The following is a 144,179-nucleotide window of genomic DNA, read 5'->3' as shown; positions in this document are numbered from 1 at the left end:
AATTAGTAGCTAGAACATTGTGTGTGTGTGTGTGCGTGTGCGTATATACACGTGTATTGCTCATGTTGCGAGGACATAAATGTGTTTTTTTTAATACAGTCACATAGTGGGGACACGCAACCCGACCTCACCCACCGTTTGGGGACAGGTCAACATGTAAAGCAATACATTTAGGAGTGAATGCTTGGCATTGGAAATTCATTTAAGTTGGTGTGATGTCTCAAAGGTGGAAACATGACGGTGTGAATGTCACAGGACAGCCATGTTTCCTTAAAAGAATTGCAAACCTGCTCATCTTTATGTACTCCATAATGGGTTTGTTTGTTTGTTTGTTTTTTGAAAAAGAAAAAGCGAGAAAGAGAGAAAAGAAAAATCAATATCAGTGCTACAAATCTAGTTGGACTACAGTACCACATATATGTATATGTGGTCATATAATAATTTTGTTGTTTGTTTTTTTTTGTTTTTTTTTTAAAGTGGTGTCTTAAGACAAGCATAAAGAGATTTTTTTTAATTAACAGGGAAGGCTCCTAACCACTATGCTTTGAGCTCTGTTCTTTCCAGTGTAGCTGTTATTGCTGCTGTCATTTGAAGGGATGTAGTACAGGCAACAAAGACGGAAGTAAGAGTCACAATTTTTTATTTATTTTTAGCCATCCTTCCCACTTTCTAATAATAACACTGGTGTAATGTCCATTTGGTAAGCTGAGACATCACTGGACTAGATAGTTGGGTATTCTACAAGTCTATATGTGTGTGTGGGCATGTGTGTTTCTATAACATGCATACATGTTACATCTGTATGTGGTGCTTTCCAAGCTCAGACTTCTGTGAGCCTGACATTTCCATGCGCTACTCTTGCCTGTATATCTGTGATGATAAAAGCGGTGTTTCCCAGGAGATGCCGTGCAGCTGAAACACCTCAATTCAGTCATGAGATGTAAGCCAGGAAAATGGGGAAACTCAAAATGGGAAAATTTGCCTATTACCAACTTATGTCTGTGGAAATGTTCATGTTATTTTTGGCAAATGGAAAAGTTCAAACTTGACTTTTTACGCCTCTATCCCTCTTCTCTCACAGGGTGAAAGATTATTCATCAGACTGGTCAGATGATGAAAGTCCAAAGAAGGTGGCGGTAAATGGTGTCGGGGAGGAGGAAGAAGAGCAGGTAGAGGGAGTGCGAGTCAAAGCACTCTATGATTACATGGGCCAGGAAGCCGATGAGCTCAGCTTTAAAGCAGGTATTAACCCCTACTAATGCTTTTTAGTTGGAAGGCATCACAGAGAAGAGTGCTGGTATTTACATTTTTTATTTAATTAAAAGTTTAGTTTTTCTGCCTGTGATGCCTCATCTTAAGAACTACATACATACTCGTGTCAAACATGTTGTTCCAGACAACATGTTTGACACTGATCCTCAAATGCAGTAAGAGTGTAATGCAGAGTGGTGCATAAACACACACACATTACATCTTACTTTTTTTGAACTGATAAAACTAATGCATGAACGACTCCGTCTAAGTTTCCACAGAAAGAAGTATACATGCATAGGAAAGTTTACTTCTCTGAGCATAAGAGGGTAGATTTGTGCTACTCTCTTCCATGTTTCTGTGGCTTCAGTTGGATCGTCATTACAAAAGTTGTATGTACAAAGCTTGCTGAAAGCACTCACATATCTCTGGATACTGGAAATGAAAACATTCAGGCTTTTGTTTGTTTGGGTTTTTTTAAATTAGACTTAATGACCCCCACAGGAATGCTTTTATTTTGTAGAACAATTAACTTTTCCAGCTTTCACATGAAAATAAAACGCTCAGCTTTTTGCCTACATGCATCTAAATATTAACAGTGCATTACTGTAGCTTTTCAGTGACTAATCTGATTGTAATTGTAAGGTCTGGTAAGCTGAGTAAAGCCAAATGCCCAAAAAAGAAACGACTAATGTAAATGAAGAGGAAATAAAATAATGAATATCAAAATATTGAGTTGATAGTTAATGGATGTGTGCTTCTGTTTGTTTGATTTGTTTTAAGTTAATTGATTTGAAAGGAATACTTCAGGGTCAGTCACGCAGTGACGCAGGAAGTGGTCGAAAAATATCACCAGACCAGTTGGCAAGTAAAAGGTGCTTGTTGTTGCTAGATGAAACTAGCTGTAAAAAGGCATACAGTGCTACAGCAAAAATCTCCTTGTCATTTCTTTGGCCGGTAGCAGGTTGCTGCTGTCATTAGTCATTTGTATGGGAGACGCCAACCACTCTTCCCAGCAGCTATGAAACTGAAGAGTGTGCTGCTAACTGGGAATGGAGAACATTCACCTTCAAAGTAAAAGTTCTGCCTTTTCAAACATGTAGTTTCAGCAGTAAAGCCCAACTTTTACTTTGAAGGGAAATGTGTTCTGCCAACCTGCCTACTCGTTGGCAAATACATTTTTCCTTAGTGACCAGAAGTTGTTGGAGGGGTTGCAACTGCTCTCTAGGTCAATTTGACTGAGGCTACCTGTGTGTACCGTGTATCCTCAGGGGTTGAACATTAATTATTTTAAATTTAAAGCAACTCCACAGAAAATGTTTGGGAGAAAGCCTCACAGCGGGGGTGTAACAAATCTTGCTGCGTCCCTCCTCCTCTTTACACTCCTCGCAGTCAAGAGGAAAGAAGCTGCTGTATACCAGACAAATGGTACTCCGTTTAGTATAGAGGATAAATAATGGACATAATCAAAAGAAAGAAGGGGACGGACAAAAAGACCCCCAAAATTAATATGTAGGTATATAATATATCTCCAAAATCTGAACATGAATTCACTGGAAAATTCCTAAACTTAAAAGAAAATCGTGTACTGCAAGTTGACATTGAATAAGAAACATAAGAAATTTACAAATCTGTAAAGCACATCTGCAAATATTTGGAGGACAAACACAAAAAGTTTCTTTTCTTTCTTTTTTTCTTCTTCTTTTTTTTTGTGGTCTTTTCCAGTGGCAAAAAACCCCCACATTCTGCTGCAGGTGCAGAAATGAGAAAAATTGAGATGAAGCTTAACGTGTTGTTAAACATAACAGAGGTTTAAAGCTGCTGTGGTGTATAGTAACTCTCACCAAGCTTATGGGACTTGATGGGACCACTGAGCTTAACCCAGCTCAGCTCAGCTGTGTAGGGAGGTTTTTATTTCCATGAAAGATTCGTCCCCGACTTTTGGGGGAGTCAGAGCCAGCCTGTTTGTATCGCACAAGCGAACTTCCAAGAGCTTTTTACTGAACATATTACAACATAAAGTGAAAAAATACACAAAACCTTTAAATTCCATTAGAAGGCACAATTACAGAAAATTGATGTGCTGGGGAAAGATCCTGCGTTACTGCACTTCTGTAAGTCCTGTACTGTAGATCAGAATCTCAAGTACAGCTGTGGAGAGCCATAAGGGTCTTCACAGCTGTGGAAACAGGAGATTTTACCTTCCTGTTTTTAACTTGTTTTAAACAGGAGGCCAAAGTCCTGCGTTTTGCTTGTATTTTGCAGGCGTATCCAGTCAGTATCCAATTATTCATTTAAATGAACGTGACTAAAGCCAAACTGACTCTCATCCTTCCAGGGGAGGAGCTACTGAAGCTGGGAGAAGAGGACGAGCAGGGTTGGTGTAAAGGACAGCTGAGCAATGGCCAGATTGGCCTCTACCCCGCCAACTACGTGCACGTCATTGCGTCCTGATGGCCCCCCCTCTATGGCCACCCAATAGCAACGCTGCAATCAAGATACCAGGACTAATTAAAAGGTGTTAGTGCTGAACAGTAGACCCACCTTTTTTGAAAACAGCCTGGGTTGTTTTGTTTTTTTTGTTGCTGACTGTAAAAAAAAAAAAAAAGAAAAAAAAAAGAAAAAGAAAAATGTAAGCATGTTTTTGTAAATTCAACCAGTGCAAATGTTTCCTTATTCGTGATGGACTGTTCAATCAACAAGACGTCAGCGGCACAGTCGATTGGTAGAAGCTTTAGCTTCAGGCAGAGAAGCATCCAGAGGCCTGCCAAACAAACTGTAAACATGCATGTTTGTTCTGTCATATCTTTGTTTTCTAAAGCGATGTTTTATTGGACAACACACGTTTATTCCAAAAAGAATAAGACTGGGTGGAGATGAGATGAGCAGCAGCCATTACAGGTGGCTCACTCACAAGATTTCAGTGTAGGTTTTGAGTTTTCTTGGATCCAGCATCCAGGGGCCATCACCAGGAACTCCACAACTTTCTCTGCTCAGCTGTGGTGACTGCTGCTGTTTCAAATGATAAAACCCAGTTAAACACTGACTGTGCCTTAGTCGATAAGGTCTGAAATATAGAGCGCCACCCTACTGTCTGACTGAATTGCACCCTGGATATGTGCAGCACCGCGCTACTCTCTGATCGAGTAATAACAGCCTGCAAATGCACGACGCTGCCCGGCTTTCTGAGTGAGAGATTACAGATGTCTGCTGTATAATGGGCTCATGGCGTCCTTCTAAACACGGAAAAAACCTTTAAAACTTCGGGTACATTACAGTAAATTTAATTATGCAGGCAGCACTTGATTGGCTTTCATTTAGCTTGATATTTGTGGGCTTTGGTTACTTTTTAGACACTTTTTTTTATGTGACAGCTGTTTTTTTTTTTTTTTTTTGGTTTTTTGTTTGTTTTTTTCATATTAAGTCACGCCCCCCCCCCCATGATTGATCATTAGACAGATCAAAGCAGTAACGTCGACTGTTACCTCTGGGTCTTTTTAATCTATACATGTTTTTTTGTTGCTAGTCTGATTTGCTATGCTGGGATCACAATGCAAAATCATCTCAGACATCTAAAAACAAAAAAAGTAATAAGTTAATATTTTTTTTTTATTATGTCAGGTTTGGGGGTTTTTCATGTTTAAATTTGTGTCTTACATACAAGGAAGTCTCTTCTTTCCCTGTTAATCTTATCCCTGCTACAGCTAACCCACATAGATGCTAAAATGGAAGATATTAGATCTACTACATTGGTCTGTGGATTCTTTCTTTTTCTTTCCATAATTGTAACATATACATATACAGTACTTACAGGGAGAAGCAACAATAAAAAGCTTTCTACAGCTGAATGTTTCACAGAACATCTTTTGTGCTCATCAAAAGGGTAAATGCTCATATTATAGCTTAAAGCTCCCAAATATCAGAACTCCAGTATCTCAGAGTATTGCATTTCCATTTTGAGTATCTTATTATCACCGGCACAAGGAGGGTAAGCCACAGAAGGTCATTGCTGAGAAGGCTGGCTGTTTGGAGTGCTGTGTCAAATCATGTTAATGGGAAACTGAGTGGAAGGGAACAATGTAGGAAAAGAAAACTGGGATAAAACGCCAGTTTTGGGGAGATTTCCCATTTTCACAAGTTGGTTCTTCAGCAGCACATACTGCTGAACCTCTTGTTGCTTTGGCTGGAAACATGCAAATACAATTCAGAACAGGGAAGCATCAGCTTGTCTTCATACATCTTATACAATGAAACTAGAACACAAACTGCTGTCCCTGTTGTCATGACAACACTAAGCTTTGCATGTAAAATCCTGCAAACCGGTCTGCGTGTATGACTTTAAAAAAATACTCTTTTGATCTGAAACTTCTGCTTTACCCTTTACGGCCACTGGAGCATTATGTGGTTCCCTCCATGGATGATGTTTTCATTATTTAATGCAGTCACCTGGAGCCCCAGACAAACCTTCCAGAGCAGAGTTATCAGGAATAATCACCAGTAATTAGGCAAAAAAAAATCTAATTCTACGCTTTATGAAATACACTTTATTCACCAGTCTCTAAACATCAAAGCAACCTTAAAATTACAGGCATTCAAAATCTACAGGAAAAAGAATTCCACAAAGGCACAGACAGTAGTCAGCAACAGCCTTGTTAAAGGTTATATTAATAAAGGCTAAAGCTAATCTTTGCTACAATATAATCTTCTGGCATTGAAAAGTTAGTGAACACTTGATCACATCAACCAGAAACAAATGCATGAGCAGAAACAGTCCTTGCCACACAAGCTGGAGTGTCGCCCTTACGACAGGCCTCGCTTCTTGGCAGTCAGAATGCGATGCCCTCCTCTCATTCAGTGAAGCTGCAGCAGGACAGTGCCAGATAAGTGCACATAAACACATCAAAGATCCAAAACCTGGACGTAAATGTGGAAAATTAAAAAAAAAAAATCCTGTGTAACCCATTTTCATTTCTAACCTGTCAAAAATGCCACGATAAAAGAAGTGTTCAAATTAAATTCAAAGTATATTTAGGAGTACTGTAATGATGTCTTTTTTTCTGTGGCTCACTTGAAGATGAAACATAAGTAGGATGCTGTAGAGTAGAGGTGGGGGAACTCCAGCTTCAAGGCCCGGTGTCCTGCAGGTTTTAGATGTGTCCTTGATCCAACGCAGCTAATTTAAACGGCTAAATTATCTCTTCAACATGTCTTGCAGTTCTCCAGAGACCTGGTAATGAACTAATCATTCGATTCAGGTGTGTTGACCCACAGTGATATCTAAAACCCGTAGGACACCGGCCCTTGAGGCCTGGAGTTTCTAACCCCTGCTGTACAGCATCCTGCAATGACTCATGACTGTTGTTGAGCTGGCTGTCAAATACACTCGGTGCTCACTTACTTAGCTACACCTGTTCAGCTGTTTAACACAAATATGTAATCAGTCAACCACATGTGACATGGCTGTGGGAGTGGGTTAACACTGAGGTGGGGTGGTTAGCGCCATCGCTTTACGGCAAATAGGTCCTGGGCTCCATTTAAGTACTACACTTATGTGTAGGTTAGTAATTTTACTTTGGTTGTCTGTGCGAATGATTGACTTCCTTCCTGAAACAGATTGGCAAACTTGACAGGCTGTATCCCCATTACAGTTGGGATAGGTTTTTAGCCGAGCTGGAAGCAGAAGAGAGTGGGCACTTGGACCAACATCTCTAAAGATGTTTCCAGAGCCTTGTTCAATCAATGCCACAATTAATTAAGGCTGAAGGCAAAAGGGGTTCCAACTTGGTACTCAAATGTACTATCCTCACGAATACAGCAGGGACCTATTTTTATTTGCTTTTAACAAAGTTTTGCACTTTGTTGGCAGGTTTCACTTCTTGCCAGTCGGACTGCAGAGCACTTGATGCAGTGCTAGTGAAGTGGCTTGTGAGTGATAAACTGGCACATCTTCAAAGGTCTCTGTGAAATGGCTTGTTGCCCTCGCTCTCTCTCTCCTCTTTAGAAGCAGAAGGATCAGCTTCAACAGTTGACACTGGATGTCAACTGTTGGAGGATGAGCAAGGATGAGCCTCTCTCTGCTGCGTCACAGCAGTCAGCTTCTGCAGAGGCACGAGGAAGCTTCTGTGTCAGTAAACATTCGTCTGAGTAATGCCTAGTACTGAAAGATTACAAATAAACAGATTTTTACTTTAAACTACATGTAATAAATTTTATTCATGGGCAGCAGTAACCGACATTTCATGTACGGCTCTTGCTGTAGGCATAATGAGTGATAAACCAGTGGGTTAGGCCACAGAGGACATGTTTATCTTTGGTCTTCATTCACTCACATTCAATTCAAATCTATTTATACAGCACCAAATCACAACAGTCACTTCAAGGTGCTTTATATTGTAAGGTTAACAACCCTACAATAAAAAAACAAACAACCCAACAATCATACCACCCATTATGAGAAAGCACTTTGGCGAAAGTGGGAAGGAAAAACTCCCTTTTATCAGGAAGAAACCTCCGACAGAACCAGGTTCAAGGAGGGGCAGTCATCTGTCACAAACAACTGAGGGTAGGGGAAGAGAGACAGGACAAAAGACCCACTGTGGAAATGCAGTGTGGTGTAGATAAAGACATAAAGCATGTTTCTGAGTCTTTTGGAACGTGCAGGCTTCTTCAGCTGTGACTGTGTGTTAAACACAAAACATATAAGAGCTGTAACTTATTTGGTCTTAAAAAGGGACTCTGTCTGAGGCAAGGATATGAAAATCTGCACACATTTTTATTAAATCAACAAATTTTATCTGTACAGCAAAATCAAATCTCACAATGATAGATGTTACATTTTCATAACACATGGCATATTCCAAGAAGAACAAAACTACACAGCGATGAAATTTGTCCACATGGAGACTTCCGTACAAAACTGGTTTTGATAGCGGTTTTTAGTTTTCTGTCAAATCTCTTATTCAACATCTGACTTCAGACACACACAGAAACAAAAAGGTTGTTGAGAAACGCTCAAAGCAGCGATCTGTTGTCTCCTGCCAAAAGATATTTTTCCCATTTCTCAGAGTGTGTTCACTTTTTGTTAATGAGCAGAAATCTTGTGCATTTGTTGCACAATATTCATCTTTGTGACTGCTTTTATATCACTCATGGGAAATAATTCACCACAAAAAGCTGCAAAGGATTTGTTTAAAAACAAATTTGGTTAATGTTGAAAATATTTTCAGAAATTAATAAATGAGGCTATGTAGATGTGACTTACATCAGATAAAGTGCAAAAGTTAACATTTGTTACCGTTTTTAAGAAGAAAAAGGCTAAATGTTTGGATCTTTTCATGTTATTTAACTGCAAAGCAATGATTTGCATGGCTCAAATAAAAAAAAAGACTCAATGATTCATAGTCACAGGATTTTGATGTAATGTCAACATTATTTAGCTTTGATTGAGCTCTTTAATGCAAAATCTACATTAGGAGAACTACATAAAACTCTCACGCTGCTCATCAGTTGTCGTTTGGGTGGAAAAGTTACTGGACGTCTCCTTTACCTGGTAGGAATGACCCAGTTCTGAGGTTCTATGATGCAAAGGACACACCCACTGCAGCCATGACCAATACACTTTTAAATCACTACTACTTTTAAATGTATCAGTTTTAGACAGTGCTGGTTCATGTTTTAAGTTTAAGACATGACCCAGCACCGGAAACCACTGTGGTTTTGATAGACTGTAGATAAAAGATGGTCTCAAAGGTAGATATAGTTTTTTTGGGTTTTTTTTTAGACCAATACCAATTCTGATATTGTCCATTTAAAAGTCTGATATTCCGATATACCTGCTGATATTTTTCTTTCTGATAAACAAAGCATAAACAAATTTCCCTAACATTTGCTGCATGTAGTTTATTTATTTACTTGTTTACACTCCCAACTCTTCTCAGGCCAGCAGGTTGTTGTGTTTGTGGCGCTCCAAACACATGCTGTCAACACCAAAGCTGCAGAGTGCCCTCTGGTGGACAAACTAGAGAATGTCAACACTCAAAAGACTCACTAGTTAAATGGTTGAAGGGTTTCTCTCCTGTTGGTACTTTACATTTAATTTATCGAGCATTATAAGTGCCAATACCAATACATCGGTAAATAGTTAATATTGACTGATATTATCAGTTAATATTAGCTCTAATACTTTGCTAATAGTCCACAGGGGGTGACGTCTCATGATGTCTGGTTTCAAATTGCCAAGACGATGAGGATGTTTAAAATACTCCAGTCGAAACAGGATTTTACAAAACGAAGGGCAACATCCATCTTTAGTGGTTTTAATGGAAGTGAGTAACTAATGGTGTTCTCTTGTACATCACCAATGCCATTCAACCACATCACAAATCTTTGAAAAAGATTTCTTTGACCACAACAGGGCAGTGCTTTACCAGCAGGTCTGCTGAAATGTGGATGGACGTGTTCTGTTGTTGAAGTTTAGATTTTAGTGGGGGAATTGTTCCTGTATGTTGCTGTCACTAGATGAAATTGGTTGTAAAGAGGCATACAGTGCTGTACAGTTTGTACAAAAGTCTGCAAACACTCCCCAACTAGTCGCAATTTTTTTTAAAGATTAAATTTGATTTATATAGTGCCAAATCACAAAAACGGTCACCTCGAGGATCTTTATATTATTGTAGGGTCTTTACCTTACAATATAGAGTAAAACCCCAACAATCAGGCAACTCCTTATGAGCAAGCACATGGCGACAGTGGGAAGGAAAAACTCCCTAAACTAAGTGGCTGTAAAATGTAAAAGAGTGTCACGCAGACCACAGACAGAAATCAATCACCTTCAAGACGTAAATGTTGCGTCTTGAAAAGTGTTGGTTTCAATGGTTACGTACAACTTTTACTTTAAAGATAAATGGGTTCCGTTTCCTGTTTGTGTTACACTTTTCCAAGTTTCACTACCACTTTGTGGTTAGCTATCAAGAGTTTGCAGACATGTTGGCAAACACTCTGGGCAATCGCAGCATTCTGCTAGTGACCGCAACACAAAGTAAGCTTTTGGGCCAGGACCTCATTGTGACTGCCAGTAACCTATAGAAACCATTCACCAGAAAGTCTTTGACTGGTGTTGAAGCCTATGACAAAGACCTTAGTTACCCGCTCATTTCCTCAAGAGGTTTTGCTTTTTGCCTCGCTACTATGGTTTAACAAAAGTACCATCTTATGGTGCAAATGAGTATTGCATGAAAGGTACAGTCCAGTCCTAGTTCAGCTCTAGTTGACATCTCTAAGTCATAGCAGTTCTTTCTTCACATTCTTCTCAACATTTTAGTTAACTTTGGAAGGTTTTAAACCTTTTACAATTAGTACTTTTAAAGCTCCATCATACACAGCTGTACTTCTCTGCATGTCTCACTGTAGACTACAAAATCTGTATTTAGCTGGATTTCCAAGAAAAAAAACATAAAAGATCAATCAAACTCAAAAGAAACTAAAACATCATCAGACAATAAATAAGGCATAATGTTAAAAAACAAACAAAAGTGCAATGAAGTTAGCATTTAAATTAAGTTTTAAAACCATGTGCGCAGGACAATCCAGTCAATGACAATATTGAGAGCAGCTGGACCTTCATTTCCAGTCAGTAACAAGCGAGATGGATCTGAACTGGTCCAGATGAAGGAAGAGAGGATGGGACTTTGTGACTGATGAGAAAATGTTTCAAAGCAACAGGAACTTGTCAGAATTCAACCACAAAGTTGAACGACTCAGGCTGCTGCAGTCACTTCCAAAGAAACGGTTTCCTGTTGCGCTGCATGCTCCAGTCGCCATTAAATATCACAAAAATAAAAGCGTCAGGACTGAACCGGGGGGGGGGGGGGGGGGGGGGGGGAGCAATTCTAGCCCCAGAAGCAACAGCCCTCAGTCACATCAAGAACAGCGCTTAGTTAGAAGCTCAAACAAGATCCTCAGCGAAAGCAGATTTGTTAAAAAAAAAAAAAAACATGATTGAGGAAAAACACTTGAATCAGACAGCCGGTGCTGTCGCAGAGTTTGGAGATGTCCAAAGGGAGATTTTAGGATTGAGGGGGTAACGGGGTCCAGAGCTGGGCACTGGTGTTGGCACTGTGCAGGCTGGCTGGTTACAGATCGGGCATCTGAGAGAGGAGGAGGAGGAAGAGGAGGAGGAAGGTAGGGAAAGGTTTAAGGACTCAATTCTTTTGGAAGCATCGGGGCGCTCTGTCTTCTATCGGTCCTTCAGTTCTCTCGTCACTCGCTTGGTGATTCGACCGCACAGCAGCCCCACCAGGAACAGGACGCACACACTAAGTGCGATCATGAACAGGATGTAGTTCTTGGAGGGTGATGTCATCACCTGCACGGCCAGGTCTGAGAAGCCTTCTGCTGGTGCCACCTATAGCACAGAGGGAGGGGGCTAGCGTCAGCGTTTGCCTGGATAGAGTGAAGTATCTTTACACTAATAGAATGATTAGTGCACAAATGTTTTGAGGTACTCACAGCAACTACATTACGCAACCTAACAACTCTTCCTCTGATGCTACCTGTGTGTTGGCATCAGGGTGGAAGCTCTAGTCCCAATTGTCACTGTAATCCAACTCTTGATGTTTACCTTTGCAGCATAGCTCCACATGTCAATGCGGTCTTGAAGCCTCTTCTTACACTCAGGCTGAAGGCGAACTCTCTTGTCCTGTAACGCCTCCATCAGACATGACATCTCTGCATGGAGAGGGACAGAAAAATCTAGTTTTGGTGACCAAACACAGTAAAAAGAATCTCAGTGAAAGACATTCAAACCCCTCAGCCTCCTAGTAGAAGCACCTATGGTACCAATTTGAAAATCCTAGGTGACCTCCGTCTTAAGTTAACGCATTTACAAGATTTTCAAAAAACCTTGACCTCTGAGGTCAATCTTAAAGTTGAGGTTACTGAGATATAAACTTGTTCCCTTAAGGTATCAATTTGAAAAACCTATGTTGCCTGATTCTTGAGTTTTTGTTGGCATGGCGACAATGATACCCCATGAGCCTTTCAGGCTGAGGTAAAGATGGACAAGCAAACTTTATTAGTAAACAGTCATTGATTGGGAAGCGGACTCTGATTAGAATACTTTCTTGGCTCCATCTAACCAGCCTGACAGTTTTGCACAAGAAGAAAGATTGTGTGAAAGCACCCACGTCGTCCTCTGCCCGGCGTGATGGCGGCACAGTGGTGTTTCAGGTCCAGAGCACAGGCTGTGTGGAGGACCGGGTCCACAAAGATGTCTGCCTTACTCTCCTTTAGCATGTTCAGGACTTCCTGCAAACACAAACAAATAAGGGATATGTGAGTTTTTACATTAAGATTCAGTGAGCATTTTTTTGTTGCTGTGAAACCTAAACAAACACACCTAAACAAACAAAAACAAAAACATACAAGGTTACCTGAAAGTGTAACCAGTAGCTTTTGGTGGCTAATGTTAGACTTTTTTGCTAAGTGTGCCAAATTAGCTAATGAGAGTTTTCAGCCATTTTCCCTCCTTCTTCTATGATACTATGAACGAAAATAATGAGATCATCTAGAAGCAACAGTCACAGTGACGCTAATGTTTTCATTTGTGTGTTCAGACTTTGGCTCCTTTCATATTTTGAAGCCTTCTGAAACATACTGTACTAGTACAGTATTCTACACACTGTAAAATGTCCATGATATTTTAAAACCAACAGAAATATGCTAATAATCAAGTTCATCTTATGTTGTACTGTGGACATGTACCTTTTTACAGGCTTCCTGTCTGATTTTAAGCAGGTTGACTTTCAGACACTCTTCCACCTGACCAGTCTGCTCCTGGGCAGCCGCCTCCTCTGCGCACAATCTGGAGATCTGCAGAGGGAGAAAAAAAAAGGAGGAGAGAATTGTTCATTTGTTTGTCTTTGTGTGTGTGTGTGTGTGTGGGTGTGTAAGCACGTACTTCTTCTGAGCAGTGCATCTGCAGCTGTCGGTCCAGTCTGTAGTCGAGCGCAGACTCCTGGAGAATCACTCTGATCTGGTCTTCGCAGTCTGAAGACAATCTCTAAAACAAACCCCGGTCAGAAAACACACAATTTAACAACAATCAATCACCATGTTATAGATTTTCGTCTTTCACAACACTGTTGAAAGGCATACACTACAACTGACAGCAAAAACAATGTCTGCCTGTATCTTTGAAACAAACACGACCTTAGTAGAGTTGTGCTCTAACCTGGTCAGCGTATTTGAGTTTGAGGCAGGCGATGACCTGACCCTCCAGTTCACCGTCCTCGCTCGCTTTGTTCAGGATGGACTGGCAGAACTTTGGGATGTCGGCTCGACATGCCTTCCTCAGCACTGGGTTCAGACGGTAGTCTGAAGGGGGAGGAAGAGAAGGATGAGGACAGAGGACGCTACGGTCTTTTTTACGGGACTCTGTGTGGTTCTGTGTGAATACCTGTGTTCTGTGTGATCTGCCTCTTGGTGATCATCTGTTTACACTTGGGATCCATCAGCTCACTGTTCTTATTCTGCTTTAGACACTGGAGCACATTCCTGGCATCCGCTTCTGTACAGAAGCGCTGCAGGAGAGAGTAATGGTGTTTGTACAGATAATGAGATCTAGGAACACGCTGACAATTACTCCAAAAAGACCATAAAGCCATAGTTTAGTCACACTGTGTTAAACAGTTAACGTGAGGCTGTAAAACTGTACATATAAAAGTAAATATGCAGAAAAAGTAACTGAAAGGTAAACGTGTGCAAAATCACAGGAAGTCCAGAATGTGGGTCGTCTGTGAAGAGGAATTAAGTCCATTTACTCATTTCAGGTTGTAAAACACTCAGATTTTTACTCCTTTAAATCTTTCTTAAACATATAGCTACTTTTTGGTTTACAATTTATATAAAGAATATGTGCTAAGATTATAAAATGTAAACCACTGCTAAAATTAAATCAGTAGAAGTTTCCTATCAAACTATTTCAGCAGGTTTTGCAGCACAAAGGTATAGATGAGAAATAACTTTAATAAAAGAGTGAGGTTTCACAACTCTCAGTCAAAAACACAGCACCACAATGACAGAATTCAGTCCCAGTGCTTTTCCCCACGATCTCCTCTCCCTTTTTCCTGCCTCCATCACCTTGATCATCTGTTTGCAGACTCTCATGAGCTGGTAGTCGAGCTCGGGGTCGCTCATCTCCACCTCCTGCAGTCTGAAGATCCGCTGGTGGCAGCGCTGGCTGAGCTGCTTCTTCTGCTCCTTCAGACACTCAATCATCTGAGTAGGAGCAGAGGGCCAGGACGAGTGACGACGAGAACGATAAAGAGTGGAGGCAAACAGCAGAAAAGAACAATACAATGCTTCTATTCTTACACAACACTCTGCATTCCCTACCTGAGCGTTACCAAATGCTACGTTGGGACACAGACGACTGATGTCTGACTTGCAGGGCTCGTACAACTCTGGTTCCAACCGAATATCCTCGGACTGAATGAGAGGGGAAAAAAAGGAAACTTTAGTGTTTTTCTTAGAAAAATTTTTACAAAACTGATTTTTGACAAAAGTAAGCCAAAGTAGAACCTGGTTTTACCGATTAAATGTCCCGTGGTGCTTTTCTGTATCACAGTTCACACAGTAGTGTGTTATTGTCTAGTTTTATAAATCCTAAAAAAGCTTATGCTTAAGGAAACACTAACTTTAATGCTGGTCTATAAACTGTAGGACTTAAACATTACTTGGTGGTTCTATAGTGTCGTAGTTTACACATTCCCTTAATGAGGAAAAGATCCCTAGTCCGATTCAAGATGGAGACACATGTCCCTTTTGGGTTGTGTCATAAAGGACATCTAGTGTTTAAACCATCTGCCAAATCAATAGGAGCAGATCTACCCACTGAACAGCCGGAAGTAGCTGTTTCTTATCGTGAGATACTGATAAGAAAAGTTCTTTCTTATAGTGACATTCCCGATCAGTGTTGACCAGGAAAGATCAAATTTGCAAGATTTCTTTCATATTACAGTAAAACTCCAGTCACCAGTGCTGCACTATGAACATAGACAGTAAAAAGATGGATTCATCCTCCTTGTGAAAAGTGAAGTTAATGCAGATGGGCCTCGGGTAACTCCCATGGCTACAAAAAGACTTCCAGTTGTATAGAAGGATTTCTCTATGACCTCAGTAAACACTTCCCAGCTTATAGGTTTATAAGCTCAGCTCCTGGTTTCTAGCCATATTGAATAAAACATTAAGTTAGTGAATTGTGGAGGCTGTAAAACTGTAAAAAGAGTCCGATACGAGTCAGTGAAGTTCACATCTATTTATCTGGAAGGTTGCACGTCTAACCTGTTGCTAATAAGTAACTGCGGCAATCCCGGCAATAAATGTGCACGTTTATGCATGTTTTGGTATGTTAGAGCCCTGACTTCAGGTCAGGAAATTCAGCTTGCGGTAAGGAAGAGGAGGCTTGCGGTCATGTTACCTCTATGCCACACTAGCACCTACAAGTTCTCTTCTCCTCTGCCTTTGGTGTAAAACGTATGCGGCTGGTCTCTAGACACATACATAAAACATCTATTCAAGATGATGGAGCGCCCACCTGCCACTGCATTAAGTTTTAGTTCATAAGAATGCATCTGTTTGTTGGAACATGTCAATGCAATAACTACTACAACAATTTTTTTCTATTAAGCTACTTGTGTGTTTCATATATGTTTCAACGTTAGCTAATAGGTGTCACCACTGTTTTGACAATAAGGAGGCTTTTGACTTTTTCCCACACTGCAGGTTTATTGACCCATCCATCAAAAATACGTGAAACTGTCTGTACATTTTTACACTTTCATGTTGGCAACAGTGTGAGGAGTAAGTTTACAGTCATTAGCTAATTAACCAAATTTAAAGATAATCCCGGCTGAAGACACTTCTATGTTGGCTTCACTTTTTATACCTGGATGCTATGTCCATTTTTATATACAGTCTAAAATTAAGTTTAAAGTGCTGAGATCAAATGACATAAGCAAAACATTGTGTTGTCATGGATACGTTAAGGGTTAGGTAACACTGTGGCTGTCAGACTATCTGAAAGAAGTCTGAGTGTGTGTGCGTGTGTGCGTATGTGTGTGTGTGTGGTACCATCTCCAGCTCCTCTACCCGCAGCTGTTTACGACATTTCAGAGACACCCTCTGCTCCCTGGCCTCCTGCAGTGTGTCATTCCTCACTGTGGTGCTGAGGCAGATGACAACATCCACTCTGCAGGGTCACACAGAGAGTCACTTATGTCCAATTAAATCAGTTAAAATGTTAAACTAAAGCTCAACCTCAAGGAGATTTTGCACTATTCTCATATGTTAGCAGTCATAGAGTCTCACTTTTTCTTGATGTTTGGACACAAACGCAGAACATCCTCCTTGCAGGCCATTTTGAACTTATAGGAAAACCGGAAATCCTTCATTTGAATCTGAGAGAGAACCACAGGGATACTATGGTGATAGTATTATCCTTTTTTCGTTTTTGCTATTATTTGCATTTATTTCATTCTTGTTGTCACTATTGTGTAACTCAAAAACAATATTCAAATATTAAAGCTTCTCTGAGTCTATCAGCTCTTTGAAGATAAAATTCAAAATCAAAGACAAGAACAACAAGAAAAAGAAACTGGTATCACAGAGTAAAGAGAGAAACAGAGACAGAAAACAGAATTTCATGATCACTCACCAGCTGGAAGTGTGTAACCCCAACTGCACATTTGTCATTCATCTCCTTCTGGTGTTTATTCTGAACCAAACACTCCATCAGATCACCTGTGTCAATCTGGTTATCAGCTACATCCTGCACACACAAATAACAATGCAAACATCCAAAATGTTTCTATTTACGTGACATTCAGGGACAACAACGCACAACACCACCACAGTGTCGTTGTTCAGTGGAATAAATGAAAATACTCCGGCTATACTCCGGAAAATAAATACACGGCTCAAAAAATGTTCCTTCTTACACAAAAGAACAGATACTGATCCTGTTGATGGGTTAAGGAGTACAGTCTTGTCCAGCTCTCTAAAGTAATTGTCTCTCTTCTGGATTAACAACCCTCTGAGCTATTAAACTAACCAGATCAATATTCTAGAGTTTTCACTGACTTGATGCTATAGTCTAAATAAAAAGTGTTCCTTTGATTATTTTAACGTGTATATTCTTGAGGAACCACACTGAATAACATTTATTTTAGTGCAAGCAACAGAAAAGAATGCATTAGTGTTGGCCAACCCATGTGTAGGCATGAACACAGTATGCAAAAAAAAAGACCAAAAGCACTGTGAGCAACTGAAACATATCTTTACGTACCCTGCAGATCTTTAGCATTTGAGGTTTGAAGACAAAATGTTTTAGAGTCTCTCTGACACAATGCCCACTCCACATAACTTCACAAACGGGCATGCAACAGGTTACCGCCACCACTTTTCCCTCACGTGTCCTAAGGTAAAGTCAAATATGCTCACGTGGCAGTGTGCCTGAATGACGGGCTCACAGGCTCTGATGAGGAGAGCGTCGATCTGGATGTCCTGAACAACGAAACAGACAGCAACGGGTCATAAATGTGAAGGTGAGACAAGAATCGCTTGTGTCAACACTGTTTCTCTAACAGCTCCTGCGTGTTTTCGGTTTAGCTTTGCTAACCTCTGACTCCAGCTCTGTCAGGTTGCCCACGACGTCCTTGCAGCCGGAAACTAAGTCCTCCAAATGATCCTGCAGACACTCCAGCTCCTGGACAGAGGCACACATTCAGCAGCAAGAACAAAGGTAAGTATTTCAACCATTCCTTTGCGGCAGCCCCTAATGTGTGAACCTCTGCATCTATAGGCCGGTTTACATGTGAACTAGACTAGTCCCAGTATTTTCCAGCCACAGGATTTATGACACTGTGTGCACATCAAAGGCCACAGGCTGGCAGAATGGCGTCAGAGAACTCTAACAGATATAAGCAGCAGTAACGGCCGCTGTGTGCTCACCTGTCCAGCATCTGTCTTCTCGCTGCACCACTTGCCGAGGTCGGTCATGCAGCGTTTCTGCAGCTCTGGGTCCAGCTTCACATCCAGCGCCCTCTGGTGGAGAATCCTCTGAACTTCCACCTTACAGTCCCGAGATAACTGCAAACAAACACATACATCACTGGTCACAAGGTTGAAACACACACCCATTCACAGTTTTCTTCTGTGAGGACCCATGATGACGTGTGGATGTGTATTAAGTAGTTTAGTAAGTGCCAGGTTCTGATATATAATGAACATTATTGTCACAATCATTTGCCTTTTTTCCCCAACAGAACTGCACAGACCCTGCTGGCAGAGAACACCCTTTACAGGGTTTTATGTTTGTCGTTGTAGCTGGTTTGTTATTTGTTTGCTTACATTCTCAGTCTGCTCAGTTAGTCTCTCTCTGGTTGGGGCCTTACCCGGACTTCCATTTTTTATCATTATCATGTTATTTTGGATGGAGGAAATGGATAGCTAGTTAATTAAATTAAATTAAATGTAGATTAAATGGGTTTCAAAGGGGTATAAATTGTAAGCTATATGTAGCTCACTAGATCAAAAGGGGGTATTATGCATGATTCATAGTTAAAAACATGGTTATCTTACACTGGGTGTTGATGTAGCCTCTCAGTTCATCGTCTACCTGATGCCTCTCACAAACAAGATTTAAACAGCGGTTGGTTGCTCTGAGATCATACAGAGCCGGCACTGTGCAAAAGTCCTGAGCCACCCCTCAATTCTTTGTATTTTGCATCCAAAGTGAGTTTCTTCTACTTTTAAAAAAAAAAAAAATGGTCCGGAGCAACAGTTCTCCAGCCTTTCAGAAGATCTTCGTTTGACTTCTGCTGCTTTTCCCCTCATTTTTCATCCAGTTTTTGTACAGTCTGTTTTCAGAGGACTGTTTTTACACCTAACTCCAGGGATGATGCAGTGTTCTGTCTATACAAAACAGACAACTTAGCAAGGGGCCAATTTGAAATTGTCTCGGAATGGTGTGAAACGTGTCCCTCAAAAAGCTGAGGAAACTAGTGGCAGACCTAAAAAACTATCTACAACAGACAAACAATATAAGTAAGTCATGTCCTTAAACAAGGGAAAAAAAACAGCAAAGCACCTGAGAGAACTGTCCACAAAGACTAGACTGACTGCCTGAAGAAGGTGGCCATGAATTTCCATTTATGTTTATAATACTTTACTGGACCAGTTTCCCATTAACTGTGTGAAGAAATAAGGGCTGCTCGAGGCTTTTGCATAGTACTCTATAGTAGCAGTCTGAACCCTGAGCTTGGGATTGTTTGTACTGATCTAATTTTTTGGGGAACTTTGGAACTATACAACACAAAATAAGCAAAACCATATGACCTGCACTAAAGTACTGTGTTGCAGCGCTACCTGGTGACCAAGAGATTAAAGCCCAGACTTGCTATACCAGCTAGGAAGCCAAAAAGAAATCCCCTCTGTCATCTTGTAAATCCTTATTTTCAATAATCTGTCATTTTCAGGAAATTTGATGAAAAAGCTAAAAAAAAAAAAAACTGTTACATCCCGTGAGGCTGTGGGAGTGTGTGGGTGTGGTGTTGTCCTCTCCCTCTCCTCCTCCTTTTTTCTTGCCCCTCACGCTTGTCTCTCTCTGCCCCTGCCGTCTCCCTCAGGAAGCAGCTGCTGCTCGTCTGCCCTCGTTTATCACCAATTACCTTCCAGAGGTGATATAAGCTGGAGGAGAGCAGCGCGCTGGGTGGGAGAGGCTTCTGGTGGATTTCTGCTGTGTGGGGCTGCACCAGGTGTTGGAAAGGGCCCGGTGTGTGTTTGACCAGCCCACTGTGCGTGGCTCCTCGTGAGTAGCTCTCAACTGAGCAGTTGAAAAATCTATAAAAACCTGAATTCTCCTGGTTACTCATGTACTGATTTACAATAACACAGCCTGCATTGATTGAGGTCACCATCCCCATTCACCGCAGACTCTGAATGTACCACGACGCATTACTTAAACCTTGAGTGGCTTTTTATCTCTGTGGAACGTTTCATGCTGCCTACAGTAAAACTCTATCACGAAGCAGAACTTATCTCCATTTGTAGAAAAAACGCATCATGCATGACAGCATTTTCAAGACAGTGCTTTCAACCATGAGCCAATCTGGATGCACTGCTTTTAAAACACGAGGGAAGTTAAATCATCACAACACGGACTGAATATGAAGCACGATTTGAAGCATTTTCTTTCGCGCCAAGTTACTTTTCAACTGCTGTTTTTTCATTATTTTTTTTAAACTGATTAATTTTCATGACAAATATTGATCTTTAGTGTTTATCTGTTTAGTGGCACCACTTGTTTTCCTGCAGCTGCTCAACAGTTTCAAGTTTTAATCCAAGCATGTTTAGCTTGCCAAATGACTGTGCATTTACACACATAGTAAAGGCTTTTTTTGTGTGGATGTGTGAAACAGCTAAAATGTCCCACCTTTCTGAACTGGCGCTCACACTGAAGGTTTGTGACACATGCATACACCATGATTACTGAGACCATATAATTATATCAAATCAAGCTGTCAAGGGTCTTCTTTATAATCAGTATAATTACTCAAAATCAGGGTGAAGTGGATTTCCAACTCATTAATTTTTTGTAAAGAGAGAGAAAGTGATTATACAGATTTCAAAGCCAAGCAGAGCAGTCAGGGTTCATCATTTGGACTACTGAACCTGTGACTTAGAAGAAGGGTACAAGCCAGCACTTCAGTAGCAATTTGTGTCACGAGAGTGAACAACTAAACTGAATCCTGCTCCTAGATTAGCTTTCATAGTTTCATGATGGATTTTAAAATGTGCTCTTGTCCTCTGAAGGACTTGCTTTTACCATCTATATACCAAAATTAAGAGCACTTTTGCATTAGTTTGGGTGTCTTTTAATTTTAGGTTCCTGTAGCATCGGCAAGATGCTTAAGACCAAAAGTTCCAGATACTTTTCATAACTTAATGCAGACACATCATCATTCACACTTTTAAACATTTGAAGTTCCATAGAAGTAAAGTTTGACATTAGACTGACTCTGATCATGCCCCGAGTTGTTCTAGCGCCACCACGGGGTTAACAGTTTGATTCAGCCTCGCTCCAACCATCACCATTACAATCATCATCGAGTTAACTCCTCACCAGGATCAGCACGAGCTGATTTAGGTAAAATCAGAGTTCTTACCTGCTTTTCCGATTTCACCTGTTAAATTTAAAAAAACAGAGTTATGCCTGCTGCTATGACCAAATATAACCCTAAACCAACCAAAATATTATGCCTAAACAGCTTAGTGTGGTCTAAAGTGTTTGCTTCTGCTGTCAACATACCCGCCTTCCCTGCTCCTCTGTGCGGTAGGCATGGCGATAGAGGCAGGAAAAGACAGCACCCGGTGGCATCACCTCGTTGGTCTCGTTCCAGCCGTGTGTGTGGCAGAGGCGGGCGGCGTCAGCCTGACATTTCTTATAAAGGATGGGGTCCAGTCTGGAAGACAAAGACTTAATGGATACTAAAACACACCCACAAAACAGACCTCCTTCCAGTCCTGTTTCCTGCTGATTCAAGTCATTCTATTGTACAGTTTCAACTGTTTTTTTTTTTTTCATGTTACCCATCACTACTCCCAAAATCATCAACCTGCCAAATTTTCTGATACACTACATGGAAAAAGTTACTGGGCCACCTGCGCATTACACCTACAGGAGCTGCTCGGGCATGGAATCCCACACCACAAAGCTCCCAGCACTCAGTTTTTGCGCTGATGTTAATGCCAGAGGAGGTTTGCAATGCTACAGTTTTTCCTTAGCAGGGCGTTGGCGGTTTTTACCCACTGTGCACCTTAGCACTCTTTACCTTACAATATGAAGCAACTTGAGGTGAATATGGCTGTAATTTGATGCTATATAAATTAAACTGAATTGAATTGAACTGGAACTGAATTGATAGGAAACAAATGCCACAAGTTGACTTGCTGCCATAGTGCACTTCACCCTATTAGAGAACCATGCTTGAATTCAGTGAGCTGTAGAACGACGTCTTTTGCGTGCTGATGAAAAAAAAGAGGCTAACTATCTAGCTGGACTTAATATAAACCAGGAAAACAAGCTTAAACACCAGAGAAAGTTCTACAGCTGAACAATGTCGATTTGTCGCATTCCCATCAGCATCAGTGGGCACACTCACTTCCAGTCTCTGGATATAAAATACTGAAGCTCTAACAGGCGGTGTTCACAGTCCTCCACCATCTTCTCTGTGTACAGATGCTCCATCAGGCATGACAGGATCCTGCACACCGACACACACAGACATACCAGCACATGAATCGGTGTTTACCAGGGAATCCGAAGAATGAAAAAAGGCAGATTTTGAAAGTAGGCGTCCTTCTCCTGCAGGTCTCTCTTGCTGTTTTAAGCCCCCTGTTTTAAACGTTAACAATTACATGTGATGCCTATGGGATAAACATATGCTGTTTTTTTGTTTTTATCAAACCCCAATCTGCCAGGTTAAAGTCCTACGTTTGAAGCTATCGCTGCACTGTATCTTACCTGCGACATGGATATTTTCAATCTTTCATGCTACAGTTTCTAAAGCCGAAAAGCAGAAGCCAGAGAAGGTGCAGTTGAGTCTAAGCTCCCTCTAGACTACTTGAATTACAATATGCTGAATGGTAATTACGTAATTTTCAACACAGTGCGGCTCTCCTTAACTTTAAGCACATATGCGATTAAATCGTGGTCATGGTAATTAAGACTATTAATTTTAGCACTTGTGTCTGTTTTGGTTCCTTTTTTAATATTCTTACGATAAAAAAGCAGCGTGTCACTGTTGTACTCGGTCACGATAACAGCAGCAGTGAAAATATGAACGCTTATGTACTTATGTAAGTCTTAATAAAAACTAAATTTAAAAAGTATCATCTGATTATCATTTAAAATTCCAATTAAGCTTAACCTGAAAGCAGTTGCATGTGTGCACGTGTGTAACCAACTCACATTGGGTCTCCATTGCGGATGTGTTTGCAGGCAGTCTGGATAACGGACTCGCAGGCCTCGTTGAGAGCCCGGTCGATCCGATAGTCGCCTCCTGGATCAGCAGACTGGATCAGAGTCTGAAGCTGCAGTGAGGAAAAAGAATATTCGAATATTCAGGAAATAAATTTAATGGCAAGAAGCTGGATTTTATTTATTTGTCATTATTTTATTGACAACCCATCTACCCCCAGTAACTGCAAATCTGATCAAACAAAATTCTGCCCGACATGACATGACAACTCAGAGGACCGGTCACAGTGTCTGCTGTTTGTGAAGTATTTAGCCAATACAAAATCTGAATGTTCTTCACTGACAACAACATTTTTGATAACTAAATTTGCAGTTTTATTTCATGATGACTGATTGAATGAAGGACTGATTATTTCATGCAATGGTCTTACAGCGTTCTGGCAGACGCTGTCCATGGCATTGCTCCGGTCACCGCGACCGATTCTCATCAGACAGTGCAGTGTGCGGCCTTTGCGGTGCAGGCCGGAGCACTGGGCCTCGATCTCCGTCCGGCAGTGAAGCACGATCTCCGGACTGAGAGAGAAATCCTCCATCAGCATCCGCCGGTAGTCCAGCATCTCCCCCTGGCATTCTCCGCTGACCGGATGCCCTGCGTAGCACAAGAACCACCTATTACTAACACGATTAACAATGAATGCACATGAAATGTAGATAACTTCACACCCTATTTATTATGTTTGCAATTATATTTATAAAAAAAGAAATACTCTTTACTTAAAGCTGTATTCATTTACTTTTTGGCTACTCTGGGATTTCAAGGTCTCATTTAACAATATATTCCAAATAAATTCTATATAGAGAGTTTAAGTCCACCACATAAGGGTTAAGTCCAATCTTTACTCTAAGTTTTATTTTGGTCTCCTCCTTTGTTCACCATCTTCTAGCTTTGTCAATCTAGTGTTAGATACAGGAGATTGATATTAAGAAGATTTTTGCAACCCTGAGTTAATGACCAGTTTTTCTCTAAACACCCCCCCACCACCAACAACAACACCACCACTCACCACGGTGCACAGCAGCTTCAAGGCACAGGAGCAGGTATGACAGTCGGGCTTCACGGGCACGCGGCAGGCTGGTGTCCAGGCTGCAGCGCTGCTTCCTCAGGTCCAGCTTGCAGGCTTTAGCTAACGAGTAACTAACTCTGTAGTCCTGAGAGATGAGCTTCTGACGAGTGGTGAGAGCATCACGGCACTTTGAAGGCGAAGGAGGGGAGAAAGGTTATTAGAGACCAAACAAGTTCACTAAAGTTTACTCAAAAGCCCTACAGAGTTTCATCAGTCACGATCGTGCAGCCCTGTCAGCCACGCCGAGGAACAAGATGAATAAATGAGATGGTTGTACCTTTTCCGACATGGCCTCTTCAAACTTGTGATTGAACAGACACTTGTAGACTTTCCCTTCTCCTGCCTGAATCTGTGGAGAAAAGTAGAAAAGGGTTTCCGCTCTGAGATGTTAAAGGGATTTGCCAGCCCCACACAGCTTGTGTTTCTACAGTTGGAAACCAAGAGAAACCAGTTCATGTATAATTTCCATATTTTCTGAATGCATTAACTGTTTGTGTCTGATCACCGGAAGCATGAACATCATGCAAGCAGCGGTAGAGCCTCCTTACGTTCTGGCAGAACCTCTCGCGGTCGTCTCGGCAGGAGAAGTAAAGGTGTCTGTCGAGGTGAAAGTCATCTGAGGAAAGTTCCGCCACCCGCAGGATCGCTTTCTGACACTCCTCTTTGATTGGATGAGGACGATCCTGTTGCTCCACCTCCCTCACTAACGCCTTCTCGAGACAAGCGATCACTTCACCCTGGGAGTGAATGTCCTGTAAAGAGACATCAGGGATTCAGAGAGAGGGCGATGACACTCTGAATATGCTGATGATCTATAGGCATGGTGTCATAATGTAGTGGTTTACACATTCCATTGGCAAGCAAACGGTTGCTGGTTTGATTCCAGCTGGCTTACAAAATTCTTGCAGACCAAAGAGTGGGTTGACTTTCTCTTCCATATAACGAGAAAGAAATTAATGGGATTTGCAAAAACTTCCAACTATATTTTACCAAATGGAACTTAACAGGACACAATGTAACGTGGGTACAGTACAAGACTCGACACTATTTATATGTTTGAAAATAACAGTAACAAGTGTTGCAAGTGCATAAATGCTAAAAATCTTAGGGTTAGTTTAGCCCGTTTCCTGGGGGTTACTAGGCAACATGATTACAATATAATATGTAATATTGATAAGAACCTTTGTAGGCCTAAGATGTACTTGTGTGCCAATTGTGGACTGTGTAGGAGGACATCATACACAAATGGAGATTTTGTGTATTATAATAAGCACTAAATAGCCTGCACTTGCCACTTGGAGAGGTGGGTTTCCTCTGGTTACTCCACCTTATTATTTTTTTGGTTTAACCCGAAAAGCCTGTAAATTAACTTTTCCTGATTTATGATTTATTAACTTCTGCATATATTTGCACAGTCCTCACCTTGTGTCCTATGTTGATGCTGCCGCAGCGCAGGCTGTTGATATCTTCTTTGCATTTGTCCATGAAGCCACAGATCAACCTGTAGTCGCTGAAGATGATGCTGGTCATCTTGGTGATATACTGGTTACACTGGTACTCACTGATGTTAACACGGTGATCCACCAGGCAGGACACCAGGTAGCCCCTCCCTCGCTCCACCTCATTACACTCCTTTATCTGAAGGTGCGGAACATTTGACAGGTCAGAGGAGAGCAAAGGACAGACCTAGAACTTCCCTGTAGAGTCAAAGGCAGACTGACCTCAGTGATGGTGCTCTTACAAATCTCCATGGCCACAGATTCAAACTTTGGATCTGTGGTTAGATTGAGTTTGTAGTTCCACAGAAGCTGATTGAGGAAAAAAAAAGTTAGGATTTCAATTACAATCCAATTTATATGTTAATTAGAAATGAACATGACTAAAAAAAAGCCAACTCATTAACTACAACTAGTAGCAAAGAGTTTGTGGTGGTCGTATAAAGCATTGCATTTAATTAGATAATTTCTCTTCTTTATTTTTGGAGGAGGCACAACTGTTAAAAGTTTCTCTTGAGAAAGCAGCTTCTAAACTCACAAAGTTTCTTTGTGAATGTGATGTTGAACTAGTCCAAAACTAAGTAATCTATCCTGAACGATTTTACAAAAGAATAGTTTATTCAGAGAGAACTACGCCTCCCATGATCAGACAGTCCCCATCCTGAAGACTGATGATTTTTTTAAGGATTTTAATGACAGAAATTAGACCTTCCAATGTGCTCTTTTTATTGTTTTCTGATACTCTGTGTATCACTTTCTTATCAGAGGGGTTCCAGCTGCAGCATCCACAAACAACAGCTACTGAAAGTCGGTCCACCGAGAAAATAAGATAGAACAAGTGAGCGTGTGACATGTTAACTGCAGCCAGTGCTTTCCATGCTGTAATAAAGACAGTCCAAGTGCTCCATAAGCCTTGCGGTGTTTCATAAAACTGTCTGCTGTTAGCAGCCCTGAACTCTGAATATTGAAGGTTTATCATCCAGAAGGCACGGAGACGAGCTTTTGGAAGCTCTTAACGCAAAAAGAGGAGAAACTCCTAATTTAAAGTTAGATGGCGTTGATGTCAGTGACGGTCATCAGCTGGCTGTGTGGAAGCTGTGGGTTCTTCAAAGCTAGTATTTAGAGTGGGAAAGAAAATGTGAAAGGACCTTGTTAAACAGAGAAGAGAGGATCTTAGGTTTATTCATGGTCAGCGGTTGCTGATAATTAGACTGCTTTATTTTAAATTCTCTAAATGTTTCCAATAATCTCTCCAATTGTACAGTGCATTAAAATATGCAGGTCTGTGACACTGCTCCAAAAAATATACTGAATTGAATTAGTATGCACAGACTGCTTTTTAGACAGATATTGTATTAGATTCTACATTTCTACTTGTTTACCATTTATGGCACTAAGACATATTTCTAAGATAATATAATCCAGTTTACAGTAGTGGTTGTGGCCCTGAGTCAATAAACATACTAACATACTTGCATGCAGAACGTTTACCATGTTCACTCCTTTATATGCATTTTAATATTATATAAATATATTTCATGCAAGCAGTCATCTCATTGCACTTTATATTGTAAGGTAAAACCTCTAAAATATTAGAGAGAGAGCTACAATGATCCCCTATAAGGAAAACAATTGGCTACAGTGGTGAGGAAGAACTTCCATTTATCAGGAAGAGATCCCTAGAATCAGGTTCAGGCAGGGGCAGACCTCTACCATGACTGATTAGGAGTGAGAGGAAAGAGCATACAGAAAAGTATAGAGATAAGCAAATAGGACAAAACTAAAACCAATTATATCTGCAGTAGTTGGGGATGACATAAATGTTACAAATATTTGTTATGAATAAATTAAAGGCATAACGCAGTGATCACGAGACATGGATGGAAAAGAGTCCTCAGGTGACAAAGGTTCGTAAACTCAGCCAAAAATTTAAGTGTAAACTTTTCAGCAGTTGGTGCATCACAGCTCAACAGTAAGTTGTGAAACTAACAGTGAAAAGTTGATCTCTGTGTGTGTTAGGATGTTCTGTCAACCTTTGAAATTACATATTTCAATATGTTTGGTTTAAATTCTTTAACAGCAGGGGCAAATAACAGTAACTTTGACTTAAAAATCTGTCAGATGCAGTGAAATAATTCCAGCAGTCCAAGCAGGACAGGTATGTACCACCCTGCATATCCAAAAGGCTAATTATCACATTTGATTTCTTGGTGAGTTAACTTTAAGCCAAACAGACTTGGTTAAAATTTTGATTTGGCCTGACAGCATTAGCTGAGTATGAAGGCACGCCTCTGTTATATCTTTCTTTGTCTCACACTTGTACTGTTTGATTAAAAAGTTCTGCGTGAATTTGTGTGTTTTAAAACAAATACTCACATGGTTGCAGTCAGGAGCAATATCAATTTCCTGCAGAAAGACAAAAAGAGGGAGAAATGTGAATCTTCAATTCAATTCAATTTTATTTATATAGCGCCAAATCACAACAACAGTCGCCTCAAGGCGCTTCAGTAGATTTAAACATCTTTCAACACTCTAGTTTAATCCATGCTTCCATCAGAGAGACACAAATAGTCATTTGTGCTTTAAGGGCTACCTTGGTATTTTTACTGCCATATTTTGTCAACATGCTGCAACAATGAGATTTCCAAGTTTGGCACGCATCAGAACCAAAAACCAACTCTGACAAACTCCAACTTTCAAGCAGCACCATAGCCAGAGATAAAAGCAAAAAGTTCCAACACCTGCTTGTATTTCTTTGTGCACTGGTTGAACAAACTAGATATAATAAGATAGTAAGTGTGTTCAGAGGTATCGGAAGGTTTTTTGTTTTATTAGTTATATGTATATGCTGAACCTACTGCAGCATGCATTGGTTAATAAACCAACAACAAGACTCAGCAAAGGCACGGTTAGTTACACTGAAACCCTTTAAAACTGTTGAGCTTGTTGGCAAGCAGTCCATTTTCCTAAGGCCATGTGAGTATAGGCAGAGTTTCCAGTTAAATGTTGCTAATTTTCATTATATGACGATTGTTAAGACTGATTTTAAATCACCAAGATTTGGTCATTTAAAAATCTGATATACTGGGCAACGCTTTTTTCATTCAGACACATAAAAACAGATTTCCCTAAAATTTGTTTATGTGCAGTTATTTAAGAATTTAAGACCGTTTTAATTAATATATGCATTTTTAAAATAAAGTTTGTTTTACTATCAAAAGTTGTTGACTACTGATTTACACTATGCTCAACTATGCTTGTGTTCATGGACTTGTAAACGTGTTTCCAATACAGAATAGCGCCCTCTGATAGAAAACTATGCAACATCAACACTCATAATATGGTTGAAGGGTGTTTCTCCCATTGCTTCTTTACTTTTAGTTATTGGCCATTATAAATGTTGGTCCCAATAAATCAACAAATAGATAATATTGGTTAATATATAGGCGGGTGCTAATAATTGGTATAGGTCAATTAAGTTGGTCAATATATACACTTAAGGAGCAAAGCTATATTTTTATTATCTTTTATTATCTTCACCCAATGTAGTTTAATGTTAGCATGACATCTAAGAAAAGATCGAACTGAACTATTAACAAACTGATTGGAAACTCAGGTAAATTTTGCTACTAGTAAGTAATGTGGCCTAAAAGCTAAATTTTTGCTTTTTGTAAAGTTACTTTGTACAATTTAGGACTTTTATCACAAGGTAGAATTCTTCTATCTGCATATAAAATTATTTAATGTTGCTATCTTGAAAGATGATTTTAAATGAATAAATCTGTGCTCTAGTAGCCACAAAAAGAGGTGGGCTAAGTACGATTTGCAGAAACGTTGAGCTAACACTAGCTTACATAATATCAACCCTATTTCAACTTCAGTCAGCCACTTTTCAGAACAATATACATAAGGCTTAGATAAACTATAGCATTTCATTTTTTGAAGTTCTGTTGCCTTAGTCAATTTAGATGGTGTTACACTTTTGTTCAACAAGGGGTTTTTTAATATCTCGCAAAAACATTTTTGCAAAACCAACCTCTGCAAAAATACAGGAAAGCAGTGCAGACAAGAAATGTGCCTACTGACTCGCCTACTATGTAAAACCTAGACTCGTGCTCCATGGCTAAATCAAAGGTAGGATTTTAGTGCAACTGAGTGAGATGGAAAATACATAGAGTGCATTTTTGGAACCTTCCCTTTAGCTTCAGAAAGAAGTGTTCAAAAATTCCACCAACATTGCCCTAAAGCGCTGAGCAAAGTAATGTTTTTTTTCTCCAAAACGCAGCAGTTTAATATGAACAAAGCAGCAGAAGCGCTTCATAGACTCGCCCACAACATCCTTGACTATCAGACAAAAGCCAGCAGCAGAAGCTCTTCTTACATCTCCACATCACTTTGCTGTAAAAAGACATGAAAGCACTTTGTGATAACTCTGCTGTGCCCACGGGGACAGTGACAAAAGGCCTTCTTTTGATTTTAAACTCTCATTTCCACTAAATGCTTCAGACACAAAGAAATGAGTGTAATAAGGATACAGACCCTTGGTGGGTTCCCAAATTTAAAAAAAAAAAAAAAAAACTAGTGATACTATGAGTTATTAATTAATGAAGAGCTGATCCATTCACATCAAAGGCTTTTGAAAAAAGACCATATTAATCAACTAGACTGATCAAACTGAAGTGGAAAGGATAATTGTGCCTTGGTAAGGGGCAGAGAGATAAAACAAATTGGGGCTGATGTGTTCCACTGAAGACTCTACATGTACAACTCTATACATGTTAAAAGTAGCCTGGCTTTTTCTGCGACTAAGTCATTGAAATAACTATACAGCAGAAACTACTCATGGAGATGGACACACCGAGAGATATCACTAATTCCTTAACGCAACTAAACTTTTAGAGATCTTTTTATGTGTCCTTGTAGAGGCAATGCTTACAACTTGACAGTAGGAGCCCCAAGAAGAGATGAGAACTTGTCAGTTTGGGACAAGCTTTATCTGTCATACAGATGGCCTCACATTTGACTCTAGAATATTACAGTGTACAAACGGGTTCATGATCGACTTAATAACTGCAAGGTGCCTACGCATAAAAACACAAGCTTAAATCATCACACCTCCACCACCGAATAGGCTTTTGCCCTGTTAAACCATCCAAATTAATGTAAAGGAAATAGCAGTCTATCAGAGTTAGAGATACTTCATCATCAATTTAAACAGAAACAGTTTTAATTGTCCATTGTATTAATGACCCGCCTGGGGCTGTTTTTGTTTGACAGGACCAACGGTAGCCTCTTTCTCTGTGACTACATCAGCGTTTCCTTTAAATCCTGAACATTGCACTTAGGACAACGATGTTACTACGGTATAAGCAGAAACACTGAGTAAAAAAGAATTGTAGGACTGCAAATGCTACCCATAGCTACACAGCATCCTGGCACGCCATCTCCCCATAGTTACTATTTGTCACAATGCCTTAATGACCACAGCTCTAGAAATATCCCTGGCTTCTTTCTGCTATTGCAAAGTGACTTGCTGTTACTTTATAACTGTGTTGCTGTTTCTCAGACGTCTATCAGCTGTCAGATTTCAGGGCTTACACCACCACAAATAGATTCTCAAACTGGGTGTACTGAAAGCTCATGCTGCTCAGCTGCCCCTGTTACTGCCACTATGTGTGTGTGTGTGTGTGTGTGTGTGTTTCTCTAGAGAAGAGGCAGATTTATAAGAGCCATTTACCTCTTCGGGAGGCCACAGCTGTTATAGAGTCAAAGCAATGTAATTATCTCTGTAAAGAGGGCATCGCTCAGGGCTGCTGGAGGAGGTGTCTCGTGTGTGTGTGTGTGTGCGTGTGTGTGCGTGTGTGTGTGTGTGTGTGTGAGTGAAAGAGCAGATGAAGTTAACATGATGATTAAAAAAAACACACAAGGGAAATTTTTTTCAGGGACAGTATGGGTTGTGTAACAAATGGTTTGCAAGATAGCTCATTTAAAATATTCTTTAATGTAAAGCAATTATAATTTCTTATTGGCTATGAACACATTATATGTTAAGTCTTTTTTTTTTTTTTGTGTCCCGTTTGGATCTTTAGCCGTCAGAATTGTTGTCTTAAGGCCAAGAAAGATGCCAAGCGGATTTATTTTACCAAGTGGATCATCATGGCCTTGCCATATTGGTCCATTTGATTGACCTTTATTATAATTATGAATTTATTTTATTTTCGGTTGCTACAAACGGGACAGACATGACTGGGGGATAGGACAGGGAGAAAGAATGAAAGAAAGAGAGGGAGAGAAAGAAAACCAAAGGGGAGAAGAGACGGTGAGAAGGGGGGGAAGAAAGGAAAAAACAAACAAACAAACAAAACACCTGGATCACCTGTATGGAGAAAAAAAAACAGAAGAGAAAGAAAACAACAAAGAGCAACATAATAAAAACAGCACCATCACAATAAACTAGCTCGCAGTAGATAATAGTAGATACTAAATAATAAACGATATTGTGCAGCACGCAAGATAGACAGCACATAATGTGCTTTGAGGCAGCAGCCAAGAAAGGTGTAGTCCGCGTCTGTGAACACCCGTGTGTACACCTGTGTGCATACCTGTGTGGATCAGCATGCTTGTATTCCAAAGGTTTCTCCATGTAACGATCTGCTAGGGAGTGTGGGGAGCCATAGCCCCGTCCACCAGGGTATGAAGCAGGTATGGAGGAGATCCAGGCCCCAGATATCCAGAGGCCCCAGAGTACAAGGACCCGAGGAGGACCACCAAAGGGGGGGGAACCATGCCACCCTCCTGGGAAGAGCTGAGTAGAGCCCCAAAGGAGAGGTCACCCCGCAGCTACGGAGCAGAGGCCAGAGGGGGTTGCAGTGGCGTGCCCGCGGGCTCTGCCGGCAGCCAGCTGCGCCAGAGAGGACCGAGCTTCAGGCCCAGAGGCCCGAGGGCATCCCACCCCCCGGAAGGAGCCCAGCCGGGCCACAGGCGCCCGGCCCCGCCAATCGCGGCCACCAGGAGTGAGCCGGTACATGCATGAGCGCCCAGCCCCAGACGACAAGGACCACCAACACACCAACGTCTGAGGGCATCAGCCACCGGCAGGGAGTGTGGTGAGGGGAGACAGGCCTCCGTACTTTGGAGGGCCTGAGATGTACCCAGAGAGGTTGAGTCTAAGACCCAACCTGACATATAGACACAGACAAACAGGCACACGCGGACACAGACGTGCATTCCCACCCCCATATGCACAACCAAATACTCGGCACTCACCCAACGTGTAGACAGACACAAATAGACACTGCACAGACAGTCGCACTCCCCAAACATACTCTATATCCCAGGTCCAGGTACCCCCGCCCCCAGAGGGGCAAGCCGCACCTAGACCCAGGAGATGTAACCCTTCTCTCTGGGGTGGAGGCAAGCGGACCACCTCCTTATCTGCAGTAGCAGGGAGGCCCCGCATCCCAGACCCCAGTCTGACGGCCAGCACCTCCTCCCAGCCCCCCAGCCCTGACGGCTAACAGAACCGGGGTGAGTGAAGACCTCAAACCTCCCTACACCCGCTCATATGTAGTGTTGCTGTGTGCTGTTCTAAAGTGCATTTAAAACTCAGGAGAGCATGGTACTAGCTTCCTCTCAGAGAGCAGCACGGCTCCTCCCGAAAACCCTTAGTGTCTAAATGCATTTAAAATTGAGGGTAGGGCACCAGCGCCAGAGGTCGGTTGGAGTACAACGACCATCCTCTGGATGCTGTAAAACGTGCCCACCCCCAAGTCCCTATATGTATGTGTTATGTGAGAGTGTGAGTAATGTGGATGTCTAGGTTGCAGAATAAAATTGAGGCACAGGCGGCCAGACGGGGACAGAGGGGGAGTGCCTCCCCTGCACCCTGGTGACATACCTGTCTGTATGTTAAGTCTTTTATCATCATCATTTTGTCCTCCATTGTCTATTTATACAGAACCATGTAACTGTGTATATCTGTGGAGTACAGTGCAAAATGAGACTGACGTGATGCTTTAAGCTTTTGCTGTATTTGTGACAATGACTGAGGTTGATAAAAGACATGGAAATCTATTATCACTGTACAAAATGTCTTTTAAATGTATTAAGTCTATCAGTGAACATGTGTCATTTTCTATTGCATTAAATTATATTTTTTTCATTATTTTGCTCTATATTGTATATTGGCCAACTTATGTTTACCAGACACTTGATTAGGTAGACCTGTTAAAGTGCTTATTAATGGAAATATCTAATTAGCCAATGATATGGCAGCAACGCAAAGTATTTAGGCATGTAGCAAGGGTCAAGACAGCCTGCTGAAGTTCAAACTGAGGATCAGAATGAGAAAGAGAGGTGGTTGAGGTGTCTTTGAACGTGGTGTGGTTGTTGGTGTCATGCTCTAGTCTGAGTGGAAGGCAACAGTAATGTGATTGCAAGGTATGCAGATGAGCATCTCTAAGCAAAAAACAGATTGATCCTGGAAGCAGATGGGCTACTGCAGAAGAAGCCCACACCAGGTTCTTGTCAGAAAGGGAACCTGATTATAATTTGCATGGGTTCAGCAAAATTGGAAAATAGGAGACTGGAAAAAGTTTCCTGGTCTGATGAGTCTTTAATACAAGATTTTTCATGGTGGAGTCAGAATTTGAAAACATGGATGCATTCTTCCTTGTATCTGTCATGGTCGGACAGTCCTTCCCGGGGCGACCTGCCTGTGTGTGTATGTGTGTGCTTCTCTCTTTCTCCTCCTCCACCCAGTGGCTGACACACCTGCACCTAATTTGCCACCCAGCTGTCACTGATCATCCTTCGTTGTGGGCTGAGGTATTTAACTGTGTGTCCAGATGGCAGTCGACGCTGGATTGTACTTGAAGCTCGGTAGTAAAGAGTGTTTTGTGACTTGCAGCTTAGCTTTAGCCGGCTAGCTTCCTCACCTGTGGTTTTTGCTCGTTTATAGGAGGAAGAGATACAGAGCTGGAGGTTGGAGAGAAGGAGCCCGTGGATTAAGCTATTGGAGGAGAACACACACTCTGAGAATCACTTTGGAAACTCACCTGCGCACCACTGGGAGTTTGGAGAAGATCACTGTTGGACTTTGCACTTCACTTTATGTTTTGAAACTGTTTTTGGGCACTGTAAATAAACGCACTGTGTACTTTGCATCCTGAGCTCCGCGACTGAGTCCGTACTTTCCCATTACCCGTGACAGAACAATCCAGCCAGGAATGGACTCAGCAGACTCAACTCCCGTCCAGCGCGAGCTCGCGCTTCAAGCTGAACGGTTGGAGCGGCATGAAAAGATGCTGCAGCATGTGGCCGAGGAGCAGTCCGCGCTACTACAGGTGGTATCTGAACTGAAAGGTATGTTGCTTGCTACACCTAGAGCACTCGTTCAACCACCAGAGCCCACTACACCACCACAACCACCAGTGGAGCTTCTAAATGTAGCAGCGGCCTGTCCCCTTCCTCCATCTCCGCCTCCGCCTCAGCGAGAACACACGTTACCTGTACCTGAAAAATTCAGTGGAGAGTTGGACAAAAGCCGGGGATTTTTGACTCAATGCTCTCTGATTTTTAGGCAGCAGACTCGAGCTTATGCCTCTGATATTGCCAAGATCACCCTCATGGTGGAGCTCATGACCGGACGAGCACTACTCTGGGCTCAAGCAGTCCTGAGCGCCCAACCCTCCATCTCATATAGTGATTTTTTGAGCAAATTTCGGTGTGTGTTTGACAAAGGCTCTAACCCTGACAGTGCTGCTCATCGCATGTTTACTTTAAAGCAGGGCCGGCGGAGCGTGGCGGACTTCTCCGTGGACTTTTGGATCCTGGCCGAGGAGACGGGCTGGGAGGAAAAGGTGCTCCGAGGAGCATTCCTAAACAGCTTAAATGAGAATGTCAAACGTGAGTTGGCCACTAAAGAGCTTCCTAAATCATTAAGTGCCCTGGTTAACATGTGTATCAGTCTAGACGACCATATGCGGGAGTTTGGCAGGCGGACTGGAGATGGGCGACGGTCAGTAGGGGGCGTAGGAGTTCCGACTGGACTCCCCTCTCTCGAGTGGAGAGAGGAGGGAACGGACTCACCTGCTGACGAGGAGCAACCCATGCAGCTGGGACGGACTAAATTCACCCGGAGCAGAAGACAACTGGTGGGTGAGTGTTTTGTGTGCGGGAAGAAGGGGCATTTCGCGGACTCCTGTCCCTCACGGCTAAAAGACTCAGCCCGTCAGTAAAGGTGGGGATACTGACAGGTGCGCCGGTGAATACATTCCTCCACCTCAGCTGCCCCGCTAAATTACGGTTTCTTTCCCGCACCCATTCTTGTGATGCACTAATAGACTCGGGAGCTGAACAAAGTTTTTTGGATGAGGCTTTGGCCCACAAGATGGGTTTGCCTGTTGTTCCTCTCCCTGAAACGCTCCAGGTGTCAGCGCTTAATGGCAGGCCTTTAGCCGCTGTCACTCACCGCACTCAAGAAATCACACTCACTCTCTCCGGCAATCACACTGAACAGATGTTCCTGTTTCTCTTCAAGGCACCTGACACACCCTTAGTTTTGGGATTCCCCTGGCTCCACAGATTGATTGGGCCAAGGGATGTATCGTAGGGTGGAGCACCCATTGCCATGAGCAGTGTTTACGCTCTGCAGTGCCGGGTTGCATGTCAGACGATCCTGCGGGGCCGCCCACTCGCCTCGACTTGTCAACCGTGCCAGCCGAATATCATGATCTAGGTTGAGTCTTTAGCAAAGACGGGGCCCAATCGCTGCCCCCCCCATCATCCGTACGACTGCGGGATTGATTTGCTCCCAGGCGCCCCCTTGCCCACTAGCCGACTCTACAGTATCTTGAAACCTGAGCGCGAGTCTATGGAGCGCTACATTACCGACTCCCTGGCAGCAGGCATCATCCGTCCCTCCACCTCTCCCTTGGGTGCAGGCTTCTTTTTTGTTGAAAAGAAAGATGCGTCCCTACGCCCCTGCATTGACTATCGGGGACTGAACAAGATCACTATCAAAAACAAATATCCTCTACCTCTGCTCGCCTCAGCTTTTGAACTCCTTCAAGGGGCCACCCATTTCACCAAACTTGATCTCCGCAATGCTTATCACCTGGTCCGCATCCGCGAGGGGGACGAGTGGAAGACGGCCTTCAACACCCATCTGGGCCACTTCGAGTACCTGGTAATGCCGTTCGGACTCACTAACGCCCCTGCCATTTTCCAAGCCCTGGTAAATGACGTCCTACGAGATTTTTTGAACCACTTCGTGTTCGTTTACCTTGACGACATTCTGATTTTCTCCAGGTCCAGAGCTGAGCATGTTAAGCATGTGAGACTGGTGTTGCACCGCCTGCTGGAGAATCGGCTGTTTTGTAAAGCGGAAAAATGTGAGTTTCATGCCTCAACTGTCTCTTTTCTGGGTTTCATCATTGAACAGGGCCGGTTGCGAGCAGACCCGGCTAAGGTCAAAGCTGTGTTGGAGTGGCCTGTGCCCGGCACCCGGAAGAAGTTGCAAAGTTTTCTGGGATTCAGCAACTTCTACAGACGTTTCATCCGGGACTTCAGTAAGGTGGCATTGCCTCTTACTCAACTCACATCGCCCAAACAGCCGTACCTGTGGTCTCCAGCAGCTCAGCAAGCATTCGACCGTCTCAAGAGCCTGTTTGCCTCGGCCCCCATCCTGGCCCAGGCTGACCTCGCCCTGCCGTTCGTGGTGGAAGTGGACGCTTCTGATTCGGGAGTTGGGGCGGTTCTCTCTCAGCGCAAGGCAGGTAAATTACACCCCTGTGCCTTTTTCTCCCGTCGGCTCACTCAGGCTGAAAGGAATTATGACGTGGGCGACCGGGAGCTTCTTGCCATCAAGTTGGCGCTGGAGGAGTGGCGGCACTGGTTGGAGGGGAGCGAACATCCTGTTATCGTGTGGACGGACCACAAGAACCTCGCCTACCTCCAAGCGGCTAAGCGCCTGAACGCCCGACAGGCCAGGTGGGCATTGTTTTTTGCACGGTTTAACCTAACCATTACCTACAGGCCCGGGTCCTGGAATACGAAACCAGACGCCTTGTCACGCCAGTTCGCGCCAGACACGGACCCTGAGGAGAAGGAGAGGCCCATTCTGCCAGCCTCATGCATTGTGGGGACCCTCACCTGGGAGATAGAAAGGGTGGTCCGAGATGCTCAGCGACAAGATCCCGACCCCGGCACCGGTCCAGCAGGTAGATTGTACGTTCCCTCAGCGGTCAGGGGTAAGGTCATCCACTGGGCACACACCGCATGGTTTACCTGCCATCCGGGCAGGAACCGAACTGTCACCTTTTTACAAAGACTGTTTTGGTGGCCCTCTCTCTCTCAGGACGTCCGGGAGTATGTGGCCGCATGTCCTGTGTGCGCCCGAAATAAGACGTCTAACTCCCCTCCATCGGGACTCCTCAGACCACTGCCTGTCCCCAGCCGGCCGTGGTCGCTCTGGACTTCATCACTGGCCTCCCTCCGTCCTCTGGTAAAACTGTTATACTCACCATCATTGACCGTTTTTCTAAGGCTGCCCATTTTGTTGCCCTTACCAAACTTCCCACCGCTCTAGAGACTGCCCAGCTCTTGACCCAGCATGTTTTCCGCCTTCACGGCATTCCTCTGGACATTGTTTCTGACCGTGGGCCCCAGTTCACCTCTCGGGTGTGGAAGATGTTTTGTACCGAGCTGGGGGTCCAGGTCAGCCTGTCTTCTGGTTTCCACCCGCAGACTAATGGGCAGACTGAGCGAGCGAACCAGGAGCTGGAGGCCATGCTGCGCTGCGTCGTTTCCTCCAACCAGTCGTCATGGAGTGAACAGTTGGCGTGGGCCGAATACGCCCATAACTCCAGCACGTCGGCCGCTATGGGTGTCTCTCCCTTCGAAGCATCCCTGGGGTATCAACCCCCACTCCTCTCCATCACGGAGGGAGAGGTGGCCGTGCCTTCCGTGCAACATCACATGAGGCGCTGTCGACGGATCTGGCGGGCAACTCGAGCGGCCCTACTGCGTACGAGCGCACAAAACAAGAGACTGGCTGACCGCCGCCGCATCCCTACACCGGCCTATCGGGTGGGTCAGCAGGTATGGCTTTCCTCTAGGAACATCACTCTGCGGACTGAGTCCAAGAAGCTGGCTCCCCAGTTCCTTGGACCCTTTTCTGTGCAAGCCATCCTGAATCCAGTGACTGTCCGACTGGCCCTCCCGCGCAACATGAAGGTACACAACGTGTTTCATGTTTCTCAAATTAGGCCGGTCCGGACCAGCCCGTTCTCTCTTTCTCCTCCTCCACCCAGTGGCTGACACACCTGCACCTAATTTGCCACCCAGCTGTCACTGATTATCCTTTGTTGTGGGCTGAGGTATTTAACTGTGTGTCCAGATGGCAGTCGACGCTGGATTGTACTTGAAGCTCGGTAGTAAAGAGTGTTTTGTGACTTGCAGCTTAGCTTTAGCCGGCTAGCTTCCTCACCTGTGGTTTTTGCTCGTTTATAGGAGGAAGAGATACAGAGCTGGAGGTTGGAGAGAAGGAGCCCGTGGATTAAGCTATTGGAGGAGAACACACACTCTGAGAATCACTTTGGAAACTCACCTGCGCACCACTGGGAGTTTGGAGAAGATCACTGTTGGACTTTGCACTTCACTTTATGTTTTGAAACTGTTTTTGGGCACTGTAAATAAACACACTGTGTACTTTGCATCCTGAGCTCCGCGACTGAGTCCGTACTTTCCCATTACCCGTGACAGTATCAACAGTGATGGTGATGCTGTAATGGAATGGTAGCCCATCAGATGATAGTTACTTCCAGCAGGATAATGCACCATGCCAAAAGGCTCAAATCATCTTAAACTGGTTTCTTTTTTGACTGGACTCAAACATTCTCTATGAACAACAGATTTTAATCCACCTAAGGACCTTTGGGATGTGATGGAACAGGAAATGCAGATCATTCATGTGCAGAAATCTGCAGGAACTGATGCTGTCATGTCAATATGGACCAAAATCTCTGAAGAATGTTTCCAACAACTTACTGAATCTATTCCCCAAAGACTTAAGGAAGCACTGAAGGCAAAAGGGATTTAAACTCAATATTAACAAGATGTGTGTTGGCCCTGCGACAGACTGGCAACCTGTCCAGGGTGTACCCCGCCTCTCGCCCTATGACAGCTGGGATAGGCTCCAGCGCCCCCCCGCGACCCTGAAAAGGAGAAGCGGAAGCGAATGGATGGATGGATGGACATTAACAAGATGTTCTTTAATGAAGTGACCAGTGAGTGTGGATGTAAATAACAAGGTAGATTCTCTACCAGCCTCCTTCCTTTTTGCTAGACCTAGCTAAATGTTCAGTGCAATACAAGAGGCTCTCATGCTTTCCTGAATGTTACCAAACTACAAAGTGTGGGGTAATTATGGTAAATGGGCTGGTTCTTACAGTATATAGCCCCTTTCTACTCTAACTGAGCACTCAAAGTGCTTTTATATGAGGAAAATTGCTGTTGCATTTTTCTGAAATGACAGAAAGTTAAATCAGCTCCTCTTTGAAACCATTTCACCGTAAACTTTATGAAGAAAAGAGAGAATTTATTGCAGGAATGTCTTATTACTCTGCATTTTTCTCAGCTTTGTGTACCAAATTTCCTACTGGGAAAAACATTTATACATAAAACTAAATTAAATAAATAACTTAAACATCAAAGTAAATCAAAAGTAAACACAATCTATACATCTAGCATAACAGAGAAATGTCTTCTGCTTGTACTTTTAAAATAATAGAATCTAGTACGATACAAATGACAGAACAAATTCCTTATATGCTGAATTTTTAGGTCTCAATTTGGGACGCTGAATTTTTTGTTCCTTTTAAAATATCTAATACATGTGAAATCTTGGAATAGATCTAAATTTGTGATCCCAAACCCCCACAAAAAAAGCCAAGTGAAATAAAATAACATGGTTCAAGTCAGTATTTCCAAATCCCTTCATATGGTTTTAAAATTTTTATGGTTGTTTTATAAATATGAGCTAGTGTAAAGGATCTTATCAGGAAGAGATTAATGAGTAATCTGACCCTGTTTTTAAGTTGGTGTGTGTGCGTGTGTGTAGCCGTTTAATCAAACTGATATATTTTTCTTTAGATTTGAATCCAACTTTTTTAAAGCAGAGACAAAAAAGCAAACATTTACAATATAAAGGAAAAAAACATATCGCTGTATGTATGTATAATTATTTGTTGAATTTAAAGCATTTTTCAACTAAAACCATCACGAAATGTACTATAGTCACATCACAAGCTCGGGTGACTTCTTCAGAAGTGCTTTAGTGTTTTACCCAAAGATGTTCAATTTAAAAATGACATGAGGCAGGAGACTTTGCTTGAACAATGACTTCTAATAGCTGAAGTGCAGCTTAGGACACTTTGCATGAGGAAACACTTTTAAAATAATTAAATAGGAAAGAAGTGAACTGACCTAGAAAGCAAGATAACAATCTGGGGGGAAAAATCAGATACAGACAGACTGTAAACACTGTATGAAGATTTTTATCATATGGTCATGTAATAAAGCAGGCTGTGAGGGTATCCTTCACTGGACGCATTAAGAGTGAGACTGAAGAACCGCAAGACCACAGCGGTTACTGATTAACAAACAAATAATTTGATCTCTAGTTGTAGTAGCGTCCCTTGCTTGTTTATTTATGGAAAGAAATTAGATAAAAATAAGAGAATCTGTGCATGTAGGCGGCCAATCTTTAAACAGGCACAGAGTGTGAAAGTTGGTTGTGTTCTTCGTCACTATGGCACAAAGAAACAAGACAGGAATCATGTTTAACTGGGGTTTAACTTCAGCCGGCAAGTCACCTGACAGCTGGATGACTGCACTCACACCACACACTTCACACCTCACCAGGTTAATAAGTACTGCACTGAGGTGGAAAGAGGGGTGGTAAAAGCACAAAGCACATTAAAACCTCTCCCTTAAACTACAGAATGTAGTTGAGACAGTCCTGCCAGGTGCAGAGGTCAAGAAGGGGGTGAAGTTCATTTGGGCTGTCACGTGGAATAAATTAAAAAATGATTAAACAGTTAATCAGATTAAGCCTGATAGTTTTGGTAGAGATTAATCTATTTGTTGTTTAAAGACTAATCAGGTTTCATTTAGCTAGTTGCTCTTCAGCCTACAGCCTAAACACAACCAGTTTATAAGCATTTATAACAGCAGACATGATTTTTAATTGTGCTCATGGAACATCAGTTAAGGCCACACAGACAGAGTAGTGTGGATTACTACAGGGAATACCTGGAATACCTGGGGCCACAGGGCAAGAGCCTCTGTGCTGAAGTGTGAACATTCCTAGGTTGAAAGACACACAATTTACTTAAACATATAAAAGTAGCAGATTTTCAGGATGAGGGGCTTTTCACACAGTCTCATCAACTGACCACACGCAAGTAAGAGAAAACTAACAGGTAGATATCAATTTGGGATAAAATCTACACTTAGCACTTGAAGACCTTCAAGTGTCGTTTTTTGAAGGAACTACGTTTTTTGTTCACTTTTGTTAAAAAACAAAACAAAAAACAAAATACACACACACACACACACACACAGAGCGTCACACGGATGGAGGTGCAGATGTTCACCTCTGCATCACAGCCATGCTGACAACCGGGATGACTAAACCCACTGGGGCGACACACCCAGCAGATGCCCATCACCTCACCTGAACCCGAACAGTTTACCGTGGGGAGGGAGCCTACCTCTTTGCGGTCCTGCAGACACTCCAGCACTGCCAGGTTGTTGGTCCAGGTGTGCTTGGGACAGAGGCGGGTCAGGTCCTCCCGGCAGGCCTCCTCCTCCGACAGCTTCCAACCGGTCGCCCTTCGAGGCTGTGAGGCCCCAGCGGCTGCGGCTGCAGGTGCATCCTTCGCCGGCGGATCAGCGGGTCGGAGGACGGGCGGGTTGTGAAACTCGGCCGGGCCGCTGGCAGCCTTCAAGCCGAGGACGGAGCCGAAACTGCAGAGGCACACGGACGACAACAGCAGCAGCAGCTGAGCGCGACTGTACGCCGCCATCTTCACAGCACTGTCAAGCTAGTCCTAATACATGACGACATCACTTCCGGTCAGCGAGGTCACGGTGAGCTTTATTTACCGAAATAAACACACAACTTCCGGTCACTTGAAAAATAAATAAATAAAGCTTTACTGTACTCCTTTAGTAACAGCGTCAGTGTACCCATTGTTTTTACATTGTTGTTTACTCTAGTAAGCAATACGACACGATGATCACGTCACATGATCTCCAGCTCTAGTTTAAAGCTATTTATTTTCATTTAATAGCATCAAAAAGAGAATCAACTAAATGTAGGAAAAATAACGCGAATAAACTTTTCAAATATAAATAATTGGCAATAATAGGCATGTTTCCACACAAAACTATCAGCCTGAATTACTTTTTTTAATGCTAGATATTCCCCCACCTTAAAAAACAAAACAAACAAAAACAAAACAAAACTTGTTTCGAAGTTCCTGCTCTACCTTTTTTTGTGACAACAAATACATTATTTCTTTGGCATCCATTGTACAAGGACAATGCAAGTCCGAATATTCAAACAATTGTTGGATATATCCCCTGATAGTTTGTGTGTGTGTGTGTGTGTTTTCTCTCCCTCCCATGATGCTCTCAGTGATTGTAAGCTTTTATTTTGAAGTTATTGTCACAGTGTTTCACATCATTGCATTCAGTACAAGATATAGTAGGAAAGTATCTATATTCACAGTCAGACATTGTCAGCATTTTTGATTTATTGTGCCCATGTACAGATACAGATGTAATTGTTAATTCTAAACTGTGGAATAGTTGACTGCTTACTGAGATTATTAAGTTCTACTGACACTTTAAAAATGCCTCAAAGCCTGTTTTGGTTTCCTTTGTTTTTTTGTATCGTATAGTGAAAGTGACTTGTCTCTCTGTATGGATAACCTTATTTTCTTGCTTGTGTTTAAGCTTTTAATTTGAAATGTAATGTGTATTTCCCTTTTTTCCAATTAAAGTCAAACATTGCCTTGCAGAAAACCTTTACAATTGCTGTATGCTGAGCAATCACAATTTAATTCACCTCCATTACAAAATGTATAATGCAGTGCAAACAGTATACTGTGTTTAACACTACTGTGTTAACAAGCTTCTTTAACTGTATTTGTAGATTACCTTTTATCTCTAAGATTTAAAGGTACCTTTTGTAATTAAATTCTGCAGAATTAAACTAAAAGGTTTATCAGGCGCAATGTTTATGAAATGCTTTTATATGCATTTAGGTTTTATATTTTTTTATTTTAACTTTTTAAATTATTTGTCTGGCTAAATAAAGGTTACACATTGCTCAGTCTTGTGATACAAATTGGTATTATATGAAAGTACGGCCTGGCCTTAGTTCAGTTTCTGCTGACATCCCTTTAACGCCAAAGGACTTTCAACATAAGGTCAAAGGGCTTGCTTCTTTATTGTTGATAGCTTTTTATTTCATTTGGAAAGGCTTTAGAATTAACAATAAGTACCTGGTATTATACTGTACACAGCAGCCTTTAGTGCCTCTGAGTTTTTATACTTTAATTTAAACAGTTCCTCTTCATTACATTATCTTGAGCTGATGTTATTATCCTTAAGTGATACATTTAAACTCCTTTACAACTTTCTTATTTCAAACCAAATTACAATTGACTCATATACTTAGGTCAACATAGGTAGTGTTTTATTGGTTGACTCTTACTTTTATGTGACTTACCCTCCAACAATATTCCCAGCAATATTTTTAACTGAACTTTTATGTGAGTGTCCACTGAGCTCCAGTTACTGTGTGTAAATCAGAATCAGAATACTTCCCGAAGGAAATTAGGGTTACAGCAGGTAGCACGCTAATGGCGCATGCGCACTTACAAAGGAACCTTCTGACCAACTTTACACAAACATCACATTGGGGAGACATGTCAGAAAGGTAGGCTGATAGGAAAAAAACAACGAAAATACATAACATGAGGTAAGAGGAGGAGAAAAAAAAAACTCCATTCAGACTGAGCTCCTAGTGGGAGAACAGTTTGATAACAGCAAAAACACCTCAGCACAAAAAGCACATGACTATCAATACACCATAGAAACACAAGACAAGCAACAGGGGCGGGTAAAGGGTAAGAGAGAGCCGGTGTAGACAGCGCATCCGGTCCTGCAGCATGTCTGCGCTGGTCCAGTCGACTGCCATCTTCCCCGGTAGGGCACAAGCATCGAAGGCGTTTGGAAAGGGAGGGGGGATCAGTGTGTGCATATCAGTGTATGTGTGTGTGTGTGTCCAGAGTTCAGCTGAGACAGTGTCCTTCGCCCCGCCAGGCTAAGTAAACAGTCTTCCAGGCAACCCAGGTGGCCTTGCATGGAATGGGGGGAACAGTCTAAACACAGTCGTTATCAGGGTGTTTTGTTCAGCTCCAGCCTTGAGGCTGCAGCTGGCGCCGAAGGGATCTACGCATGAAGTGATGATGGTTTTTACTTTAATGCGAACAACTCAGATGAATTTCAAAGCTGTTCTAACAGTCCAACACTGGTCTCTCAATCTCCCGTTGGAGAGCTGTGAGCTTTCTATGATGTTATCCAAACTTACGTTCTGTGATGTTGTCATTCTTTTTGCTCAAAGAGCAGGTTCTGAGAACTCACGACCGCAGTGCACTTCCCCAAGATGTGATCGAATTTGCGCTCAAAGGTGTTATTCGAGCTAGCCCCTCCAGATGTAATCCAGTTTTTCACTCAGAGGTCTTGTTCTGAGTATTCACGGCAGCCGTGCGTTCTCCAAGATCTTCTCCGTGCTGCACTCAATGAGCCCATTTTGAGAAACTCACACCTCGTCCCATCATTTCAATCCCAGCGGGCAGGCTTGTGGGGGTTTGAACAGCCGGTTCCGCTTCCTTAATTCTTCAATAAGCCAGGGCCAAGCCAGCTCCGATCAGCAAGAACCCTGTTATCATGGTTCCGAATAGGTAGATATCTTCAGCAGTCAGGCTCACTCGAGCCCAGACTTCTCGTTGAGAAGGGGTGTTAATTGCATTCAGAGACCAGTTGATCAAATCCATACTTCCTCTTTTAGGTTTTAGAGAACAGACTGTGAGAGAGTGTTCCAGGGAAAAGTAAGTAAAAACACAAGACAAGACAAGGACATAAGAAGCTAAGCAGGGAAGATAAGGGCAGGAGAGGAGAAAAGTGCGACCGCCTTCGCTGAGAGCCAAAAGAGAAAAAGCAGGAATGAAACAGACACGCACATGAAAGGAGCAATCAGCTGCAGACTACAGCTGACTCACAGTTTAGGAAAATGAGCTCTAACTGACTGTCAATGATCCAGCGTTGGCTGGTTCTGCTTTCTCTGTAAACCCCATGGACTTTGTCTCCCCTGATGACACAACTCCGGTGCTCACTGTGACGACTCAACTACAAAACCACTGGTTTTATGGTTATTCCCTCTTTTGGGAACTGCTGGGGAACATAACTGCTAAAAAAAAGACTAACACAACTCTGTCAGTTCATCTCATAACTCCTATCTATCTATCTATCTATCTGAAAAAATGCATTTTGGATGGAAATGGATTAACACACAATTTTGGTGCTCTACTAAGTGTTTACAGCACCAAGATGGTGTAGGTGGGAAAATCTTAAACTCCCTTTGTGTTCAATAATAAAGGAACACTCACAACAACTGAGCTCCATATATCTCAGACTTTAGATGCACACACACACACATACACACACACACACACACACACACACACACACACACACACGTTCTCGCTCTGTTTTTGCTAATTTCATAACATTTGTTGACAATGAATTATACACCCCCAGAACAGAAGTAAAACCGTGTTGAGTCCTTGTCGTGGTCCCAGTATTGTCTAAAGATGCTTCTGGAAGAAACTTCCTCAAGTGTTTGTTCCAGGCTTAGCTGCTGCTGTCGATCCTCCTGTCTGCATTTCAAGCGACAGCTTCTGAAGACAACTGGTGCTGGCCCATGACGCACACGCACACGTGCGCACACACACACAGACACACAGAGTAAACCAAACATCTACAGTATAAAGAGACCAGAGACCTGAGGTATTTCCATCTCCCTTCTTGGCTGCAGGCAGGAATCAGCAGCAGGCAGGATGGCAGAGTAAGCCCTGAGTGGACTGACTGACCACTCTGACTTTTGCAATATTTACAGAAACATTTTAATCACACTTTGCTCTTTCTTTATTTGTCTTTAAAGGATAAAGATGACGCTGAGCTGGAAAAATCATCTGAAGGTAGAGTAATGAATAATTTGTGAGACTAGACCAAAAAACAATAAGAACAATAAATCCATTCATGTACTTACCTTGTTTCAGTCAGGAAAACATGAAAGTAGTTCATTATAACAGCAAAATATCTGATGCGGTTTGATGAGAGGCTCACACATTTTACTTGTGAACACAGGCTGGATTAGGACTAAAGCTTCAAACTTTTTTGTATTGAACTTTTCGTGGCAGTTCAAAGTGATTTTACCTAAAACATGAAAGACCTTAAAAAAAGGATCCCAAGGCAGGATTGAAAAGATACCTTTCAGTGGGATTTAACAGGAAAAAAAATCAAAAGAATGGAAGCCAAACATGAGTTGAAATAAAAAGAAATGGATAAAACTAGAAAATAAAGGTTACAAAAATGAAACAATGATCTGATTCAGGTCATTTAAATGCAAAGGCAATGAGAAAAGTTTGATCTGTGATTATAAGGACTGAGGTAGTTTGTTCCTATAATGTGATATAAAAGATGTATAAATATATCACATAATGGCTCTGTGAAATGAACACAGATTTGGCAATATTAATCAGATCAACATATTTAAATTTTGTATAAATATTAGTCATCATCAGAGATCATAAAGTGTAAAATATTCCCATGACCATTAGGGATATTGATGTGGAGATTCATTTTCTAAGGATGTCACAGCTCAGAGAAATGAAAGATACTCAGGTTAGACAGCCAACAGTGCAGGTATAGTATTAAAGCATTAACTAAATACTTATTGGAAATCAGTAATAACTTTGATATCAACTGTTTAAGTCATTAATGATATAATGATATATCTCTCCAGAATGTGTCCAGCACCTTGTTGAATCTCTGCCACGAATAATTAAAGCAGTTCTGAAGGCAAAAAGGGGCTCAGACTCAGTGCTAGATAGGTGTACAGTGGGCAGTGAGTATATATTTCCTTGAAAATGTATTTGAGGATGCAGTTTGGCTGTTCAGTAAATGAAGCACCTCTTTATTGTAAACAAATCAAGGGAAAGGAAAGCACTAGCAGTAATGTGTTATTTAAGCACAGTGCATTTACAAACTCACCTGATCAAAACGGCCTGACTGTGTTTGATAGTCATCTTCTGCCATCTTCTCCTCCCTCTCTCAGAGCTTGGTGCTGCAAGTTGGCCAAGAAATGCTGGAAGAGGAAGCCCGAGAAGCTGAGAGGGAGAAAATGCAGTACTTGGAAGAGAATTGCACAGCCCTTTTCATTCCAGGCAGTATGCAGGATACAACATGGAGGTCAAAGTGGCAAAATCCAACAAGGTGTTGTATTCAGAAGCTTCTTCTGCCATTATAAAGTTATACAGTTATACAGTGCTTAACAAGGTTAATGGAACACCTCCCGATGTAAGGTTTATGCCACAGCTCCCCTACAGTACCAGTATATGTAATTGCCAAAATCATTTTTCATTTTTTCTGTATTGGCAAGGTCTTTAATCAAAGTGACATTTTTTTAGTCTAAAAATATTTTTTAAAAATTTATTCTAATTTATTCTAAAATGTTTGTTGTTGTTATTACCAAAACACATATGTCTGAACAACAGTGTTCTTTGTCAGGTTGATGACCTTAAGTTGAAGATTCAGTATCTGAATGGGAGGTTTAAGAAGCCAGTCCTGAAAAAGGTGCGGATGGCTGCCCTGCTGGGCTCCAAACATAAAGTGTCCATGGACCTGAGAGCCAGCCTTAAGCAGGTTAAGAAGGAAGTGAAGGACGAGGTAGGTACTTTAGATGTTATATTAGGCAGATGGAGCACATAGTAGCATCCTTCACTGAAAAAAATTAGTAAGATCAGAACGCAACATGAAAGGCTTCACTTTTTGTTACTGCTTTCCTTTGAATGTGTTTCTTAGGAGAAGCAAACGGGCGACTGGAGGAAAAAAATCGAAGACAAAACTGGCACGGGTGGAAGAAAAAAGATGTTCGAGACAGAGGCTTAAATGTCAGCATGTTTTTTCTGCAGTTCACCACTGCCAAGATTTGCCAGATGTCACTTTTTTAAATAAATAAAAAAGAATAAATCCAGTGGTGTTCTGATGTATTTAATGAATGTAATTTGACAAATGCAAACAGGCTGGTAAAGAGCACAGGCTGTGAATGTTCCGCATGTGTGTAAATCGAGGTGAACTCGTTTTATGAATTCCAAGAGCAAGAAATGAGACAGAAGTGTTAAACGGCAGCTGAAAAAAATGTTTTCTAAATCCCTCCAGCTCATTATTAATAAAGTTTTTTTTTTTTTTTTTTGGTAGGGTTGTCGGTCACGTGAGAATATGCGACGTCACGAAAACCCTGTGATACACTGGTTGTGGAAGTAAATCAGTATTGGCAACAGAGGGCTGCTTTCTTTCTAATATTTCCAGATAAATACCTGTAAATAGAGCAAAACCAACCGCTTTAAGACGCTGAATTGCCCTCCCTCAGAACCAAAATGACAGCGGCGGTGTTTTTCGGCTGCACCTTTATCGCCTTCGGCCCAGCCATCGCGTTGTTCCTGTTTACCATTGCCCGGGAGCCGCTGAGAGTCATTTTCCTCATAGCAGGGTGAGAGTTAAACATTCACTGGTCATAGCGGACGGCAATTGACTTAAATATATAATAATTTGGTAATTACAGATGCTACTGCCACGTTATATTGAATAAATCCCAACCTTTAGACAGTGTTAGCTTACTAGCTAACCGATCGTTTCGTTTGTTAGCTGATGTGCTATCATTAGCTTCTATTCTCTGGTATTATGGTCTTACACTATGCTGGTTTTTTTCTTTAGCCATACGTCACCACATTCCGATTTACACAGCTTCATAAATACACCGACCTTTTAAAGTTTTAAAGCCCCAGCAATGCCTAATATTAGCCGCCCAAAGATAGGAAAGAGCTAGCTTAATGAGAGCCTGAGGGACTTTTATTAGTTTTGTTTCTTATGGATCTTGCAGATATTGGAGGATGCTGACGACTTATGTCAGTAAAAGGTGGCTGTATACACACACGTAGTTAGCTAGCACTATGGCGGATTGGCTTTTGAAATAATTCATTGCTATTGTAGTGGTATAGGGTTCAGATACGGTCTTGACCTAAGTGAGATATAAGCTTGTAATCATAATTGTGGTTGTTGATTGATAACATACATCTTACCTGTTAATTTGTAAAAGTGCCGTGACGTTACGTTTGTGTTCGTTGACACTTTGTCTCCTTGTTATGGTCAATTAATTCTTGCTATTTGAAGTAAAAGTAACTAAATAGTCCTCTGGTATCTCAAGATAATCCTGATTATGTTATCACTTCGGTGCTGCTCCTCAGTTCCTTCTCAGTCTGGAAGTATTTTTTTCTTAACCCTCCCTTTACTTTCATTTAATTGGCTGACCCTCGCAAATAGAACTGTTGAAAAAATAAAGGAGTCGGGCTTCTGGGCTCACAGCAATGCTGGAATTGCTGTGAGCCCAGAAGCTTTGAGATAGCAGTGTGGGTAATATCTGTTTTCTTTGTTCTCATTCTTTCAGGGCATTTTTCTGGCTGGTGTCGCTGCTGCTCTCCTCCCTGGTGTGGTTCATCTCGGTTCAGATCAGTAATAAAGAGAGCGCGGCTCAGCAGAAAGGCCTGCTCATCTTTGGCGTGGTGCTGTCTGTGCTCTTGCAGGAAACCTTCCGCTTCGCTTACTACAAGCTACTAAAGTAAGTGGCCGCCACCATGTTTAACTGTTTTATACTTTATATACTGTGACTCCAGAGAACTGTTTCTTACTAGAAGAGCTGAAAGCCCATACTTCAACTTCCTCAACATGTATTCACTATTTATTATTTATTTAACTAAGAAATATTAAAGCATGACCTCTGAATTCTGCACTGTATCGTTGTTGTCCCTTGATGAGTGTCTGTCTCAGTTTCACACTCTTCAGTGTGAACATCTCAGATCATCTTCCACTAAATGACATACTTTCATAACTGACATATTTTCTATTCATGTTCTGTAGCACACAGTGAGACTCAGAACCAAAACTCTGTGTGTGTGTTTTCCTGCAGGAAAGCAAATGAAGGCCTCCTCACTCTCAGCCAGGAGGAGACCATGCCCATCTCCATCCGACAGCTGGCCTATGGTACACTTAGTCTGCACATCATCTTCTGTGCTTCATATCACCTACTGGTAGCATATTCATTCACCCACGATTCTGCCAGAAGACAGAACATTGAGCACCGGTTACCTCTTTACAACTTTGTCATTGTTTGTTTTTGGTTTTGAAACTCACTTTTGTACTAGTCTGTAAAAACATTTTTTTAAATATACAAGAAACATTAGCATGAAAATGGCAAATGCACTGTATGGACAAAAGCACTGGACCACATGCATATTATAGCTATAGGAGCTGCTCAGCCATGTAGACCCATACCTTGAAGCTCCCAGCACAGTGTTTGTGCTGATGTCAATATCAGTGGTGTTAATGGGGAGGATTGGAGCTCTGCAATGCCACTTAGTGATCATAAAATATCTATGGGGAAATTTCACAAACAGACTATTTACAATGATCATATTCTACTACATTGCTACACTCTAGTTCAGTGAGCTCTTTAGAGTGACCCCTTGTTTCACAAACATTTGTAAAGCGAGACTTCATGGAAAGATGCTTGATTTTACACACCTGTATTCAGATGTTAAGAGGTGTGGATCGAAACCTTTGGCCGTATATCATATGAGCACAAACTGTGAAAGTGCTCATTCTTCCCCACTAGGCTCTAACAAAAGATGCTATCAAGTAGCATCAATAAATTTCTAAAGAAATTGTTAAAAATGAACATCTAGCACACTTTGGACATGATCTCTTATTTGCAGGTTGTTTAAATTTGCTTGCGGTTTACAGTAAACAGTATTTTCTGTACAGTGGGGCTGTGTGATATGACCAAAATCTCATATCCCGATATAAGAATTCTATCATCCCGATAATGATATAAATCACAAAAATGTAACATTTTCTGTAAATTCTGTGAATCTGTTTCCAGCTGCGCGTCATGTAGCTGGAATCGAGTGTTTTAACCGATGCATGAAACTATACATTTTTAGACATAAGTTTTAACGGCTGCCGTTTTCTTTGTGAGTATTTATTACACGGCGTGCTGCGGGGAAAAGCCTGTTCTAACGTTTGAGTCTAAGGTTTATTTTTTAGCACCTGGCGGGTCTTTTTTACTTCTTTCACGTGATTCAGTTTATTTTGAAAAGTCTCAACAGGATCTTGAGCTTTATTGTAAAAGGTTTATGTGGAACATAAACAAGCGGACACGCGATGGAGTTACCGTCGTTGTTGCTAACGACAAAGCATTAAAACAGGTGCTTGTCCGTGCATAGTGTGGTTATATTAAATATAAGAGAAAGAGAGAACTTTAAGAAATGAATATAGCCACAACAGTGACCATCAAAACAATGAAAAAATATTGCCGTAAACAGTTTATTTTGCGACACCACGAAACAAACGATAGCGTAAAATGAAACGATAGACGTTTTTATATCGTCATCCGATATATATCGTTATATCGAACAGCCCTAGTGGTCCCTAGCCATAATGCGGTGCACTGTTTCGTGGATTTTCTTTGGTGCAATTTTGCAGTTTTTTTTTAAGCAGCACATTGTGTTCTGCATCCTGATTGGCCGTAGACCATTGTCAATCAATCTCCTCCGTGCTGTGTCTCCTGTACAGTACAGAATATCTGCAGCTTGTCAAATGTACATAAATCTTCGATCGCTTGCAGTGTGACTCTGAAGTACTGTACTGTATGTTTGTAACTTTTCTCCCCAACAAACACAACAATGTTAATGAAACGTTTTGCACCATCAAAGGCACCTGTGGTAGCACCCAAAAGGCAGAGGAAGATGCTAACCATCGCACAAAAAGTTGGACTTCTGGACATGCTAAGGGAAGATAGAAGTTACCGTATTTTTCGGACCATAAGGCACACCGCATTATGAGGTGCATTAAGTGAAACAAAACAGTCAGATAAGTCAAACTTTACTCAAGTCATTCTTCCACCATTGATTCATTAACGTTGAATTCTCTGGCAGCTGCTCTATTCCCACGTTCTGGACCTGAAAACAGGGTTTGATCTTTGGTTTCATTCTACAATACTGGACTTATTTTTCTATGAAGGTTTGAATTTTGAGGGTGTTTAAACAAGAGAGAAAAGTGTGAAAATGTTCATGCCTGTCTGAGAAAACTGTCTAAAGTGTCTAGTGAGGAGTTTTACAGCCTTAAAACATCTATAATAATTGTGAAAAAATAAAGTTGGCTACTTTGCGGACTTCACCTATCGCGGGTTATTTTTACAATGTAACTCCTGTGATAAGGGACCACTGTACATTCTTCTTGCATAGTGGCCGAATTTGCTTTGGGATTAGCATCGCATAGTACAGTCTTTCTTATGTCTCAGCTGTCTTCTCATTTTTTTGTCTCAGTGTCAGGTCTCGGCTTTGGTTTCATGAGCGGAGCGTTCTCTGTGGTGAACATCCTGGCTGACTCAGCAGGGCCGGGGACTGTGGGGATCCATGGAGACTCGCAGCACTACTTCCTGTCCTCAGGTAACAATTAGCATGTACTTGTTTTTTGTTTGTTGTTTTTTTTATTGTCAAAAACCTTTACGTTTCTGCCGTTGAGCGAGTCCATAGCTTTGTAAAAACTTTTTCTTTCTAGTGTTCTCTTCCATTTGTTGTGTCATTTGTTTAAAAACAGGTGACATAAGACCTAAAAACCTTTTTCATTAAATGCCGTATGACCTGTTTCTTACACACACACACACACACACACACACACACACACACACACACACACACACAGTCATTCACCAGGGAGATTGTTATTCTACTTTGGAGTATAAATGATTGTGTGTTTGTTTGTTTTTTCTTTCACTTTTGAGCCAGCTGCCACAAAAAAAACTATGTATTTCAGAGTTTTGGACTTCTAGCTGAAACAATACAGAGCACAGCCTAAATGTATTATGTTCTATTGTGTGGTCTTATTAAAAGGCATTCTGGGAAATGTTGCATTAAAACTAATCGCCATTAAAAGTGTAACTATATTAGATTTATATGTAGAACATAATTTGTTAAAGTTGCACTTCTCTTTCAGCCTTCATGACGATGGCCATCATCCTGCTTCACATGTTTTGGGGCGTTGTTTTCTTTGATGCCTGTGAGAAGCAGCGCTGGTGGGCGGTGGGAGCCGTTGTCATCAGTCACCTCTTGGTCTCCTGTCTGGTGAGTGTGGTTTGTACAGAATGTGGACTTGAGTCTATGTGAAGGCAGGAAAAAACACTAACAAGAGCTCACAGTCAAAAACTATGCAAGGAAAGTATTTTTATGTCTTAAATGTCTGAGTCAGTTTTCTTTTTTTTAAATTAAACCTCTCAAGCCTCATAAATCTTCTCTTTTTATTTTATTATAATAAAATAAAAAGAGAAGATTTATGAGGCTTGAGAGGTTTAATTTAAAAAAAAGATACTATAATATACTATAGTATATTATAGTATCTTATAGTAAATAAGAGTCATGTTTTCGGGGCACACGACGGTGCTCGGACAAACGGCCATTTAACAACATCAACTTGGCGACTCAGATTTGTAATGAAAGTCTCTCTTGCTCTCTCTTTATATGCCTGCAATTAGTTACTTTAAAGAATTGAGATAAAATACTAAACAGTGTCCACTGATGTTTTTTATCTCGTCTTCTACCGCAGACCTTCCAGAACCCCGAGTACGTCGCAAGCCTTGTTCCCACCTACGTCATCCTGTTCCTAATGGGTGTCTGGGCGTTCTACTCCGCCGGCGGCTCGCTCAAGAACCTCAAACTCTGCCTCACCTGCAAAGACAAGGACTTGCTTCTTGCCAACCACAGGCCTAGATAACGCAGCACACCTAGCAGTGTGCAGGACTCTTTATACAAGGATCACAGAGATCCCACACAAATACACACACACATTGGACACAGTGAGGAAGGAGTGTTAACCCTGTTAAATCTGCTATTTGATTTGAGACTTTCATCATCTTAAGCGTTAAAACATGTAAAAGGTTTTGTGGGAACAAAGATGGGAGATCGTTTTGATTCCAGTCCAGCTTGGAAAAGGTTTTTATTCAACAGTATAACATATCCATTTTGGCTAACTGTGTGCCCTTTTTGTGGTCTGCACTGTAAGAAAAAACAAACCCACAGAAGATACTTTAGATTGGGGGCTTAAAGCAGCAGCACTCTTTATACATACTCTCAGATGCTTCAAATCTTTCCTAGTGTTTTATTATTTCTAAAGAAAATGTGTATATAATTATGCATTTTTGAATTCCCTAATGTGTAAATATTAAAACCTTTCTTCAAGGTGCGATATGCTGTCTGTGGTCTGAATATGAACCTGCGTTTGATTCTAAATGCACTTGCTAATGATTACTAATTGTTTGTAATCAGTCATCAGTCAGTCAGTAATCTTGACGTAATAGACCCTTGAGCAAATAGAAAGTAGAGAATCTAAATCAAACAAAATAGTTTATTTTGTTGTTTGTCCTTGTGTGTGGCTTCCTTGTGTGTTTTGGTTCTTATGAGTGCAAGGATTTAGGATAAAGAATTATTTACAAACATTTTGTTTTTGTGCCTGATTTTGTTTTTGATCATCTTTTGTATTTGTAGATTCTGTCTGCTGTGTCTCACAAGGATGGGAGGTACATTAGAGATGTAAATTGTATCCATGTTTGCATTGAGTTCATTACTTTTCTGCCTTGCAAAGTGCCAAAACTTTGCTTCATGACAAAATGTGATTTGGTGTAGTCTTATAGGTGGAGATGAGCCTGTTAGCTGGTCAGTTGGTACACCAGGCTGAAACTGATACAACAATCCTGCAATAACTCTTACCTTCATGATGTCATGCTGTTTAATCCTACTGTAATTCAAAGAGAAGTGTTTCTTTTGTGAGCTATATCCAAGAAATGGGGAAAGAAATTGTGTGCTCACTTTCAGTTTTTACTTCATATTGTAAAACACATTCAGCTCTCCCGCTGCATTAAGTTAACTTTAAATTTCTTGTTTATTTCTAAAAGGTTACATTTCCTTTCATCACCATTGTTGGATAGGTTTTAAGTGTGTACAATACTTCAATGACTAAAGGAATAATAATAAAAAATTATATTCCTGTCATTCTTTATATCAATTGATTAATTAAGCTATTGTTTTTTTAACAGGTGTTTTAATTGCCCATGATTATTCACTAGTGACTGTGTAAAATATATTTAAAATTGTCTGATTAGTATAAAAAAACCCTAAAGATTTTCAGTTTACCATCACTGCCAACTCCAAAAACCAAGCACGTTCACACCAACGATTTCTGCTTAAATAGGATATTTTATGACAAATTTCTCCTCTTTGTTTCTTTTCTTTCACTCTACTAGAACAACTTTGCATGATACCAATTTCTGTACTTCATCTACTGTCTGAAACAAGGATTTTGGCTCCTCCCCCCTTCCTTTAACCCAGCTTTTTTTTCCCTGATTGGTTACTCATATTAAACAGACAGTTTGAGCCAATGAGACTTTTGTGATCACAGCCAGAGCTCTGACATCACACAGAGCCAAGAGCAGAAATAAATTGTCTGAAACTAAACTTGTGCAGTGGTTGACTACTTATATATACAGTCATTTAAAGATTTCAAACTTTGGTTCTGTTTCGCAGGAGAATCTGGTGGGAAATACCACTTGAAAACAGCATTCAAAGTAATGAACATTAACATGTATAATAACATCAGAGGGTGTTTAACTAGCCTTGTTTGGTCAAAAATAATCAAAAAGTAATAAGAAAGACCAGACAGCAGCCATTTTCTTTTAAGTTTATACAGAAACAGTAGGTCAGTTCATTGGACCTTTAATGAGAAGTCTACAGGGGACAAAGCAGGCGCCAGGTTTCCGATATAGTGCATGTCTGTGCGTGTGTGTGAGCGAGTGAATGTGAGAGGGATGAAGCAAAAAGCCTTTCTTGCTTCAGATGCTTCAGTTTGCTTCTTTGTAAAGATGAGGAGCTGTTAAAGTGGGTATGTTCATGTCATTAAAAGGACTAATCACAAAAGAAAAATGATAAATCACCTTTTAATGTTTCACCCTAAAACATTCCTCCATTCTGCCACTCCTGCGCTCCTCAGGTAATGTTTCCATTTATGAAAGCAGACACCTCCAGGCTGGGCTACACAAAGCTCACCGGGGTCTCAGAGGGTTTTGGTCAGTCAAAGGCCTTTTTTTAAAAAAAAGTTAGACAACAGACAGACAGATTCAGGAAGCGTTTCCTCTGCCGAAAAGGCAACTTTCAAATGCAAATATGAGCCTGTGCAGCCAGTGACACCGGGGTCACCTCAACAATATCAAAAGTCTCACTCCTGAGGCTTTTGTGTCCCGCTGGATGTTCGAGGGTCAGGTGTCCAGCCAAAGATGAACTACTTCCACTGCTGGAACCAGAGTCCAGACAGGGAGATTGTTATTTTACTTTGGATAATAAATGATTGTGTGTGTGTGTGTGTTTGTTTTTTTTCTTTCACTTTTGAGCCAGCTGCCACAAACAAATTGTATGTCTTTCAGAGTTTTGGACTTCTAGCTGAAACAATACAGAGCACAGCCTAAATGTATTATGTCCATGTATTATGTGTGGTGTTATTAAAAGGCATTCTGGGAAATGTTGCATTAAAACTAATCGCTGTTAAAAGTGTAACTATATTAGATTTATATGTAGAACATAATTTGTTAAAATTGCACTTCTCTTTCAGCCTTCATGACAATGGCCGTCATCCTGCTTCACATGTTCTGGGGCATTGTTTTCTTTGATGCCTGTGAGAAGCAGCGCTGGTGGGCGGTGGGAGCGGTTGTCATCAGTCACTTCTTGGGCTACCCTGTCTGGTGAGTGTGGTTTGTACAGAATGTGGACTTGGGTCTGTGTGAAGGCAGGAAAAAACCACTAGCTCACAGTCAAACAACAATGCAACGAAAGTATTTTTTATGTCTCATATGTCTGAGTCAGTTTTCTTTTTTTTAATCAAACCTCTCAAGCCTCATAAATGTTCTCTTTTAATTTTATTTTATATGTATGTTTATAGGCAGCACGGTGGCACGGTGGTTAGCACCGTTGCCGCACAGCAAGAAGGTCCTGAGTTCAATTCCAACATCAGGCCGGGGTCGTTCTGTGTGGAGTTTGCATGTTCTCCCCGTGTTTGCGTGGGTTCCCTCCGGGTACTCCGGCTTCCTCCCACTGTCCAAAGACATGCAGTTTGTGGGGATAGGTTAATTAGATAATCCAAATTGTCACTAGGTGTGAATGAATGTGAGTGCGAATGGTTGTCTGTCCCTGTGTGTTGGCCCTGTGACAGACTGGCGACCTGTCCAGGGTGTACCCTGCCTCTCTGACAGCTGGGATAGGCTCCAGCGCCCCCCGCGAGCCTGAAAAGGATAAGCGAATGGATGGATGTATGTTTATATAAATATGTTTTCGGGGCACGCAGCGCTACTCGGACAAACGACCATTTAACAACATCAACTTGGCGACTCAGATTTGTAATGAAAATCTCTCTTGCTCTCTTTTTATAGGCCTACAATTAGTTACTTTAAAGAATTGAAATCAAATGCTAAACAGTGTGCGCTGCTGTTTGTACCTCGTCTTCTACCGCAGACCTTCCAGAACCTCGCAAGCCTCGTTCCCACCTACGTCATCCTGTTCCTAATGAGAGAGGGTTTTGCTTCACAAAGCACACTTTCCCGGCAAATGTTGCTCATTTAAATGTTTTAAAACATAACTGAACCCAGATACTACTTTCATCACAATGCAGCATTGCATATTACATATTTAAGAATAAGCATATTACTTATCCATTTATCTAGTTTGCAAAGTTTGCCTTCTTACCGGCAGGTGGCAGTAGAGAAAAAATAGGTGAGTTCTTTAAAAAACAGCTAAGTTGATTTCTTGTAAATGTGATGCAAATTGAAAACGTGGTTACAGATCTAATTTAATGCTAGTATATGTCATTTCGTGGATTCTGGATATGCGCATATATTTGTACATTTCTTTTCCCCAGTGGTTTATTTTTCTTGAGTGGACTATGATTTAAGGCTGCCAATTAATTATTGTCAACATTGCCCATTTACTGTTAACCTTGCTGGGTCTGATTTTATGTTGTCTGTAGTATTTGGCTTCAAACTCAGACTGTGGACAAGTCTGTCTGATATCAGGTGACTTTTTAAATCTTTTGTTTGGAGAAGTAACCCGTTTCAGTGCATGTCAACTGTTCCTCTCAGGGATAAAATTCCCAGTTCCTCTATGGTAACCAACCTGACTGACTTAATCTGTGATATGGGAGTTATTATATGTATCACAAAAATCTCTCTCACACAAAAACATGTACACTGTAAAACCTTCATATATATTGACACACCACATTCAGTTGATTGTTTTAGAGTACTGTGCAGAAGTAACAAATAAACAAATGAACAGGAACAGGATCGGGGTGGCTGTGGCTCAGGTGGTAGAGCAGATCAGCTACTGATTGGAAGGTTGGTGGGTCGATCCTTGGCTTCCTTAATCTACATGCCAAATATCCTTGGGCAAGACACTAACCCGAAGTTGCCCTCGGATGTGTTCATCGGAGCGTTAATGTTGGTTAGTTTGCATTTGAGTTTAGAAGTGCTTGTGTGAATGAGGCATGTTACATACAGTTCTTTGAGTACTCTGGGAGAGTAGGTGCTATACATGCTTTAGTCATATTGATGTTCAGGCCCTGGGAAGGCCAGTCTATGAATCCATTGTGTATTTTTCTATTTGCGTATGCTTTTGCCACATTGGCAATGTGTTTGGGATCATCATCATTGTGAAAAATAAAACTGTTTATGATCAGACACTTTCCACTTGGTATTACATGTTGGATCAAAATCTGACTGTACTTTTCTGTGTTTCTAATTCCATCAATTTTAATAAGATCCAACACCTCTGGCTGCTGCGCTCAAACCATGACAGAGCCTTCAACATGTTTTACAGGTGGCTATAGAGACTCACTGCTCTGTCCAGTTTAGATCTCCTTTGTACATAGAATGATTCAAACCAAAAATGTCATATTTGGATTCATAACCGAACTGGCCATTGTGTACCCTGCCTCTCATTGTAAGACAGCTGGGATAGGCTCCAGCCTAGGACAAGGTAAGCGGAAGAGGATGGATGGATGGATGGATTTATCACCCTTTGACTGACACCATTTCTAAAAGGTAGGTGGATCAACGAAAAGGCAGATGCATCACTCAGGTTCTGTGTCAGGTCTTTGCTGGATTCTGTCCCCCCTATTACATTCAGTTGCTGTTCATCTGCAGTAGATGGTTTTAAAGTTCTGCCACTCCTTCTTCTGTTCTCCACTTGTCCAGTTTAGATCTTTGGGCATCACCCTGCTTGTACAAAAATACAAACTGTATTACCTTTGGCATTTTTGTAAATAATAAAAAGGTAGAAACAACATCATAATCAACAAGAAGAAAAATACTGGATCCGAAGTGTTTCTTTGAAATTACTAATATATATAACATATAAAACAAACCACATTTATGCACACACATACTTGCATATACAAGTACACATACATACATACATGTGCACAAACAAAACAAACAATCTCTAAATGACATGAATTATAAACTCAATCATAAAGTTTGAAATGGAGTAGGAAGAAGTATGTACATGTTAATCCCTACCTCACTCTCAACACCAGTGATTCACCATATTCATCGTTATTCCCACTAGTGCTGTGAGATACTGCAGATTTTGATATATTTGGTATATATTTGTTATAAGGTGGCTAATGTGTGCAGCTGTATGTCATGGTTTATTACATAAATCATCAACAATTTGCAAATTCTGAACACATTTTAATGACCACTAAATCATTGTGACTTTTACTGTGCATAAAAATTAGTTAACACAATACAACACACCTTTCAGCTGTTTGAAATGCAAATGTGCCCTGAAGCAGTTTGGGTCAACATCCACTGTTTAAATGTGCTATAGGTTATATATATAAAACAGATGTGAGAGTCAACATAAAAAGGTTTAAACATTTTTCATAGCGCATATCTGAGGTAGATTTTGTTTCAAACAAACAAAACTAAACACCCCCCCCCCCCATAAATACTGAATTGCGACGCACAAAAAAACCCCAAACACTTAGAGGATAAAAACAAAGTATCAGTCTTGTTAGTATCAATAAAATACCAATACCAGCATTGGTTTTGATGCTATCGATATTTGTATCAGTCCCACCTCTAACCCTAATTTCTCCTCCCTCCTTGAAGTAAAGGACATTTAAGACATATGTAATCCATTTAGTCCTGGTATTTTTTTTCTTTTTTCTTTTTTGAAATTGAAATAACCATATGGAATTTCCCACCCTGGCGCCTGCTGTTCTGTGAACCACAAGGGGGGAGTTGTTTTCGTGGTTGCCATTCTCTCCTCCTCAGTTTTAAACAGAATTCAGCATGTTTTACAAAAAACAAGCATTCGTGTAGTTTATAGTTTTGCTAGTTAGGGTGGTGGCTGGTCAGTGGTTTTACTTACAGACAGCAGTTTCGCGTCATCAAAGCCCTCTGACTGAGCCCCTTCCAACCCCGCGCGCCCACCTGTGCATAATTTATGCTAATGAGCAGGTGCAGCGGTTTTTGAGGCGCGCCAAGGACAGCTCGGGGATGAGCCGGATGGAGCAGCACAGGGAGAGTCGGGAGTCCAGCTGGAGGGTTCTCACCAGGTGATGCTGTCCAAACCCGACTGAGTGCGGATCCGCGAAACACGAATGGATCCCTATTTAAGACGGAGAAGGCTTTTTCACTTATTATCTTCGTGTTTTATCCTCATTTATCAAGGTGAGTCACACGCACCGGGAAGCACGCACGCGACCCCTGATGCCGCGGGAAGGCGAAGTGTGATTTCTGAGTGAAAGAGACAGATCCAAAGTCCCAACACGGTCACAGCCTGTTTGTATAGGAAAAGTTTAGATACCACAGGTGCTTTATGCGGCAGCTCAGGTTACATCCTGCAGTTTAAACCCTTATTTATTTACTTAGTTATTTAGTTAGTTATTAAAGTTGGTCTCTTTTTAAAAAAGGTCACAGCCTATTGTCTTTCCTTATTTTTGCCCATTTCCCCTCTAATTTCAGCGCACCTTTCCTGGGGTGTGGAAAGAGTGAACATTTCTAACTGGGATGAATTTAATGAGTGAGTCATTTTTAAAAATTGTTTCCTTGCATTTAGTTAGTAGTTTACATAATGTTTATTTGTCACATATTCATAATTTACATATTATATATGAAGGATTTATTTTGGTGATTATATTTGCATTAAAGCCCACATAGTTTTATATATTAACTATAAGTTGTTATGTTAAAAATTGCATTTAAGTATTGTGTGTGAGTATTATACAGTATATGTAGTATAGTATATGCTGGCTTTGAGGCATTAGGCCATACATAAAAAAAACAATATGATTTAAAAAAACAACAACATCTGCTTTAGCTCATCGAAACCTGTCCATTTCATGATGCTTTAATCGATTAATTGAGAAGCATGACAGTCTGGTCAGTCACCAGGTTGTTTGGTGGTCTGCGTGATTCCTGGTTGGTGGTGGGTTTGTGGTGTCAGTGGGGGTGAAACCTGCAGTGGGAACAAACCTCTCCTTGTTCTCTCTGTCCCAGCAGCGGGAGCAGCGGGATAAAGCATCAGAAATGGGACACCGCTTCCCAGGGAGGGCAGGTAGGCAGCTGCATTGATCGTTGATGCTGATGGAGCTGCTTCGGGCGGCAAACACACAGCCAGATATCTCCCAAAAAATCAGCATTGTTCACATCACCATCATCATCACATGGGAGTGCTTCTTCCCATAATTTATACACAGTGTTTACGTTTTTCACTTTTAATTTCCCTAAAAGACTCGATTGTTTGCTTAAGTATAAGATAGTTGAATATATGTGAAATGCAACATATTTCTAGTTTTATTGCAGAATCTTAATGTATGACTTTTTAATTTTTAATTATAAAAATTAACTTGTTTTTAATCCAAGAAGTCTGTCGTTTTCCCCAAAATTTGATGTCTGTATTGATGGACGGCCTAAAAATGCATTTCAAGCTGCACAAATACACAGAAATGTCCCTATCTGCTAAGTTCAGGCTATCAATCAGTGTGGAGATATATATGAAAATATATAAACAGTGTGCATTGTTCCCTGCTTCCTCGACATGCGAAGGAGTCCCAGCAGGAATATAAAGAAGCTGCTCTGTTGTCTTGCTCTTCCTCTGTCAGAGCTGCTATCTGCCTGAATGTGGTTGCTCTTTTGTTCTCCCTTTGGTTCATGAGAATCCGGTCCAAACTATAGGAGCCCATAAAGGAGCAAAGCAATTAGTAGCACAGGTTGCAGGTCTATTAATATGCTATGTTGTGAATAGCATTTTTTTTTTTAGCATACAAAATATGCTAAAAAAAATGTTGTAGGTATTTTTTTTTTTAACTCTGTTTAATGTCCTTGTTAAAATTAGAGCAGCTTTAACTGCTCTAATTTTAGTTTAATCAGTGCATTGTTATATGCAGATTGACATAGTGCTTTTACATATGTGAAGTACTCCCTCTTTGTTTTTCTGATACTGATCACTGATTAATAATTCATAGTCAGGTACCCCTTATACCCCCCTTACACGTCACCCTTGCCACCTGCTTTGTTCCTGCTCTTTGAGATGAAAGGCTGGGTTTCAGACCTCAAGTATCCAGTCACGTAAAAGTGTGGAAGCAAGGCTGGACTGATAATTTTGGAATGCCACTGTAATGAGAATGTTTTAAAACCAAACCTGCTGTTAAGGTGTTTTTTTTTTTTTTTTTTTTGTAAAATATCCAGTTTAGACAATAGAGGTCATCCAAAAGAGGAAACAGACACAACCAAAAGGGAGTCAGTTGGGTTGTTGAGCTGGAAAGGAAAACTGTGTTGTAAGTCACAGAGCAGTCGTTAATGAAGGCTGGATGACAGGTCTTTTCTTTAGAGCCTCTTCCTTTCCCAGCACCACCTCAATTCCATCCTTGCTGATCATGATTCTAATTTGGCAACATCCAGCCTAATTCCGGGAGGAATTTTTCTTCAACAAAACACTAAATTGTAAAAGTTTTAGGTATCTTACATTTTAATCAAATCTTTATTAATCTGTCACCTGAGACCTGTACTCGTTTTCCAGATTAGCTTGATATTAAACTTACAGAATTAATTCAGCAAAGCATTACAAGGACTTTATTTTAGTTTGCTGAAATTGCTCTCTTTATTTCTTTGCCAAACATTACTGAGTTCCAATATGAAAATGATCAGATGTAACATATTTAGTTGTAAGAGGATTTGAAAGATTGCTACTTCGGATCAGGTTCAAGCTGTATGACTTATTATTATTATTATTGTTATTGTGTAGCAACTGTTGCATGAAATACTTGCTGATACAATTTTTTCTCCTTGAAGCACCTCCAGATGACAATCGCTACATTAGAAACCAACATATCTGCCTCCAGTAAATCACTGGTCAACATGGCTGCTGTGTCAAACCTTACATCATCTGCAGAAAGGACACCAAACATCTCATGGACCATGAGCTCTGGCCAATCGTCTGGAGTCACGGCACCATCTAGTAAAACACCATCAAGAACAATGTCCTCCAGCCAATCACCAGGGAACACAGCACCAATCAGTCAATCATCAGCTGAGACAGCACCATCCAAACACTCACAAACCAGCCCTCTAACGGTCAGCAAATTCCCAACCACATCAACATCACCTTCTCAATCACTCGGAAGCAGAACAGAAAACAGCTCAGTATCATCCAGTCAATCACCAGCTGAGAAAACACCATCTAACCAATCAAGAACAAGTCCTGTACCCACCAGTCAGTTATCAAACTCAGCATCAGCTGTCCTTTTACAGGGTAGCACAGCACAAACAAACAATTCTGCAGTCAATACAGGTTCATCCAATCAGTCACCAACAATGTCAGTGCCATCTAAAAATTCAGAAACCAGCTCAGCACCAGGCAGCCAATCACCAAGCAGCTCAGCATCGACTAGTCTACTACAAAGCACAACAGAACAAAAAAGACACTCACCAGGCAGCATGGCACAAAACGGCCAATTGCCTGGTAGCACAGCACCATTCAGTTATCATTTGGGTTCTCAAACACCAACTGGAAAAACACTATCTGACCAATCACAAAATCACAAAAGTCTAGTACCAGCCAGTCAATCATCAAACCCATCACCATCAGTTATGCCGTCACAGGGCAGCCTGGCACAAACAAGTCAATCACCAATCAGCACAGCATCAACTAGCCTGTTACAAGGCAGCACAGAACAAAACAGCCTCTCATCAGGCAGCACAGCTGCATCCAGTCAGTCACTAACCAAGAAAACACCATCTTATCAGTCACATGCCAGCCCAATACTAGCCACTCAAACACCAAGCGTGCCAGCATCAACTAGCCCATCACGAGGTAGAACAGAACAAACCAAACAAGTATCAAGCAGCACAGCAACAGCCAGTCTATCTCCAGCTGAGAAAGCACTATTTAACCAATCACAAAACAGCCTGGAACCAGCTAGTCGATCATCATCCCGATCAGCATCAGCTGGCTCATCTCAAGGCAGTATAGCTCAAACCAGCCAACCACTAACAACCACACCAATATATAAAAAATCTCCATCCTCTGCGATAAAATCCAACAAATTGCCACGAAGCACAACATTATACAGCCAGTCGACAACTGTGACAAAAGAACTCAAGTCACAAAATGAACCATCAATGACTACAGTGATAGCACCTAGTCAGTCATCAGGCAGATCAACACCAACCAGCCAATCAACAAGTAGGACATCTTTAGCTAAAAAATCATCAAAAAAGACACTGGCTAACCAGTTAATCTGGCTAACCAGCACAACAAGTTCTAGCCAATCACCAAGCAGCACCACACCAGCCAAGAATTCTTCTTTTATTAATGCACCCACTAGGATCATATCTGATCAATTAAAAGGCACAGGTACAAAATCTAGCAAGACAACACAAAGCCAATTAAAAGCTGTCTCAGAATGGTCAAATCAGTCGCTAGACACTCCAGATGATCAGACCATGCTCACCTTAAATACTTCACAATACTTATCATACAGCTTACCGTCTAATAATCACTCAAGGTCAAATTCAGCACCATATGAACAATTTCTGACCAGCTCAGTAACATCAAATGAATCTGGTTCAGTGTTACTTGGAAAAACCAACAATGGAGCCATTTCAACAGACCAGCATCCAGTTAATACTTCACTGCTGACGAGGCAGGTGAAGGAAGCCCTGGGGTCATCGTTTCGTAGGATTCCAGGTAGGTTCACAAAGTTCTTATTAATGATTGAAGGATGAATGTACAAATGTTTGAGGGAGAACTTCAGTATAACAATTTCTCTTTATACCATTTTCCTCAAATGTGGTTCTAAAAACATTTTAGAAGTCTGTTAAAAAGGAGAAACCTGGTCAAATTCAGTGCACATGCCATGTTCTTGGTCATATTTGTGGTAAAGAAATAGTGAAAACAACCCCAAAAGTGTGTGTGTATATGCATCAGAGAGGAACTTGGGAGTTAATATCTTGCCCAATGATATTTGCCATGCATGCTGGAGCAGCCAGAGATCGACCCACAAATCTACCAGTCAGTAGATGACCTCCTCTACCTCCCTGGCTACAGCTTGTAATCGAAACCTAGTAATGTTGTGTACATTTGGAGCAACAAATTAGCCAAATGAGTACTTGTGCCCCACAGAATGAACATGAGGAAAGCAGCTTGACTAATTGGACCCCCTCCCATGGCTGATTCCTTTATGGCTTTTACCTATGTTAATGTGGGACATGGCCCACTAGGCAGACAGCATGGAAGGCCATTGAGCAGATGGTTTTATTGGAGGATGAAAAACTATCATTTGGGGGATGGTGGTTCATTCAGTGACTGGAACATTTGTTTGAGCCACACAACTCCACGTGAATGCAGAGAGGCAGATGGTGACTTCCTTAAATATATACCTTGCAGACAAACACTTAAACTCAGTTGTAGTGGTTATTAGGATGGAAAATTAACCAGTGGTACACATAGCTTTTATGAGAAAGAAAAACACTATTTCTATATTATTGTTCCTGATTAATAATAATAATTTTCATTATTAGAAATAATGAAAATTATTCATGGAGTTGTTCTTTCAGGTTTCCAGTCTGATGAGAAACAGTGTAATTGTTTGCTTGTCCTTTCGTTTTCTCTCAGGGGAGCCCTGTGCATTTCCTTGCCTGAACGGAGGACAATGTGTTCAGTCGGAGTCATGTGACTGCAGCTTGTATCAGGCTACTGGACACAGATGTCAGACAGGTAAACCCTGACAACACTCTTTTAAATTGGTAAGTGGACTGGTTCTTATATAGTGGATTTCTACTCTACTTCAATTCAATTCAGTTTTACTTCTATAAAGCCAAATCACAACAACAGTCACCCCAAAGTGCTTCATATTGTAAAGTAAAGCCCTTCAAAAAATACAGAAAACCTCCAACAATCAGGCAAACCCCCATGTGCAAGCACTTTGGTGACAGTGGTAAGAAAAAACTGTTTTAATAGGGAGAAATGTCCGGCAGAACCAGGCTCAGGGAGGGGCGGCCATCTGCCTTGATCGGATGGGGGTGATGGAAGGGAGACCAGACAAAAGAGATGTTGTGAAAGAGATCCAGAGATGATTATACTTTCGCACTCAAAGCACTTTACAGCCTTCAACATTCACCCATTCACATCCATTCATACAAGTACTTGTTTCTATGCTTTAAGTGCTTTCTATCTAACATTCACACATATGCAATGATCAACCAGCTTGTTAGTTCAATACAGTATCATAAAAGTGCACAGGCCTATTATTACAGCATTAGAGGTCATTTAATGAAATTTGTAGAGCAGTTCAGGGAGGATGTTTAAGATGCTCTGAGCTATCCTGTACCAGAAATTTAAGTTACCGATCTGTTTCTCTTAAGTTCAACATATACACCCCCCCCCCCCCCCCCCCCCCAAAAAAAAAAAGAGAAATCAAGTCATTTTGTCTTCTACATCTTTTTAAAAATAATTTATAGTACACATTCACTCAGTTCAGAGAGATTTTTGAGTCGGAAACTCTGTGTATTTTGGAATGGTGTGTCTTCTTAAAAAGTTTGCGGAAACTGGGCAAATGGAGGATAAAAGGAGTGGTAGAGAAGAATAGTGTCTACAGTAGACAAACAGTAACTGAATGTAATGTCCCTAAGAAAGGAAAAAATCAGCAGAGACCTGACACAGGACATCTCAGGCCTCCCTCAGGTCTCTGCTGTCCAGATGTCCACCTACTGTTGAAGCCTCATCAGAAATGGTCTCAGTGGTAGGGTGGCTGTCAGAAGCTGATCTTAAGGAAGGGAAATGGATCAAAGGATGAAGTATGCCAAATCACACAAGAACTGGAGTGAAAAATAGTGGTAACAGGTCTGATGGAGTCAGAAGTCCAGATTTGACATTTTGGTTCAGCTCATTATCAGTATGTATGGAGAAGATCAGGAGAGAGGTGCAGCAGTGAGTGTCTACAGCAATCTGTAAAGTATAATGGAAGCTCTGTAATAGTTTGGGGTTTGGGAATCTTGTCAAAATTAATGGAATTATGAATAGAGAAAATTACTGTCAGATTTTGCTCTGCCATCCAATACTATCTGGAAGCTATTGATTCTGATTCACTGATTGTGAACAGCCTATTTTTTTCTGCATGCCATAAAAGACATTGGAGTGAAAACCTGGATAAAAAAACATACAGTGTAACGTGTCAGTCATGGATTGGCCTCCCCAATGTCTGCACCTCAATATTATTGAGGCAGCGTGGGATAATCTTGACAGAGAACATAACAAGATGCCTGCTTTTGCCTTATATACTTTATTTCCATGTATGTTTGTGCATCTTTCACTACATTGCTTCACCTATCTCCCATTTTCCTAGCAAAGTATAAAAAGGAAAAGGGGTGACTCAGTACTTTTACACAGTACTGTACATTTAACAAGTGGACAAAAATACAACACTAATAAATACTAAAAGGTGCTAAATTGAAAAGCTTTGTTAGGGTGTTTTGTAGCATTTCTGTGTCTTAATGGCTAATTAAGTGAAATGAAAAGAGAAATTTTCATGTTTATATTCCTAGTTCCAAATTCTGGCTTTGAGAGGGAGATGACATGCAGGACGTGGGGTCAGTACAACTTTGAGACCTTTGACGGCCTCTACTACTACCTCCCAGGCCGGTGCACCTATACTTTACTGAGGGACTGTGAGGAAACCACCCAGGCCAGCATCGTTGTCCAGGTGAGTCGTCCACATGGACCTGGGCTGGGGTGAAATAAAACCTCCAGGTGAGCAGCTGCCCAGTAGTTTTCGGTTCAACGCCTGCCTCCAGTTTGGGGAAAATTTGGACTCTGTGGCCTCCTGCCCCAAAACGCATTCTTTTTTTTCAGACTCAGCCTGAGGAAAAGATCTGCTCTGAACATTAGTGAAAGCTATCTGGTTATTAGAGTCAATTACCATTAAATGCTGCAATTACCCACTATGCCTTGAAAGTATCTGCAACAGACTAGGACTTTGTTCCCCTGAACAGGCAACAGATACCTTATCTGTGTAGGGGAAAACCAACCTAAACAGGGGACATTAGAAGATCCAAATGTAGTTTGGATGAATTAAATAATGAAGTTCAGTAATGATAACATATGAAAACACAGTGCAGCAATCCTAACAGAGCATGTTAGGAGGAGAGGAGATGACATTCTCCTTTGTAGCAGATAAAATGACGCGCTCAAAAATGTTACAAAGTGGCAGGTGTGTGTGTTACTTTTAGGATCACGTTTCAGCTTTTTAAATACTTTTGCTTTTTAGAACTATTTGGTCCATTGGTTCTAAATTAATGTAAATGAAATGCAATTTCTATGTAATTTTTTAAAATAGCTGGATTCAGTTTCTTTTTTTTGTGTGCAAACAATACATTTGTTATGGACTATTTTCAGCACTGGATTTGAACGAAACCCCTAAAGGTTTGTGCATTTTGGTCCAAAAATTTTCCTTGTAAGTTCTATGTCGACCTATGTCGCAATGAAGGCTGATTCCTTGGATAGGTAGCTTAAATTCATTTACAAATATCTTGTATTGTTGAGGTAAATCTGACTTGAGGAGAGTCTTACTACTGTTTTACAACAAGCTAAGAATATATAACTTGGCTTGATTTTCATTCCCCGGACAGTTTCTAAAAAAGAACTAGACTGTTTTTTAAAAAAAAAAAAAAAATTAAATGTGCATTATAAGAATTCTGTGACAGGCCAAGAATAACATGAAAATTCTGACATTTTCAATGACACAGTTTTTATTTGTGCGCAGATCCGTAATGAACCCACACCTGTTTTAAATGAATGTCCCACCTCTCTGTTTGTAGGTCCACAACGACCCGGCCTGTACTTCAGACCCCTACACTTGCCAAAGATCTGTCAGCCTCTTCCTGCCATGGGAGGGAGAAGTCAGGCTACATGCCACCAATGTGACCTTCAAAGGCCAAAGGTTAGCTGCTTTCTCTCTGTATGTTTTATTTTACATCTCTTCAGGTAAGGTGGTGTTTATATGATACTGGAATCGCCCTGTTTGTGTTTAGTTTGCAGCTGCCTCATCACATCCACGACCTGCAGCTGGAGCAGATTTCACAGTACGTGCTAGTAACGCAGCAGCACGGCTTCACGCTGGCATGGGAGGGACGAAGCGGCTCTGTCTACATCAAGCTCAGTCCAGAGTTTGTGGGCAGAACTTGCGGCTTATGTGGTAACTTTAATGCCGACGTCCACGATGACCTGAAGACGAGCTATGGTGAGATCATTTTCAGTCTCATTGCTCATGTAGCATCTGCTTATGTCTCTTTCAGTTGTGTAAATCCACAAAGAGCAGCAGCTATAACTGATCTTAGGGTTTCTCACACCAGTTGAATTCCAATTTAACCCTTGAGTATACAAATTTTTCTCTTTAGGCGAGGAAGCAAAGCCACCCTCTACAATGCAGGCAACAGCAAATAGAGATAGATTTTTTTAAAAAAAATCTCTTTGTTTTTATCTGCTTTTGTTCTTCATGACACATACAATACAAGTTGAGTACGTTCATTAGAATTATAAGAGATGAAGTCTGTATTCCTTTTTATTACAGTATTTATATGACATGAGTTTTAGTTAATTTGGCAAAAAATAGAAAAGGAGCTAGTTCTTTTTTAATACTTTGAGTACATTTCAGAGTCTGTACTTTTTAATTTTTGCTTGAGTAAAGAAGTTATATCCATGAAACAGATTATTGAAAAATTAAGTATCTGTACTTCTATTTAAGTGATGAATCTGTGTACTTTTGCCATCTCTGCTGAGCCATGACTGGTAAGCAGTGGTTATAAGTTTAACATTCAGCTAAAAAGTGAAAGGTCAAGGTTAAAACTGATGGTGATCCTTGAACCATGAAGTAGAAAAGACACGGCTCGCTTTTTCTTTTAAAACACTCAACTGAACTCCAGATGTGAAGAAGTGTAAAGGAGGCAAAACTACTGACATAATTAAACAGACATGATATCTGTTTCTTAGGCGTGCTGACTCATGAAATTGAAATGTTTGGGAATAGCTGGGTAGAGACACATCCACATGAGGAAAGATGTCCTATGGTGCCTTCTGGCTTCCCTTCACCTTGTGCTACAGTCGAATCTCATGTTTTACTGGTAAGGTGTCAAATAAAACAGCAACTGCGAGATGAGTGAAATGAAACTGAGAAAATTACCTACTAGATGAGTAAAAAAGTGTTTTTGTGTGTTTTGTGGTGACAGAAGGTGGAGGAGGTGTGTGCAATGCTGCTGGATCCACCATTTCAAAGCTGCCATGACTTTGTCAGTCCGCTGTCCTACATGGCCAGCTGCTCCAACGACCTCTGCATGTAAGAGCAACCGATTTAAGATCTGGTTGTTGGAAGGGTTTCATTTTGAGGAAAAATCTGAGTGTTGTCAAAATTATATGGTATGAACCATTAGTATCCATAGTTTATCCTTGCGAAATGTGTGGAATGTTTCTCCTACTTTAAAATTAGAAGAAACATTTATTTAGTTTCTGCTGATATTGTTCATGACAGCAGAGTCATGAACAATGACTCTGCTGTCATGAACAGCAGAGTCATTGTTCTGAATTACTGATACTAATTCTGAAGCAAATCAAAACATCATAAAAGTTTGACACATACGTAACATTATCTAAAAATTTGTAACATCCTGCGCAGGTGGTTGGAGATCTCTTTTTTGCACATATCCTTATGTACCCACATTTTAGTTTTTGCATTTCAATCCATGTCCTCAGACTGTGAGCACTTTGGTTACTTACTCGTTCAAAATGATCCCACTCTAAAAGACACTCAGTTGTGTCTTTCATGGCTCACGTCCATGATCCTGAACGTACCCCCCTCTGAGAGTAACATTAGCCATGGCAATCTGTTCCTACAACTAAAGAACTAAAGAAAGAATTTACTTTATGACAGGATTCACTTGGTCTGAAGTCATCACTGTCATGACTGACGTAGCTACACTACAATTTGCCAACTATAAGTATAAAACTATATAGCTTTATTTATTAATTTTGTATGCTAGTTGGAAACTGGTGAGAGCAGCTGGTGAGTAGTTATTTATTTGAGCTGCACAGTCTCATTTCAGCGTAACTGGCTCTGTAGCTACACCTCTCCTGGCTCTTCTCAAAGAGTTCCTTTTTGTTTTTTACCCTGTTGAAGGTCGGATCCCAATGGTGATGTGGTATGCCAGGTGTTCACCGAGTACGCCCGGGCATGCGCCCATGCTGACCACCCACTGCATGAGTGGAGGCAGCACATTCCTCATTGTGGTACGTTTTTCCAGGTGTTTTAAAATGTGTGCCAGGACGAACAGAAGAAAAATGATACATTTAGTTTTACTTGTAGCTGAAATTGTTCTATTTTTTATTTCAGATGATAAATGATATATTTACAAGGTTAAAAAAAAATAAAGTCAAGTCCAAAAACATGATTTATAAAGATTTATAAAAAAGGGATTTACCTGAACATAGTAGATAAAACAAAATATGAATGTGGAATAATTTACAGGCACAGATGCTGGGTTAAAATAATTTATACTAGTAGAATAGTTATAAAGGGCTATCTAATGTAAAATAACTAAGAATATTTAAGTGTGGAAGTTAACTGGAGGGCAGGTTATTAACAGGCTAATGAACACCAGCTAGCTAGAAAAGGTGCTAATTGAGCACATTTGTTTATGTTTTGCAGACGTGTCAGGTTCAAATTTCAGTTTATAACCTGTATTTCAGTGATCATGGCAGCAAGAGTAATTGGGCTTTACAGAAGCAAACTTAAAGCTTTGACGTATGTGTTGTGTTTTGTTTCTGTGACCAGTGAAGCGGTGTTCTCTAGGACTGCAGCACAGGGAATGTATCAGCTGCTGTCCGGAGTCCTGCAACCTGGAGCGAACGTGTATTGACAGCAAGCTCGCCTGCCTGGATGGATGCTATTGTCCTGATGGTGAGTGTCTGTTGAGATTCTGCTTCTTATGTTCCTATTCAAAATAGTTCCTTATCTTTATAGTTTGTCTTGTATAATGACCTTAACATAAATCTCATAATAATAAAAAATACTGTTATTACATTGCCTATACTTTACTTTTAACACATTATTTGCATTTTCTGTCTTATCAGTCTTATGATTTTTTTTTTCATCCCCAGATGATCTGAAATCTGAATCTGAATCTCTAATCTTTGTCCCCAGGTCTAATATATGAGGATGGAGGCTGTGTAATGCCTTCTGACTGTCCCTGTGAGTACCACGGTATGTTTTATCCATCTGGTCAGACGCTACAGGAGGAATGCAACACCTGGTGAGCAGTGGTAACACTTCTGTTACCTTGTATGCCATCATAAATATCTGGGTGAAGAGACTTAAACGTCTTTGGTTTGTCTGTTTAAATACTCTTCATCCCATAAAAAGCTAGGGAACAGTGAGGCGTGTTTTATTTTTACAGTTTTTTAATAACATCTCTGGCAACACTTCATAACGTGACAGCTTTGATTTTCCTTGTGTAATAAAAAAATGCGGTATTGTGTATTAAAGACAAGATATTATCCTACGCTCCCCATACAGTCCTTTTAATCTTCTCAGATCTGACCACCTGGGTGCAGTGAGTCCAATTTCTTTCAGTGATCCTGCTGATTAGCTCAGCCTTTCATGTTCCCAGAGCCACCTGTGGACGTCTCTGCTTTCTGTTTCAGTACATGCGTGGGTGGAGTGTGGAACTGCACTGACTACAGCTGCCCAGGTTTGTCCCTTTCCCCTGTGGGAAATGTTTATTGATATACTCGACTAGTAAATTTTTCAACAAGATTCAACAAGATTCAGTGAATTTGATTTCAGACTTAAATACTTTCAGTCTATACAATGATTCCATGAAAGTGTTTGATGGGGACTGTGAGAGTTAGGTTGGAGAATCATTCCCAAACAGACTTGAGGCTGTCATACATGCCAAAGTGGCTTAAACCAAGTACAAAAGTCTAAAGAAATAAATTTTAAATGGATAATTTTAGTAATTAGTGAGTGATTTTAGTCACTTTAGTGCATTTACAAAACACTTCTGGCTTTGATGGTTCATTGTTAAGTAATGTGCGAAAACTATTTTTGAGAAGAGAGAATAGACAGTGTACTAAGGGAAGAGAAGAGTTTATTGGTAAGGTACTATAAAACACTTGCCCCTGTTGGACAGTGAAAAGAAAGTTGGAATATATGCTTATTTTTGAAAAAGAAAGATGACTAAGGCAAAAGTTCTAATAGAAGGACAGATTTTGCCTTGTTAGAAATGGGGAAAAAAAGCATGGACTCATGGAATCAAGAGGAACAATAATTCTTGACATTTTCAGAATGGTAGCAAGTTAATAAAGGTTGAACTTGTTGATTTTAAGAGACACAAATTAAAGAAATATGCAGAAGAATGCTGTGGGAGAATGGAAGAAAAAAATATTTATACTTAAGGGGGAAATAAAGTTTGTGGTTTGTGTGCATAGAAAAACCAAGCTTCCTTGTAAAAACCAAGTGCAAAGCAGTTATATTAGATATGGAACAAAGCAAGGCTGGAGAAAGCTCACAATAATAGCTGTGGACCAAAAACAGACGAGGTGTGATATTTACACAGAGAGAAAAACATAAACTGTCAATTGATTAACATGCACAGGACTGTTTATTTATTGCTATAGTAGTGCTATGGAACGGGATACATTTGCATTAACTTTTGTTTGAAGTACACACATGGACACTCACAGTAAATGTACCACTCTGTCTGCAGGCGAGTGCTCGGTGACAGGCGACATGTATTTTCAGTCCTTTGATGGACGGATCTATACTTTTCCTGCAACATGCCAGTATGTCCTCGCCAAGAGTCGCAATTCAGCAAAGTTTACAGTAACCATCCAGAACACCGCCTGTGGAGCTGTGAGTTACACATCATCTGCTTACTTGTTCTGACATGATTGTTACATTTTCCTACCTATTTGACAGACTGCACAACTCCCCCACTTTACCTACTGCAATCAGAACTATTCACTTGCTCGGCTTACAAATACGTGCAATTTGTCTTTCATGTAGATCATATCATAGTGTAAGTGCTTAATACTCCCCTCAGTCCAGGTCATTTTTGTTTTAGAGCCTTGCTACAACTGCTCTGGCCGATAATGATCATGAAGAAAAACCTACAAAAGACTGAGAGCTTCGTCTCTTTCCCCCTCATCTCTGAACCTTCAGTTTCCCGGCAGACTTTTGAGCTGCTGAGCAGACAGGTGATGGGAGATATGAGATGTCCCACTTGTCAGAGCCAAGGCCCGAGACCTCTAACAGCCAACTAAACAGGATTACCTTATCTAGCCTGACTGACAGAGCTGCGGACAGCTTTGTAGTGAAGTGGGCACTGGAAGGGTGGGGGGCTTGGACAGAGAGGAGGTTATGCAAAAACAGGAGGTGAATGATGGGAAGAGTAGGAGGGATGATAAAACCTTTTGGTTACAGGGCTTTGCCATTCATGAAAGAGATGATTCATAGCAGCAGGTTGTTTATTGTCTCACTCAGACTTCCTTACTTTTGAAATAAAAGTGAGCCAGAGTAACTTGGGTGATTTTGTGCATTAGTGATGGCCTTGAGCATTTATATTTTATAGCTCCATTAAGTTTTATAGTCAAACTGTACAATCTGCTGATACATTATAATAAATAAGACTTTTCTGTTTTAACAATGGTTGGCCCAAGGAGTGGAATATCTGTCAGTGGGTATTGTTAGATGTCAACTGCTATAACCATTGTCACCAGTTATGCCTGGTATTTATGTGATTGTTTTGCATAATTGTGCATTGAAAGTTCCTAAAACACTTGAATTGTCCTGTCACATAAAATTAAAATGACTTCATTATAGCTTTAAGAAACATTTTGATATTAACAATGGACTGCATAGTCACCTGTATGTCTGAAAGATTGATTTATTGAAATTCTTTAAGCTTACTTGGTTTCATGTGTGTGTTTTTGCTGGTCTGATTCACTGCCACTGTTCTCACAATGCTGTTTAGGAGAGGAGGGCAAAAGTTGCAGCGGGGCTGAAAGAAACCACCAGTTGCTAGTTTCATCAGCTTAGAGGGTCATTATATTATGTCAGTGCTGTATTTACAGCCTTGTTTCCGCTGCCCTTAAGAAACAACAAAAATCTATTATTGTAGGTTTATTGGCACCAGTGTTGAGTGATGGAACCAGGCAGAACAGGCAACATAGTCTCCAGTTTAAAACTCACATACCAAACCATTCATTCCAGCCTTCTTAAAACCCTGTTGATAAAGAAATACAGTGTCTTCATTTATTTCAGCAGATCAGTACAGTGAGTTGCAGAGCATGTTCCATGTGCCTGTGATTATTTATTTCCATATATACCATATAGACTGTTCTCTACTATTGTCACCTGATTCTATTATTAGCCACTTTTTATTATCTGATAAGCTTTTAAACTCTGGATCTATTACTAAAGTTGAGCCTTAATGTTTTTGTTAAATGAGTATGCAGTAGCCTGCTACATATGTAGCTTTTCATAGAAAATATAAGGAAATATGCATACTGGTAAATGGTAAATAATAAGAACAAAAGCAGGTCTCTTGCATCTCCATTTTCTTTCCTGCATGCAACAAAAGCGTGATAAAGTGTGATTGATCAACAAAAAAAATAGCGATTACCAATATCCCTTCCTTCAGAATTTGCATGTCCATATGCAGAGATTTGTTTCTACAGATTAAACTACGAGTAATGGTGGAAATTTTCCATCTAACATCATTGTAGGGTGGGTTATGCATAGTACACTCTGTAGGGCCTACTGGTGCGACTTCAGACTTTTCCTTAGGTTGAAATCAGAATATTATTTTCCATTTTTATAGATTTGGGTATTTATTCCATCACTACACACCAGCAACCTGGCTAACAGACTAAAGCCCTCTCTCTTTATTATATTTCCCTCATTTTTTCAGGAAGAGTGCTTTATTTGAGTGTGTTTCTTCCCATCATTTCATTCTGCTTAACTGTTTGGGAAACTGTCTGAATGCTTTATCAGACCATCTCGTCTCATTTGCAGAATCTGGATGGGGCCTGCATACAGTCAGTTAACCTGGTAATTGATGAAGATCCAAGAACAGAAATTACTCTGAGTCACATTGGAGAGGTCTTCATTGCTGGACAGTACCGCATCTCCCTGCCCTATTCTGATGGTAACCTCCTCATCTTTTATCACCTTCCAGCATTGTTCTTATCCAGGGCCCGACTTTATTCAGCACTCTGTGGGTTATGGCAGGGACAGATTGAATGACAGCTGTGCTATTGAATGAAAATTTTTCACAATACTTTACTGGGTTAGCTCCTACATTGTGTTGCACAAAATGTCTTTCCTCTGAGCATTACTCATTTTACATGAGTAATGCTCAGACCAAGTCAACAGGCTTTTGTGTGCTTTATCTGACAGCGTCTGAGAGTGATCTGATATTTTGAACCTGAATGAATAAAAACACTAATAGCTATTGCTCTTTATGTTCTGTTACAGATTTTCCATTCCTTCATTTTATACAACTGTACTTATACACATAAAGAAGAAAAGGAAACAAGTTCCAAATAAAATTCCACAAACAGCTTTAACTGAAATGGCTGTTTTATTATGAATTACATACTTTTGGGATATAGGCTGTTGTACAGTCTACACTGGCACCTACCTAAAAGCTGGATTCCACTAAAATATGTGTTTGGATATGAGTGATATAAATTTCATCGTCACTCTTACTCAATTATGTTTTATTTATTAAAGATTCCTCTATAGAGTTTGTAACTACAACTAATTAATCAATTAATTAATTAGTATTGGTGCACAAGTGCTGCTGATGCCCCGTCTATAGTGATAATTTGCAAGGTGATGTAAAAGTGTACCAGGAACAAAGCAAGGAAGAGCAAGATTTGTAGACTGGTAGCTTGATCCATAGTTTGAGGAAAAATTATAAAGTAAAAGAACAAGCTTTGCAAACCACCAGCTTTGAGCTAAATAATGTCCTATATATATCTCCTGCAGACCTCTTCCACATCCAGGAGCTATCATCAATGTTTGTCCAGGTGAGGACGGCGTTCGGCCTGCGTCTGCAGTACAGCTGGAAGGAGTTTCGCCTTTACCTGCAGGCGGATGAGCTGTGGAAGGATGACACAGTGGGGCTGTGCGGCACCTTCAATGGCAACATTCAAGACGACTTCCTGTAAGTGTGTGCTGGCTGACCTTTGATCCCTCTTGCGCTCTTGGTTAACCCCTCCTCCAATAATACAGAGAGAGTGCATGCTCTTGTTTCAGAGGCAAAGAGGGAGGTGATGGTGAAGTGCTCTCCCTCTCACACTTACTCTCTCTGTAATGCACACTGGTCGGCGGCTCAGCATCAAAAGCCCAGCTCTATGATCAGCTCTTTTAGGGCGACTAGATGAGCGCCCAACTGGACACGCCACTTCAACAAGGAATTTACTGTTAGCGGAATAGGAGCTCCACTGTACCGTATCGTAATGGCTGACTATAAAGGGCGGATGTTGTCTAACAGCTGTAAATGGATATACATCACAGTTACTGACTGAAGTGCCCGTATGCTGCTAAGAAGTCACTTTTCCTGAAGCACTACTAAAAGACTGTAGTTAAAGTGATGACTTGCACAATTTTAACCTTTTGTTTTGTTTTTGCTTTGCTTTGCAGCTGCAGTCATTTCAGACACTTAGTTGCATAGTTAGTGGCAAAAAAAGAAGAGGAGTAAGTCAGAAAGAACTGCAGGCAGCTATTCTACTTCAAAGAGAATTGGGTGAAACCCATCTGATTAATAGTGGCTTGGGCGGAGGTGGGACTCCCGTGTCAGTCGCTTCTAGCTTGCTATTGTACTCGTATCAGTTCCAGGTCAGGCATGTTGCAGAGAAGAATCAAAGAAGTACAAGTAAAATGTGTATTTAATACTGCACATATTTTCTTTAAAAGTTTAAAAAATGCAGTTCACTTCAAATAAATGCCTTTAAATTCAGTTTTATGTATGCAACTTCAAATCACACCAACAGTTTCAAAGAGCTTTAAGGGAAAGACCTGACGAAAGAAAGAAAGAAAGAAAGAAAGAAAGAAAGAAAGAAAGAAAGAAAGAAGAAAAATCTCCAACAATCAAAGAACCCTCTATGAGCAAGCACTTGAGAACAGTGGGAAGGAAAAACTCCCTTTGAACAGGAAGAAACCACCACCAGAGGTTCAGGGAGGGGCAACCATCTGCTACAACCTGCTGGGGTGAGGGGAGGGAGCCCGAGATGAACTAAAGTGGTGTATAAACATAGCGAGTGAATGAAGGAGAACAGAACCTCTCAGTATATCATGGGAAGCCCCCTATTGCAGTGTAATTAAGGGAGGGTTCAGGGTTACGTGATCCAGCACTAACTATGTGCTTTATCAAAAAGGAACGTTTAAAGCCTAATCTTGAAAGTAGAGATAGCGTCTGTCTTCTGAATTCAAATGGGAGCTGCAGAAGAGGGGCCTAAAAGCTGAAGGCTCTTCCTCCCATTCTACTTTTAAATACCTGACGAACCACAAGTAAACCAGCAGTCTGAGAGCAAAGTGCTCTGTTGGGAAGATACAGTATAATTGGGTCTTTAAGGTAAGATGGGTCCTGATTATTCAAGACCTTGTATGTGAGGAGCAGGATTTTTTAATTTGATTCTGGGTTTAACAGGGAACCAATGAAGAGAAGTCAGTATGGCTGAAACATGCTCTCTGTTTGCAGACCCTGTCAGTACTCTCACTGCAGCATGTTGGGTTAACTGAAGGCTTTCAGTGAGTGTTTAGGACAACCTGATAAAGAATTGCAGTAATGCAGCCTACACGCAATAAATGCATAAACAACTTTTTCAGCATCACTGAGACGGGATGATTCTAATTCAAGAGATATCATAAATGCAAGAAGGCAGTCCTACATATTTGGTTAATATGCACATATCCTGGTCAAAAACAACTCCAGGATTCCTCACAGTGTTACTGAAGGTCAATGTAATGCCATCCAGATTCAGTAAGTCAGTAAGACACCATGTTTGTAAGATTTTTAGGACTGAGTACAATAATATATAATCTCCTGCCATGCTCAGTGACCCCTGTTTCAATCCATGGGGTCGATGTGGATGTCACAGTGCACACTCTTGATGTCACATCCTCTACAGAGAAAAGTCAGTATAATAAGAGGGGCACCTCAATGTCAACTACACATATTTAATTTTGTGTAACATTCAGTAATATTTACAATTCTAGCTATTTTGTTATATTTTATAACTTGTAATATATTGTAATATTTAATTTAATTTAGTTGGTTACTGTTCTTACTGTCTTTGAGCAACTGTGACCACATAATTTCCTCTGGGATTAATAATTATTCTGATTCTAATATTATCAGAATGTTATTTTGTGAACACAACAACACTTGTAACCACAAAAAATCAAAAGGCAACTCTTCATTCACACGATAGCACTGGACTCACTTTATAAAAATGACTTTTTTTCTATCTGTGTGCTGTCATACTGATTCCTTGCTTTGGTTTTGGTTCAGATCTCCATCAGGTATGATAGAAAGCACTCCTCAGCTCTTTGGAAATGCCTGGAAGGTTTCGTCTGCGTGTTTGTCCAGCCTGAGTACGCCTCAGCTTGATCCCTGTGATACACACCAGCAGGCTGGTCAGTTTCTCTTCCTCCTTTTTTCTGTTTCAGTAGAGAAAAATAACATATTTACTCAGTCGTATAACATTTATTATGTTAAACTGCGTAAGTGGTGCTTTATAAAATAAAACACATGTATTATTATAAAACTTTTGGACATTTTGATGTTGATATCATAGTAAAAATGTATCCCAAGCTCTGTTTAAGGTGTAAATCAGTTTAGTTTCTACTTTTATTCTTATATTTTTACACACATATTTATCTGTATTATCCAGTGAATTTACAATGATTATGACATAAATGAACAACTTTAAAAATATTTTATTTAGGGTTTGTATTTGATTCATGACATCAGAATCACAGAGAGGAAGACTTGTTTACTTGAATTATTTCTAAACTATTTTTAACAGTGACCTATGCTTCAGAAATGTGTGATGTGCTGAATCAGGATCTGTTTGCTGCCTGTCATGAGTACCTCAGTCCAACACCCTTCCATCAGCAGTGTCGCTCCGATACCTGTAAGTGTGGGACGCCTTGCCTCTGCTCGTCGCTGGCCCACTATGCTCACCACTGCCGTCGATTCTCCGTCATCATTGACTTTCGATCACAGATATCTGACTGTGGTGAGTCACATTCACGCCAAACATATTTTGTCCAAGAATGTACCTGCTGCTACAGAGATGTCAAAATTAGCAATTATTTCTGACATATTTTTTGTTTTCATGTCTAATATCAAATCCAAATATTTCTCCCAACTCACCGTTCAAGGTCACAGATGATTTTCAAATTTCAGCTTGGAGGACATTTAGATATTTCAATATATATGTCAGTATGTCATATGAGTTATTGGCAGGACTGTTCATGGAAGTTTAATCTTTTAGGGAATGACATGGAAAAAAAAATCAGTTTAGATCAAACAGTATCAGTGCCAGCTTAGGAGTAATTTTGGAAAATTTTCCAACCAAAAATTTTCCCAAAGAAGGTATGGGATGTCTTGAAAGGTGAAACTACACTCAAAGTGGTCACCCACAGGTTTAGGGTAATCACGGGGCAACCACAGGAGTTTGTCATCCTATTTTTATTCCAGTGTGAGTCATTAAGTTAGACACGTGAGTGCATTTTAATGAGATCCACAACAAACATCATTCTTTGTTTAAATACTGGAGCACACTAATGACATGTGCCTCACTGGTTTTATGGATGACAACAGATATCAGGTCTATTTCTTGAACGTTACTCAGTGGATGAACTGATGTCACGAACCTGAAATGATTCTGCACTGTCCATTCATCTTGCTTTTATTGGCTCTCTTGCATGTCACACACTTTAGAGATGACTGGACAAACTAAAGTTTTAAATGATGAATTAACAGACGTATGTCTTTTTTCCCTTGGAGGGAAGTGTAGAGCTCCAATCAGTAGCTCTACACTTTGTTGTTAAATTTGATAACTTGATGAAGAATACAGTGACGCCATCATCAAGTTAATTCCCATTAAAAGGCCAAACTGACTGTGAGTCTGAGTCTTTGCTGAACTCTGTCTTGCCCTGCAGCTGTCACCTGTCCTGCCAACATGCAGTACGGCACTTGTGTGTCCTCCTGCCAGCGCCGTTGCTCCTCCCTCTCTGTCCCGCAGCACTGTGGGGAGGAGTGTGAGGAAGGTTGCGTCTGTCCTCTGGGTTCCTTCTACAATCACCGAACACACACCTGTGTGCACAGGTAAGGACGAGGAAGTGATATTCGCATGTAGAAGTATGTAAAGGCAAAAAATGATGAAATATTTATATGATGAAGCAGGTGGGACTTAATACCCAGAGCAGCTTCAGTACTACCTGCTGTGCTGATGTGGAGGGTGGTGAAGCTGGAGTGACTCCACCAAACCAATCCACTCAAAGTGATATTTGTATCTGCTCTGAAGTTTAGGTCAGCTTCTAAGTAGAAAACCTGGTATCTTTGCTGCAGACATTGTAGACCCAGAGGACCTCGGTAATTGTGCTCTCCTTTTTAGCTTGCTCTGCCCTAGAAGACATGCAGCTTAATTCCTCTTAAATGTCCCAGGTTTTTACATCCTAGTGCAGCGCCATGCCTTACTTACCATGTGATAGAGTTACATCAAGGAATTCATCGTGAAACCCCCCTTTCATTCCCACTCGGGCTGGGGACGACAGATATCTGATAACCAGTGAGAAAGAATTTGTAGTACAGAAGCTGATGTGTGGCACTGGCCTATATGTTACAAAGGCTTTTAGCCTTAGCTAAACATAAATTACCACAATGTATATTATATAAATCATACAATACTGTATTTTTTTCAAGTAAGACTGGTCTATTTTGCCCCCCTCCACTTCTCCGTAATTAACATTGGTAAGGAAAAAAATTAAGCAGTGAATGTATATTTATGGGGGGAACCAAAGTCGGTCCATTTAGGTTTGTCACAAGTTCAAGTCAGGTTGTCTCTTTTTTTCCAGGAGCGAGTGCCCCTGCAGTTTCCTCGGAGCAGATTATGAACCAGGAGATGTGATCATGACTTCAGCAGGCGTTCAGTAAGCTCCTCCCCTTCATTTCTACCTTCAGTCTAGACTTATGAGTGTCAGGCTTTATTTTTGTAAATAAATTCTGTAACAATGAACTGTGACATTACTGATATTACATGAGGCAGTTTAGTTAGCAGTTAGAGAAAGCGCAGAAAACACTGGGAACTGCCTTTAATTTAGTCAGTTAAAATAATGCAGTACTGAGGAGCAGAATTTACTTTCAGAACAAAGGAGTCTAAAGTTTCTGGTTTGCTGTGGTTCAGATTTCCTAATTTTTTCTCAATAAAAAGGCTCCATAGTGATATAAAGCTCTACCTCCTGTCAGTCACGACCACATAAAAGGAAAATCTGTGTAAGAAAAGTTTATATTTTTCTAGAGATATTCTTTTCAATCTAGTGTTTCAAGTCAAATGTTTGAATGAACAAAAGACTCCAGAAAATTTCAAAAATTTCAAAATAGAAAAAAGTTGCTTTGTTTAATTCAAATTGTTACTTTAAGTTAGGCCAAGAGCTTATTAGGTTCTTCCCTGCATATTAAAAATATTACGTTTTAGAGTTCCACAAAAAAACAAAAACAAAACAGGAACATTTCTTTCCTGTTGGAAATGATGTTGGATTTCTTGCAAGTTCTGTCCAGAGATCCAACATCAGAAGACTTCTGTCAAGTAATGTAACACAGGCTGTTTGTTTAAATTGTATAGGGACCAGCTGTAATCAGCAACCTTTTTGGTGAAACAATACAATGTGTGGAAGAAAGCTAATATAATTTCCGCCTTGAGAAAGACTGAATCACCTGGGGAGTATAAATCTGTTCTTTAAATTTCTAATTTGGCGAAACTCATATTAGGGAAATTACCAAAAATGAGCAAAGTCAATGTAAGAGGACAAATAAAAGAAACTACATCCATTGCAGTATATTGACATTATCACCAAAGTACCAAACCTGTATTTAATTTTAAATATGTGAAAATTCTATGAATTTTCTGCAGTTGCCATCATTAAGGTGAGTAATGTCTCTCTGTGCCTCCTGCAGGCTCTGTCTGAATGGTAGACTGGTGTCCCAAACACAAACAGGCACTGGTGAGTCCATTTGATTTTGTTAATCTGATCTTTTTTTTTTAATCTTAAGGCAAAAACAAGAATTGAATACTAGAAGTTGAAGAGGAGTTTAGAGCTCAGAGTTCAGAAAGATATTGAGACAAGATCTGGATGGTAGGGAAGAGTTATAGATGACTGGAAGGGTATAGCTGAAGTCGGAAACTACCAAGAAGGCATTTGTCCTTTGGACAAAGAAATGAGAACAAGGAGACTTGGTGGTAGAATGAGGAAGTACAAGACAGTGATAAAAGGAAAAGGTTAGCAAAGAAAAATGGGATAGTCAGGGAGATGAAGAAAGTAAAGAAGTAAGTTTGGGAGGCTGGGTGAACAGCAAAGAGAGAAGAGGGAAAGGAAAGTGTTTATAATAAGTTGTACATGAGGCTGGAAAACAAGGAAGGACAAAATGACTTGCATTGATTAGGTAGGGAGGGAGACTGAGTTGGAAAGTATGTGCAGCAGGTTAGTATGATTCAGGATAGATATGGAAATGTACTAACAAGTGAAGAGAGCATGTTAAGAAGATAGAGGAAGTATTTTGAGTTTATGAATGTAAAAAATGAGAGAGAGAACAGATGGAGGAAAGTTAATGAATCAGGAAGTGCAGAGGATTAGTAAGGAGGAAGTGAGGGCAGGTATGAAGATGATGGAGAGTGAAAAGACAATTGGCCAATGTGACATGTCTGTGGAATAATGAAGATGTCTAGGAGAGAAGGCAGTGGACTTTTTAACCAGATTGTTTAATACAGTCTTGGAGAGTCAGAGGATACCTGGGCAATGGAGAAAAAGTGTACTGGTACCAGTTTTAAAGAACAAGAGTGATGTGCAGATCTGTAGTAACTACAGAGTGACAAAGGGGATGAACCTTACCGTGTATATGTTGAAGCTCGGTCAAGAAGAGAGGTGATGATCAGTGAGAAGCAATATGGCTTCATGCCAGGAAAGATCACTGCAGATGTGATGTTTGCTTTGTTATTGGAGAGTATAGAGAAGGTCAGAAGAAGTTGTACTGTGTCTTTGTGGATCTTTCTTCTAGCCAAGAGAAGAAGAAGTATGTGAGGATAGTGCAGGACATTTAAAAGGACAGTGAGACAACGTGAGGTATGCAGTGGTGGGTTCATGGTGGGGGTGGTATTACAAATTGTGATGGAGGTCAGATAGAAGTGTCTGTGGATGATATTTGCAGCTAATATGTTGATCTGTAGTGAGAGTAAGAAGCAGATGAAAGAGTCTGGAGAGGTGGAGGTATGCTCTGTGAAGAAGAGGAATGAAAGTTAGTAGAAGGAAGACAGAATATATTTGTGAAGGGAGACAGGAGGAAAGATGGACTTGCAAGGAGAAGCAATAATGAAGTTGGATGAGTTTGAATACCTGGGTTGAACCATCCAAAGCAACAGACATAAGAAAAGTAAAGAATGTTCGAGTGTGGTGGAGTGGGTCTAGATGAGTGTCAGGCTGATTTGTGATAGAAGGATCGCAGCTAGAGTGAAAGTTTACAACATGGTATATGTTTACAACAAGAGAAAGTTTACAACATGGTAGTGAGACCTGCTATAATGTACGGTTTGGAGATAGTGGGACTGACAAAAAGATCGGAAGCTGAGCTGGATGGAGCAGAGCTGAAGATGTTGAGTTTTTTTGAGACCAAGATGGACAGGATTAGTCATGAATACATCAGAGGGACAGCTCAGATTGAACAGTTTGAGAGGCAGGGCTGAGATGGTTTGGACATGTGCAGACGAATTATAGAGAAGATTCACAGATGTAGTGAAGGAGCACATGCAGAGGGTGGGTGTGACAAAGGAGGATGCTAGGGATATAATGAGATGGAGGCAGGTGACTGACTGTGATACCCCCTAAAGGAAGTAGCCAAAAGAAAAATAGTCAGTGGATATATATGTTTGTGTCATATCAACTTTCATACTGTGAGTACTGTGAGAAATTACAGTCCTAAGAAAATGTGAAAAAGTGCCTTTTTTGATAGTGAAGATTAATAATGCATGAGCTAAAACATTGATGTGTTTATGTTGTTCAGCATTCATACCTAACAAACTCCTTATTCACTCTTCTTCACTGTCAGTTTAAAACTGACACCAAAAATCTACAAAAAATCTGTGATGTCATTTTTACTTACAGATAGATTGTGTCCAGAAGGTCAGATCTACCAGAACTGTTCAGAAGGGGAGGATGGCCTCCTGCCGGGAAGGGGTGTGTCCTGTGAGCGCACCTGTGAGTCTTACCTGCTCAACCTCACCTGCTCATCACACGAGCCCTGTCTGGCTGGATGTGTCTGCCCGCCTGGGTGAGTGACAGCTAGTACAAATGTATTCTGTCCATTGGTGAATAGTTATACATAGAAGGTAATGGCTGCTTTATAATGTAAAAAAACTCCTTTTGATTGGACAGTACTGCACTTTTAAAATCCATTTTATTTTAATTTGATTGTAATTCTTCATTTCACAATTTTAAACAAAAGCTACTCTCGTTGTTATGGAATCCAAATTTAAAAAGGGAAAAGGAGAAAATAGAGAATTGAATATAAAAAATAGAAAAGGTATCTGGAAAAAATTATTTGCTTTCATTCAGCTGACTCTCTGGGATGTGTGATCTGTAGCAACAAACTAGTAAATAACAGAATTCAAAATAGAAAGATCAAACTGATTATTCACACCACTCGTAATAACCCTGAGATTCTTGTGCACGCATTGGTCTTTAGTCACAGTGCAGAGTGGAAGTATGGTCAGACTAAAGATGGAGACTGAATGTAACAATTTAACATTTTTGTTTCATATCAGGGTAAAACAATGAGGTAAAACAAAGGGTTCCAAACTCCTGCTTAAGTGGTACAGAATCTTGAAAAGTTCACACATAGCAGACTGTAGTTATCCTAGTTAACTGTTTGGTATCAGGTTGACTGAGCAAAGGAACAAGATGTTTTTCTTGAGCAGTAAAGGTCAAGAAATGAGTGTTTCACTTAACGAAATCTTATGCTGTTAGTGTACCTGACTGAAGCTGATGTCACAGAGAAACTGGCTGCAGGTTGATTAAACTTTCTTAAAATGTCACAGAAGCCTGAAATAGTCTTCCAGCCCCCTCCTTCCCATACCTGGTGATGCTGCTTGTGCGATACATGTAGTCAGCACTTCATTGTAACCATTTGTAATAAGTAATAAGCAGACGTAGCTGTTCATTTTGTGTGGACAGTTTGAGATAAACCTAGCCCAGTTGTTCTGTTAACCTGACTCATCTTCTGGTTGAACTTGCTAATTCCCTGCTGGCTTCTAATATACATGAATTTTCCTGGTTTTTAATTCCTTTTTTTGGGGGGGGGAGGAAACTGCCTTGCTTTATCTACTGGTCAGACCAGTAAAATGTACAAGTTGGAATTAAGTTTTTTTGAGGAAATTTTTACATTTTTAGATTTAAAGATATAAGCTTTGTGGAAGTGTCTGTTGATGTGACATAAGGAAAAGTGCAGATTTTCTGTGGCAGACAAAGGACATGATTCCAACAGACATTATGGGTAGAATACAGTCATCTGATCCCTTTAATCCTCTCTGGCTGTCAGCCTGAAAGGGGGGTTAAGTGGTTTCATTCTGTGACATCAACCAGGAGTCATCCTGATTACAATACGCACAGGCAAGGGTTAGTTTAAGGATGTCGTATCTTATGACATATTTGCATAGATTATATAGTTGATTGATGAGAGCGCTACACCTGCAAACAGAAGGATTATATTTTTCGATTTTAGAACTGTCAAAAATATACAATCTTTGTTTTTCATGTAAAAGCAGAAGAGCTGAATAAGTATACAAAAGAACAATGAAACAGTGTAGCGCTAAAATGGTAACTCTTAAAAGACAATCAAAGATTCTATCTGTGAACCTCAAATCATGTATTTATGAAGGATTTCCATTAACAAATAAAACTGACCTTGTTAGGCTTTCTGACATTGTCAGAGAATTTGGCCCTAGCTTTAATTTGAGAAAAAATAAAACCTATCGCTTAAGGTGATTTGGAAAACTATCTGACCAATGAAAGTCTTACATTTGGAAAACATAGACACCACTGAAATGAGAGACCATCTGGTTTGTTGCCAATATACAGATCAAACACCAACATCCTTGTATAGAGGGATGCTTTTGTAAACATTGGCTTGAGTCACTTGTAAATCTGTGAAGGCACCATTAACGGTGAATGCTATATAGTTCTGGACTAACATGTACTACAAAAGATCATCAGCAAGACAATGCTGAACAAATAAACTTTAAATAAATATATATTGTACATATCACGTCAGCATCGATGATCAGGCTCCAAACTGACCTGTCTCAATTCATTTTTGTCACCCATTCAAACAACTCACTAAACCCACATGACCCCAAAATATATCAAAGTAGCTGATGTTTGACCGTTAAGCATCTTGTTTGTATCCACCACCATTATACACACCACTGCAAAACCATTAAAAATATCATTCAAACAACTACTAATTGTCTAAATGTGTTTTTAAATAATCTGAAGTACTACTGTACTGTGCTATGTGTATTTATATAGTCAAAAAAATGCTAAAACAAGACCAAGGTTAGATTTTTCTTACAAGATGAATTATATGATGAATATAAATAAAAACTTTACATTCAAGACTTGTTTTGATGGAATTACAATGAGTACTAACGGTAACATTAACATTAAAACGGAGCGACCGTGGTTCAGGGGCTTGGGAATCTCATCTTGTAACTGGAAGGTTGCCGGTTCGATCCCCAGCCCTGTCTGTTTTGGTCGTTGTGTCCTTGGGCAAGACACTTCACCTACTGGTGATGGCCAGAGGGGCCAATGGCGCGATATGACAGCCTCGCTTCTGTCAGTCTGCCCCAGGGTACCTGTGGCTACAAATGTGGCTTGCCTCCACCAGTGTGTGAATGACTAGTGGAATTGTAAAGCGCTTTGAGGGTCTCAAAAAGAGCTATATAAATGCAATCCATTATTATTATTAAAACATATCTGCTGTCTCTCCAAGAAAATAACCCTAATGTATGTCAGTGAAGACTGCCATTAGCTTAAATTCTTAGTGGTTAAACTGGTGAAAATTAAAGCATAGTCTTTCTGTAAATCTCATTTTGAAGCATAAATGGCAGAAATAATGGAAGCCTTAAGTTTTACTGAACAATTAGACTAATAAAAAAAAAAAAGAGGAAACAATCAAAAGTTCTCACAAACGTATTTTTTTATTCAATAAAAGGGCAGATCCATCCCAGAGTATATTGCTATCTAGTTAACTAATATCCATCATTTCTGTGTCTTATTTGTTTTTCCATATTTTGTACCCTCAGTGCCTACCCACCCTTGTTCCTGTCAGGTTAGATGATTAGATTTAAAATTTAAATGTAAAATTATGACATTATACTTGACCTGAATGCATATGCCTTGGTTCACTGGATAAAAAGGGGATCTGTTCTTTAGTTAATCGTTGCCATGGTGAATCTTAGTATTGAAGTGCTGTTGAGGATTGCTTTCTTTCTCTACAAACACATTCAATTCAGGGTCAACATACTCAGAGTTGATTGAACTTACTTTCTTAAAGAGGAAACTGAGAGTTGCTGATCTCAGAGTAAATCAGCTCAGAGTTTGTGGTTAGACTCAGAGTTTGTTGAACCGACTTCCTGGAATTTGGCCTTGCATTGAAGCTCCCCTTGGTTACTTTAGCTCCGTTCTATAAATAGCACCAGTCTGGGTTTTCTGCCTGTTACTCAGAGCACTATCTCAGCAAACCTACTGAAATATAGTGATACGGTGAAAAGGTCGGAGAGGGGCAAAAATGGTCATCTGAACCCTGAGTCACCTTTGCTGACCTCACTGGTGTGATTCAGATGTCCCTGTTCACTACATGGAGCAAACTGACCTTTTGGGTGTCAACAACATCATAACCTCTAAATCTGTCGTCCAGTTGTAGCTCAGGTGTTTAAAAAGTCACTGAAACCTGAGTTAAAAAATATGGCACAAAGAAATCTCATTCAGCCCTTCTGCTTCTTGATGACAGATGTATTAATGAGTGTAGTGATAGTGAGACAGTTTTAAGGTTCACTGGGAGATCAACTGATCTGTATGAGATCAGCCTGGAGTCATATTCTGCTACATAGAAGCCTGTTTGTTTTTCTGCTAATCAAGGGTTGTTTTTACAGAAGAAACCTTTATTATGATTCTTATTTTAAAGATTTATAGAGTTCACAAATCAGTGATGTTAACATGACTCACCACACCCTCCCCCAAAAATTCTAAATAAGTTTAAAAAGCAAAATTTAACTACCTTAATATTGTATTTTGGTAGCATTAATGTTAGCAAACATTAAATTTAGTCTTAGCTAGCTAGCATTGTGTTTGCATTAGCAGGTATTCAAAATAATTCATTCAGTATTGATATTTAAGTTGTCGAGGGTTAGGGTTACGAGCTAACTGGCAAAATTCTACAGGGTGAGTTTCTCCGTACTGTTAATATTAATGTCATTGCTCTTATATATATGTGCATTTGTGTGATAAATACAAAATATGCAATTTTATTTCCTAATTCATATTTAGAACATACTTTGTGGCTGTTCACTTTGAAAAGTGCTGCTTTCATGCCTTTCGTCCACCTGTAATTTTTCTTTCAGGGCAATGCATGATGGTCTACAGTACTGGGGGTTGTCTTTCTAGTCTTTCACATTTCATCACCAGTCACCAGAATGAATGATAGCAGCTTATTAGCAGCTTCGTTACAGATGCAATCAAGAAATGTGGCTTGTCAGAAATACTTAATCGACCAGTCTGCTATTAGCTATTAGCAGACTGCTAGCAGACACAAGCATAATGTGGGCTTTGTTTCTGGACCTGTTTATTTCTGTTAATTGAACAATATCTCAAGGCTAAGTTCTCTGGTGAAATTAAGCCATCTTTGGTAGAATAGAATTAATAGGATGAGTAATAGTAATAGCTTTTTTTCCAATTGTGAACATTGAGCATTTGGGAATTTTTGTGCACAACCTTTTTATGAGACACTGTGGGATTCAGTGAATACACTGTATATTATGTAAATATTCAAATTCACTATGCATTTGGACAGCAATACTAATACCAATAGTGTAAAGGATGAATCTAATGAATAGTTTTTTGCCCAGTGAAAGCATCAAAACATGAGCTGTTTTGAGAAAAACATCAGGATTCAGTTCAAAACTTACCCCTGTCTGTTTATTGACTAATCTTTGTTAGCATTTCTCAGCAGTTAGTTTATCTACCTTCTCAGATTCTCTTGTCTCTGACCTGAAGGGGCTGAGATGCATTGGCATTTCTTTGCACCGTTTTCAAACAACTTAGTTCTTGAGTATTTTATAGGATGATGTTGGTATTTACTATGCTTTTACAACTGTCTGAGCTTACAGCCCGATGAGGTTTGTATAAATACTTTAAAAAAAAATAAAATGTCACATGCAATAAAAAAAAAATCACAAATCTTTATATAGAGAGTATTTAAAAATCTAAAACAGTTGAAACTGGTACATACCAAATTTATTGCAGCTTATTTTCTATATAAATGATGAATTTGAGGACAAATAAAAAACATATCTTCCCTAACCCTAACCCCCAGACCTGAGATGTAGCTTTTACTTTTAATTAATTCTTCAAACCCTAGTGTCATATTTACATCTTGGACATTGAAATAATAACCTTTATAAGATTTCTGATTTCAATAATATTAACTATATCTCCACAGCTTTAGTTGTGTTTACTAAAGCAGTCAACAAATGATAAGCAGCTTCTTCTTCTTCTTATATTAACTCTACACTTAAATGACTATCAAAATACAAAAACCCTTTCTAAACTCAGAGTCAACTGCAAGGTATTCATCTGAAGCGGAACTTTAAAACCTCTAATGGGAAATGATTAGCTGAGGTGCAGACAGATGAATCCATTGTGTCTGCATTCACAATGGCACACTTTGTTTATGATCAAAATGTAGACCATTCATTCATTCCTTCTGTGTCAATTAGTCCAGCTGAACTCATATGAACCTGGACTTTCAGGTGCAAAACAGAAACATGCAGCCTGCTGGAATTTGGTTTTGGTTACAGGTTTTGTTTTAGTTTAGACTCATGAGATGATTCAGTGTGTTGTAAGCAAAAACAAGTTTAGGTGATAAAGATGATATACCTTGTCAGGTCTGCTGCCTTTTGAAAGAGCTAGTGTCTAGGATAAGTGGGGAACATCTGGTTAAAAAAAATATTATTATTTACTTGCAAAATGTAAAAATGTAGTCATATACATAATCGTCATTAAGTATATCCTCCTCATCCCAGACTTTGCACTAAGACGCCCCAGTACTGAAAAAATGAAGCAATTTGTAGCAGAAATTATTTTATGCATTTTATTAACTGTGAAATGGTCATCATGTCAGCATGTTGTGATCTGTGTGTGATAGATCACACACAGGGTGGCTGTGGCTCAGGTGGTAGAGCAAATCAGCTACTAATTGGAAGGTTGGTGGTTCGATCCTTGGCTTCTCCAGTCTGCATGCCAAATATCCTTGGGCAAGATACTAACCCCAAGTTGCCCTCTGATGCGTTCATTGGAGTATGACTGTGTGTGAATGTACTTTAGTTTGCACTTGTGTTTAGAAGTGCTTGTATGAATGGGTGAATGAGGCATGTTGTATACAGCGTTTTGAGTACTCCGCGAGAGTAGAAAAGAAAAACATCAGTCTTTCCTTAAATTATTTTCTGCCCCAAATAAACGGATCAATTCACCTGCTAATCTTGTGAATGTAATTTACGATTGCAAACGTCATTAATAATCTAGGCCAAAGGCTGCATACCGTCAGGGATAATTTTCAGCCTATTGTCTCTACTTGGTGTGCAACACTTGGGAGTACACTCGATGCAAGGCAGACTGCAGTCGAGCCATTGCGCTGTTTGACTCATCTGTCATCATGTTTTTCAACTACTTATTCCTCAGTCCATTTTACATCATGCGAAAGAATGAAATTCAAAATGAGCGCTGTGTTTATGAGAATTTATTCATAATGTGCTCATAGGTCAGAACAATAAATGATTTTCATATCTTTGATCAGAGAAATTGATACAGCAGTTTGGCTGCCAGATAAAGGAAGCTGTTAGCACCGTTTTATCTGTGGTGTAACTCTACTCAGATGAACCTGAGGTTTGTGGCGAGACCATTCAGTATGTCACGGCAGCCTCGCCAGTGGATATAGCTCAACCATGGATATTACAAGATACTTATCAGCTTCGTCTTGCAGAGACGAAAGCAAATGGATGGTTGCAGACAAAGACTGTTTCTTTCTCTATCTCTGAGAATCCTAATTGTCTGGTTTTCTCATGTAGCTAACATGAGCGTTACAGTCCACAGTCGCCCATCCCTGAAATTTGTTCTGGGTTCCTGGCATCTCTCTGCTCTGGAAGCAGACCTGCTTTGGCTCTACCTCTGTTATTCTCTTGGCAAAATGACAACGCTATAACTTGATAGCATGCCTTTAGGTCACTGTTCTTCAATAGTTAAAAAACACTGCTTTCAGAGAGATTGGATTATTTAGATGCAGAATTTTGAATTGAATTGAATCTTTATTTTGAACATGTTTAAATAGTATAACAACAACAACAGAGAAAAAGAGACAAGCAAACAAAACAAAAGGAAAACAAAGCAATAATAATTATAAATAACTTAAATATGAATATAAGTTGCACCCACACACACATATACACATCCCTAGTGTGAAAATAGTGGGTGAGACACCCGATCAAAACCCTACCTCCTCCCTGTACTTTGCAAAAAACATATTTTTGAACTGAGTCATGCTGATTGCTTCAGTTCTTCACTTAGTCTATTCCACAGCTTCACTCCACACATAGAGATGTAAAAACTTGTTAATTTTGTACGGATACAGGGATGTTTTAAATTAAATTCAACATGATCATTTGGAAATGATTTGCCTATTTAGATTTCAGGAGTGATAACCCTCCTCACTGAGTGTTTTACAAATTAAATCATACTCTCTGGTAGGGGCAGAGCTGCTTGTGCATCATGTTCATTTGGTAGTAAACGGTAAACGGTCTTTGATTTTTAATTAACGTCTGGCTGGCAGTGGGTGTTTGGTTAGGGTCAGGGAACGTTAGTAAGTAAACGGATATGTGTCGGCTGTTATAGATACTGTATTTGGTGTAATTATTGGACAATTATTTGTCCGTCAACTTAAAATGAACATAAAATCATGTTAATGGGATTTAAAAATGCATAGTCTTACATCGGTTAGGTTCCTCAAGTGGTGATTGTTGGTTTGTACTTTCATGTTACTCTGTAAATAGCTGACAGAAACTGTCTCATAATCACCATTTAGCAACATAAACCTGAGGCTACAACCCCACACACCAACACAAATCCTTAATGAGGACACACATCTCTAAAATCTTTCTCATAGTAGAATACAACGCTGACCGCACAAAGCAAAAAAAAAAAAAAAAACAGCACAAGTGAGCGATCGCCACAATGATTCTACTTTATAAAGATGAACAGGTAGAAAGGGAGGCTGCAGCCTCACTCCTCATCTGCTTGTTACCTGTTGAAGTTAAGGGTCTGCATACTCAGTTTGGTATTCACTCAGCTTCCACTCTGGGTTCTTAAACCCAGCTTAGTCTTGGCAAGCACCTGCCAAGACTAAGCTAGTCTTGGCAGGTGCTTGCAAAGAACCAAAGTTGTGTTAGCAGCACAATGCGGTTGTTTCTGTCTTGGATGCAGTTTTCCACATTACCATTTATCTCATCATTTTGTGCAATAAGAATAAATTTCCATATCCATGCTCTAGACTGCCTCTGACACACAAAATTGCAGTACTGGGAACCAGTTTCCTACAAGAACTGGTTCTCGATTCCTATCCGTAAATATCATGGTAATTTTAGACTTCTAATGATTATCTGTTTGATTTTCATGGAACAATACATCACAGCATACATCTTTAAAAAGCAAGACCTGGGTACAGAAGTTTGAATTTACTTTGGAAATTTCTCTAATCCACACAGGGTCAAAAGTATACATAAAAGATCAGATATATACACATGCCCCCACTAATATTTCACTAAACGTCCTTTAGGAAGTTCCACCTCTATCAGATGCTTGTGATAACCATCAGCAAACCTCTGGCAAACCACTTAAAAAAACAAAACAAATATCACTTCAGTTTATTGGGCTTTGCAGGTATTCATTTATGTACATTTATGACTTTGACTCTTTTTCAGCCATTCTGTTGTAGATTTGATGCTGTGTTTGTGATCATTATCCTGTGTTATGACTCAGTTTTAGCAAATTTTAAGCTGTTGGAAAGATGGTTTTACATTTAAATAAACTGCTTCACATTTAAACATGTCAGATACATTTTCAATGGCAGTGGTGATGAAGGCAAGTCCAATGCACTGCACCACAGTAATTCAAGATGCTTTCAAGATGTCATGTGCTACTGTTTTTATGCAGACTTTGTATTAAAAAGGATATAGATTCACACTAGTCTTGTTGTAAAATCTTAACATCTTTATACTCTGTCTTGGTGTTTTGAATAAGAATAAGCTTAGCAAGGGGCAGGTGTGACTAAGAATGACTTGTTAATCACACAATGAAGCATACCCACATTTAGTCTCCTTGTTGACTCTAATGAATATGTTTATAACATAAAGATATGTGTGCAGAGAGATGAGTAGAGTGCTTGACAACCAAGTCTTTTTGATCCCTGCTGGCTATTAGAAAAAAACATGCTGATTTAAGGCACTTTAACACTGGCTTTACTTTTCAGCCCCAGCATACAGAATTCATTGGTCTCAATTCTACATAAACTCAGTGCTTTAAAAGTGTTTTTCCTTTAACAGTTGGGTGTTTCCCACAGGCTGCTGAAACATGGAGATGAGTGCTTTGAGCCCGCTGCATGCCCCTGTCTGTGGAAAGGAAAAGAGTATTACCCTGGCGACAGAGTCTCTTCGCCCTGCTACCAGTGGTATGTTTCCACAGATTCAGTGTTTTTAGAAAATTTTGTTCATTAAAATTGAAAATCTTCCTTTCACGTTACATATCTTCACATATCATATTTCCCTTCTCTCTTTAGGCAATCATTCATTTTGTCACGCTTTACAAATTTGGTCTTGGCCTCGCCAACAATAGCTGTCAAAATTAATATGATCATCAAGCAAACAATTTCTAGTACCATTGCCAATTTTTCAAAGTCAGATTTAGCCTGAAAGCTCAGAATCCCGAGGTTGTCAGAGCATCGAAAGTGGCCACCTGATATCTATAATTCTCTGCTATCACAGCACAGAAAAAGGCCTTGAAAACAGAGCGGGCCCTTGTATGACTCTTTGATTCTCTGCTTCAGACTGTTCATCGCTAGTGAAAGGAAACACTCTCCCAGTGATCTCAGTCATTCTCCCATCCTTCCATTTCTTCTTCAAGCCTCAGCCAGGGAAGAAGATGTAGATGACAGCCTAATAGTGCAATGAGCTGCAGTTCAGCCTTTGACAATTCACCGGTCACTTTTCTGCCTTCTGTAAACCTGAGGCTCTCAACAAAAGGAGGCCATTAGATGTGAAAAAAATGTCCTCTAACTAAGTGGGAACAAGTTGATGCCGAATCACTGAGGCATTGCTGTCTTTGTAGTGTTTGCCAGCATGGGACGTTCCAGTGTGTATTTCAGCCGTGTCCATCGTTGTGCACGGCTTACGGTGATCGCCACTACAGGACGTTTGATGGGCTGTTATTCGACTACGTTGGAGCATGTAAAGTTTATCTTGTAAAGGTATGTGACAAAAAGATTATTATAGTCATTATAGTCCTAGCATGAGCATGTGATATATTTTTTGGTCCATAACAGTGGACCCCCCCCTTACACACACACACACACACACACACACACACGCACACACACACAAACCTGCTTTACTCTGTAATAATAAACACTAAGCCTATTGTTACACTGAGATTTCTAAGCTATAAAGACATTTACTGTTACATCAGCTGTGTTTTCTCACCTCCACAGAGCAGTGCTGATATAATGCTCAGTGTCACAGCTGAGAACATCGACTGTTTTGACAGTGGAATCATCTGCAGGAAGTCCCTGCTGATCAATGTTGGAAGATCCTTTGTTGCTTTTGATGATGACACTGGGAAGCCAGTAAGAGTCACTTTTAAAGCAATTTCTACTGCTAGTGCAGAGTGATGTGCTGCACAGTGTCTTTGTGTGTCATCTTTGTTTCTTCTGAATAAGATTTAAGGATTTTTCAGTGGATAGCTGCCATCTAACTACAGTCACTCGTTTATGCAGAATCCATCCAGTGTGATTGACAGGAAGCAGATGATGTTCATCTGGCCAGCTGGGTACTTCACAGTGATTCATTTCCCAGAGGAAGACGTCACAGTCCTCTGGGACCGAAAGACTACAGTGCATGTCCAGGTTGGACCTCGCTGGCAGGTAAGATGCTGGTTCAGTGTTTTGTTTTGTTTTTTGCAGATCTTCAGCTGATCTTCAATATAAGGTGACTCCACAAATGATACCTAATAAACTGATGTTATACCAGTTTGATATTTTAGGATTTTCTGGTTCCTAATTGAGCTGAGTGACCTCTGAGTTATCTGCAGCCATGATGGGAATCACTTGTAGTTTAGCTGATTATTTTTGTGAAAGGTCGGACGGTATGTTGCTATGAATCGTGGCACGTCCTTTCCTTTCACAAAGGAACATACAGTGAATCATCTCAGAAGCACTGAAGAACTTAACAGATTTTTTTTCATTCGGACTGTTGAACACATCACTCTCAGAGCAGCATCCAACAGGCAGTTCTGTGTTACTGTCAGTCACAAATTTTAAGAGGCTATGATATAAAGTAAAATGTAATATCATGACGGTATTAACAACATATGAGCTAACAGGCTAAAAAGAGGTGATGTGATGTGTTCAGGGGAAGCTGAGCGGACTGTGTGGGAACTTTGACTTGAAGACAGTGAATGAGATGCGAACGCCTGACAACATCGACTCCCCAACACCACAGGAGTTTGGAAACAGCTGGACTGCAACAGAGGTGAGCAAAACATCACCTGTATGTTCATCATGCTCTGATGATCTAATGAAGGCAATTAACTGTGAAATTAACATTTCACTTGGACAATAACTTGCAAGCCTATTCATCACAACTTCAGTTTATTTGAAAACTGAAATAGTGATTCATTTATAGTGAAATTGATCTTTCTCATTTGACATAAATGTTTCTTTTTATCTCCCTGTGTATGTGTGCGTCTTTAGTGTGTAAACAGTCCAGATATCAGACATCCCTGCACTCTCAGTCCACTCAGAGAACCTTTTGCAAAACGACAATGTGCTGTTCTGCTCAGTGAGATCTTCCAAGCCTGCCACCCAGTGGTGAGTAACAAAACGTCTCTACCCTGGGCTTTTTACAAGTACTACAGACTTTTTATTTTTTAATTAAGGGGTAAAATTCTACTTGCTATTAATTAATCTATTTGTAATAAATTTGTAAAAAAAATATTTCTTATATTTGCCCTTAGGTGGATGTCACCTGGTTTTACATGAACTGTCTAGCAGACACATGTGCCTGCAGCCGAGGAGGCGACTGCGAGTGTTTCTGCACCAGTGTGGCGGCGTACGCCCAGCGTTGCTGCCACCAGGGTGTACCTGTGGACTGGCGTTCTCCTTCTCTATGCCGTGAGTCAGTCAGACCACAGGGAGTAAAATTCCCATCTAGTGTTTCTTGCTAACGTTTGCAGATTTTATTTGTTAAAGCATTCCTTTTTGAACATTTTAATGTAGACATTGTATGTTTAATTAATTACAGAGGAATAACTGAGCTTCAATAGCTTATCTGGAAAAAAACATAAAAACGAAAAAAAATGATGTTCTAATTGTAGTTACATTGTTATCAGTTAAACTGCTATCGGTTGAAAAGCGGTTGTTGAAAAGCAAATTATTATTAATAGTTGTCATAATTAATTATATATAAATTCTTCTCAACAGTAAAATTAGATAATTTATGTAAATGTCAAGATGGAAACTATAAAAGGGAAGAACTTGATGCAAGTTTAAACTATGTTGTGGGGCATTTTAAATGACCATATATTGATATTGATCTTAAAATCCTATACTGGTTAGGCTCTAATAAAAATTAATATCTACTTTTCGTGCTTATAAAGTACCTTTCAGTACTACTTTCATAGTATTTATATCATTATTGATAGTAGTAGTACTCATCCTGTTATTAATAAGAGTCTCTTTGTTTCCCTGCAGCGTACGATTGTGAATTCTACAACAAAGGTATAACAATTTCTCCACACACGCGCACGCACACGCACGCACACACACACACACACACACACACATATATATGTGCGTGTATGTATAGAGAGAGAGAGAGAGAGAGAGAGAGAGAGATTTCTATATATAAATTATATGCCCTGCACTTTATATAAAGAAGTATAAATGTATTATTAAAATGCAATAATATGCAATGCAACATTGATTATCTTTAATGAAATGACCACTCACAGTCAAGTATTATGCAGTGATAGAACAGCAGTTTTTAGGCTGTTGGGGAAATTACGAGTTCAAAGAGGTAAAATCCTACAATAAAGTGTGGATGCCTGTCTGCAGTTCTGGGTAAAGGTCCCTTCAGGCTCTTTACCTTCAGGGATCGGACGACACTGTTGGCAGCCAGCAAATCCAGCGGCTTTGTGTTCCTGCAGCGTGGCAACATCAGCGACACCCCTGACATCATCTCGCTGTTCATGATGACACCTGGCCTCAGCAGAGCGCGACCACACGGTGAATGAATTTGTTTAAAATGAAAAGGTTTACTTTGTATACAGAGAGAGATTCATTTCATTGCAGGCAAAATAATAACTGCTCAAAAAACTGATTTAGTTTTTTTTCTTCTATTTCAAATGATGATGTCAGCATTTTAATTACAACTGTTGACAATAATTATGACTTCCAAGAGGAAAGAAGTTTCTTGTGTTTTTATATTTAGTGAGTGTGGGAAACTGGTTAGTTCAGAGGCTTTATAGTTTTATTTTACACTCATTTCTTTTCAGTGTAGAAAACAGTCTGTGTCTGCTTTACTAGTGTAGGGTTTGGTGGTATCAGTGCATGAAAGAGATCTTCTGTAGTGGGTTTGGGAAAGTTTGATCGTTGTGTAGATACCACAGTGGTATATTTTCCTGTCAGCAGAATACAGCAGGCTCCTGAATGAAAGAGACGCAGGTATGCTGGTTGAAAGCCAGTAGGAAGCTGTTTAAACAGGGGAGCTCTGATGTTAAATTCACAGCTAAAAAAAAATTAGTTTCTTTGGCCAAATCTGTAATGTCTGGTTTCTCAACTCTGACTCTTTACCTTCTGGTGACTGGACAAGGAGTTTCTTTTTTCTTGGAAGAAAAAAAACAACAAGAAGGAAAAAGACGTAAGAATGCAAACTTTAATATCTATTCTGTAAGTGTGGTAGACTCTATTTATATATATTCAGCTATCAATTCCAAAACACAAAGCTTAGCAATCAAGCTGAAAATACAGCAGCGATATATTATCACATTGTAAAGTTTTAGCAAATAATTGTTAACCCAATGTTTTCTCTTCTTTTAGCTGTTGCTTGCTGTTGCTGTTGCACTCATTGTTTGGTTGGCCATTGCTGAGCAGATGCTATCTGCCTCACACCTTTTAAATTTATTATTAATAATAGTGAACATAAAAGTTCCAAAAACCAAAACATGTGTTAAAAAACTCCACTGGACTGAGAGCAGCTGTTTAAAGTTTGTTTAGAGCAGTGGTCCCCACGGGCCACGGGCCGTTAGTTGTTTGGTACCGGCCCGCGAGAGTTGAGGCTCGGGTGTGAGATTTATGGTTTCCAGGGCTTTTTACTGGTTTTTATCATTATTTTTTTTTATCGTTTTTATTGTTAACTCTGTTTCCCTGGGCCTTTTCATGTGTGTTATGAATAAATCTTTTTTTTTTTTTTGTACCGGTACTGGTTTTATTTAGTTGTATCTGTGACCCCTTAAAGGCTGGTCCATGAAAATATTGTTGGACATAAACCAGTCCATAGCGCAAAAAAGGGTGGGGACCGCTGGTATTTACGTCATAATTAATGTTAGCTTATTAGCGCTTTAAAAACTGCCTTGTGGTGCCTTCTAGTGTTTGAATTTAAAGTTTGAGCTTGAACTTCTTTTCCTTCTTTGGTTTTTTTTTTTTTTTTGAACTTCTTTTCCTGATGAAAGCCCGATTCCTACACAGCAGACATGTGTTTGACATTTTATTTTCTGGATGATCTTTCTCCATCCCGTCACCTTACATTAATGAGAATGTAAGTTTCACTAAGAATCTCTCTCTGCAGCGACTGAAAACAGGCTAGCTGGCTTTCTCATCTTCCACTGTTTCCTTTGTGTTTGGCAGTGTTTGGAATGATTCGAGTGCGACCAGTGAAAACACTGATGGAGGAGATGGGCTCTCATTGACTTACATTGGTAGCATGGCCCAGAGATCAGATTGCTAAATGCTAATATAGCAACCTGAGCTGCAGGCTGGTGAGCAAGCCAAGACACTAGCTTGTTCCAAAGCTAGTCTCACTTTTTAATCACATGTGAGCTGAGATACTGCTGCACTTTGGATTATTTTCAAGCAATATACAAACACATTTTCTCCCACTTAATAAACTTTAAAAATAATTTTACACTTGAAAAGAGGACCGAGGAATGTAATCAAGTGATAAGCATAAGAACATGTAATATGGATTCAAAACTTCTATTGTATTTTGGCCTTCAGTTTTGGTGAAAAAGTGAATATAAAGCTGCACCACTAAATAATTTCTATTGTGAGTACCAGTAGGTTTTCTTTGTGTAAAGGCTGTGTTCAGCTGCCATGTTAAATGTGCTGCTATCAGGATCTTTCTTTCTTTCAATTTTATTTATACAACTCCAAATCACAACAACAGTCACCTCAAGGCGCTTTATATTGTAAGGTAGACCCTACAATAATACATACAGAGAAAAACTTAGAAATCATATGACCCCCTATGAGCAAGCACTTCAGCTGGCAACAGTGGGAAGGAAAAACTCCCTTTTAACAAGAAGAAACCTCTGGCAGAACCAGGCTCAGGGAGGGGCAGTCATCTGCCATGATTGGCTGGGGAGAGAGAAGGAAGACAGGATAAAAGACATGCTGTGGAAGACAGCCAGAGATTAATAACAAGTATGATTCAATGCAGAGAGGTCTATTAACACATAGTGAGTGAGAAACGTGACTGAAGAAGAAATACTCAGTGCATCACGGGAATCCCCCAGCAGCCTACACTTACTGCAACATAACTAAGGGAGGATTCAAGGTCACCTGATCCAGCCCTAACTATATGCTTTAGCAAAGAGGAAAGTTTTAAGCCTAATCTTAAAAGTAGAGATAGTGTCTGTCTCCTGAATCCAAACTGGAAGCTGATTCCATAGAAGGGGGCTTGAAAATTGAAGGCTCTGCTTCCCATTCTACTTTTAAATACTCTAGGAACAACAAGTAAACCTGCAGTGCAAGGGTGATAGGGTACTATAAGGTCATTAAAATAAAATGGGGACTGATTATTCAAGACCTTGTATGTGAGGAGCAGCAATTTGATCTTTGTTGGTTTACACAACTGAGTTCAACAGTATGTAACTCAGTGTTAATAATAATATATAAAAGCTGTTCCTTACAGTGGCAGTATGCTGTTTATACTGTATTTATACTAGAGAGCAAACAGTTGAAATAAAGGTTGAATTCAGTGAATGAATCTAAGCATCATCAGCTTAAGTTTAATTTGATCTCTTGATGTAACCTAACACTGACTGAGAACACCGCAGCTACTGTGCACCAGTCCAACATAGTGCAACAGAGTACTTTCATGAAACCTTTCAATACCACAAAGTTAGTGTACTATTGTTTGGCAAGAAGTTTCCCTGTATGAAAAAACACACCTTCATATCATATACAGGTCCAATATCTGATTTTTTTTTTAAAAAAGCCATTCTTCCTGTCCAGTCCTGCATTTCTTATCAGAAATACAATACCTTTAGCTAGCAGCCATTTTTTGTGTTTGCTGATATTTGCTGAGCTGATAGAAATGTTACACTTGAAATAACCTGCCACTCAAAAACATGACAATATCAATGCTCACGTTTCTGCTTCGGCCTTGAAGTCACACTGCTGTACCTTGTTTAACTTTTCACTTTTCATCCGTTTTAAGCCTCAAACACTTTAATTAATTCTTCAGTTTTTTTAAGAATACTCCACCCCAACAGATTTTTTAACACCGGAGTGTGACTGTGCATAAGTAGAACTGGTAAATTCAAGCAACTTGTCTTATTTGTCTTTTAAAAAACATAATCACAGTAGCTCTTCTGCTTTGCGAGCTTTTCTTTATACTTATGAATTTTTTATTTTTTTTTTTTACTCAGACACGTCACGAGTTTCCTTTGAGGCAGCTGACAGGCCAAACTACTTCCTGTCTGCAAGCCCCAATGGCCAGTTGACGTTGGCCAAGTGGCAGGAGAGCGAGGCATTCTGGGAAAGAGCCACCTTCATCCTCCGCAGGAACACCTGGATCCCAGGCTATGACTCACTCGAGTCCCATGCAAAACCCGGCTTCTTCTTATATGCTGCTGTACCTCGCCTCTACCTAATCAAATACAGACACTTGGACAGCTTCCGCAAGGCCACGCTGTTCAAACTGTCAGGTCAGCAGCACATCACATAACACTCAGTAATCATCAGTGTTGCTGATTTTTTTTATTTATGATCATAACAAAAAAATTAATGCGGTCATGATGACAGGGCTGGAACTGGAAACTGGCTGCTTAAGACCTCACAAGCACAACTTTTTCTAACCTAACTTTTTTGACGTGAAAGACTTACTTGAACCATGACTTGCATATAAACAGACTTCCAGCATGTTCTAGAGTTAAATCACAGTAGAGATGTTAGTTACCTCGACTGTTTTGGCAGCGTTTGCAAGCGTGGTATTCTTTCTGTCTGTTAACACGAAAGCTCGAAAAGTTTTAAATGAATTCTGGTAAATCTTTGTAGGAGTGTAGAGGGAGTCGTGTTAATAATCCATTAAAATTTGCCTTACAACCACGAAGGTCTTCAAGGTCGACTTCATGTTTTATTTGTTGACAATTGACAAAAAGCATTATAAATTAAGAATTAGGAATTAGAAATCTGACCTCTGCCTTTCTTTCAAGGTTAACAGATTGATCTGAAGGTCAAAATAATAATGATGCTATATAGAGCTATTTTGTTTATTTTGTCTTGTTTCATAATGTTTCTTACTGCCATTATTTGTATTGAAAACACATTGGCATATAAAGAATGATTGTTCACGTTGCTCTTCTTCTACATGGTTTGTATTTGCAACATTTAGGAAATGATACTGTTATGTAAGGATTCTAAATATCACATTATAGTTTGCATTCAAATATCATGCGACATTTGACCTCTGACCTCACTTTTACACCTTACATCTGCTCTTGTTTTCTTTGCTCAGTTCAGTTTGCTTCTATATCAACATCCTGCTTATTTAGATGTTTACCTTAGGGACCTTGGGTTAATTTACTGCTTTATATTTTTGACTCAGGTATCTGCAAGGATTCAGCGGGTCGTTATTGCTTCTCTGTGGTGCCAAGGGTCAAGACTACTGGCTCCTCTGCTCATATTTTCTGTTAACAGGGCAGTGAGGCTAATAACTGATGCTAAAAATATATCAGCAACATTTGCTGATGGCAGTAAATGCCAGTCCAGATATAGACATGCTAATGGTGTTGATCTTTTTCTAGTCAGTCCAGATAGAAAATGTGATGTTTAATATACAGAAACATGCTGTACATGTTTCTGTATATTTAAAATGAGCATTATTTTTGTTTCATAATGTAAATTTACAGAATGAATGATATTTGCATGAATGAATGATACTAAATCCTTGATTTGATTGTTTCTCAGCCATGTGTACATTGTAACTTTAGGGGTGATTAAACTGTCACATATTACCATAATGCTTACTAAGCTTACTAAGCATTTAATAAGTATTGTGTGTTTTTGATCAGGCCCAAACCCAGACGCCCCACCAGCTCCTCGCTGTCAGTGGAGGTACGACGCCTGCGTCAGCCCCTGTTTCAAGACATGCAGCGACCCGTTCGCTGAAGCCTGCATCACCATCCCACAGTAAGATCTTCCCCTTTACTCTGAACATTACAGCCAGAATTATCAGCTTGAACAGTCAGTTCTACGCATACATTAAAGACTTCAAAGACTGGGACCAGGTCTTCAAGCATGTGCATCCACAAAGTGACTCTGCTGCATCAAATCAGCAATAAGATAGAATCATTCTAGTATCAGTTTGTGATTAAATGAGATCAATCTGTTTGTGATAATATGCTGATTAGCTGTGATAAATTTGCAAAAATTGCAAATCTGTTTTCATTCAGAGCCCAACCAAACCTCATAGATTTGAAACAGAAATCCAAAAACACTTTCACGAATGGTAATGTAGTTCCTGCAGCACAGCAATTTAACCTCAAAATGACATAGGCGCTTGGGATCCTTGCTTTTACTTAGGAATATAACAAGAGGACAATCAGTTGGCTACCAATTGAATCAAGTTCCCTACTGCAAAGAGACACACTGGAAACGAGTTGTGCTCATCAGTGGAGACTGATTCAGATTGATTGCAGTGTAATGGCAATCTATTTGTTTACCTGCAAACTTTCTCCAACCCATCCAGCAGTGACTGCAGTCAGTCTGAGTTGGGCCTCACTTGTTTCGATGCAGCTTGTCTTTCTCTGGGTTAACTGTGCAGTTTCTTCTGTGTAATCTCTTTCCAAACAAAAATGGTTGGCCAGAGAGTTGCACAGTCAACCACTGGGTGAACGCTTAGTCGCCACAACTACTTGTAATTGTATTGATTTTCCAGACTGCCATCCTATTTTTACTCTAGTATGACATTAATCAACCTGACTACTTGCAAATACATGTTTAGTGAAAATGCTGAGCTGATGTTTGAACTGACAGAAACTTTACAAATTTCAGTTTTCAATTCAGACTTAATGAGAACATGGGGAATCACATAATTATGAAACTGGGATCTTATAATCACAATAAAAGATCTTGTAATGACGACAAGAACAACAACAACAACAACAACAACAACAACAACAACAAAAAAACGCTTATGGGAGCTATCCATCATTACTATACTTGAGAGAAATGTGGGATTATTGCTCCGTCATACAATTTATGATCTTAAATATTAATGAAAATTTTTTGAAGTATTTTTTAAAGTTTATTTCAGAGATGTTGGTGAAACTTTCCTGGTGCTGATCATGATATTGTTTAAAAAAAGAATTATGACAGTGTTGCTCTTTTAGAAATAAAATCCTTGATTAGTTTTCCTTCTATTTATTTTGTATGCGCACTCCTTTGTAAACAGCTCTTAATGCTTTGGCCTCTGAGTACCGATGCAGAGTTTATAGTTTCAGCTGTAAATTGTTTTCTGTTCAGAGTGGAGGGTTGCCTTCCTGTCTGCCCCCCACACATGGTCCTGGATGAGGTCACTCGTCGGTGTGTGTACATTGAAGACTGTGAGTATCTGTGTAACACTTTATGATGAACAGTATTTATAAAGGCTAAACATACTAGTTAGTTGGTAGTTTTTTTTAAATATTAGTAAGCACTGATACTGATACTTGATCATTTTTGCTAATAAAGCTAATAACAGGTTTTTAAGGTATATATGTACATTGTTTGGATGTCATTGAAAAGTTTCAACTGTTAGTCATAAAATTTTGTTCTGTCATTTTTAAATCTTACCTTAGTGTCTGTATTATAAAAATTAATATACTTTTCTGCAATTTGTTAATAGGTGTTGTTTAATAGGCAACCTATAGAAAAGCTATAGGTAAAATCAACACAATAATATAGTAATATAACAAAAATGAAAAATGTGAATTACATTGATATTTGCGTTAGGTAATATAGCTTATTAAATTCTCTGTGTTAATCAAGTTAATAGTTAATATTGCTATGGTTTTAGTAATACACCAAGATGCACAATTTTGCACATTTAGGAAAACGAATTTACAGTTGTCTCAAATTTAACCTAACCATTGATATCCCAGCTAAAACGCTAAAAGTATGAACAAACTCATCTGCACTGTTTCAGTCCACTTAATGACCTGTATCTCTTTTCTGAGCTCGTTATTTCTCTAACAAACCTTTTGTTGGCTGAACAGGTATCAAGGTTCCAGTCGCTGTGCAGCCCGTTACATCGTCTGCTGCACAGCCAGCTGCCACTTCTACAACCACTGCAAGTACTACTGCCTCCACCAGTACCTTTAATACCACCACCTCCACTACTGCTGCCTCTGCTGCTCCGCCACACACTGCTCCCACAACCAAAATCACCTCCACTGTTCCAGAGGCGAGTCTGCACACCAGCTCCTCAGAAACACCACCTGCCATTATCTCTCCTTCTGCAAGTCCTGAACCTTCCAGTACAATAGAACCCCCAATGCCTCCGGCAGTGCCCACTCCTGTGAGACCAGAGGTGGTGGAACCATTGTCAACTGTCAAAGTGACAGTGGCTCCGCCCACTACTATTATGGGTACAACAAAATGGATGAGTGGACCGTTGAGCTCTGCTGTCAGTCCCTTTGGTCCCAGCACCTCTAGGACAAGTAGCACCTCTTTCACCACGACACCCCTGTTCTGGCTCACTTCTACCACCAAGTCCACAGATTCCCTGCAGCCACTATTCACCATCACTCCTGTGACTACTGAGCCAGCAACCACCACTGCAGCTCCGACCACAACCTCTCTAGAGGGGACAACCACAAGTAGCACTCCTATAGTTGTGCAGACCACAGAGGCCACAACACATTCCACAGGGATCGTCACAGCTTCCAGCCCCAGTCCTGCTCTGGTCCCGGAAACTTCTGTAATTACAGAAAAAACTATAGTTCCCAGTACAACTATCTCTGCACACACTGACACCAGAACAAAATCTTCAACAGTGGAAGGAACTACAGTTACAACATCCATCACATCTGGCTCACCAAGCACAGCCTTCACAACAGCTGCAGCTCTTCCAGCTTCTCCTTCTGTGGAAACAGTAACTACAGCTTTGCCAGAAATCATTTCAACGAAGATGACGGAATTAGTCACACCAGCTGCACCTTTTACTACTACTAGAACAACACCACACATCATAACACCATCTGTAACCACAGAGAGGATGTTGCACACCACCTCTACAGACCTGACAACGCCCACAACAACGGCTCCCAAATTAACGACAACAACCCTCACTCATTTTGCACCAAGCACACACGTACCATCTCCCTCTACCTCAGCTACTACAGACTGGAGAACAATCACAAAGAAAGTGTCTATAACAGACTCCCCTGCATCTGGCACAGCACAGGCTGAAACCACAACTGCTCCTTTGTCCAAATCTACAGTCTATACTGAGAAAACTTCCTGGTCTGCAGTTGTCCCGGTTACAGACAGAACGACCATCACAAGTGCCACTGCAACCTCAAGACCTCCAGAAATACCAAAAATATCCACTGTGTCCACAGTTCCTATAATCACGACAAACCTGATAGAAACTACTCCTGTGTCAAAATCCCCCATAACTGATAGCTCCACCGGTCCACCTACTACTATTAGTACTTCAGAACCTTGGCGCCCCTCTCATTGGCAGAGCTCCCCCACCCCAGTCTACAGAGCCACAGTGGAGACGACACCAGAGGTCAAATCTGAAACTGTTGTCCATGTGGTCGCGTCCACTGCAACTACCACAATTCCTCACGTTCCACTAACAACTGAGCCAACTGTAACATCTGCAACATCAGCATCGATACCTACCACTGCCCAAACCAGGACACCTCCTGAAATATCAACTGCACAATTCATAGCCACCACAACCAAAAAACTGGCTACACCCCTGCCTATGCATTCTTCCCCTGAGACAAAGCTTATCACAGCAACTGCAAGTGCACCACCTACTGTTGCTACCACAACACAAAGACCTGTCATTGTTCAACTGATTACAGAGACAATGCATCCACTAACAGACAGAGTCCAGGTGTCAACAACATCTGCAACCACATCCCATCCATCTTCATCACCACTTGGCACTACTACTTCCACAGCACCTCCTAGGACAACAACTATCCTGGACAAAGTCACCACCCGGCTGGTGTCCACTTCAAGGGTTACATCCGCTCTGACAACTACCATTATCACACAGACGACCACCCTCAGGACAACACCCAGACTTCCTGTGACAACAAGAATTACTCCCAGAACCACGTCGACTGAGCGTGCAACCATCAGGCCATTCACCGCTAGGGTAACAGTAGCAACAAGGCCAGCAGCAGTAACCACCAGATCAACCACTGTCAGCCCACCAACTGTCACACCAAGCTCTGACACAACAACCACATCAGAAGTGACAACTACAACCATCACAACATCAGCAGAGCCAGTTACCACAGCAAAAACAACCAAACCTCCTGACACAACCACAGCAGAACCTCACTCGACCACCATAACTACTCCACTGCCTCTTCCTACTTTAACTACACTCACAACATCTACAGCTATACCAACTTCAGTCCACAGAGAGCCAACCACATCTGAGGAAACTTCAACAACTACAGAGACTGATGTGTCACCATCTGCATCCCAACCGGTGACACCAGTGCCTGATGTGGTGAGCTCCACCCAAAAACTCAGTATTCCCACATCTGCTACAACCTCCCGTCCATCAGCCATTAAAGTCCAAACAACTGTGCTGGATAAAGTTGATCGGACGAGTCCAAGTGAAGCAACATCTCCAGCGCTGGCTTTTCCTCACACACCAGCGGAAACAACCAGTCACACAACAGAGGGAGCAACATCTATGACTTTATTACCTACAAGGATGTGCACGGTGGGCTCACTTATTATTCAGCTTCATTTCAGTTTATTATTGGATTACTTCAGGCAGGCTACAAAGTCAAACTCAGGCAGTAATAGCACATCAGCTGATCTCAGTGCTTGCATCTGCTTCTTCTTTTACACAGATGGCATGCTTTAAGTTTCTTTTGCCCACCTGTAGTTGCTGCACATCTGCAAGCCACTTTGCAACCCACCTTCATCCTAGCTTCTCTTTCTATGCAGTGTCTGAATTGTTGTATTTTTTGTATTCTCTGTTCTGCACTGGATTTCTTTTTGCTACTCTCTTTCCTGAACTTCATGGTTTTGTGTGGAAGGGACTTGCCAGGACAAAGCAAAGCTGACAAATATAATATATTTATAATATATTTGTAAACATATTATATATTATATAAATATAATATATAATATTTCCTGCAGAGGGAAATTTCAGCCTTTTTTGACTAGTGGTCCTGACTGAATATCTAGGACTGTAGAATTGTTCCTTTTTTGTGTTTTTCCTGGTTTAGCACAGCATGCTTATTTCAGACACAGAACACATCTAAAGATTAAGCTTAGATATCTGATTAAATATTCCAAATTTAAGGTGCACTTAAATCTGGTCTGTTATGCAATTATGATCTACTAATTATGATCTTGCAACTAAATATATTTTTAAATAATAGAACGTGACTCTTGAGTGTTGCTCACTGGTTACTGCAATGCCAAAAAATATGGTTTTACTTTCCTAATTACAAACAACAAATAACCTTCATTTTGATTTTTATTGTTTTTTGCACCAGCCTCCATATGCAGAGATCGTTGATGATTGCACCAAGTACATCTGTGTCAACAACCAGCTCGTCCTGTTCAACAAATCCCAGAGCTGCCCTTACACTGCTGACCCTCCAAACTGTGGCCTGCTTGGCTTTGCTATCCTCGTAAATGGAGACAAGTGCTGCCCTAAGTGGGACTGTCCATGTGAGGAAAACACATAAATGAAGGAAACACATTAAATTTTTTTTTTTTTACAAGAAAATCTGCTCCACACTTTTAAATTTTGCTCTGACTGAATGATGATAATTCTTAAATGTCTCCCATAAATATCTGGCTTTGGCAGATTGTTATCTTTAACTGTGCTCTTTGGTATCCCTACTGTGCCAGGTCGATGCACAATGTTCCCTGATCTGAACGTGATCACATTTGATGGGAACAGCGTTGCCATCTACAAGGCTGCCTCTTTTATAGTGACCCAGCTGCCCAATGAAACTGTCAGTGTTCTGGTTCAGGAGTGTCCCGCTGACTCACAGTCACCAGTGAGTAAACGTCACACATGCCAGTTGCTCTGACAGTGATCTGGACAAAAGTTTCTGTTCTGTCATCTGAGTTTCTTTTGCTTTTTAAAGCTCTTCTGGAATTTTACCAACTTGTGTCTGGTGGCACTCAACATCACCCATAAATCCAACCACATCATTATCAACAGGCTGCAGAGGAGGGTAGGAGATACTCTGCTTCTGATTAAAGCTAAAACACTGATAAAAATCTATGTGATGACATTTAGTTCTTGATGCTTTCTTTCAGCTGTATGTCAATTCACGGTATGCTAAACCTCGATTCAAAAAGTACGGCTTTGAGATTTACGACACAGGCAACATGTACCTGATCCGCAGCCCGGCCGGTCTTAAGTTACAGTGGTACCACAGTACAGGGATGATGGTCATCGACACTGACAGCTCCAGCAACAAGCTGCCCACCATGGGCCTCTGTGGTAAAAAAACGTGCATTTTTCTTTCTTTTTAACATTACACAGTAAAGATATCATTCTGGTAGGTTTAAAACCTGTGGCATAGTGACCCTGTTTTTCTCGGCACACCATCAAAACATTATTTCACTTTTGTGGACACAAATGTCATGATATGTCATGACTGAGGTGATGTTCATGATGCAAATGCATGTCTTAGGCTTCTGTGATGGAGACCCATCAAATGACCTGATTTTGGCAAATGGGACCACAGTGGGTGAAAGTGAGGATCCAGCTGTGTTCATCGACAGCTGGCAGATTCCTAATACCACAAGTTACATCAGCCACAGCCGCCGCCGTGAGCTCAACTGCTCTACCAGTGACTGCTCCAGCTGCTTCTTCATGCTGCAGAACCAGGCCTTTACCCCCTGCCATGCCTTTGTATGTAAATCCATACATTCATTCATTTCCAGATGTGTTTAGTTACAGGGAATCTGAATTAGATCAGCTTTCTGTTATTTCTGAGTAGAAGATGTCAAAAGAGCAAAAAGATCATTTTAAATGACTGCAGATTGTTGCAAATATAATTACAAAATAGGGGTATTCAAATATACTTATGTAACAATATTACTAGTTTCAAGTAATTGCTCTTTCTTTGTTTTTAGGTCCCACCTACCACGTTTTGTGAGGTTTGGGTACGAGACTCGGAGTATGTGAACAACCAGTGTGTGGCTCTGGCTGCTTATGTGGCTTCCTGTCACAAATTCAATATCTGCATTGAGTGGAGGAGTCCAAATTACTGCCGTAAGATTGTTGTCAGATTAAACCTTGTTGTGTAGCAAGCAAACACTTTAGTTTAATGTCCAGCTGTCACAACTTCTGTTATATTCGCTTCCATCTGAGCAACTCTGCTTTGATTTTGGTCTTCAGTTAATCCCATTGATCTGTTTTTAGAGAAAGTGCTAAATAATGCATTGATGGCACTGACATGTCTGCGTCTCCTCCTGCAGCCTTTGTGTGTCCCAATACTCTGAGGTATCAGGCCTGTCTACCAGCCTGCACGTCTCAGTCCTGCCCCAACCACGACTTTGATTCTGATCCAGATCAGTGTTCTGGCCTGACTGAGGGCTGCGTGTGCCCTGAGGGAACACTCCTTCACCGGCCATACTCTGCACTCTGCATCCCACCTGACAAATGCGGTAAGAGCCCAGTTTACCAACAGAGCACAAAGCAAGAAGGGAAGGTCTGTGCATTGGATTATTGTGATGGGACCAGAAGAAAATGCTGAGAACTATGCAACTGTTTAGTCTAAGGAAACTTGTTTTTGCCTATGAAAAAGGAGAAAAGATTTCAAGTTATTTTCTCAAAATTTTGAGTTAGTAAGCTGAAATTGTGGGTTAGCTCTGCTAATCAAGTGTGTGAATAGCATCATTACCTTTTTACCTGGTAGCAGATTCCACAGTGAGCTACCAATGTATAGTAAACATGAATAAATTGCCATTGTTCTGAAAGTTTGCTCATTTCTGACCTGCCTGTTTAGCATTGGGAGCTGACAAGGAAATGAACCTTCATGGAGCATCCTGATTGGCAGAGCTAACTTTAAATTTTGAGTTATTTTCTCAAAATTTCAGCTCATTAACTCTATGTACTTTGAAATGCATAACTTGAAATTTTGTCTTCTGTCTTGTCGTCTATTCTCAGACCCATTTCATTATCTTTAGAAACGAATGCACATCCAAGTTATAACAAAAGCACAACTCTATAAATACTCTATGAATATAGCCCTACATTGAAATCTGTGTGAAAGGTCATTCGTATACAATTATTTCTTAGTTTGGGAAAGTTTCCCATTTGAATCAGCATCAGTCAGCTGAACCACATTCTGTTTGAGCTTTAAAAGATTCATTGTAGTCATGTGTATCTAAAATAGAGTGTATGTTTGTCTGCAGCCTGCACTGACAGTGGTGGTGTTCCTCGTGCACATGGTGAGGTTTGGAAAGCCTCGAAGGATGCCTGCTGCATGTACCGCTGCGACAATGACACCATCGTTCCCGTGGAATACAACTGCTCCAGCATGGTGGCGCCTGCGTGCCGTCGAGCAGGGGAGGTGATCATCAGTCTGGCTGATGACACCAGCTGTTGCCCACAAAAAGTCTGTGGTGAGTTTAAGTGCTTTTGTCTGAAACATGCAAGATAGCCTCCAAATCAATAACTGTTACTCTTTAGACCTGAGACTGTTTTGATTCATGACATAATAAACAGAAAAAAGAACGAGCTATCTAATGAGACAATGGGATTTCTAACTTTGCAGTATGTAACCAGAGTCTGTGTGACCAGCTCCCTCCTGAGTGCAAATATGGGGAGAAGCTGGTGTCATACTACAGACAGGACTCCTGCTGTCCAGACTATGTTTGTGGTGAGTTTCCAGTTGACCACCTATTATGTACACTGTGATCACTGACAGATGATGACACATTTTTAAAACTATCACATTGTAGTTTAAGTGCTGTGTAAGTACTGCACACAAGGAATTATTTTATATAATATATTTACTGTAATGCCTTAAGAAATGTCATAGTTTACAGAGACAACATTGCACATTCAAAACTGCAGAGCAGTTTTCAAAGACGAATAAAAAAAACAAACAAAAACCCACTGCTTTCTTACAGAGCCTTAGATTAGACAATTTCATGCTTGTATCATACCTAGGTTAGGTTACCTCTTGTATAAAGCATATCTACATTGCTGAAGAAAATTAAAGGAACACTTTAAAAACATGTCAGATCTCAATGGAAAAAAATATGTGGGATATCTATATGCATATGGACTGGGTAGTGTGATCAGCCTGCAGAGACCTGAATTCAAAAACACCTGAAAATTAAAATGATGATGTGATCTGTAGGGTCTAGGTATCACCCCATCTCATGCTACCTGCAGTGACACAGATCCAAGCAAAATGCAAAACTAGTGAAAAAACTATCAGAAAAGATGAGGAGGGAAAAAGGTCAGAGATGAGGAGGGAAAAAGGTCAGTGTCCTTCACCTGTAAAACCATTCCTGTTTCGGGGCTGTGTCATTGTTGCCCCTCTAGAGCACATGTTGTGAATTTTATTATCACCAATCTTGCAACCTGTAGGCACACAGAGGTGGACATTTGTCTTATTTCTTGTAATCTTGACAAGTTAAACTATCAAAAGTATAAAAAAAGAGAAAGCAAATCCTCTTTGTTGTGTTGCAGAATGTGATCCAGTGCTCTGTGAGTCAGACATTCCCACCTGCAGAGACGACCAGATTCTGATTGCCACCAGAGCTGAAGGCAGCTGCTGTCTCGCCCACATCTGCAGTCAGTTCAAAAAAACTGATCACATTAACTTCTCTGTTCTGTGGCACAACATTTAGCTATTAGAGAATAATTTAAAGTTATCAGTGCGGTTACAAATGTATGTTTTCATACAGTGTGTGCTCCCTGTGTGGAGACGCCTCCCCTCTGCCAGGATGGTGAGATTCTGACTGTCGACAGCAACACCACGGATCGCTGCTGCCCCACCTACCAGTGTGGTCAGAGCACACGCGCTTTCACTCACACACTCACACACCTGTAGCTTTAGCTAATAGTTGAAGTAAAAAAGTGAAAAGGTCTAAGGTCGGCTGATTTAATGCGTCACTTGTGTTTTTTGTAAATATCTGTGACATATAACTGTGACAAAGATGTGGGTTCTCAGCTTTTATTCTTGGTTCTTAATCTTAAGCTTTTTGATAGTTGGATCATTTTAAAATTGTAACATGACTTCAATTCTTTGTTACTTAGAAGGGAATTATTATACTTTCCTCATTTTCTCTCATACGTCTACTGTTACAAAGGCAGCTGTACACATTAGACTTGCTTAGAGATTCAAATACTAAGGTCAGTGTGTGCATAAGTAATCCCTGAGAGCCAAAACCTTAGGCTGCAGACTCTCGGTTTTGGACAGGTGTTTTTCTACCCTTGGTTCTGTATGATGTCAGTGAGAGTGAATATCTCTGTTTTGTAAGCCCATGTTCTGTTCAAACATTCTGTTTAGGAGGGGCCACTCAGAAAAAAACTAGTGTGTAGCGAGCAGTGTTGGTCAAGTTACTTGAAAAAAGTAATTCGTTACTAATTACTCATTACTTCTCCAAGAAAGTAATCCCATTACTTTACAGATTACTTAGTTTCAAAAGTAATTAGTTACTTTTTAAAAACATGAATACGTAATAAAGCAATAGACCTTTCAGCCCAATTCTATTTTTTCAGCATATTCCATCGGTGGAGGTCTGCCCGGTGCCTCAACAGTCATGTCAGTGGGGGATCTGGGGGTTTCTCTGTAAATTTCACATTCCCGTGGCAGTGTGCTAGGTGCTTGCTTAGATTTAAAGTTTAATTTTTCGCTGTAGAAAGAAGTTTTCTCCAAACGCAGAGTGTAAGAGTGGACGCTAATGTTTTTGTTACTTTTTACGGAATCAAATTCAAAGCAATGTCAGTGCTTCCAAGCTTTAATGGTCATACCCTCTCCTGCACTCCATATATTATCCATTGTTGATCTACACATGTCTGTTGCTGCCACAGGCGTCGCACACTCGTACGTCATTGTCATGAGACACTCTCACAAACTAAATCACAGTTTAGTAACGCAGTAACACAGCGTGTTTACAGGAAAGTAACAGCAATCCAATTACTTTTGTTTTTGCAATAGTAAATCGTTACTTTACTCGTTACTTGAAAAAAGTAATCGGATTACAGTAACACGTTGCTTTAACATGTTACTGCCCATCTCTGGTAGTGAGGCCATGTGTAGTAGACCATTTGTTGTTCTGAACTATGACTCATGTAAAGTCATGGCAGTGGAGTCCAAGAATAAAAATGCGCTGATCCACTTCATGTTAAAATGATCCCACTATTGGACAGCTAGAACGCATAAATGACTTGCATGTTTTTCTTTGTGTGTGCAGTGTGTGAACCCTACGGGTGTCCTCAGCTCACTTGTCCTGTTGGGATGTCAGTGGTTTCTGTGTCCAATCCTGGTCACTGCTGTCCCAACCAAACATGCGGTATGAGGGGAAAACCCTTCCATGATAGGAACAATAAAATTTGTCCAAAGCCTTTCTTTCAGATCAGTACTAGGCCTGTCATATCTTTTTAGAACCACAATTTAAAATGACATTACATTTGTTTTATGACAAAGCAGAGTATCTGGTGTTGTGTGGTGTCATCTCAGCTAAACAACTTAATAATGGTCGTTTTTTTATTTTCTGTCTTCAGAGTGTTCCTGTGAAAAGATTGCCTCCCCAAAATGTGGCCTGGTAAGTCCTGAACCTGTTGAATACACTGTATCTCCAGATTATTGCTCATAAAACCTGACTTTATGGGTCATATATCCAGGTGTCTGTCTGCTGGCTCTGTGTGTTTTAATATTTTTGGGTTCCTTGTGTAATGTACTCTTTGTATATTCTGTATGCATTAATACAAATCTGTAACCCTGGTTCTCTGTCTGTGTTCTGCAGGGGGAGGCTGCCCAGCTGGACCGGGCCTTTCTAGCCGATCCACAGAACCAGTGTGCCTGCAAAAGATACAAGTGTGGTACGTTCTGACGAGGAATTCATTTTAAGTTTAATCTTACCAAACCAGAGTGCACATTAGGACATGTTGTTTTTATTCTGTTTGTCTAATGTTTGGTTAGTGTTTAAAACAGATATTTTTACCACTTGACTTTAGTAAGTGCAGCCTGCAACTTTGGACCCTCTGACCTCTGTGTGTTTAGTGCGTGAGGCTGTGTGTGTGTTTGGAGAGCGAGGAGTGTTGAGGCCCGGTCAGACTCTGGTTGAGCGTGGAGACGACGGTTTGTGTTACAGCCGGCAGTGCAGCCGCAGCCTTGACCCAGCAAGCGGCTTCCATGTGCTCCGCACTTTCAGCGTCAACTGCTCTAACCAATGCCAACCAGTAAGACCGCGACACACCAGCACAGACCTTTTATTGAAGATCTTGATCTCACTGACTTTATGTTAAGGTTCCATCCTCATTGTTAATCCTGTTTCTCTTTATTTTCTCATTAAAAATGTGTTAAATATGAGAAGAGCTACCAGAAAGTTTTTTTTTTTGTGATTAATATTTTATTGAATTTTTAGAACACTACAGTCCACTGTAGATACAAATCACATCACATAAAAAAAGCATCAGCATAACAGCCGACCAGTAGAGAATACAAAACCAAAATGAGGGGGGACAAACAAAACAAGAGATAAACAAACAAACAAAAACCCCCAAAACAAAACAAAAAAACCCCACAAAAAAACAACAACAACACAGCCAGCCTTTGACTACGTGGGTCTTGCTGCATGCCACACTCTGTCATCTCTGAGAGTGCTTCGTCAGAATCCCAATGTCTGTCCCACTCTAAGTTCTAGTCTGATCCTTTTATTCTGAACAGATATGGATCCCACTTCAGGTGGAAGCTCTCCAGTGTATTCAGATGCCTGTATGAGAGTTGTTCTAGTGCAGCGAGTCTCCCTAGTTCAATATGCCATACAGAGACAAGTGGGGTGGAAGGGGCCTTCCACTGGGAGATAATGAGTTTACACCCCAGCATCAATGCAGTCTGTACCCACTCAGCAGCCTTAGGCAGAGCATGTTTAAGGAGTGATGGGTCCCCCAAAATGAATAGTCTTGGCGAAAAAGGAATATCCCATCATATAGTTGATTTGATAGGACAGCTCCAAATCATATGGGTCAATATGTGCCCACCCCAGTCTGACATCTCCAGCATTCAGGAGACTGTATGAGGTTCACCCTGTACAATCTGTGTGGTGACCAGTAAATTCGGTGTAATAATTTGAATTGGATTAGTCTAGTTCTAAGTTCCCTGGACATCTTTTTACTATTCTGCAAAATTACAGTCCATTCCTGGTCTGTAAAAACCACACCAAGGTCAGCTTCCCGAGCTAACCGTAGGGCGGGTAGCCCTTTACTCATGCCCTTAACAAGCACTGAGTAATATTTAGAGACTTCACGAAGATTTTTTTTGATGTAGCTGAGATAGTCAATAGTTGGAGGTGGTGTGGAGACCAAAGGTTTTGAGCAATAAATGCTAGAGCTGCAAATACCTCCAAAACTGACTCTGTGGCAACTGAAACTGTGCTTTAAGGTCATTGAAGGACTTGAGAATTCTCCCCTGATTACAGGTCTCCAAGAACAAGTATCCTTCTCTTGACCCACAGTCTCCAAAGAAATGGAGACTTATTAATGCAGAGTTTGGGATTGAGCCATATGGAGGCCTCAGTATGAAGGTGGGAGTTAAAATTTAACGGCAAGGCCACCTTCTTCCAGACCGTCTGCAGGAATGAAAGAATGGGGTTGGTTTGTATATCTGATGAGAGCTTGGTGGTTAAAATGTGCATCGGAGGGAGTGGTGAGCACAAGGTACTCTCAAGACTAAACCATGGGGGGGCTTGTTCTGGAGAGAGAGCCCAGTGAACCATGTGTCTCAGACTGAATGCATAATGGTAAAACAGTAAATTTGGGACCCCCAGGCCACCCAACTCCACTGGTTGCTGTAGCTTTTTAAGCTTTATTCTAGGGCTTCTGTTATTCCATATGAATTGGTTGCATAACTTGTCAAATTGATGCAAATATTTTGATGGGATTTTTAGCGGGAGTGTTCTCTACCAGAAAGTTTTAATCGAACATACAATTATTGCCGAATGGGTCTTCACCAAAATTCAGCTCAGAGTCAAGATCGTATTTGGATTTTAATTCTCATTAGTCTGTGTACTATAGCGAGCCTATGACAAGGAAACGTATTACTTTCTTTCTGTACTTCACACATTAAAATAACCTGTGAATAGTGATGGACTGTGATCTGGATAAGTATTTGATGGCCCCCTCTAAAGTTGTGATTTTTTTTGGCAGTTTGTGACTTAAAAGCACATTGGTTAACACTGTTGCCCCCAGACAAGTAGGGGGAAGGTTCCTGCTTGGGTGGGGGTCTTCCACTCTTGGTATCTTCACTCATAGGTATGTTTGGTTGTCTGCCTCACTGTATTAGCCCTATGTTGGACTGGCAACCTACACATTTCAGCTGTGTCATCTCACTTGACCAAAGTTTAACTAATAAACTGCTGCACACAAACAGAACTTGTTGCTGAAGCAGGAGAAAAAAAAACTATTTAAAGAAAAAACTGTTAGCTTCATTTATGTTATGTCTGCTTTCTTGCTGGTGTGTAACGTACTAAACACAGAGCAACATTAAACTCAGCAGACTCTGCGTTGTCACAGATACCACAGCATCCCTAGTTACAGCCCTGACCTCACATAAACTTCTCCCCTGAGAGCGGAGCACAAATCTAGAAGCTTTTAATTTAGTTTGAACTGTCACAGTTAATCTTTGGATAAGTGGTTATGATCATTGACTCATTAAAGCTCACTGTCACAGTATTTTAAATGAAAAGGAAAGTAATCATGTTTGTTTTTCAGAATCAGATCTACGTGCCTCCCAAAGACCAGTCGACGTGCTGCGGAATCTGTAAGAATATTTCCTGCATCTATGAGCATGAGAATGGAACAACAGGTCTCTATAAGGTAGGAAAAGATGTTCAGCAACATTTTGCATCCAAATAAAAAACTATTTTAACATACACACTATATTGTGGTGAACTGAGGGATCTTAACAACAAAGGACCCACACAGAGGTTGAGTCTGTTATTCCACCCCACTTTATTGAACAGTTCCCCGTGCTACACTGTGCTCGCACATGAACTCACTCATGGTGTAACATGTCTTTCTATCAAAACAACATCTATCAGTGAACAGGAACGGTCATATGAATTACTTAGCCATAACAAATGCAAATACACAGTTTAATTGTCTTGAATGGGAACACAACCCGAGGCATGATGGGAGATAACTAGCTGCTCCCAACATGCCACAATATTATATACACAGTCTTTTACATTATTCTTCAGTCTTGATGTGTACTTGTGTAACACTTTGGTCTGCTGGTGGGAACTGAGTTGAAGTTAGCAAAGCTAGCTTATTAGCTAGCTAGCATATTATGTAGTTTTTTTGTTTAACCTCAGCAACACAATCATGATAAAGTTTAACACAATATTTATTATTGTATATTTTTTCTTATCTTTGAAATTGATTACTGTTAGTTTAATTAGTCGATGGTGATTTGACAGTTATAGTCAAGTTGGCCTTAGTCCTAACTTTGTCCAGCTTTGATTTAAAAATGATCTCAGGCGGACTCACACAAAGTAAGAAGGCTGATCATACGTCACCAATCTCTTTCCCATTTTGTTGTAAGTCAAATTAAGTTGCTCACTGTAGTTCAGTTGCTGATGTTGTCAATGCTTTTCAGCCGGGAGGATCCTGGGTATCAAACTGCATGAAGTTTGACTGCACAGACACTGTGGCTGGGCCCACACTCATCTCCTACTCCTTCAGCTGCCCTCCCTTCAATGAAACAGAGTGTGTAAAGGTCAGCATGCAGCGCACACACACGCGCGCACACACACAACACACATTCAAAGAGACATCTCTTTCTTCAAAGAGATAAAAGATACTGACTGATTATAATTTGTCAACATATACTTTGGAAGGGAAATCTTGCAGTTTTAATACACACATGTTCTGTAGAGATCTTTTTTTTTTTCATCAAAAACATTTTGCTGTGTGATAATGATGTAAAAAGGTGATTCTCAAACCAGACAGCCAGGCTGATCCATATTAAATTTAAGTTTAAGCAGGCTCACAGTAATTATAACTACTGCAAGACTGCAAGATGACATATTTCTATAGAATAATGGTAGCTCACTTAAAAAGTTTGATTAACAAATCCATGGCATGTTCAGTAGTTACACAAAAGTTTAGCTGAAGAATATCAAAGTTCAGAATCTGTTCTGGCCAAACTGTGGAGGAAAAATACATTTTTCTGTGTTTGTGTTAACGTTGTGACTCTCGTCTGCACTCAGATCGGTGGAACTGTTGTAAGTTACATGGATGGATGCTGCAAGACGTGTGAGTATCTAATGAGAGCATCACAGCAGCAGTTGTGTAGTTAGCGTAGAGCTGTAGCCTGCAGCTGACACTGAAGAGCGCCTTCATCTGCCGCTCAACATGTTTCCGACATGTTTGCCCTTCAGTTTGCTCGTTTCAGTCTAAAATCCTCAGTCACATTGTCTGAATTGGCTCACGTCTGGATCCCAGCTGCTGTTTTCCGTTACATTTGTCTTCTGTTTATTTACATTAGAAAACTGTCAGTATGCTTTTCAGTGAACTCTGTGTCATCAGTGCAAATAATGACAGACTTGCTCTAAAATGCCAAATGATTAAAGCTCTTGTCACTGAAAAGCAACTGAAGACATACAAGTGGGTTTATGGTTTATGTGCTGCAGCTTACCATCGTGTACCAATCCCACCAGGTACTGGATTCCCTCTCTTCCCTTTCCCTGTTAGCCCCCTGACTCCCACAGTTAACACAAACTGTGAAAGAGGTACCAAACAACAAGGCTTACCAGTGCCATTGTTGATATTCAACAATGTACTCCCTCTAAGAAAAAAAACAGAACACACACAGGAAACCCCAAAGTCTGACTGACACCTACTCCCCTCTGCAGAAAAGTCCTCTCATCTGTTGTCTCACTCCAAGTCCATGTGGAAAAAAACATCATTGATGTAGCTTCCTCTTTGCTTTCTACCTCACTTGGCTTTAGAAATATGCTGTCTAATTGTCTAGTCTAATTGGTTTACATGAAAAATGACATCACACTTGAGAGGACAGAACCCCCCCCCCCCCCCCCCACCTTTTTTTCCCCCTTGATCCCATGTGTACATGTACACAACAAATAAACTTTTTCCCCATTTAGCACTGTTTGGGCAGTGCATTGTTGATTGCCAACAATGTACTGTTGGTAGTGGCCCAGTAGTCGGGCTTAGATATCTGCATGTGTCACTAGATAGTGAAGTGGGATGATGCTGGGAGTGCTGCGGGTCTTTTTTTCATTGAACTGCTGAAGATTTGCATGCTGCTGCACTATAGCTGCAGCCCTCCAAAGGGAGCTGTGTGGGAAACAGAATCTTCTGTGTGTGGCATTTCATCCTTTTAGTAGTATCATCTGTGCAAACAAAAAAGCAGTAATTCATTTTAGGGTGGCAGGATTAGGGGTACAAAATATTTGGTTTTACAATAAAATCTTAAAATAAACAATAAAATGAGTTCAATTGAGTTATCTATGTAAGTTTACAGAGAGTAGCTTCAAACAAACTAACACACATTTAGTCCAGATCAATGACACAACAGCTTAATAACACAGGCGACAGTCAAAGCGGTAGAGAAAGTGTCCTGAGATTCATTCTGAGAAAACTAAATGGCACTCATAACATCTTAATTTAATGCTATGTGTGTTGATGGCAGATTTCATGTTTTGTTCGTGTTTCTGTCTTTGTTGTATTTGTTTAAACATAAGTTTATTTTGTTTCTAGTCGAAGCTAATTTATGTTGAGAATAAATGCATGACAGATTTTATCCTTCCAGCAGTTTTGAATGTTTATGCTGAGTCTCATTGATCATTTCTCCCTGAGTGGAAAGTTTTCTCATTAATGCTTTTAGCTGCAAAGTTCTTATACACACATCCTCGGTTTTATTCCTTTCAGGTTATGTATGGCTAAACTACTTCTGCATGATCAACAGCTTCTGAGCTTCTCAGGGCTCTTGATCTCCTTCCTTCCTCTGTCCTCATCCTCCCTATTCCTGGTGTTTGTTCACATCCTTATTATCTCATGAGTATTTTTTTACCTTCATTCCAATGAATTCCTCCTGGCTTGTTGTGTGAACAGGCAAAGAAGACGGAAAGTCATGTCAGAAGGTGACAGTGAGGATGACCATCAGGAAGAATGACTGCCGCAGCAACAGACCGGTAAACACTCATGTCTGACTTTCTGTGGTTGCAGCTTGTTATTAGCATCCTATTTTAACCTTGCATTTCTTGCAGTGTGTGTAGAGTTTTTGTTCATGCAAGTGCAGCAATGCCATTGGCTAGCTCAAAGTATTCTGGAAGCTGTGGTGGTCATGATTTCTCCAGGAGATTATTTGATGTGCACCATCTGAACAGTTAACACCAAATTTTTTGAAGCCATCAACAGGAGTTATTTCAATTTTCAGTATTTGGTGTTTATAGTTTTTGATATTGCTCATGTTTAAGCTTAACATGGCTGCCTCTCCCTCCCAAAGTTTATTTGTGCATTTATTTGATGGCCTTCTGTCTGCTCCTTCTACATGAAAGACATCTGCCCTTCCATTTTCAGGTGAACATCGTGTCGTGCGATGGAAAGTGTCCTTCTGCCAGCATCTACAACTATAACATCAATACGTACGCTCGCTTCTGCAAGTGCTGCAGAGAGACTGGGCTGCAGCGGCGCTCTGTGCAGCTTTACTGCAGCAGCAACTCAACCTGGGTCAGCTACACTATCCAGGAGCCCACTGACTGCTCATGCCAGTGGTCCTAAACATAGTGCATCCCCACACTCACATGCAAATACAAACACACATACACTGTGTGTTCAGAGCTACATGATTTAAACTCACAAGATACAGAAGAATAAATGTCAGCTGTGTTATTTTAGGATGTTGGGCAAGATGGATACTGAGCTATGATTAGCAGGTTCAGCATGATTTATGGAGATTGTATAAGTGGCTATGTTGGTAGTAAATGATCACAGAAGTCGTTTTGATGCCTCTGCTGGCAGGGAGGTGGTAACTGCAGGACAGACAAGCAGGTCTCCTTCCTTAGCCGGTAGCTGCAAAGCACACGAGCTGGAAGGAAGGAAGCACCTTCAATCTCAAAACATTTTTTTCTTGTTACTATTCATTAAATTATCAAGTTGAACTAAAAGAAATGTTATGAGCACTGACTCATATTACTATAATCATTCATCTTGTTTAAACTGTCTGTTAAAAATCCCTTTCTAATCTGCTTTCAGTTTAAGTAAAGGAGGACAGCCTTTTTCTAAACAAAAATAGGTTTGTTGCTGTTGTGTTGTTTCCATTGCATGTGTTGTCAGACTGACAAAGATGTTTTCTTGATTTGCTTCTTTCTTTTGTTGCAGTGAATTGAGCTCTTCTGGCCAATAAATACTCCCTATTAAAAAGTCAATCAATGGCAGGTCTCTAAAAGCACTGATTTTAACTTATTGAAGTTTGTAAAGGATATAACCTTTTTCCTAGCCTGTGGTTGGTAGTAGCTTTAGTTAAAATTATGCTTTTGTGTGTAATTTCAGACCAAGGCATTTGTGGACCAAGGCATTTAGAAATGTAAAAACCCATTCCATCGATTCATTCATCCATTCATTTTCTGCTGTTTATCAGTGCCCAAGTCAAGTATTTCTAGGGCAAAAGTTTTAAATGTGAGGATTTCCATCATTAATTAGATACTCAGTCTATGCAATATGAGAATATTATAAAAAAAAAAAACACGTCACAACCTTAGAGCTCGAGGTATTTTCATCACTTTTGTTTGTCCAGCAATTCAAAAACCTAACAAGAAATCTAAGCAAATGATCCACTGAGAAACTAAAATGAGTAAATATTTGCCTTGTGACTCCTTTAAATAATGTTTCTCTCATTTGCCAAAGGATTTTTCCCTTACACTATCGTGATGATTTCCTAATTATTTCTAGACTTTCCCCCCCAACGTGTCTAAAAGTTGTGCAATAGATCACTACTGAAAGTAAGAGCCCACATTTCCTCACCAAGACAAATAGTTTCCTGTATTAATTATTTGAGGATGCTGATAATTGTGTGACTTATTACATGGTGAATAAAGAAGAGTAACAAGCCTGATGCAGTTGCTAACTTGACTGGTTTGCATTACAGTTTTTAATATTTTAAATATTGAATTGTATTTTCTATGGCATTCAAACTTGGCCATCACTTGTAGTAGAAGCACATCAGAAAGGCTCTTTTTTCTATTTACAGCATTGTTTAATGCAGCAGTACTGGCAGTTCTTCCCAGGCCTGCCCAGGAGTCAGTTCTTAAAACCAAAATCACTTACGTCCTTTTAACGTAAGTGGTTATTTCACAGATACACAAATGTGCTAATGTAATGAGAAGCTGGTACCTTTAAAATTATGCTGTGCAGGGTGAAACTTTCTGCTTTTGTGTCTGTACTGCCACCTCCCCACCAGTCTAGAGAGAAGAACGTGTTCAGTGAGGGGAAAGGTCTTTTCTGAGCTTGTCCTGTCTTAGCGTGCTTGTGATGACTGGAAGTAGTGGCGTTTAAAGAAGTGGGAATGTGTATAATCGGGAAATAAGAACATGTCCTCAGCTCAGTGCAATCCGTCACCATTATCAGATTCATATTTTACCCATAATTTCTCATGCTGTGCCTTCTTTTTTGTAAATAATTAAAATTACTAGCTTCATAATAATTTGCAATATGAACTGTTTAGATATTTGACTTATAGAAAGATAACAATAAACTGTATATTCAGTGAAGTGAAATATATTCAATCAACATTAGTGAGGTGTATTAACCGATCTAAATCCAGCTGTATGTGGAGCACTTTATTTATTTATTGGAGTTTGATAGGTCACAGCTGTTCCAGTGAAATGGACAAGAACAATAAGAGATGCTTTCGGCCCATTTGAAGAACAAGCCTACTCAACTGAATCCCAGACTTTCATTTGATTTTACTCCAATTACATAGTGAAAGCGGTGAAAATGTTAGGAGATGTGTTTTGTGGACTAAATTTTTAACGTGTTTCCCACAGAGTCACCTGGATGTTCAAGTTAAAGAGGATTTGTATCATACAAATGTACATTTGCATTTTCATTAAAGGTGTCCTTTGAAAAGAAACATTGCTCTGATTATTTTCTAACCAGATGCCGTGCAGAAGAGCTGATTTTATTCTTGTCCTGCCCTGTAGTGGCCAAAGGCCAACAAATGTAGCCTCATCAGGTCCAGGGTGGCTCTATTAAGAGTGATAGTGACCTGTGAATGAGACAAAATATGATCTGGGATAACAGAGGATATGGTAAATGGCCTGTATTTGTATAGCGCTTTACTAGTCCCTAAGGAACCCAAAGCGCTTTACACATTCAGTCATCCACACACTGGTGATGGCAAGCTACATTGTAGCCACAACGACCGAGACTGTCCGGGGCTTGAACCGGCAACCTCCCGGTTAGAAGACGAACTGCCAACTCTTGAGCCACGATCGCCCCAGGATAAAGAGACATCACCAAATGAATTGGTCCACAGTCATAACTGACCTGATTTTAGTGAGCCACACTTCTCGCGTAAGGATCTGAGAAGGGCACATAGTGATCATCTGACGAGACCTGCAGTGACGCAGCTGCTGACGACTGCCGACGTCCAGCTGGCTGGATGGCAGCTGAAAATAGTCACTGACATCACCAAACATGTAACTGATAAGCAGTGCCGAGCTGGTATCTGCAGCACTAAATAGTGCTGACTGAGTGTGCTTTCTGGAAAGTATCTGAACTTAACTTGGTTTCAGAGGTAGTGTTCAGCTTGCTATTGCCAGATTTCTGGATGAAGTCCCATTCTGTTTTTTCTTTTATTCTCAGCAACACACCAGCCAACAGTTCATCTGTAGAGATGTTAAAGAAAAGTACTTGTCTGGCCTTCAGCTTATAACAAATAAATTATAGCAAATGCTGATTTAGTGATGATGTAGAGCATACTACATTATGTTGTGCACAGTAGGGGCATAAATACATAGAAGATCTGAGGGGCTGCTATCACTTTCTCAACAATATCTTTATTTTTTTTATTGTGCAGTTGTGTTTCCTTTAAACTTTAAATCCTCTAAGGTTAACAGTATTAAGTGAGTCGTATCCCCAAAAAAAGAGAATCACTGTTTGTTTGCGAAGAGTTTCCTGTGGATGCAGCGCTTAGCTTATATGTGCATTACTTTAACTTAAACGTCTGTTAGCACAAGAAAGCTTGAAGTAAATGAACTAAAACAAAAAGTTTATTAATAGTTTACTCTAAATTGTTAAATTGCCAAATTCATAATTTACTGTTATTTACTGCCTTTAAATGTTGAGTTTTCTCAGCTACAAAAAGCTTGAACTATTTTTAAAAATAGTAATTATGTATGAAGAGCATACAGAAAATAGTAAACACTAACACAGTAGATTACGTGTCATCCACATGGCCACAGAGATACCTATGAGTGCTCATCATATTGTTCCCAGCTCTGCACCAAGGTGCTCAGCAGAGCCCCAGTCAGTGAAAAATGCATTGTGCGATCAGGCGTACAGTGACTGTCAGCTTGACAAGCTCAAAGCAGCTGCAGAAACACACATAGCATTAGTGTGTGTCTGCGGCTGTGTATACTTATTTTACTTAAAGTACGGTGATCTCGTGATTTGCCTATTGTTTCATGTGCACTAATAGAAAGTCCCTGTAATGTAAAACATTTTTGGGTGGAGACTTGGTTTTAGGTTACAGTGAGTCCCCATTGATAGAAATGTGATCTCTCTCTCCAAGTGTGTGTATGTGGGTGTGTATTCATAACTTTGTGTGGACCAAAAATTGGAAGTGTCCATCACTAACAGCAGCAAAAACAGGTTAGTGAGAATAACATCAGGCATGGTGTAGTACATGTACAGTTTGCATTTGAGTATTATATCATATTAACTGCAGTTTCTGATCCATTTCGCTTGCTTTGATTATTGCTGAGATTTTTCTATATTCTACTGATTAATTTGGGATATTCAGCTGATCAGACAGAAGGGTATATATAATCTTTTAAAAATTTACTAACTAAAATGTAAGCTGTATTCACTTCAGATGAAATACTTATGTGTAACAAGTGCTGATACTTTCAAAAACATGTAAAAACCCCATGTAAGACTTGGAATCGGAACACATTGAAAAACTTTTTAAAATTCCTGAATTTTCTTCTAAATTGTTTTAGGCTACTCCCTCATTATGTTCTTATGTTTTCACTAACGCTCTGCTGGACCTTCCTCATGTCTCTCTGTTGTGCTGTTTTCCAGTGCACAAGCTGAATCCTGAACACGAGCACGTACTGTGGATTATAGTAATCTGATGCGCTTTATCGTATACAGTGACTAAAGCGATCTCACTGAGAATTCCTTGGAATGTGATGCAAGTGTTCTGTATCCATGCTCCAAAGATTGTGACACATGAAGCTTCAGCTCTGACAGAGCTGAGTTAAGTTCTTGGTAACATTATTTATTCACCAAATAATATCAGGAGGGGCATATTGCACATAACATGAAACAAACTTATAGCTGGCTGATTGTGTATAATGAAAGGGTGTTGATTTTCTTTTATTTATTTCTTTTCTTTTAAACTGTAAATAAAAGAACAGATTTTGACTTTGACATGTTGGTTAGCCCATTCATTCCTTACTGGTTGAGGCCAAAAGCTCATAAAATACATCAGCGCTATGAATATTTAGTGCTTCTTTTAATCCTGCGCCTTTGCACGGAGAGCAGCTTTGCTCTAGTTTACATCCAGCCCAGGGGTTGCTTACCTCAAACATCCCCACGACAGAGCTGCTGATCACGAGGCCAGATATCAGCGATGTCTGGGCCCAGAGGGGGAGTGGGGGGCTGGACATTTGTCCCCTCTTCAGGAAGTGGCTGGATGGCTTTGTCACAACGGGAACAACAGATAGAGAGAGCAGGTTGAACCGCTTTGACCTTTAACCTCTGAGATAAACAAAGACAGAAGAAGAAGAGCTGATGTGTTCTCGTGACTAAAGCACATGACGAGTGGAAGAGTTACAGTTTGTGTGAATGATTTCTTCTTTTCAGTAAGATATCACTATTTTACCAATCTGTTGGTGCCTTGTGTTTTATATCAGCTTATAAGTGACAATAACACTACACTGTTGACACCTGCGCACATAACATTATATCCACCACAGGGCCTGTTATGTATTTGTAAATGATTACTAAATGTTACTATGATATTGTCACAAATGTTTAATTGCTGATCATTTAAACTTTAAACTTTATCATTTCCATAGCATTAAATATTGCTGTGTAGTTAAAGCTACTGGCCTTCCATAGATCTACACAAAATGTCCTTTAGTGTTAGTAATGCACGTGTTGCAGCAACAGTGCAACCCTCATCACTCACTATGCAGTGTTAGCGCCTTAACCCAAACCACAGTCCTTTCCTAACCAGCTAGTGATAGTGAAAGTAAAACTAAGCAGTAATTAGGAAACCTGACCACATTTTGCAACATGTTAATTATCTAAATAATATTAATGGATTTATTTACCAACTATGAACCTGTTAGTAAGCACAATTCATTATTGTTTCATTGCTCCTGAACAGTGACATAGTTCGGTAAAACAACAATTAACTAAAGTTTAACTATAACTTTACTATTTATTACCAAAGATGAAATACCTGCACAGACAACCTGAGTTGTCTTGGTATTAAAAGTCAGCCTCAACTAGCTAAAATCTTCCTAACAACTGGTTAAACATGCACATTTCTCTCATTTCCTCTTAATAGTGGTGAAAAATAACTCAGTGTGTTTCACAACGCAGGGGAATACCACGCAGACTTTCTGGAAAAATTATGTGCTTAAAAAACTTGTTTAAAAACTTTCTTGTGCGTTAAATGTTTAAAAACATCATTCCTTTTCCTCACAGATTCAGTGAGCAGTGAGAAGTTGAACGTGAGTAAGTGGAGCTGGAGATCAGATGAGATGCAGCAGCTGCTGCTGCACGTTAACTTGCAGCCAGTGTCACTCACTGTCCCTGCAATGGTCAATTACTGTATGCACCCCACTCAGAATACTTATAGCAATTATGACACAACATCTACAGTATTTACGGTGCCTGTGGGAGGGCCTATGTTTACACGAAGAATAACGCACTGATATGGTATTTATGAGCAAGTAGAACATTTCTGAGAACTGATTTTACAAGACTGTGACACACCAGACTCTATTTTATGTAGTGATGTGCTCACAAGGGCACACAGACAAGTCCGTCCCCTGAGTGTAACTGTTTTGCAATAGTGCAATAGAAATTTGCTCATGACATTATTGGTTATGATTTTAAACTGACTTTGTATCCTGCTAAACGTATTTCTAGGATTCTCCTAACACCACCATGAGGCTGTCTTAAGGATGCCTTCAGGTGAAGACATCCTTAAGACATAGAATGAGCATGTTTAACTAATCTGCCGTGCTTCTCTGCGGTGGGTTACTCACCGCCTATTAGAGCATTTAGTCACACCAGTCTCAGAGGTCAGCCACCACAGCACTCAACAGGAAATAGTCATTCGTAGTCACAGTAGTACCTTCACTCAGCTTGTCCCGAGAGTGAAGCCATGCACCTGTCAAACTCCACCTCCGCTCCTCCGTCACATCAGTGTAGCACTCAGCAGCTTCCTTTAGGAGAGCTGCACTCACTGTTTGCTCAGTTTTCCACAGGTGCAAACAAAAGAGACTTCTATGGCTTCTTCAAGACTGAAAATGATTATCCAATGTGCCTCAAGCACATTGGACAATCATTATCAGAGCTATGAATCACTACGAAGACTTCTGAACAGATATATTTTGTCAAAATTTAATCATGGAAAGAATCATGTGAGCATCCAAACTAGTTCATGCATTGATTATGTCTAGGCTGGTCTATTGTAAACCAATATTTTGAGATCACTCTAAAAAATTCACGAAAAGCCTTTAGTTGATCCAGAATGCTGCAGTGAGAGGGACAGGGACTAGAAACAGAGAGCATATTTCTCCCATATTATCTTCCCAACATTGGCTCCCTGTAGAGTTGAATTTGAAAGGCTATTTCTCACATACAACATCTTAAATAATCCGGCCCCATCATATCTTAAAGACCTAACAAAACCTTATTATCCTAACACCTACTCTCTGCAGGCTTAGTAGAATGGAAGGCAGAGAGAGATCTTCAGTTATCAGAAATCTCTATTATGGAACCAGCTCCCAGTCTGGATTCAGACACACACCCTTTCTACTTTAAGATTAGGTTTAAAACTTTCCTTTTTGATGAAGCTTATAGTTAGGGCTGGATCAGGTAACCCTGAATCTTTCCTTGTTCATGCATCATGGGAAGCCTCCGAGCCTGCTGGAGACTTCCTATGATGCACTGAGCATTTCTTTTCACCCTTTTCACTCTCTGTGTGTTTATACACAACTGTCACATTTAATCATTAGTAATCCATCCTTTCTCTCACAGTGTGTCTTTTGTCTTGTCTCTGTCTTTCTCCCCTCACCCCAAACAGGAGAAAAGGGAGTTTTTCCTTTCCACTGTTGCCAAGTGCTTGCTCATAGGGGATTGTCAGACTGGTGGGGTTTCTCTGTATTGTTGTAGGGTCTTTACTTTACAATCTAAAGGCGACTGTTGTTGTAAATTGATGTGACATAAAGAAAATTGAATTGAGCTGAATTTAATTATGAAAGAATTTTGTTTTCTTTTCCAAATATGTCCTAGTCTGTTAAATGTTGATGCTCTCTTTTTGATTTATTTTTGCAACTTACAGAAATGATAACCAGAACTTGCATTGATATCTCCTTTGACTGCTGAAGGTTCTGGGACCATAGAAATGAGCATTTCCGATTGTAAATGCCTCACTCCAGTCAGTTAAACAGAAATAAGACCAAATAAAAAAATGAAGGTTAGAGCAGGATAAAAAGCCGGCTGTCATAAAGTCGAGATTCTGTACAAATGTAGCACAAATTTGAGTTTTGTGCAAAGTAATGTATATTTCCATCCAGTATTGTCCAACTCTCTGTTTGCATCAGAGAACAGGAAAAGGGTGCAATGTGATGTCTGCCCGTCCATTTTCTGCTGCTTGGTTCACACAGGTCCTGATGCCTTTATCAGCTGTCACAGGGCAAGAAGCAGGGTACACCCAGGACAGGTCTGTCACAGGACTAACACAGATAGACAGAAAACCATCCACACTCCCATTTATACTATAATCTGGTAAAAGCAAGTCTTTTATTCACTATGTTCACTTAGCCATTTGTCACATTTTGCTTTATTGGCAAAAAGTGTGTTAAAGTGTGTTTGTGCAAGTGCATAAAGTGAAAGTGTGATAGCTCTTCAGCTTTGCCTGCCATATGCTTGACAGCTTGACATGACTCAATTTCCCCTAACTATGCTGATGTACGGATGATTTCAGAGGCTGTTTGGTGACAACTGCTTTCTTTGAAGGTCTACGTGACCTTCAGGGATCTGAAGCTGTTGCGTCTCCCCTCCACTGAAAAGAAAGAGAGAAGGAGGGAAACCTCTCAGAAGCCAGACGACAATCATTTTGCTGTTAACAGGAGTTGTAAAACTGCTATGTGTATCTGTGGGTTTCCCTCGGGCTCCATCTGGAATCCACATCCGGGTTTGGCAGGCCGTTGTGCGTGTCCCAACTTGTCCCATCAGATTGAGGTCTCATGGTTTCCTTGTTTGAGCTTTGATGGCAATGCTGACGACAAGTGTAGATTTACCATTTGTTTGTTTTTCATTTGGAAGAAAAAACAACAGCCACAACAAACAAAACTGTTAGGATGGTGTGCTGATTTAAGCAGTGTTTTTCTTTTCTTTTCTTTTTTTTATTTTCATGGCTACTAGACTAAGCAACTACATGCACTGCTGACGATGTCACACTTTACACGAATAAAGAAAATATAGTTTAGTTTTCCTAGTTTTGTTTTGTAGTTTTATAAGTATGCATATAGTCATCACATTTTGTAACACAAAATAAATTAAAAAACTGGAAATCAACTCCAGCAGCAGTATGTCACTGAACACAACTTATATTATATAGTAAAAACTGATGGGGCATGAGCTCCCAGTGTGATAACAAGGGTACGTATGAAGGTGAGACATCCAGTATAACAGCCAGCAGATGAACATAAAGAGCATGGAAAATCCAGATTGAAGATGGAAAAACATGGAAAAACAGCCTGCTAGGAAATGGCTCAATTATTCCATGGAAGCTCATCAGATAGTACTGATGAAATAACACTTACTTAATCGATTAAATATTAACTGGTTAATTATTAATTATTTTACAGAAAATAAACAATTAAGGCAAACACATTTTTACACATACATTTCTTAAATTTGCTAGTTTCCCATTTTTAAACTTACTTCAGACTTTGAAGTAAGTTGTGAGCCAGATAGCAAAAGGCTAACAATACATTTAGTTATGCTCCACATTTTTTTTTTTAAATACAGTTTAGCGAAAGAAATTTAACAAAAATTGTGTTTATGATTTAGGATGTAAGACTCTTTAAGGTTAATATTCTGGTTGAATTTGTCCAAATTTAACAAAATGCAAATGATCAAATTATTGAAAAAAACTTGAGAGAGCATTACAACAGTTACAAATTATAATGTTTAATGGAGGAAATCTGTTTGTAAATGTTACATGAAAAAAAGAACATCACATTTCCCCCCCAACATTTTGAAATCTTCATAACAAAGATAAAACCTCAATTTCCACTCAAGCATCACAATCTAAAGCCAAAATCCACATTTTTGTTCAGCATGATGTTTTTAATGCCAATAAAGAAGGTCTACATTTTGATACCAGGCTCTTCTGCATCAAAATACTTAACACCGTGGAGTTAGTAGTGGTGGTGTAGTTAGTTAATTATATTTCATGTAATGTTACATGTTCACATCAGCATGCCTCCCACACATCCAGTGTTAGAAGAAGTGTATAGCTGATGGCGTAAGACTGGACAAAGTAATGAGGAGTATTTTTCCCAGGCATCAAACTCATACATGCGTGATGGGGATTTTGAGAAATTTGGGAGGAGTTCTGCAAGAAAGCATTCACCGCAAATCAGCACAGAAACACAGAAACACCAAAATATCAGATGAGTATCACATAGTCAAAGATGAGTCACTTTGTTTCTATCTGACTACACAAAGGGCTTGTTCAATAAAAATTTCTACTATCTGATGATACAAACAGAAATTCCATGCAAAGTGAGTGGATTGTCTTAACTGTTTGTATACTTGCATGTATTTGTGCACGAATAGCCAGTCTAAGTATGAGTCTGTATAATGAGTATAATGAGTAATGAGTGTGTGAGAAGTTATCTAGCAATGTAAATTTTTGTTTGTTTATTTTTTAGTCCATGGCTTTACATGTTCACATTGCTGCCAAATATTCAGCCTCTCCCATCTTCAAAGCTCGGTACTAACTAGTTTCTGCTTGGCTCTGACCAGGCATCTGTTTGGCGGCTTGCTTAGATGTTAAATCTTTCAGGCACAGTCCCAGCTGCATAGCATCAGATCATAGCCTTACTCATAAGCTTCAATATCTATCTATCTATCTATATGCACTTTTTCTCCATCTGCAGTGGAACACAGTAAATCAGTTTTCATGTTAGCGATTTGCTCACACCATTTCTAGCGTAAATAAGTCCAGTACATTTAGTACAAAGCTACCTTATAACATAAAGATATAAATCTGAAAAGTTGCCAACACTCTGCTGACTCAGTACCTGCAGAGTTCCAAACCTCCTCAGGCATTACAGTTTTTCTCCATTGGTTTGGCTCATTTCTTGAAACCGAAATTACATTGTCAAAATAACATGGACAAACCTCCAAACCTCTTGGCAAATGTTCACAACAGAATGGCATTTCTCATTCATTTTATCAAATGGCAAATGCCTTAATACATGTCTCAATTGTCTCAGTGCATTTTTGCAAATGATTAAGTACAAGTAGCCTACAGTTATACAGTTAGCCCACATTTAGCACATTTTCCAAATGAATAGATCTTGTAGATCTAAACTGATTAGTTGATTCTCAGTCTAATGATCATTCCCTCCAAAACATGTCAGCATGATTTCATTGTATAAGTACTTGCATGCACAACTGTCTGTTCAATTGTCAAAATTGGTCAAGAACATAATACCATGAATACCATATATGAATTTCTTTGAATATTTTATAAATTGATGACAGTCATTGACAGTCAGGTGAAACTAGACTAACGAAGGGGGAGTGTCACACACAGGTGTGTTCCATGATTGTGTGCTGCCAAACACAGATATATAGCGCTTGACCAGAGCCAGTCCGATCTCTGAACATGGATAGACAAGGCCAAGCAAACGGACGTTCTTCCTTAAGGAAGAGGAAGAAGAAGGAGGAGCAGGAGCAGGAGCAGGAGCAGGAGGAGGACTGAGAATGCGTGGTGGAGGAATAGGGGGAAGAGGCCGAGGAGCGCGAAGACACTGTGCTGTCCCGAATGAAATTTGGGCCACAATTATAGACCATGTCATAAACCATGGCCTCACAATGGCAGAGGCAGGTCGTCGAGTGCAGCTTAATGTGCCTCGCTCTACAGTCTCCTCCATCATCCAAACCTTTCGCAGGGAAAACAGGTATGTACTCTATGTAATCTATGATGGAATTATATGTTGTATAGGACAGGGCACTGTGCGTGAGGCAAAAAATGAATAACTTACTGTAGAGATTTTGTGTGCATCTGCCTACAGTAGTAGGTCTATACTAGCAGGTGGAGAGGACTAGTGGAATGTTTTGATACTAAATATGACAAGAAATATATTGAACAAATTACTGTAAACTATGGAATTACATAATTTATACAGTTTAGAGTAGTATTCCAGTCACTGTGCAATGTTGCATTAGGATTGTGGTGAAGTTACTGTGAGTAAAACAATAATACAATTACACTGGTAACTTACTGTATTCTGTTCTTTGTGTAGGATTGGACGACAACCTCGCGTGGGTGGCAGAGGAAAACTGCTCAATGAACAACAGGAAAGAGAGATTTGTAACATGGTGATGGCAAATAATGCCATCACATTGAGACAGATCCGTGATGCCATCCTTCAGGACGATCATATATTCCAGAATATAAACACAATAAGCATCTCCACAATAGACCGGGTTTTGAAGACGCATCAGATGACAATGAAAGAAATCTACAGGGTAACATTTGAGAGGAACTCTGACAGAGTGAAGGAGCTGCGCTACCAGTATGTAAAAGTAAGTCAGTTACTGGTTGTCTCTCATTATAACCTTACCTGTAATCACAGTAAGCAGTAGTTCACTTATTTGGTTTCAATACCTCCTTTACCTGATTTCAGAATCAGTATTTGCTTCATCTGACTTCAACAATTTCAACAGAAAACTGCAGTTTACTGTATGATACAATTCTCTTTATAATCCTTATTTTGTCTCCCAATCAAATCTATCTAATACTGTAGGTTTTACTGTAACATCTCAGTAAGTCATCAGTATTTCCCACTCCCCTTTCTATCAAATACCCCTGCAGTACTTCCTCATAGGCCTATCACTAGTTTAGAACCACTGGAGTAGTGGCCTGTAGTATATTGAACCTGTGGGGGAGAACATGTAATTGTCTAACTGTAGTATATGACTCTTCTGTATGACTGATTTTATGTTCTTTACTCTATTTTTAAAGACTAATGGCATTGGAAGGACATGAGACCCCTCACATCCTGGTGTTCGTGGATGAAGCTGGCTTCAACCTGGCCAAGGGCCGAAGACGTGGCCGTAACATTATTGGCCACCGGGCCACAGTGGATGTCCCAGGTCAGCGAGGGGGCAATATAACTATGTGTGCTGCCATTTCTGAGAATGGTGTGGCCACTTTCATCCCCAGTCTTGGCCCATACAACACACACAAGCTCCTCATCTTCTTGGATCGCCTTTATACCGATTTTATCCCTGAAAATGAGAGAGGTCTCATAGGGCCTCACCTACCTATTTATGTAATTGTGTGGGACAATGTCAATTTCCACCATAGCCCACTCATTAGGGGCTGGTTTGCAACGCATCCAAGGATGGTCATGGGGTTCCTACATCCTTACTCTCCTTTCCTCAATCCGATAGAGGAGTTTTTCTCTGCTTGGAGGTGGAGAGTGTATGAGCATCATGCTCAGGATCAGCCGTTCCTGCTCCATGCTATGGACGCAGCGTGTGATGACATTACAGGAGATCAATGCAGGGGATGGTTGCGGCATGCACGCCGTTTCTTCCCTTGTTGCATCGCAAGAGAATGTATCTGCTGTGATGTGGACGAGAATCTGTGGCCAGACAGAAAACAGCGTGTAAATAATCAGGAGGGTGAAGACAGTGGACAAGAGCGGGAGAATGAGTACAGCGACCACTGAATAAGTCCTTGTATTTTGATTTTGTGTTTATACAATTTACTACTGTAATGTACATTTTCTTTTTACATATGTATGAAACTTTCTTTGCGTGTGAATAAAAAATGGTTATCATTTGCTTGGTAGTGTGAGTGCAATCTGTGATGTCAAACCTTGGAGGCTACTCTTTTCTGTTGTATACAGGGAGTGCAGAATTATTAGGCAAGTTGTATTTTTGAGGAATAATTTTATTATTGAACAACAACCATGTTCTCAATGAACCCAAAAAACTCATTAATATCAAAGCTGAATGTTTTTGGAAGTAGTTTTTAGTTTGTTTTTAGTTTTAGCTATTTTAGGGGGATATCTGTGTGTGCAGGTGACTATTACTGTGCATAATTATTAGGCAACTTAACAAAAAACAAATATATACCCATTTCAATTATTTATTTTTACCAGTGACACCAATATAACATCTACACATTCACAAATATACATTTCTGACATTCAAAAACAAAACAAAAACAAATCAGCGACCAATATAGCCACCTTTCTTTGCAAGGACACTCAAAAGCCTGCCATCCATGGATTCTGTCAGTGTTTTGATCTGTTCACCATCAATATTGCGTGCAGCAACAACCACAGCCTCCCAGACACTGTTCAGAGAGGTGTACTGTTTTCCCTCCTTGTAAATCTCACATTTGATGATGGACCACAGGTTCTCAATGGGGTTCAGATCAGGTGAACAAGGAGGCCATGTCATTAGTTTTTCTTCTTTTATACCCTTTCTTGCCAGCCACGCTGTGGAGTACTTGGACGCGTGTGATGGAGCATTGTCCTGCATGAAAATCACGTTTTTCTTGAAGGATGCAGACTTCTTCCTGTACCACTGCTTGAAGAAGGTGTCTTCCAGAAACTGGCAGTAGGACTGGGAGTTGAGCTTGACTCCATCCTCAACCCGAAAAGGCCCCACAAGCTCATCTTTGATGATACCAGCCCAAACCAGTACTCCACCTCCACCTTGCTGGCGTCTGAGTCGGACTGGAGCTCTCTGCCCTTTACCAATCCAGCCACGGGCCCATCCATCTGGCCCATCAAGACTCACTCTCATTTCATCAGTCCATAAAACCTTAGAAAAATCAGTCTTGAGATATTTCTTGGCCCAGTCTTGACGTTTCAGCTTGTGTGTCTTGTTCAGTGGTGGTCGTCTTTCAGCCTTTCTTACCTTGGCCATGTCTCTGAGTATTGCACACCTTGTGCTTTTGGGCACTCCAGTGATGTTGCAGCTCTGAAATATGGCCAAACTGGTGGCAAGTGGCCACTTGGCAGCTGCACGCTTGACTTTTCTCAGTTCATGGGCAGTTATTTTGCGCCTTGGTTTTTCCACACGCTTCTTGCGACCCTGTTGACTATTTTGAATGAAACGCCTGATTGTTCGATGATCACGCTTCAGAAGCTTTGCAATTTTGAGACTGCTGCATCCCTCTGCAAGATATCTCACTATTTTTGACTTTTCTGTGCCTGTCAAGTCCTTCTTTTGACCCATTTTGCCAAAGGAAAGGAAGTTGCCTAATAATTATGCACACCTGATATAGGGTGTTGATGTCATTAGACCACACCCCTTCTCATTACAGAGATGCACATCACCTAATATGCTTAATTGGTAGTAGGCTTTCGAGCCTATACAGCTTGGAGTAAGACAACATGCATGAAGAGGATGTGGACAAAATACTCATTTGCCTAATAATTCTGCACTCCCTGTATTGTTAGTCCTCTGCCATAGTGACAAAACATCTAAACATTTTGTATGGCAGTACTCACACAATGCCAAAGGGACGATGCATTTTGGGGGCACTGACTATTCAGATTGCATTGAATCATATCTGTTATTAACCTCTGTCTCTCTTCCACAGCATGTCTTTTATCCTGTATTCCTTCTCTCACCCCAACCGGTCGCAGCAGATGGCCCCGCCCCTCCCTGAGCCTGGTTCTGCCGGAGGTTTCTTCCTGTTAAAAGGGAGTTTTTCCTTCCCACTGTCGCCAAAGTGCTTGCTCATAGGGGGTCAGATGATTGTTGGGTTTTTCTCTGTATCTATGAAGCGCCTTGAGGCGACTTTTGTTGTGATTTGGCGCTATATAAATAAAATTGAATTGAATTGAATTGAATTGAATTAGAAAGAAATGTAGTTTTGACACATGAGTGAACTGTTTTAGGGGAGATATGAGCTTTTGCAGGTGGACCATGTTGTTGTGATCAACCATCCAGGTTTATTTTGACAAAAGCACCAAGAATGATGAGAATGTCCGATCTGTGTCGAGAAATGAGCCAAAGCTATTGAGAAGGATCTTTGCCATTTTGGAGACATGTTACATGGAGAAGAGATATGAGCTTTTGCAGGTGAGCTTTAGTGTTGTGCTAAACTGTAAGAGTGTTTTGCCAAATGATCTTAGAGTTTTGAGAATGTCATTTGTTTCAAGAAATGAGCCAAACCAATGGAGAAAAACTCACAAAACTGTGCACCCAAACTGTGCACATGATTTTGTGAATATTCAGCTTCTGTGTGCCCCTCTTTATTTTCTTAAATACTTACCTAGGTGTACTCTGAGACCAGACAGACATGACAGCTCGCAAGTCCATTACTGGGCCAATAAATAGAGACAGACAATTCCCATTAACATTCATGTCTACAGCCAATGTCACCCGTTAACTTAGAACCTCTCACGTTCTGTGTAAAAACAAAAAACCCCTCCAAAACTCCATTTGTACTCAGTGCAAGCGCTTTCATATATTTACATAATTACTCCTTCCTATTATATAGTTTTTGCCAGTTGCAATGACATGAACATTGTCACTTTCAAGAGTGACATTTAATTGCACTGCCATAAGGTTACGCTTGAACTGGGGGGATATGAGAGCAAGAGGGGATATTCCAAAAATGATACCAGCGCTCACCTCAGCTAGAAGGGCACATGTCTTCGATTTCATGAGCTGCTAAAATTAACGCTCTCCCACTAAGCTGCAAGGAGTCTGTGAAGTGAGGTCTTCTGTACCACCCCATTATGTTGTACTGGTTCCCTGAAGGCAAGAAAAATGGTATGATTAGGTCTACTTTTAAAAATAATCACTAATTAAAATGTCCTTATTGTTTTTGCAGTTAAGCCTTTAATAAAATCTCCCAGTCTGTTTCATACTTCATACCTTCAGACTTTCTCGTGGTGATAGTGACCAAATGTATGCTGTTGTGGCCAGAAGTTTATATACAGTCATCATGAGCATTTATTTAAAGGATTATACCTCTGTGAATGAGAGCAATCCCAAAATATGTTCAAACTTGTGCATCCAATTCATCTTTGTAGAATCATTAAAGTAAAATCATTCCATCCCGGAAAAGAATTAATTAACCCAATTAAAATAAATTATTAAACCCCCAAATTACCATGATATCCGTGCCCATGATGAGTGTATTTAAATCTCTGACCTCAACTGGATGTATCTGTAGTCATATATAGAAATTTCTAGGCCCTACAAGGCTTCATATGAGTCTAGAAGAATAATGGGATTTCAACAGTGTACACTGAATACCCCCACCCCCACCCCCCCCACACACACACAGACACACAGGGAAGACAGGGAACCATTTCTTTCTTAGATCTGAGCCCTGACGGCTGTGTGACACGTTGACCTGCTCAGCAGGACTGTTAGGACACCGCAGTAAATCACTGTGCTTGTCTAGTGTAACTTCATTACAACTCTATTCTATGTATTCTATTGTGCTTGTTTATTGCAGAAAATCTTTTGAAATGTCTTGTGTAGGTTATTGTTTTTAACATTAAGCTGAATGTTATAGCACTGTTTCTGAAAGGAATTCTCTCTGATTTACTGTGGCATGGATCTTCACCTTTGAACAAACGTGTTTAAGAATGAAAAAGAACATATTATCACACCTTTACATGGGTGTGATTGGAAAATCATTGGGATCTTAAAGCAGAAATAGGGTCGGTGTCAAGCTTTCATAAATTGTCAGATAACTGTAGAAGTTGCAAATTAATAATAATTAAGCTTTCCTTTGGATATATTTCGCAATATATATATATATTGGTAATTTTAACCCTATAATGCCCTTTGTATCATATTTGATACATGAGTTTCTGAGACCTCTATCTCATCAACATGATCAAAACTTGCCATAATTTCAAAATGTTATGGACAAAACTCTTTTTTTTCTAAAATTAACATTGTTGTTAACAAAAAGTTGCCAAAAACACCCAATGTATCATTTGCGATACAACAAATATACAATAAAAATGTATCATACACAGCATGATATGGTATCAGAAACAAACTAAGGTTCTTAGGAAGAGGTGTAATGATGCTATTGAATGGCCATTCACACATCTGTTTGATCACTTAACTAGGACCATGACATGTATTCAGAACAGACTGAATGATTTGTAAAGATGGACACGATTGCTTTTTTATTGCTTCCTTATTGTTGCTGAGTTTCACCTCAGTGACCTCACATTACTCATTCATTCACACACACTCTCAAACAGACACACCCCTCACACCATTGGTCCCTTACACAACATGCCCCGCCTCCACACTGCCTCCTTTATAAAAACAAACTAAGCTAAGGGAGGTGAAGCTCCACAGACTATCCCTTTAAACACACTCTCAGCTCCACAGAGTCACTTTTAATTTGCTTTTGAAAGGCCAGCTGACTGACAACGAGCAGCTTCTTTTTTTCACACCTTTCATGTTATGGCTTTTTAATTAAGGAGACTTTTATTGTGTTTTTCCTGTTATCACAAGGAGTTTTTAAGAAACCTTTTCATCCTCCTCACCTTTGATTTTTCGGAGGGAGTCCGATGGATCTGTCAGACTTTCCCTTCGTTCTCTCTTCAGCAGATGACCTCTATGACCCCTGCTTCAGCACCAGTGACCTAAACTTTTTTGATGACCTTGACACCCGGTTGATGCATGCCAA

General features: G+C 40.3%; 5 protein-coding genes, 1 long non-coding RNA gene and 1 pseudogene across 9 annotated transcripts in view; 6 read left to right on the top strand and 1 right to left on the bottom strand.

Annotated features, from left to right (window-relative positions):
- Positions 1–5,099, top strand: part of pacsin3 (protein kinase C and casein kinase substrate in neurons 3) — a 36,131-nt gene extending 31,032 nt beyond the window's left edge. For all 3 annotated transcript variants that reach the window (XM_084910219.1, XM_084910055.1, XM_084910143.1), the window contains 2 exons: positions 1,082–1,242; positions 3,590–5,099. In XM_084910219.1, coding sequence (XP_084766345.1) covers positions 1,082–1,242; positions 3,590–3,705 — 277 coding nt within the window. In that variant the 3' untranslated portion in view covers positions 3,706–5,099. The remainder of the gene's footprint in view (positions 1–1,081; positions 1,243–3,589) is intronic.
- Positions 5,100–8,002: 2,903 nt separating this feature from the next.
- LOC146394144 (Golgi apparatus protein 1-like) lies at positions 8,003–43,021 on the bottom strand. The gene is made up of 26 exons (XM_084909475.1): positions 42,683–43,021; positions 28,284–28,313; positions 26,133–26,219; positions 25,834–26,049; positions 24,960–25,163; positions 24,689–24,760; positions 24,352–24,538; positions 23,719–23,936; positions 23,279–23,400; positions 22,470–22,571; positions 21,617–21,770; positions 18,259–18,396; positions 17,927–18,013; positions 17,749–17,811; positions 16,964–17,077; positions 16,618–16,706; positions 16,381–16,498; positions 14,644–14,736; positions 14,389–14,526; positions 13,706–13,829; positions 13,481–13,623; positions 13,208–13,309; positions 13,012–13,119; positions 12,435–12,555; positions 11,870–11,976; positions 8,003–11,653 (listed from the first exon to the last, which is right to left on the bottom strand). Exons 1-26 carry the CDS (start codon positions 42,995–42,997, stop codon positions 11,486–11,488), a joined length of 3,420 nt encoding a protein of 1,139 aa, XP_084765601.1. The 5' UTR covers positions 42,998–43,021; the 3' UTR covers positions 8,003–11,485.
- On the top strand, positions 34,658–35,077 carry LOC146394145 (uncharacterized). The gene is made up of 2 exons (XR_014797327.1): positions 34,658–34,787; positions 34,867–35,077. It is a non-coding gene; the product is annotated as an uncharacterized LOC146394145 (long non-coding RNA).
- A 4,111-nt stretch (positions 43,022–47,132) lies between the features above and the next one.
- LOC146394143 (troponin I, fast skeletal muscle-like) lies at positions 47,133–49,253 on the top strand (annotated as a pseudogene). The gene is made up of 4 exons (XR_014797322.1): positions 47,133–47,242; positions 48,382–48,539; positions 48,834–48,992; positions 49,128–49,253. The product of XR_014797322.1 is annotated as a troponin I, fast skeletal muscle-like (transcript).
- Positions 49,254–49,533: 280 nt separating this feature from the next.
- aph1b (aph-1B gamma-secretase subunit) lies at positions 49,534–56,884 on the top strand. Its single transcript, XM_084909593.1, has 6 exons — positions 49,534–49,815; positions 50,770–50,940; positions 51,289–51,362; positions 53,705–53,827; positions 54,375–54,502; positions 54,981–56,884. Exons 1-6 carry the CDS (start codon positions 49,703–49,705, stop codon positions 55,146–55,148), a joined length of 777 nt encoding a protein of 258 aa, XP_084765719.1. The 5' UTR covers positions 49,534–49,702; the 3' UTR covers positions 55,149–56,884.
- Positions 56,885–68,875: 11,991 nt separating this feature from the next.
- otog (otogelin) lies at positions 68,876–127,875 on the top strand. Its single transcript, XM_084924161.1, has 52 exons — positions 68,876–68,900; positions 69,523–69,680; positions 70,795–70,916; positions 71,008–71,216; positions 71,966–72,096; positions 72,202–72,308; positions 73,146–73,255; positions 73,800–73,925; positions 74,169–74,277; positions 74,669–74,715; positions 75,733–75,878; positions 78,042–78,174; positions 79,020–79,197; positions 81,547–81,671; positions 82,064–82,276; positions 83,205–83,370; positions 84,120–84,194; positions 85,219–85,265; positions 87,417–87,582; positions 97,195–97,302; positions 97,959–98,097; positions 98,338–98,472; positions 98,623–98,769; positions 99,257–99,376; positions 99,598–99,714; positions 99,861–100,017; positions 100,597–100,623; positions 100,960–101,130; positions 104,775–105,053; positions 106,419–106,536; positions 107,872–107,951; positions 108,603–111,307; positions 112,095–112,272; positions 112,456–112,607; positions 112,698–112,787; positions 112,873–113,059; positions 113,253–113,473; positions 113,698–113,836; positions 114,043–114,231; positions 114,982–115,191; positions 115,344–115,448; positions 116,270–116,374; positions 116,488–116,589; positions 118,000–118,098; positions 118,310–118,350; positions 118,552–118,627; positions 118,809–118,987; positions 121,517–121,621; positions 122,403–122,522; positions 123,016–123,061; positions 124,880–124,959; positions 125,348–127,875. The coding sequence occupies exons 1-52, from the start codon at positions 68,876–68,878 to the stop codon at positions 125,546–125,548; spliced, it is 9,321 nt and encodes a 3,106-aa protein (XP_084780287.1). The 3' UTR covers positions 125,549–127,875.
- Positions 127,876–143,866: 15,991 nt separating this feature from the next.
- LOC146394140 (myoblast determination protein 1 homolog) overlaps positions 143,867–144,179 on the top strand; it is a 2,409-nt gene continuing 2,096 nt past the window's right edge. Inside the window, exon 1 of the mRNA XM_084909353.1 lies at positions 143,867–144,179. This exon is cut by the window's right edge and continues 412 nt beyond it. Coding sequence (XP_084765479.1) covers positions 144,061–144,179 — 119 coding nt within the window. The 5' untranslated portion in view covers positions 143,867–144,060.

This window comes from Perissodus microlepis, chromosome 1 (assembly GCF_051167445.1).
Source record: "Perissodus microlepis isolate ML-2025 ecotype Zambia chromosome 1, ASM5116744v1, whole genome shotgun sequence".
Lineage (NCBI taxonomy): Eukaryota > Metazoa > Chordata > Actinopteri > Cichliformes > Cichlidae > Perissodus > Perissodus microlepis.
This window is presented reverse-complemented; position numbering and strand designations above follow the sequence as displayed.

Coding starts and splice junctions, on each gene's coding strand:
- otog (XM_084924161.1), top strand. CDS start 68,876: ATGTATGGAGAAGATCAGGAGAGAG. Junction 97,303..97,958: donor TCTTCGCCCTGCTACCAGTG/GTATGTTTCCAC, acceptor CTGTCTTTGTAG/TGTTTGCCAGCATGGGACGT. Junction 113,060..113,252: donor GCCCACCATGGGCCTCTGTG/GTAAAAAAACGT, acceptor TGCATGTCTTAG/GCTTCTGTGATGGAGACCCA.
- LOC146394144 (XM_084909475.1), bottom strand. CDS start 42,997: ATGGCGGCGTACAGTCGCGCTCAGCTGCTGCTGCTGTTGTCGTCCGTG. Junction 17,078..17,748: donor TCATTCAGGCACACTGCCAC/GTGAGCATATTT, acceptor TTGTGTGTGCAG/GATGTAGCTGATAACCAGAT. Junction 13,830..14,388: donor TCTGCAAACAGATGATCAAG/GTGATGGAGGCA, acceptor TCTCTCCTGCAG/CGCTTCTGTACAGAAGCGGA.
- aph1b (XM_084909593.1), top strand. CDS start 49,703: ATGACAGCGGCGGTGTTTTTCGGCTGCACCTTTATCGCCTTCGGCCCA. Junction 51,363..53,704: donor CATCCGACAGCTGGCCTATG/GTACACTTAGTC, acceptor TTTTTGTCTCAG/TGTCAGGTCTCGGCTTTGGT. Junction 53,828..54,374: donor GCACTACTTCCTGTCCTCAG/GTAACAATTAGC, acceptor CTTCTCTTTCAG/CCTTCATGACGATGGCCATC.